The sequence below is a fragment of the Lithobates pipiens genome, unplaced genomic scaffold (assembly GCF_037356315.1).
Source record: "Lithobates pipiens isolate NorthernLeopardFrog02 unplaced genomic scaffold, aLitPip1_a1.2 Scaffold_16, whole genome shotgun sequence".
NCBI classification, from domain to species: domain Eukaryota; kingdom Metazoa; phylum Chordata; class Amphibia; order Anura; family Ranidae; genus Lithobates; species Lithobates pipiens.
In genome coordinates, this window is record NW_027507748.1 from 44,558,116 (window position 1) to 44,702,294 (window position 144,179).

At 45.8% G+C, this 144,179-nt stretch overlaps 1 protein-coding gene and 1 pseudogene across 7 annotated transcripts; one reads left to right on the plus strand and one right to left on the minus strand.

The window, feature by feature from the left end:
• The first annotated feature begins 214 nt into the window (after positions 1-214).
• LOC143981749 (uncharacterized) lies at positions 215-70,856 on the plus strand. Of its 7 annotated transcripts, none has more exons than XM_077479817.1 (22): positions 215-341; positions 7,487-7,630; positions 11,005-11,148; positions 13,728-13,871; positions 17,787-17,930; positions 20,211-20,354; positions 21,981-22,130; positions 24,206-24,358; positions 26,127-26,276; positions 29,409-29,552; positions 30,679-30,822; positions 32,330-32,473; positions 35,558-35,701; positions 37,197-37,340; positions 46,337-46,480; positions 52,302-52,448; positions 53,686-53,829; positions 53,992-54,138; positions 55,652-55,795; positions 57,521-57,667; positions 64,634-64,777; positions 70,696-70,856. In XM_077479817.1, the coding sequence occupies exons 1-22, from the start codon at positions 248-250 to the stop codon at positions 70,716-70,718; spliced, it is 3,027 nt and encodes a 1,008-aa protein (XP_077335943.1). In that variant the 5' UTR covers positions 215-247; the 3' UTR covers positions 70,719-70,856. The 7 variants fall into 7 exon arrangements, with proteins under 7 accessions (XP_077335943.1, XP_077335944.1, XP_077335945.1 ...); XM_077479818.1 differs by having other exon boundaries at positions 24,206-24,343; XM_077479819.1 differs by lacking the exon at positions 35,558-35,701.
• Positions 13,929-16,196, minus strand: LOC143981472 (small ribosomal subunit protein eS8 pseudogene; annotated as a pseudogene).
• Positions 70,857-144,179: the final 73,323 nt, after the last annotated feature.

Consider the following 144,179-nt stretch of genomic DNA (forward strand, 5'->3'; position numbering starts at 1 on the left):
ATAATAGGAATTATTTGCTGAAATATACCTCCACGCATTTCTGTTATAGCTTGCAAATACACTTTACAATACAAACTATAGAAACCCTATCTGTCTTGTGTCAGGATTGTACATTGTGTTGGAAAAATCGGCAGTTTGTTTATGAAATATTTTCTGCTTAGGTAATGACCCCACACGTTGTCTGTAAACACTATATATATAGCCAGTTGTAGTCTGTCCTCTCACTAGACCAGCTAGATCCACCATCATGGCACCCAAGCTATGGCTCCTTCTGGTGACTGGCACACTTCTAGGACTTCAGAGCTTGGCCACTGAAATTGGCAGCGGTGAAGAAGACCCCTGTAAGTAATTTCAAATCACAACTTATAAAACTGTACAGAAATGAGGTTGACTAGAGTCTCACATGGAGGCAGAATGACCAACAATACTGAATGGTCTTTGCTCCTTCCTTGGCTCCATTGTTGCAGAACCTCACTTTCTTGCACTGTCTCTATTGATGGAGTTAAATGTCGCTTGGTTTGGTAAAGCTAAAGGCCGGTTCACACACAATGTACAGCTGCCAGATAGGTAAACTGCTGTGGCTGCGGTAGGTGGCAGTGGAGTGTGTGATTCACGCGGCTCCCTTTTTTCTCCCTTTTTACTTAACTTAATTTAAAGTGTACAAAAGTACACTTGAGTCATGTCATTGTACAATAGTGCAATGCATTGCGCTGCTATAGAGTGACATGAGATTCTGTAGAGTGCACTGCAATAAAATGCAGCATGTTCACACTTTATCGCAGCTTGCTGCAGCGCAACTCCAGGCTGTGTTGCAGTGTGAAAGGGACAAAGAAAACAATGGTTTTCCAGGGTGTCCTTGCGGTGAGCAACGTTTTACGCGCCGGCCACTGCAAAATGAGTGAATACAGTCTTAGCCCTTGTACACACGGTCGGACATTCTGACAACAAAATCCGTCGGATTTTGTCCGAAACTGGTGTTGCATACACACAGTCGGACAAAGTTGTCGGAAAATCCGATCGTTCAGAACGTGATTAAGTTATTTCATTACGACGGGCCTACGCTCAGTCTAGTAGCCAATAGCTTTGGTCTAGAAATTTGATCTGAGCATGCGTGGCACTTTGTCCGATCGGAACTCTCTACAAGCGATAGGACGAAGTCCTATCGGATCATGTTGTCGGAAAATTTTATAGCCCAGCTCTAGAACTTTGTCGGTCGGATACTCTGACGGAAACAGTCCGATGGAGCCCACACACGTTCTGATTGTCCGACAACATGGTCCGATCGGATATTTTCTGTCGGAATATCCGACCGTGTGTGTACAAGGGCTTAGACTTTATAGTTTTGTTTTTAGTTGCAAAGTTCTCAACTGTCAACATTTGAGACAAAATTCCTCTGTCTCTTGTGCAGCCTCATTTGTCCTTTTTGTTCCGAATTGCATATCTCTATACAAAATGTACTATTTTACTACCAAAAGTGTTATGTTGTTCTAAACTTTTTATCCAAACCCTAATATTACTGCATTTGTTATCTTGATAAGCCAATTAAAAGCAAAAATAGAGGTCAAAACGTAATTGTGTGGTTTAGCCCAGTGGTCTCCAAACTGCAGCCCTTTACTTCCCTTTATATGACTCTTGGGGTACTATAACTCCTACTGATACAAGGCACTATTCCTTCCATTAACACCAACAGTGATATGTGTGGGGCATAATTTCTCTGATTAACAGCAATGATGGAACCCTAATCGTCCTACGAATGCCAAAGATGGGCCACTATTCTTCTCACAAATACAAATGATGGGACACTATTATTCCCACTAATACCAAAGATGGGCCACTATTCCTCCCACTAATACCAAAGATGGGCCACTATTCTCACAAATACAAATGATGGGACACTATTATTCCCACTAATGCCAATGATGGGACACTATTCCTCCCACTAACACCAATGATGGGAGACGATTACTCCCACTAATGCTAATAATGGAACCCTATTCTTCCCACTATTACCAAAGATGGGCCACTATTCCTATCACTAATACCAATGATGGGACAGTGACACTATTACTCCAACTAATACCAATGATGGGGCTATTTCTCCCACAAATATCAATGAGGCATAATTCCGCCAACTAATAATAATTATGGGGCACTATTCCTCCCCACTGACACCAATGGGGCACTATTCCTCCAACCAATACCAACGATGGGGCACTATTACTCCTCCCACTGACCACAGACACTGTGCCACCAGGCCTGAAACATCATTTACTCCAACTGATGCCAGGACATTTTCTACACCCACTAGCCACAGTCTGATTCCCCTATGGTTTGAAGGATCGTAAACTGGCCTTTTGTTTGGAAAGTGTGGATACTGCTGGTTTAGCCAATCATTTTCTGCATATTAGATTTGTGTGGTCAGTGTAACTGGGGCCATGGCAGAGATGTGTGCTTTATCTACATAATGGGGTTTATTTATTTACGAAAGGCAAATCCACTTTGCACTACAAGTGCAATTGGAAGTGCAATCGCTCAGTCGCTATAAATTTGAGGGGTAGATCTGAAATGAGGGGAAGCTCTGCTGATTTTATCATCCAATCATGTGCAAGCTAAAATGCTGTTTTTTATTTTTCTTGCATGTCCCCCTCGGATTTACAGAGACTGCACTTCCAAGTGCACTTGTAGTGCAAAGTGGATTTACCTTTCCTAAATAACCCCCACTGTGTGCTAGTAAGTGTTGCTCTTAGTAAAGTTGAGAGGTACAGTATCTCACAAAAGTGAGTACACCCCAAACATTTTTGTAAATATTTTATTATATCTTCTCATGTGACAACACTGAAGAAATTACCCTTTGCTACAATGTAAAGTAGTGAGTGTACAGCTTGTATAACAGTGTAAATTTGCTGTCCCCTAAAAATAACTCAACACACAGCCATTAATGTTTAAACCGTTGGCAACAAAAGTGAGTACACCCCTAAGTGAAAATGTCCAAATTGGGCCCAAAGTGTCAATACTTTGTGTGACCACCATTATTTTCCAGCACTGCATTAACCCTCTTGGGCATGGAGTTCACCAGAGCTTCACAGGTTGCCACTGGAGTCCTCTTCCACTCCTCCATGATGACATCACAGAGCTGGTGGATGTTAGAGACCTTGCGCTCCTCCACCTTCCATTTGAGGATGCCCCACAGATGCTCAATAGGGTTTAGGTCTGGAGACATGCTTGGCCAGTCCATCACCTTTATTCTCAGCTTCTTTAGCAAGGCAGTGGTCGTTTTGGAGGTGCGTTTGGGGTCGTTATCATGTTGGAATACTGCCCTGTGGCCCAGTCTCTGAAGGGAGGGGGATCATGCTCTGCTTCAGTATGTCACAGTACATGTTGGCATTCATGGTCCCCTCAATGACCTGTAGCTCCCCAGAGCCGACAGCACTCATGCAGCCCCAGACCATGACACTCCCACCACCATGCTTGACTGTTGGCAAGACACACTTGTCTTTGTACTCCTCACCTGGTTGCCACCACACACTTGACACCATCTGAATCAAATATGTTTATCTTGGTCTCATCAGTCCACAGGACATGGTTCCAGTAATCCATGTACTTAGTCTGCTTGTCTTCAGCAAACTGTTTGCGGGCTTTGTTGTGCATCATCTTTAGAAGAGGCTTTCCTCTGTGACAACAGCCATGCAGACCCTTTTTAATGCAGTTTGCGGTTTATGGGCACTGACAGGCTGACCCCCCCACCCCTTCAACCTCTGCAGCAACACTAGCAGCACTCATACGTCTATTTCCTAAAGACAATCTCTGGATATGACGCTGAGCATGTGCTCTGAACTTCTTTGGTCGACCATGGTGAGGCCTGTTCTGAGTGGAACCTGTCCTGTTAAACCACTGTATGGTTTTGGCCACCTTGCTGCAGCTAATTTTTAAGGTCTTGGCAATCTTCTTATAGCCTTGACCATCTTTACGTAGAGCAACAATTCTTTTTTTTCAGATCCTCAGAGAGTTCTTTGCCATGAGGTGAACTTCCAGTGACCAGTATGAGAGAGTGAGAGCGATAACACCAAATTTAACACACCTGCTCCCCATTCACACCTGAGACCTTATAACACTAACAAATCACATGACACCGGAGAGGGAAAATGGCTAATTGAGCCCAATTTGGACATTTTCCCTTAGCGGTGTACTGACTTTTTTTTGCCAGGGGTTTAGACATTAATGGCTGTGTGTTGAGTTATTTTGAGGGGGCAGCAAATATACACTGTTATAGAAGCTGTACACTCACTACTTTACATTGTAGCAAAGTGTCATTTCTTCAGTGTTGTCACATGAAAAGATATAACAAAATATTTACAAAAATAAGAGGGATGTACTCACTTTTGTGAGATACTGTATGTAATTGGGGCATTGAATAGTTAAGACTAGTGTTTTTTTTTTTAACATACCTCTTGCCTAGTGTCACTGGCACCAATACATTATTAGTCACCGATCTGAAATAGGTATTCAGATGTCCAGAAAAATTCAGTAGTCTTTAGGCTAGTAAAAAGCCTTTACCGGCATAACTGTTCCAGATTAGGGACTAAGGGCGTGTTCACACTTGCTTTGGTCTTTGAAGAATAATTTGCGTTTGGATTACTCTTCAAAGAACATTGAACAGGCAGTGAGGAGACCTCCCCACCACCTGCTTTAACCCCATGAATCCCACACTAGCATCCTGCAACTATGTGAAAGTTCATACATTATTGGCACTATTGAGTTTCTTATGTTTAAGTAACGCCGTATATGCTTTCATTGGCATTGGGCATTGGGCATATTGAAGAGGACTGGGAACTCTGCCAACCATTTAATTTCTGTAGGGCTGGTAATTCTATTGGCAATCCATGTTTATGTAGAGGAAGATCAATATTTCCATCAAACAGGAATATCTCCAGCTGTGGTGGGTATAAGGAGTCCAATATAAATCACAGACTGACCTCTACTTTCCTTTGAAAACATATGCCCTGTACTAGGCTTGTGCAATTCGTTTTGTAACGAATCGAAATTCAGCCGAATTTTGCATCTTTCGGACATTCCGATGCATCCGAATGTCAGAATAAAAAAATAACGAATTACAACAAATACGAAAGAAATTATGGCGGATATAATGAATGAATTCGACATGATTCGGTAATTCTTTAAAGATCTAAAGAAACAAAAGGTCAGCTCAAAGTAAATCTTATAGTCCAATCAGCTGATTAATTTTGTGCCGGAGGATGGATTACTGGCAAAGTGCATTCCTGAGAACTGAGTTAGAAGGGTGTTGTATTGTATTTGAGCCGAGGAGAAGAGACGTTGTCATTGTGTGTGTTAAAAGATTCAATAAACAAACGACTTTCCAAACTACGAATCATTATCACGAATGTATATACATACATAAATATCGTATTTCAACGAATACGAATGAAATTATAGCGCATATAACAAATGACATCGACATGATTCGAGATTCAGTATAACGAATATCGACACTCTACTAATAATAACGAATTATCCGAAAACGTATTAACGTAACATAACGAATATAACAGAACGAAATTATGTATTTTACGAATGACAACGAATCCGAAACTAAACACAATTTTCCGTTGTGCACAAGTCTACCCTGTACACACGGTCGGACTTTCTGACAGAAAATTGGGATCGAATCTTGTTGTGGGAAAATCCGATCGTGTGTGGGCTCCATTGGACACACAAAGTTTGAGATCTGGATTTAACATTTTCTGACAACAAAATCCAATCGTTTAAATTCCGATCGTGTGTAGACAATTGCGATGGACAAAGTGCCACGCATGCTCAGAATAAATTACGAGACAAAAGCTATTGGCTACTGCCCTTTTTATAGTCCCGTTGTACGTGTTCTATGTCACCGCGTTCTGAACGATCAGATTTTCCGACAACTTTGTGCGACCGTGTGTATGCAAGACAAGTTTGGGCCAAAATCCGTCTGAAAAAATTAGACGGATTTTGTTGTCGGGATGTCCGACCGTGTGTATGGGGCAATAGACTTTGGTGAGCCATATCTACAGTGGAAGTCAAGGAGTTATAGCTTTCAAATGAACTTCATAGGGGATTTTTCAGTATAGTGCTTCATAGTTTAGAATAAGATTCAAATATTTAAGGTTGAATAAAGACATCAGTCCTTACAGTTCAACCTGCATATACAGGAATACCCCACTTTAAGGTACACAGTGGGGTTTATTTACTAAAGCTGGAAAGTGCAAAATCAGGCTCACTTCTGCATAGAAACCAATGAGCTTCTAACCCTAGCTTGTTCAATTAAGCTTTGGTAATAAAACCTGGAAGCTCATTGATTTCTATGCAGAAGTGAGCCTGATTTTGCACTTTCCAGCTTTAGTAAATAAACCCCATTGTGTACTCTGTAGCCAATCAGCTTCTAGCGTCAGCTTGCTTTGACAAAAAAAAAAAAAACTGGAAGCTGATTGTTTCAATGCAGAGCTGCACCAGCTTTGGCACCTTCCGTTTTTAGTAAATCAACCCTATTGAGTTTACTTTTAAAAGTTTTTTTGAATTTATCTACACTCCCCCCTAACATCACCAACTGTGTAAGCGTTCCACATCCTTACTGCTCTAATGGTAAAGACCTCTTTACACAATTTAAAGCGGGGTTCCACCCTAAAGTGGAACTTCCGCTGATCGGAACCCTTCCCCCCTCCGGTGTCACAATTGACACCTTTCAGGGGGGAGGGGGGTGGAGATACCTGTCAAAGACAGGTATTTACACCCACTTCCGGGCATAGACTCCCGTGGGAGTCTACGCCATTTCCTGCCCTGCCGCGCTGTCTGCTGGGACACACACGGGTCCCAGTGACAGCGCGGACAATTCCTATTGCGCTGCGCGACTCGCGCATGCGCAGTAGGGAACCAGGAAGTGAAGCCGATTCGCTTCACTTCCTGATTCCCTCACCTAGAATGGTGGCGGCAGCAGCCGAGCGATCGATCGGCCTCGGCTGCCGGCATCGCTGGAACCCGGGACAGGTGAGTGTCCATTTATTAAAAGTCAGCAGCTGCAGTATTTATAGCTGCTGGCTTTTAATATATTTTTTTTAGGTGGAATCCCTCTTTAAGATTGAACCACTTCTCATCCAACATCATTGGGTGGTTCTTTTAGAGACCTTAGGTTAAATAGTTCCTCCTGGTGATACAGTTCCCATTTTAAAAGATTTGTATTTTGTGATCAGATCCCCTCTTAACCTTCTCCTCTTCAGGGAGAATACGTTTCATTTGTATAGTCACTTCTCATAACTGAGGTCCTCCAGCCCTTATTAGCTTTGTTGCCTTTGATACGTATTTTGCAGAATATTGTAGACTAATTTATCTTAATGAGTTGCACATAGGAAGTGTGGATCTTTACTTGTTTGACACGTTTAGTATTAAAAAAAAAAAATTACATAATTTTTCCAATTGTTGTTTTATCTATACGAACCAGCACTGAATGATTGTGGCGGTTCTCCATATGAGAGAAGAAACTGCGGATACCCCGGAATAAGCTCTTCAGACTGTGCCAAGAGAGGATGCTGCTTCGATTCCAGTGTACGGGGTGTGAACTGGTGCTTCTATAGTAACTCTGAAAGTAAGTAGTATCACAGAGAGTTGTAGAGAAAACATAACCTGAATCTTTCACAAAGAATAATATTATGAGCTATATTTGCCATTATTGCTAAAACACTCTTTAATTTTCCTTCAATAGAAAGTAGAGCTGGTTTCTTAAAGAAAACTGAGAGAAACTTAGAGCAAGGGCCTCCAAACTTTCTAAGCCAAGGGGTGGTTGCAGGGCCGTCTTTAACATTAACTGGACCCGGGGCAAAAAATTTCTTGGGGCCCCCCTCCCCCATACAATTTCGCTCTCCACCTTCTCTGAGACATACAATAAATAGCAGCTAGACTTAAAATCAGTTTACTGTATCAGATCGGGGCAGTGATTGCGATTGGTTGCCAGAAGTTACAGCATATCATTACCGCTCACTGACTGGTTGCTAGAGGTTACAGCACACATTACAGCTCACTGATTAGTTGCTAGAGGTTACAGCACATGAGTTCTGCTTGTTGATTGGTTGCTAGAGATTACTGTACAGTAATAATGCTCACTGGTTCCTATAGGTTACAGCACATCTTCTCCTCACTTCAGTGGGGCATGATATATATCAGTGATGGCGAACCTTGGCACCCCAGATGTTTTGGAACTACATTTCCCATGATGCTCAACTACACTGCAGAGTGCATGAGCATCATGGGAAATGTAGTTCCAAAACACCTTGAGTGCCAAGGTACGCCATCACTGATATATATGAATGTCACCTTTATTTACATATCAATGCCACCGTCCTCAGCTATTTACATATGAATACCACTGCTATTTACATATGAATAAAGGTTATTTACATGTAAACACAGGGTCTGCAGGTGAGTCACCTGTACACAACAATAGGGCAGAGCTGGGCAGCATTAGTAGCAGCACTTCACACTGAGATATCGGGACACAGCACAGGACTAAAACTTCAAAGGACAAAGGAATTTAAACTGGAATGATTGGCAAGTATGAGGCAGCTGCTTTGGGCCCCACAACAATGACAGGGCCCAGGGCAGCTGCCCCATTTGCCCTTCCTTAAAAACGGCCCTGGCTGGTTGAAGTTTTTTTAGACTATGGGGGGCTGGTCTGTTGCCAGTGGGAATAGAAAATTCCTTAGGCTTGGTGGTCAGTGGGAGTAAAAATAATTACTGTGATCAGTAGATTGAGGAATAGTGCCCAATTGTTGGCATTAGTGGGAGGAATAGTGCCCAATTGTTGGTATTAGTGGGAGGAATAGTGCCCCATCATTGGTATTAGTGGAGGAATAGTGCCCCATTTTTGGTGTAAGTGGGAGGAATAGTGCCCAATCATTGATATCAGTGGGAGGAATAGTGCCCCATTGTTGGTATTAGTGGGAGGAATAGTGACCCATTGTTGGAGTCAGTAGGATGAATAGTGCCCATCATTGGTATTAGTGGGAGGAATAGTGCCCCATGGTTTGTGTCAGTGGGAGGAATAGTGCCCATCACTGGTATTATTGGGAGTCAGAGTGTCCTTTTGTTGATATAAGTGGATTCGGTGACCCCTGGAAAATCATCATTCGACACCCGAGGATGTCCCGACCCCCAGGCTGAGAACCACTGCTCTAGACTAATATCGTGTACACACGACTGGACTTTTCGACAACAAAGGTCTGATGGAACGAATCCGCTTTACAATTCGATCGTGTGTGGGCTTCATCGGACCTTTGCTGTCTAAAAATTAGACAGAATTTAGATTTAGAACATGTTTCAAATCTTTCCAACAAACTCGAGTCCGGTCAATAAATCAGTTCGTCTGTATGCTAGTCCGACGGATGAAAACCGACGCTAGGACAGCTATTGGCTACTGGCTATGAACTTCCTTATTCTAGTCCGCTTGTATGTCATCACGTTCAAATCCGTCGGAATTTGGTCGGATTGTGTGTGGCCAAGTCCATTCGTTCAGAAAGTCCACCAGAAGTCCGCCGAAAGTCCGTCGGACCTAGTCTGCCGGAAAGGCCGGTCATGTGTACATGGCATAAGGGCCTATTTACTTCTCTGAGGTGCGGTTTGTTGCAGGTTTATATGTTGTGTCAAGGCAGCCTATTCTAAAAGGAGGTACAGATTTACCTATGTTATAGTAGTCAGGCTAAACCTTCCAATCCACATACACTATATTGCCAAAACTATTGGGACAGCTGCACATGAAATTTGATGGCATCCCATTCTTAGTACGTAGGGTTCAATATTGAGTTGGCCCACCCTTTGCTGCTATAACAGCTTTAACTCTTCTTGGAAGGCTGTCCACAAGGTTTAGGAGTGTGTCTGTGGGAATGTTTGACCATTCATCCAAGTTGGGAACATGAAAATGTCCAAAATATCTTGGTATGCTGACGGCTTAAGAGTTTCCTTCAGTGCAACTAAGGGACCAAGCCCAACCCCTGAAAAACTACCCCACACCATAATCCCTCCTCCACCAAATGATTTGGACCAGTGCGCAAAGCAAGGTCCATAAAGACACAGATGAGCAAATTTGGGGTGGAGGAACTTGAATGGCCTGCACAGAGTCCTGACCTCAACCCGATAGAACACCTTAGGGATGAGTTAGTTAGTTCCAACGGTTGAATAAAGATACCAGTCCGCCCAGGTTAACCTGAGTGAGTATCTACAATTGTCCCTATCTCTTGCACACTCACATCGGCCCCTACCCTCAAGTAGCCTTACAATCCAAGGTCCCCATTCATATACTAGGGCCAATTTTGAATAGAAGCCAATTAAACTTCCAGCATGTCTTTGGAATGTGGGAGGAAACCCATGCAGGCACAGGGAGAACATGCAAACTCCAGGCAGGTGGTGTCGTGGTTGGAATTCAAACCAGCAACCCTTTTTACTGCTAGGTGAGAGTGCTAACCACTACACCACTGTGCTGCCCTTTGAATTAGAGCAAAGACTACGAGCCAGGTCTTCTCATACAAAATCAGTGCCTGACCTCACAAATGCGCTTCTGGAAGAATGGTCAAACATTCCCATAGACACACTCCTAAACCTTGTGGACAGCCTTCCCAGAACAGTTGAAGCTGTTATAGCTGCAAAGGGTGGGCCAACTCAAGATTGAACCCTACGGACTAAGACTGGGATGCCATTAAAGTTCATGTGTAAGTAAAGGCAGGTGCCCCAATACTTTTGGCAATATAGTGTATGTATAATTACAATGACTTCCTCTCCTGGTCAATTTTGCACATTAAAGCCCCAAAGATTTCTATAGGGCTTATCTCCCTCCAGCTCCCAGCCATGGGACGGTCCCATTGAAGCCTATGAAATTGTAATGTTGTCATGTGCAGACATTATTAATTAACATGATTAGTTAACATTAATAATTGCTTTTTTAAATATAATATTTTCATTTATTCTTCATAGATAAAGCTCAGTGCTCGGTGAGTCCGGCTGACAGAACAGACTGTGGATATCCAGGAATTAGTTCTGAAGAATGCCATTCTAGAGGATGTTGCTTCAACTCATCCATTGCCGGGGTCAAATGGTGCTTCTACCCTAATGAATACAGTAAGGGTTTTTCCTATGCTATCATTTCCATTGATATTATTATTATACAGGATTTTATATAGTGACAATAGTTTCTACAGCACTTTACAAAAACAAACAGTGTAAGGGTCTCAATTCAGCTTGGTATTAGCCTCTTACAATCTCCAATGCAGCAGAGCTCAGACTGAGAGAGAAAGAAGCCATCCAAAGAGCCATTCATATATGCTGCATTGATCATGTGCTAACAAAGAACGTGCTGATAGTGTGTGGTGTGACAGAGAGATAATCTCATCAGTCTGCTACTCATCTACAGCAGAGAAATACCAGGTCCTCTTTCCCGGTAGGTAGGTACAGCTTTACATGTGGCAGAGCTGTGTAAATCTTGGAACTGAAAGGACAGAAACACAAACCTTCTGTCAGGTACAACAGTTCACATGTAAGTATTTAATCTATATGTTTAAAGCAATTATAAAGGTTGTAATTTTTTTTTATTTTTTTTGGTAATACATGATCTGTGCAATGGTTTTGCACAGAGCAGCCCTGACCCTCCTATTTTTTGGGTCCCCTGCCGGTGGACCTAGCTCCTCCCCCCTGCAGAGTGCCCCCCAATCGCAAGCCTCTTGCTATGGGGGTACTCGAGCAGACTTGCTTACTCCCGAGCCGAGCTCCTGTGTCCATTCACACACAGAGCATGGCTTGGCCCCACCTTCTCAATGGCTCACTGTCTGTGATTGACAGCAGCAGAAACCAATGGCTTCCACTGCTGTGTGAGCCAATGAGGAGAGAAAGACCTGGGAGAGCAGCTGCCCTTATGCACATCACTGGATAGAAATGGGACTCAAGTAAGTATAAGGGGCTGCTGGGGGGGGGGGGGGGCTGCACCCAGAAGGGTTTTATTTGCCTTACGGTGATTGTAAATGATCGCGTTGTAAAATAACCCATTCGATTTAAAATAGAAATGAAAGGCAAAACATTTTTGCATATAAATATAAGAAAAAATAAGAAAAATGTAATAAATACCTTTTTTTCCCTTTATTATAAATGATCATATTCCCTCTGTTCTCAGCTACATAAGAGCTTGGGGGGAGGAGAAGCAGCAGCACACTGAGCTTTCCAGTGAATGCCTGTGCAGCGGTGTGGGGGGTGTCAGGACAAGTCTGATCATTGGAGGAGAGTACACTGAGTTCCCAGTATAGCTATAGAACTGACCACAGTGTGCTCTTTTGTGTGGTCAGTTTTTAAAAGGAAAGCAGAGGGACTGGCAAGAACACCAGGGATTTCCCATAAAGAAAGCAATACAAAGAGAACAGGAGACTTTCTCATACAAGTACATGGTACAGAAGACACATATCAGGAATATGAAGTGTTGGGGTAACAAATGCTTTAATGCATAGAATGCATTAAAGCGGTTGTAAACTCTCCCCCACAAGTTTGTCCCATTTAAATCAGCATAAAAAACCCTAATGAACACTACTTGTAGATATCTCCTTACTTGCATAGTATTGTTGTAATCCTTTTTGTTCTTTAGAATGACATCACTGAGCATGCCCATACCTCCCATGATTTACGTCACACTCTGTGTGCATGTCTATCTACTATCAGGACTTCCTACGGCACAACACTGACATACCACGAGACTTCATAATCACTCAGAGCTTCCTCCTACTCCCCATGTGGCCATGTGACATCACATGGAGTGGAAAAAAAGGCATCGGACAGCATTACTGCAGTCTTATCAGCTGAAGCTGATAAGACTGACATAGGCAAACACTAGATAATCGGCACAAGTAAATACTATGAAATAAAACAATCCAACTATGAGCAGGGAAGCAGGGTTGCCATAGAAACGTTGGATTGAGAAGGAGGCTTGGTTAACAGTACAGGGAGTGCTCAATGTAAGGGCGGAAATACACTCCACTGTGGACTCAGAAAACAATACTTAAGATGGTGCTGCCTAACCCCTGGAAACAAGTTTTTTAAAGTTTCTTTAAACAGTAAGTAATATGCGATTTGGGCTGGATTACAGCGACTATAGTTTGGTAATTATAATGGACTAAATGAAAAGGGAGTTTACTTTCTCTTTAAGGTAAAAATCATCTGCCTTTAGAACCACTTCAACAGTTTGCCAATCTCAAAGAATCAGTGTACTTGTTCTATTGGCACTCCCCTGACCTAAGCAATCCTACCCTATTTACCAAGATCCAATAGCTGTGACCTTCACTTATTGTTTACATTCGGCGGTGAAAGGCTCCCTTTCTTGGTCACGCATGCATATTACTGCCCCACTCCTATGGGACTCGTCTATCTCCGACTCCCAGGCAGTAAAGGGTCCCATATATGTGCAAGGGACCATAATGTGCGAGGTGCGGCCCAGTGAGGGAACCTTTCACCCCTGAGTGTAAACAAACTCTGGTGTCCTCGCTCATTGGACCTCATCTGAGTGATTTCTTAGGTCTGGTCAAAGGGGTAAAAATTGCATTCTGTCTGAAAGCGCACTTACTCTTTAGGTCATGTTCCTCGTAAGCGGCAAAAACCTTTATATGCAGCTTGTTAACAATGATTGCTATTTCGAAAACAATATTTTCATTTTTTCCTCATAGATAAGGCTCAGTGCTTGGTAAATCCGGCTGACAGAACAGACTGTGGATATCCAGGAATTAGTTCCGAAGAATGCCATTCTAGAGGATGCTGCTTCAACTCTTCCATTGCCGGGGTCAAATGGTGCTTCTTCCCCAATGGCTACAGTAAGGGTTTTCCCTATTCTATCATTTCCATTTTTTTTTGTTTAAATAAAGTTCTGTTTATTGGATGCCGGGGGGGGGGGGGTTGCCCTTCTTGGCTTTGATCATCCTCAGGTAGAACGTCAACTCTTTGCCTTCCAGGAGGTATCCATCTGCCCGGGCACACTGACCCGGCCTAGAGGTGATGCATGCAAGCAGTTTGCCCTGTTGAAACTGTTCTTTGCCGTCTTCTTGCTCTCGTATTTTTTCTGGGTTTTCTTGAATCTTTTCCTGTCGAGGATTTCTTCTTCTTCAGGAGCCAGTTTGGCCCCCTTCTTGCACCTGAGCGATGCACCTTGTACCACTGCCTGTAGGGGTTGCTGTCAATCTGGACGATGCAATTCTTCACCAGAGTTTTGGTTCTGATCAGCTTGTTGTTCGATGCGTTGTACGCAACATTCATGATTCTCGTCTTCCGGGTGTAGCACTCAGATCCCCAAGAGAAGTTTCCAGCATGCAACCTCAGAGCGCAGTACTTCTTATTCCCTCCCTGGACTCTCGCGGTGTAGATACGGCGTGGGCCAGTCTCGGTGTTGGCGGCCCAGCTCTTACTTCCTCTTCATGTGGTACGGCTTCCTTTTGCCTCTGGTCTTGCGGCGCTTGTGCCAGTTAACCCTTCACATAACCAGGTCTCAGGCGCTGGCTGGAAAGAGGTATTTTCCATTTTTATTATTATGATATACTATTTTTACAGTGCCAATAGTTTCTGCAGTGCTGCACAATAACAACCAGTGTTAGTACCTGAATTTGACTTGGTATTGGCCTCTTACAATCACTTATGTAGCAGAGCTTAGACTGGGAGAGAAAGAAGCATCCTAAACAGCCATTCATATATACTACAGTGGTCATGGGCTAACAAAGAACATGCTGATAGGAGGAGTGTTTAGAGTGATAGAGAGACAATCTTATCAGTCTGCTGCTTCTTGTTTTACTGTCCAGCCGCTAGAGGGGGGGCACAGCTGGCCCACCTGCTCAAACTCACATGAAAGTATTTCATCTATATGTTTAACTGTTTGCCTAACAGTGCCACAGATACGTGCGTTAATACGAAATGGTCTAATGGATGGCTGCTGCTCCAATTATTGATAATATCAATAAAACCAAGTAAAGGATAGTGTGAGTAGTGCGAGTCCACACACCAACCAACTCTCCTCTGTGCAAATATATAGGTACATACAGTTGTGCTCATAAGTTTACATACCCTGACAGAATTTATGATTTCTTGGCCATTTTTCAGAGAATATAAATGATAACACAAAAACTTTTCTTTCGCTCATGGTTAGTGTTTGGATGACGCCATTTATTATCAATCAACTGTGTTTACTCTTTTTAAATCATAATGGCAACAGAAACTACTCAAATGACCCTGATCAAAAGTTTACATACCCTGGTGATTTTGGCCTGATAACATGCACACAAGTTGGCACAAAGAGGTTTACCATTCTCACTTGTGATATTTTTTCTTGTAATTAGTGTGTGTGTATAAAAGGCCAATGAGTTTCTGGACTCCTGACAGACCCTTGCATCTTTCATCCAGTGCTGCACTGACATTTCTGGATTCTGAGTCATGGGAAAAGCAAAAGAATTATCAAAAGATCTATGGGAAAAGGTAGTTGAACTTTACAAAACAGGAAAGGGATATAAAAAGATAACCAAAGAATTGAGAATGCCAATCAGCAATGTTTAAACTCTAATCTAGAAGTGGTAAATGAGCGGGTTCTGTTGAAATCAAACCACGGTCAGGTAGACCAATTACAATTTCAGCCACAACTGCCAGGAAAATTGTTCGGGATGCAAAGAAAAACCCACAAATAACTTCAGGTGACATACAGGACTCTCTGAAAACACGTGGTGTGGCTGTTTCAAGATGCACAATAAGGAGGCACTTGAAGAAAGATGGGCTGCATGGGCGAGTCACCAGAAGAAAGCCATTACTACGCAAATGCCACAAAGTATCCCACTTACAATACGCCAAACAGCACAGAGACAAGCCACAAACCTTCCGGCACAAAGTCGTTTGGAGTGATGAGACCAAAATTGAGCTTTTGGCCACAACCATAAACGCTACATTTGGAGAGGAGTCAACAAGGCCTATGATGAAAGGTACACCATTCCTACTGTGAAACACGGAGGTGGATCGCTGATGTTTTGGGGATGTGTGAGTTACAAAGGCACAGGAAATTTGGTCAAAATTTATGGCAAGATGAATGCAGTATGTTATCAAAAAATACTGAAGGGATATTTGCATTCATCATCCAGGAAGCTGGACATGGGATGTACATAGGACATGCCAACATGACAATGATTCAAAACACAAGGCCAAGTTGACCTGTCATTGGCTACAGCAGAATAAAGTGAAAGTTCTAGAGTAACCATCTCAGTCTCCTGACCTCATTATCATTGAGCCACTCTGGGGAGATCTCAAACGTGCAGTTCATGCAAGACAGCCCAAGAATGTACAGGAACTGGAGGCTTTTTGCCAAGAGGAATGGGCAGCTTTAGCATCTGAGAAGATAATGAGCCTCATCCACAAATATCACAAAAGACTTCAAGCTGCCATTGATGATAAAGGGGGCAATACACAGTATTAACCCCCCTGACGGTATTCCCGAGTCTGGCTCGGGGTGGAATTTTTATACCAAAAGCGGTAACCCTGAGCCAGACTCGGGACCGCATCGCTGGATCCAGGAGGAAGCTTACTTACCTTCTCCCTCGGATCCAGCGATGTCCCCGCGCTGTACAAGCGAGCCGTGTCTCGCTCGATCTATCACAGAGCTGATCTCTGTTCCCTGTGAGCGTTGGGACGCACGGGGACGGAGATCGGCGCCAAATTCAAAAAGTGAAACACACAGTAAACATACAGTATAATGTAATCTTACAGATTACATTGCTGTATGTAATAATTTCACATCCCCTTTGTCCCTAGTGTTCTGTCCAGTGTCCTGCATGCAGTTTTATATAATAAAAACTGTTCTTTATGCCTGGAAACTGGAGATTGTCCATAGCAACCAAAACTGTCACTTTACATCAAAAATGATTTTAGACCAGCTAGAAAACAGTGATAATAAATTGTAATCACTCGCAGAATTGAGCGATAGCGATTTGTGCGGAGATCCGTCTTTAAATATTGAAAAGTAATAACAGTGACAATTCTGCAACTGAGCAAATTTCAGTGTTTTTGATTTGATTACATTATTGAATAATTGTTATTATTGTTATATTATTATTTGGTACAATTATTTATAATTATTTATTATATTATAATTTATGATTTCATTTTTCAAACTTTATCATACCCGGGATGTCTGCTAGACTCTGGTTTGGACAGATTTAAGTGAGTTATTGCTAAGAATTACAGGACTACAATATAAAACGCCAAATTTTCATGCAAAATAATTGTACCGCTTTTAGCACCTAAAATCCGAAATAATCGTACCGCCAGGGAGGTTAAGAACTGGGGTATGTAAACTTTTAATCAGGGTAATTTGGGTAGTTTCTGTTGTGATTGGGATTTAAAAAGAGTAAACACAGTAGATTGATAATAAATGGCTTCAGCCAAATACTAACCATGAGTGAAAGAAAGGTTTTTGTGTTATCATTCATATTCTCAGAAAAATGGCTGAGAAATCATAAATTCTGCCAGGGTATGTAAACTTATGAGCACAACTGTATATACAGTATGTGATTTAGCAATGCAAAATGGTGTAAACATGAATCCAAAAAAATATTAATGCATTAAGTTACACTTTCTATAAACAATGCCTAATTAGATGAATTTATATATGTGCAAAATACAAAAAAAGTGCAAATGCAACAAAATGTGCGAAGCAAGCATGAAATGTGTATTTCAAACATAATATTTCCAATTACTCTTCATAGATAAAGTTCAGTGCTTGGTAAATCCGGCTGACAGAACAGACTGTGGATATCCAGGAATTAGTTCTGAAGAATGCCATTCCAGAGGATGCTGCTTCAACTCATCCATTGCCGGGGTCAAATGGTGCTTCTACGCCAATGGCTACAGTAAGGGTTATTTCCTATGCTATTGTAGCTTTATTCTTTTCACTCTCTGCGGCCACTGATGGCCCAACCTGAATAGAATTTAAGAGCAGAGTCTTTATAATCTGTGTGATCAGGACAGGATCTCTAACAAGCGCAGTGCCTCCACTCAATTGGGCCGTGTGGATAGCAAGTGAAATCCCAATTGAGAAATGTATCATCCACATAGACAGTAGTCCACACAGCTTTGTATTTGAAATTCCATGTATTGAAGAAATAACATTCAGTGAACCACCCAACACAGGGTTGCCAACCGCCAGTAAATTTACTGACAGTTTGTAATAATCTGCGATTTTTTTACAACTGCCAGTAAATATCAGGGGCTGATAATTTCATGCTGTGTTGACTTTTTAAGTGTAACTCAAGCAAATAACTTTGTTAAAGGTATTGTCAGTGTTTCCATATCATGTATATACTGTTCAAATATTCACTTTGTTAGTTTTCAATAGAAGTTTTGCAATTTCTCAGGTTACCAGTAAAAAATGTGCTCCGGCAGTACATTTTCCATGTTTTGTCAGTAAAAAATGCTGTGGGAGGTTTGCAACCCTGATCCAACATATGGTATTTTCCAAACAGGAACATGAAATCTTTACCAGTCTGTATGAATGTCTCAGTGAGGGGAAGCTGCAGCAACCCACTCTGTGCTCTCTCAGCAGGAATCCACTGTTCTCTCTCTTGCCCCACACTTATCCAAGAACCCTTGCCATACCTCTGCTCTTATTGATTACCTCATCCTTGGCGAGAGAGAGAGAGAGCATAGCAGCCATATTGGAAAAGGGCGAAACAAACACTGCATGACAGGAGTTCATTTCCATTTTTATTATAATACACAATTTTTATAGTGCCAATAGTTTCTGTAGTGCTGCACAATAACAACCAGTGTAAGTACCTGAATTTGACTTGGTATTCGCCTCTTACAATCACTTATGTAGCAGAACTCACACTGGAAGAGAAAGAAGAATCCAAAACAGCCAGTCATATATGCCACAGTGCTCATGTGCTAACAAGAAATCTACTGATAGGAGGATTGTGTAGAGTGACAGAGAGATAATCACATCAGTCTGTTGCTTCTCCTTTTATTGTCCAGTCACTAGAAAGGGGGGGGGGGGCAACACTGTAAGGGTGCTGGCCATGAGAAATGAAATACAATCTATTTCTGGAGATTGGGTACATGTAAGGGCCAGTCTGCACACAGAAACAAATCTACCACCTGGCAAACTTGAAGGCTGGTAGAACATAACGTAAAAGCCAACCCCTCAGCACTCTCCTAAAATGTAAAATGCTGTTAAAGTCCAGCTGAACTCGAAAATTATCCCTTGCAGTGATGATGTGCCAGCATTGTAACTTCTGCTCAATCTTCTGTTTCTCCAATGCCGATCTGGCAAAGTGGTGTGCCTCCTCCCCCCTCCTCCTCCTCTCTGTACTAGACATGTGCGATTCGTTTCGTCCGAATCTCAAATTCGGGAGGATCCGAAATACGAATTGCCATGGGTCCGAATTCTGTACGAAAATACGAACTTTTGTTTACGAATCCGAAGGAGGAAGTCAGCACAGCACAGGGATGGTGGGAGCCCCTCATTTAACGAAAATTCCTATTTCGGATAGGAAATTCTTCAACGAAATTTCGTATTTCGGATAAAAACCAAACTTCCATCAGCATCGACTGTCATATTGAGGTATATTTTTGCCTTTAAATTCATCGTAACGAACGTTCGTACAAGTTAACGATCCTAACGGCAATTCGTATTTCGTACGAATTAAAACTGAATTTCAGACACGAAATACGAAGTACGAATTAATTTTAATACGAACTGTAACGGAACAGAACGAAACAAATTTATTGACGGCGACCATGTCTACTGTGTACAGGAAAACATCACATCAGGAGGAGGAGGGGCGGGTTCTGTGCAGTCTGCACTGGGTTTGTCCCCTGACCTAAACAATCCTATCCTATTTACCATGATCCAAAAGCTGTGGCCTCCGTTGTTTGTTTGCATTCAGTGGCGAAAGGCTCTCTTTCTTGGTTACACCTGCACATTACAGCTCCACCTCTACGGGTTATGTGTGGTTAGAAAAATTAGTTCTTCAAAAGAACCTGATGTGCAGAAAATAATGTTTTCAATAATTCTTTTCAGATAAGGCTGAGAGTGAGTTCTTCATAAGCACCTGAAAACTTTTCTGTGCAGCCTGAGAACATTTTGTAACTGCTATTTCGAAAATAAAATTTTCAATTATTCTTCATAGATACGGCTCAGTGCTCGGTGAGTCCGGCTGACAGAACAGACTGCGGATATCCAGGAATTAGTTCTGAAGAATGCCATTCCAGAGGATGCTGCTTCAACTCATCCATTCCCGGGGTCAAATGGTGCTTCTACGCCAATGGCTACAGTAAGGGTTTTTCCTATGCTATCATTTCCATTTTAATTATAATGTACTATTTTTATAGTGCCAATCGTTTCTGTAGTGCTGCTCAATAACCAGTGTAAGTATCTAAATTTGACTTGGTATTAGCCTCTTACAATCCTTTATGTAATAGAACTCATGCTGATAGGAGGAGTGTGTAGAGTGAAAGATATAATCACGTCAGTCTGTTGCTTTCCTTTTTATTGCCCAGTCACTAGAAAAGGGGGGAGGAGGGTGTTTTGCTTGCATCTATCTTTTAAGATTACTTTTCGATATAAGCAAGGAAACTTAGACCTCTGTGGTATAATAATGTGCTTTTACTAAACAAAAATTCTGTACATACAAACAATTACAATTATAGGAATACAGCACAAGACTGACAGATATACCTATAACAATAAAAATACTACCTACGTCCTAGCAAAACTATGGTCTGTATACAATAATAATACACAAAAAGGTTACCTAGCTTCGCTTACAGAAATGTCATGATCTCCTTGGCAATGAGGACCCCAGGTGATTGCAGGAGATCCGGCAAAAAGCATCTTCTGGTTCTGGCAGAGACCTTCCTTGGTGTTACATCATTACAGAGTCCTGCTCTCAATCTCTGTTCTTTGCTTTTATTTGGAAAGTTTTGAGAAGACAATCCCACCTGGGCGTATGCTTTTCTGCTCCATTAGGCCCCTTTCACACTGGGACGGTTTTCAGGCACTACAGCGCTAAAAATAGTGCCTGAAAAAAACGGCCCCTTTCACTCCAGTGTGAAACCCGAGGGATTTCACACTGGAGCAGTGTGCTAGCAGGATGGTGAAAAAAGTCCTGCTAGCTGCATTTTTGGAGCGGTGAAAGGAGCAGTTTATTCACCGCTCTTAAACCGCTCCTACCCTTTGAAATCAATGGGACAGCGCACCTATATACCGCTGGCAAAGAGCTACTGCAGCGGCGCTTTGTGGGTGGTTTTAACCCTTTTTCGGCCGTTAGCGAGGGTTAAAACCACCCCGCTAGAGGCCGCAGACCGCCGCTAAAATGATGGTAAATCGCCGCTAAAAATAGCGGCGCTTTACTGCTGACGGCCGCACCGCCACAGTGTGAAAGGGGCCTTACACTGATGTCAAATATAGCAAAAGTTCAAGCTAGGTATTTATAGGTAACTAGAACACCTATATAAACAATGGTATATATACACATATCATATACATATACACACATCTCAATGCATATTGTATACATAAAACACTTTAGATGCAACATATTCCGCCCTTGACTCTCCCAGACCTGGCCAGACCTTCTCACACTTACATCTTTATGTTTAACTGTTTGCCCGGTCTTTAACTTTAAGAATTGGAGCCCTTATTCTTTTGGCTCTCCCCTAACCTAAACAATCCTATCCTATTTACCACAATCCAATAGCTGTGGACTCTATCGTTTGTTTACATTCAATGGTGAAAGGCTCCCTTTCTTGGTTGCGTCTACACATTACAGCACCATCTCTAGGGGTTATGTGTGGTTAGAAGAATTCATTCTTAATAAGCACCTGAAAACATTTATGTGCATCCTGTGAACAATATTAATTGCTATTTCGAATATAATATTTTTAATTATTCTTCATAGATACGGCTCAGTGCTCTGTGAGTCCAGCTGACAGAACAGACTGCGGATATCCAGGAATTAGTTCTGAAGAATGCCATTCCAGAGGATGCTGCTTTGACCCATCCATTCCCGGGGTCAAATGGTGCTTCTTCCCCAACAACTACATTAAAGGTTATCTTTCTGCTTACAATCTAAAAGGGAAGGGCAAGTAATACAAAAAAATAATAACTGTGGGCGGGGGGGGGGGGGGGGGGGTCAGTTGATGGAGAAAAATATAATTCAGCTCTGAGGCAAGATAGGCTTGCCTGAAGATATGGGTTTCCAGAGATTGCCTAGTGAAGTAGTAGATAACTGGAGAGATTGCGGTAGGGGATTCCAGAGGAAAAGAGAGGCCTTGAACAACTACATTAAAGGTTATTTTTCTGCTTACAATCTAAAAGAGAAGTGCAAGTAATACAAATAGATAACTGATCAGGGATCAGTTGATGGAGAAAATAAAATTCAGCTCTGAGGCAAGATAGGCTTCCCTGAAGGTATGAGTTTAAACCCTTACCCAATCTCTCCAAATAACTGGAGAGATTGGGGAAGGGGATTCCAGAGGAAAAGAGAGGCCTTGAATTTGTCCTAAGCATGGGAGTAGGTGATAAAGGGTTTAGAGAGCAGCAGTGAAAGGCTCCCTGGTCACGCCTGCACATTCCAACCCCACCTCTATGGGGCTCATCTACTTTTGTCTCCCAGCCAAGAGATGTTCCCAAAGACATCCAAGGGCCTGTAATGTGCAGGCACGGCCAGGAGGGAGATCTTTTCACAACTGAATGTAAACAAACTCTGGAGTCCACGTGTGAGCATCTCAAGCCATCTGTTTCTCCCTGAACCTCAGCCCTTAGGGGCCACTCGGCAGTATTACGATAGCTAGATAGATATTACCTAAGGCCAGAATGTACTTACAGCATCAAATACTTCCCGGCGCAGCATGTCTTCCTGTTCACTTTTTCAGCAGGTGATATAGTCAGTTCCTACCTGTCCTGACACATGACTTTATAGTATATACTTAACTCCACCAGCTTGACTCACACATTGACAATTTACCACTATGATTTTATATGATTAGTTGCACAGGAAGCAACTGTATTTCACTCAGAAAGGCCTTGCACTTTGGGACTCCAGGCTCAGTCCCTAGGCAGGCATTGCACTCCAGTGGGCTCAATTATGGAGACCCAGCCACTAAGTGGGGAGCCTCTCTCATCTGCCACCATCACTGCTCCCACTGTTAGCTGGATGATACTTCTTCTGTCCTTTCAGCACAATAAGTTATTAATAACCTCAAGGTTTATACAGGTTACACTTGTTACCAGGCATCTCAATCTTTACAGAGTTAAATGTGAATTCACTTTTCTTCTTAACCCGGAAGGTTAAATATAACTTCAGTCCCAGCTCTCAGTTCTTTGTGATACACCATAACTACACATCACTATATTTCATGATTCTCTCTTTCTATTAAAGAAGAAGTAGTCAATATAGTAGTAAATTATACAGACTACTTATTCTTTAACAAACCCATTTACTAACCATGAATAAAGTATACTTGAGGTAGCATATCAGTACATCTACTTTACATGCTTGGCTTCATAGAACATAATACACCCTAAGGGCTGTGCAGATATTTTGCTGTGCATTTGTTTGTGTTGTTCCATAGTGGTGCTGCTGATTTGTGGTGATTTTCATACCTGGGAAGTTAGGAAGGATAAAGTCCGTTGCTGAGCCTGCCCTAGGTAATGGCCCATGTTGGAGGGGCATGGGGACAATGAAATAGATTACATAGTACACCGTCCTCTCAACACAGCTCCCACACCAACACTAGGTTGGTTCCCCTGTATTTATGCCCTATTAAGGGGGAATTGACACACATATAGGGAAAACCATGGCACAAAACATATTAACCCCCTACATGAACCAGCCAAGACTTAAATGTACACTTACAAAGATGTTGTAAGTAGCAAAAATATTCTACCAAGTAGACACCCTCCTACATAGATCTCATCCGAGTGAGGGTGGGGTTATTTAGGTCAGGGCAAAGGGGCAAGAATGATAGGTGCACTTTGTTTAAAAGCACACTTATTCTTTAAATCACACATTTGGTGTAACAATTCCTAATATTTTCTCATAAGCACCTAAACCTTTTATGTGCGGTCTGTAGACATTGAGTATTGCTATTTCAAAAATAATATTTTTATTATTACTCATAGATACGGCTCAGTGCTTGGTAAATCCAGCTGACAGAACAGACTGTGGATATCCAGGAATTAGTTCCGAAGAATGCCATTCCAGAGGATGCTGCTTCAACTCATCTATTCCCGGGGTCAAATGGTGCTTCTACGCCAAGGGTAGGAAGGAATCAAGTAAGGGTTTTTCCTATGCTATCATTTCCATTTTTAATATTATCATACACTATTTTTATAATGCCAATAGATTCTACAGTGCTGCACAATAACAACCAGTACCTGAATTCGACTTGGTGTGGTAGGCGCAGCACTATGAAGTGCCTTATGCGCTATGGCATTAGAAGAATTTTAAGTTCTGACCTTTTAGTCCAAACAGGACTATCTCTTATTCTATAATTCCTCTAGCACTGTTCTATGGAAGCAGTAGGTTTAAAGAGCACACAAACCTCTAAGATATCTTCTTTATTAGCTTCAGCTTTTCTTCATATAAACACTGACAATTTAGCAGCAGGCAGTGCATGTACAAACATGTGTTGAATAAAGTATAACAAAATGGCGGTTCAACTGTTCAATCTTGTCATTCTACATAAAAATAGTAGATATATTTCTCTCTTCAGTATCTGTACTTTCACTTTAAATACTTTAGAAACTTTATGATCTCTCTGAGAGGTATATATGAGGCTTAAGAAATAGTTTTGCTTGTTTGATATTGCAGTTTGGACACTTGTTTGCTTGTTTGAATGTTTGTTATGATGTTTGGTGATGTCTGTTTGATCATGTTTGATGATGTTTGTTTGGTGGAACTACAAGTGAACACATAACTAGTTCAGTACACCATTCTAATCACATTATTTAACGATAGTAACATATATAACTGTATTAAATACTTATTTTGGCCACTTGCTTCCATAAAACTGAACTCTGGCTGGATCTGTAATTTGTTCAGGTCCACTCTCTCTGATGTAATGAGATCTAGCAATGTGCTGGGTAATTTCCAGATAAAATAATAGGTGTAAGGCTGGCTGTGATTGGCCAAGACTCTTGCTCACTGGGAGATTGGCTGTGATTGGCCAAAACTCCCGAGAGTCACAAAGGCTTAACTTTATGTTTTCTGGTTTCAATTCTGCTGTCTTGAGCTTACCTTTTACTGTCATATAATGAATCTTAAAAGGCACATTTTTCTAATTTTGCTCCTGTGAACACAATATACAACTATTATAACAATAACAACAATATACAAATGTGTATAAAGTCACAGTAAATAACTCTGCTTTTATCTCTCACATGTGAGCATATAAACTATATTAAAGTTATTAGCAGGTCTAGCTGTACATGCATGTAAGTCACATTAGCAACCTAGGACAGGTCTTAGCTGGCCAGCTACACTTGGTATTGGCCTCTTACAATCCCTTGTGTAGCAAAACTCGGACTGGGAGAGAAAGACGCATCCTCAACAGCCATTCATATGCTGTATGCTACAGTGCTCATGTGCTAACAAGGAACATGCTGATAGAAGCGCGTAGAGTGACAGAGGGATAATCTCATTAGTCTGTTGCTTCTCCTTTTATTGTTCAGTCACTAGAAGGGGGGCACAGATGGCCAGACCTTCTCACACTTACATGAAAGTATTACATCAATATGTTTAACTTTTTACCATGGCTTCGGCTTGCAAGAATTGGAGCCCTTATTCTTTTGGCTCTCCCATGACCTAAACAATGATATCCTATTTACCATGATCCAATAGCTGTGGCCTCCATTGTTTGTTTACATTCAATGGTGAAAGGCTCCCTTTCCTGGTTGCGTCTACACATTACAGCGCCATCTCTAGGAGTTATGTGTGGTTAGAAGAATAAGTTCTTAAATAGCACCTGAAAATGTTTATTTGCAGCCTGTGAACAATATTAATTTCTATTTCGAAAATAATATTTTTAATTATTCTTCATAGATACGGCTCAGTGCTCGGTGAGTCCGGCTGACAGAACAGACTGCGGATATCCAGGAATTAGTTCTGAAGAATGCCAATCCAGAGGATGCTGCTTCAACCCATCTATTCCCGGGGTCAAATGGTGCTTCTACCCCAACAACTACATTAAAGGTTATTTTTCTGCTTACAATCTAAAAGGGAAGGGCAAGTAATACAAATAAATAATAACTGTGGGCGGGGGGGGGGGGGGGCAGTTGATGGAGAAAATATAATTCAGCTCTGAGGCAAGATAGGCTTGCCTGAAGATTTGGGTTTCCAGAGATTGCCTAAGTAGTGAAGTAGTAGATAACTGGAGAGATTGCTATAGGGGATTCCAGAGGAAAAGAGAGGCCTTGAATTCATCCTGAGCATTGGAGTAGGTGATGAAGCAGCTGGTGAGCAGCAGTGAAAGACTCCCTGGTCATGTCTGCACATTACAACCCCACCTCTATGGGGCTCTCTACTTTCATCTCCCAGCAAATAGATGTTCCCAAAGAAGTCCAAGGGCCTGTAATATGCAGGCGCAGCCAAGAGCGGGAGCCTTTCACAACTGAATGTAAACAAACGCTGGCGCCTATGTGTGAGCAGCTCAGGCCAGCTGTAGCTCCCTGAACCTTGTCCCTTAGGGGTCACTTAGGAGAATTATGATAGCTGTTTCATACATTTCGGTAAATTTGAAGTGTCCCGTAAACTTTCAGCCTTAATGCCACAATACGCTAACAGTATCCCACCCTTCCCGAAAGACCAGGTCTTCCTCTTCACTTCTTCAGCCGGTGACATGGTCTGTTCCTACTTGACACACCACTTCATATCATTTTGAAAAAGTAACAGTATATGCTTAACTCCACCAGCTTGACTCACACATTGACAATTTATCACTATCATGTTCCACCATTAGCTACACAAGTAACAATTGTATTTCACAGTTCTTTGTGAGACACCATAACTACACATTACTATATTTCATAATTCTCTCTTCCCAGTAAATTACACACACAACTTCTTCTTTAACAAACTCTGCTTACTAAACATAAATAAAGTATAGTTGTGGTAGCACATCTGTACATGTACTTTACATGCATGTCTGCATATAATATAATACACCCTACTGGTTGTGTGTATTTTTGGCTGTGTATTTGCTTCTGCTATTGCATAGTGGTGCTGCTGATTTGTGGTGCTGCTACCTGAAAAGTTAGTTAGGATTGTTCATACCTTAGATAACATGTCCCATTGGAGGAGCATGCGGACAGTGAAACATATTACATAGTACACCGTCCTCTCAGCACAGCTCTCACACCAGACAGCCCCAGACTAGGTTGGTTCCCCTGTATTTATGCCCTATTACACGGGAAGTGACACACATTCAGGATAAACCATGTCACAAAAAATATCAATCCCCTACATGCACCAGCCAAGACTTAAAGGTGCACTTATAAAGATGCTGTCAGTAGCAAAAATATTCTAACTTTCCAACAGACTAGGTATGACAGGATCAGTTCGTCAGACAATCCGATCGGGCTAGTCTGATCGGTTTCAAAAAAAATCAGACGGACCTAGAAATAGAACATGTTTCAAATCTATCCGACAGACTCAATTCCAACGGACTAAAATCGGGAAAACCGTTCGTCTGTGTGCTAGTCCGATGGCCAAATACGACGCAAGGGCAAGTATTGGCTACTGGGTATTGAACTTCCTTGTTTTGTCCCATTAACGTCATCACGTTCAAAACGAACGTCTGTTTGTGTGTGGCCAAGTTCGTTTATTTGGAAAGTCTGTCAGGAAGACCGTCGGACCTAGCCTGCTGGAAAGTCCAGTCGTGTGTACGCGGCATAACAAGTAGACACCCTCCTACGTGTGCTCTCATGGTTCTCATCTGAGTTAGGGTGGGATTTTTTAGATCAGGGCAAGAATAATAGGTGTACTGTGTTTAAAAGCACACTTATTCTTTTAGTCGCACATTTGGAGGAAAATTTCTTAATAGCTCCTGATAACCACTTAAGGACTGAGCCTCTTTCTGAGATTTGTTGTTTACAAGTTAAAAACATTTTTTTTTTTGCTAGAAAATTACTTAGAACCCCTAAACATTTTATATATTTTTTCTAACACCCTGGAGAATAAAATGGCGGTCGTTGCAATACTTTCTGTCACACCGTATTTGTGCAGCGGTCTTACAACCGCACTTTTTTTGGAAAAAATACACTTTTTTTTATTAAAAAATAAGACAACAGTAAAAATATTTTTTTTTTTTTTTTTTTTTATTGTGAAAGATAATGTTACGCCCAGTAAATTGATACCTAACATGTCACGCTTCAAAACTGCACCCGCTTGTGGAATGGTGACAAACTTTTACCCTTGAAAATCTCCACAGGCGACATTTAAAAAATTCTCCAGGTTGTATGTTTTGAGTTACAGTGGAGGTCTAGGGCTAGCATGATTGCTCTCGCTCTACTGATCATGGTGATACCTCACATGTGGGGTGTGAACACTGTTTTCATATGTGGGCACTGTTCACGTATGCATTCGCTTCTGCACACGAGCTCGGCGGGCAGGGTGCGTTTAAAAAAAAAATTATTTTAATTTTTTTTGCTTATTTACTTTACCTTTTATTTTTTACTTTTACACTGTTCTTTTAAAAAAAATGGTGTAATTCTTATTCCTATTACAAGGAATGTAAACATCCCTTGTAATTGAAAAAAAGCATGACAGGACCTCCTAAATATGAGATCTGGGGGTCAAAAAGACCTTACATCTCATATTTACACTAAAATGCAATAACATTTTTTTTTAATGTAATAAAAAAAAAAAAAAACGTGGATTTAAGAGCTATGGGTGGAAATGACGTCTTGATGTTGCTTCTGCCCTGCAATGGTATGGAGATGGGTGGCCATCTTCCCCGCACTTTCTCGTCTCCATACCAAGCCAGGAAGAGGACCCATTAGTCTCTGACCGTCGGCTTCGGTAAGCGTCGGAGGGCACTAGAGAGTGGTGGGGGGGGGGCCTCTCCTGCCACCGATAAAAGTGATCTCACGGCGAATCCGCCACAGAGACCACTTTTATCGGAAACGAGACCGCTCACTGAAGAAGAGGATACTGGGGTTATGGTAGCTAGCTGCTACAATAACAACGATATCCCTCTTCAAAGTGCCGATGTATATGGGTGTGAGCTGGGCGGAAGTGGTTAAGCACCCAAAACTTTTATGTGCTGTCCGTAAGCATTATTAATTGCTATTTCAAAAATAATATTTTTGTAATTTTTCCTCATAGATAAGGCTCAGTGCTTGGTAAATCCGGCTGACAGAACAGACTGTGGATATCCAGGAATTAGTTCTGAAGAATGTCATTCCAGAGGATGTTGCTTCAACTCATCTATTCCCGGGGTCAAATGGTGCTTCTTCCCCAACAACTACAGTAAGGGTTGCTTTTTCTGCTTTTCTGCTTATAATCTAAAAGAGAAGGGCAAGTATTACAAATAGATAATAACTGGGGGGATCACTTGATATATAGAAAATATAATTCAGCTCTGAGGCAGGATAGGCTTTCCTGAAGAGATGAGTTTCCAGAGTTTCCAGAGATTGCCTAAGTACTGGAGTAGTAGATAACTGGAGAGATTGGGGTAGGGGATTCTAGAAGAAAAGAGAGGCCTTGAATTCATCCTGAGCATGGTAGTAGGTGATGAAAGAGCTAGAGAGCAATAGTGAAAGACTCCCTCATCACGACTGTATGTTAAAAATCCCACCTCTATGGGTCTCATCTACTTTCGTCTCCCAGCAAGGAGATGTTCCCAAAGAAGTCCAAGGGTCTCTAATATGGAGGCATGGCCAGGAGAGGGAGCCTTTCACAACTCAATGTAAACAAACACTGGAGTCTATGTGCGGGCAGCTCAGGCCAGCTGTAGCCCCCTGAACCTACATGGGTGCATAAAACATAATATACCCTACTGGCTGTGCATATTTTTGGCTGTGCGTTTGCTTGTGTTGTTGGTTGTTGTATAGTGGTGCTACTGGTTTGTGGTGATGTTCATACCTGAAAAGGAGGTCAGGAAGGATAAAGTCCATTGTTGAAGCTGCCCTAGGTAATAGGTGGCATTGAAGGGGCATGCAGTGAAACAAATTACATAGTACATCGTCCTCTCAGCACAGCTCCCACACCGGACGGCCACAGACTAGGTTGGTTCCCCTGTATTTACAGGATGTCCTATTAAACGGGAACTGACACACATACAAGGGAAACCATGTCACAAAATCCCCTACATGCACCAGCCAAGAATTAAGGTACACTTACAATGATGCTGTCAAGTAGACACCCTCCTACATGTGCTCTCATGGATCTCATCTGAGTGAGGGTGGGATTGTTTAGGTTAGGGTAAAGGGACAAGAAGAATAAGCGCACTTTGAACAAAAGCACACTTATTTATTAAACCACACATTTGGTGGAAAATTTCTTAATTGTTTTAAGCACACAAACTTTTTATGTGCTGTCTGTAAACATTATTAATTGCTATTTCATAAATAATATTTTCAATTTTAACTCATAGATAAGGCTCAGTGCTTGGTAAATCCGGCAGACAGAACAGACTGTGGATATCCAGGAATTAGTTCCGAAGAATGCCATTCCAGAGGATGCTGCTTCAACTCATCTATTCCCGGGGTCAAATGGTGCTTCTACGCCAAGGGCTACGGTAAGGGTTTTTCCTATGCTATCATTTCCATTTTTATTATTATAATACACTATTTTTATAGTGCCAATAGTTTCTGTAGTTCTACACAATAACAACCAGCTAGTGATATACTGTATGCTACAGTGCTCATATGCTAACAAGGAACATGCTGATAGAAATGCGTAGAGTGACAGAGAGATAATCTCATTAGTCTGTTGCTTCTCCTTTTATTGTTCAGTCATTAGAAGGGGGGCACAGATGGCCAGACCTTCTCACACTTGCATGAAACTATTACATCTATATGTTTAACTTTTTACCATGGCTTCAGCTTGCAAGAATTGGAGCCCTTATTCTTTTGGCACTCCCGTGACATAAACAATCCTATCCTATTTACCATGATCCAATAGCGGTGGCCTCCATTGTTTGTTTACATTCAATGGTGAAAGGCTCCCTTTCTTCTGCACATTACAGCACCATCTCTAGGGGTTATGTGTGGTTAGAAGAATGAGTTCTAAACTGCTTAAGGACCGCCTCCTGCACATACTGTGAAAGATAATGTTACGCAGAGTAAATTGATACCCAACATGTTACGCTTCAAAATTGTGCCCGCTTGTGGAATGGCGACAAACTTTTACCCTTACAAATCTCCATAGGCGACATTTAAAAAATTATACAGGTTGTATTTTTTGAGTTACAGTAGAGGTCTAGGGCTAGAATTATTGCTCTTGCTCTACCGATTGCGGTGATACCTCACATGTGTGGTTTGAACACTGTTTTCATATGTGGGCACTGTTCACGTATGCGCTCGCTTCTGCACACAAGCTCGGCGGGACAGGGTGCGTTTAAAAAAAAAAAATTTTTTTTCTTATTTATTTTACCTTTTATTTCTTATTTTTACACTTTCCTTTTAAAAAAAATTTGTCACTTTTATTCCTATTACAAGGAAACATCCCTTGTAATAGAAAAAAAGCATGACAGGACCTCTTAAATATGAGATCTGTGGTCAAAAAGTCTTCAGATCTCATATTTACACTAAAATGCAACAAAAAAATAAAAATAAATGTAATTTAAAAAAACAAACAAAAAATGTAGCTCTAAGAGCTATGGGTGAAAATTACGTTTTGATGTCAATTCCGCCCTGCAATGGTATGGAAGTGGGTGGCCATCTTCCACGCACTCGTCTCCATACCAAGCCAGGAAGAGGACCCGATCGCCTCCAACTGACGGCTTCGGTAAGCAGCGGAGGACACCAGAGAGTGGCAGGAGGGGGGGGCTCTCTCCTGCCACCAACAAAAGTGATCTCATGGCGAATCCCCTGCAGAGACCACTTTTATCGGAAACTGGACCGCTCACTGAAGAAGAGGATACTGGGGTTATGGTATATGATATAATGATATGATATAAGTGCCGACGTATATCGGCGTGAGCTGGTCCGGAAGTGGTTAAGCACCCAAAACATGTATGTGCTGTCCGTAACCATTATTAATTGCTATTTTAAAAATAATATTTTTGTAATTTTTCCTCATAGATAAGGCTCAGTGCTTGGTAAATCCGGCTGACAGAACAGACTGCGGATATCCAGGAATTAGTTCTGAAGAATGCCAATCTAGAGGATGCTGCTTCAACCCATCTATTCCCGGGGTCAAGTGGTGCTTCTTCCCCAACAACTACAGTAAGGGTTGCTTTTCTGCTTATACTCTAAAACAGAAGGGCAAGTATTAAAAATAGATAATAACTGGGGGATCAGTTGATGGAGAAAATATAATTCAGCTCTGAGGTAGGGTTGCAACCTGTCCAGGATTCACCCGGACAGTCCGGGTTTGGAACCATGTGTCAGGGTTTCAGTCCACCTGAAACCCAGACACATTATTCAGACAGGAATGTGGCTCGGAATAGGGCCTGACAGGAGGGAGAGGGGGCACCATGTGTGCCGCATTACTATTCTCTTTCGACTCGAACGCATGGTCAACTCAAACACAGGCCGTTCGCCTGTTCAGCGAATTCAGTACTTTGTGGACCGTTCACACCAAATTCGTGTGGCACGAACGGCCCACAATGCACTACGCCATCGCAGTGCACTGCTGGCTCATGATTGGCCAAGCATACACTGTGACCACGCATGCTTGCCCAATCACATCGCCGGCAGCGAGGAGAGACATAATTGGCCACTTACAGCTCAGGGGGTTTAGTACACGCCCCACACTATATAAGGCCGCCAGCGCGGCGGCCTTGTATAGTGTGTTCCGGCATGCAGGGAAAGAGCAAGATAGGCAAGGACAGTGTATTATTTTCTCAGGCATCTGCAGGAGTTAAAGTGGGTGTTGTGTGCCTCCAGCACAGTATACACCTGTATCTACCCTTTATTGCTGGTGTTCTCTAATACAGGCATCTGCAGGAGTTTGTGGGTGTTGTGTGCCTCCAGCACAGTATACACCTGTAGCTACCCTTTTTTGCTGGTGTTCTCTAATACAGGCATCTGCAGGAGTTAGTGGGTGTTGTGTGCCTCCAGCACAGTATACACCTGTATCTACCCTTTATTGCTGGTGTTCTCTAATACAGGCATCTGCAGGAGTCAAAGTGGGTGTTGTGTGCCTCCAGCACAGTATACACCTGAAGATACCCCTTATTGCTGGTGTTGTCTGTTGCATATCTTGCATATTAGCCTTTAAAATTAGCACTTTTGATTTCGAACGTTCGAGTCCCATAGACTTTAATAGGGTTCTAAAGTTCGTACAAATTTTTGGTCCGTTCGAAGGTTCTGGTGCGAACCGAACCGGGGGGTGTTCGGCTCATCCCTAGTTGTCACATAAACTTTTAGCTCTAATGCCACAATGCACTTACAGCATCCCACTCCTCCCAAAAGACTATGTCTTCAGCTTCACTTCTTCAGCCAGTGACATTGTCTGTTCCTACCTGTCTTGACACATGACTTTATAGCATTTTGAAAAGTAACACTTACCGCGTTTCCCCGCAAATAAGACCTACCCTGAAAATAAGCCCTGCTGTGATTTTCGGACAGGGCTGCAATTTAAGCCCTACCCCGAAAATAAGCCCTATTTGGAAGGGTTGTGAAGTCCTAAAATGCACTGTATTACAGTGTTGTGTGGTCTGTGTATGTTGCTGTGGTCTGTTTGCGGCGAATACCTTTGATGCGGCGCTGCTCGGCACTCAGCTGATCTTTTCTCCTCTTCTCCTGGCTGTCGACGGGGGGATCCCGGCCCCCCTCCCTGCAGTGTTCAGAGCGGGGAAGACAGCTTGGGGCTGGCCATGGAAAAGCCGAGTGTCAGCGGGGGATCTCGTCCCCCCCTCCCTCTGCAGGCGCTCAGCTGATCTCTCCTCATCTCGCGGCTGTCGGCAGGGGATCTTGGCCCCCCTCCCTGCAGTGTTCAGTGCGGGAAAGACAACTTGAGGCTGGCCATGGAAGCGTCGGGATCTCAGCCCCCCTCCCTCTGCAGGCACTCAGATGATCTTCACTGCTTTGCTCTCCAACAACTCGGGGCAGGCCATGGAAGCACCAATATAAGAAGGTATTTGCACAAACTATACCACAGTAACCCACAACTTTTACACCACACAATCCTGTAATAGAGAGGTTTCCAGGATTTCAAAACCCTTTTACAATGTTCATACTTGGGATTCCTGCATGGCAAGCCCTACCCCAAAAATAAGCCCTAGCGTGTTTTTGGTTGCCAAAATGAATATAAGACCGGGGCTTATTTTCGGGGAAACGCGGTAGTACAGTATGTACATAACTCCACCAACTTGACTCACGCCTTGACAATTTACCATTCTATCATGTTCCACCATTAGCTGCACAGGGAAGTCAAAGTGGTTCACTCAGCAAGGCCTTACACCTTGTGACTCCAGGCTCAGTCCCTAGGCAGGCCTTGTACTGCTCAAATATGGAGACCCAGCCACAAAGTGGGGAACATGAAGTATCACCTGTTCTGTCACTACCAAGACCTCTGTCATCTGCCACCATCACCGCACCCACTGTTAGATGACAGTGGCTGATACGTCTTCTGTCCCTTCAGCACAATAACTTACTAATAACGTCAAGGTTAATACAGGTTACATTTGTTACCAGCCAGACATCTGTCTTTACAGAGTTAAATGTGAATGAACTTTTCTTCTTAACCCGGAGGGTGAAATATAGCTTCACTCCCCGCTTACAGTTCTTTGTGCTACTTAATAACAGCACATTATTATATTTCATGATTCTCTCTTCTCTTTGGCGGCAACATCCCCCCACCGACACACCTACCCCATCCTACGAGTGGCGGGCAGCAGTTGGGTTGTGGGCGGGCAGCGGGCTCCTACAGGTGGGTTGCCGGCTCCTTTGTCCTCTCCTCTTCTGCATCATGGCGCGGCTCCTCCCTCCTCCTTCTAGGGCGTCCAATAGGATCGTCTGTCCTTTCAATCAATCGGATAACAGGTCTCAAGACCTGCTTCCTGATTGGCTGGGAGGAGGATCAGTGTGGCAATAGCAAATATTAATTCGCTATTGTCACACAATCCTTTTTTCGAAGTCTATCGGAGCCTCTGGCTCTAATTATGCGCTTCAAAAAAAACACACCCCCACCATTGGAATCCGGTGCCCTGTAAGTGTGTTTAAAAACACACTTATTTATTAAGTCACACATTTGGTGGAAATATTTTTTAATTGTTCCTCTTAAGCACACAAACCTTTTATGTGCTATCTGTAAACATTATTAATTTCTATTTCAAAAATAATATTTTAAATTTTAACTCATAGATAAGGCTCAGTGCTTGGTAAATCCGGAGGACAGAACAGACTGCGGATATCCAGGAATTAGTTCAGAAGAATGTCATTCTAGAGGATGCTGCTTCAACTCATCTATTCCCGGGGTCAAATGGTGCTTCTACGCCCAGGGCTACAGTAAGGGTTTTTCCTATGCTATCATTTCCATTTTTATTATTATTTTTTTTTTTTTTATCAAAAATGTTTTTATTACAACATAAACAAGAAAAACATTACACTTTTTCCAAGATAATCCAGCAATAAGACACCAATCCTCATAGAAGCCGTTCACATACGGTTGAGGATTACAACCAGTATTCACAGTTTTAAGAAAACACTCAAAGTAAATTCAATCTGCCGTTGCCCCCAGGTAACTCCCGCTCGCACCGCCACCCACCAAGTCTACCACTGGACCGTGAGTCAACTCGCCCCTAACTGTATTTGTTTAAACTTTCGGGACATCTAGATGGTTTAAAGCAGCAGTCTATCCATCACCAAGTCTATAAGTGAAATACCAGGGGTATCTAGCCAGGGCAACCATAGTTAATCAAATTTTTGTGGGCGCCCCCTTTGTTGGTATATATATTTTTCTAGTGTGTCTCCCATCTGCGCTAGCCACTCCTTCTTCGCCTTCCAGTGATTGGCGAAGAAAGGGGCCAGACCTGTTCACACCCACTTGGAAGTGTTTCATCTATACGTTTAACTGTTTGCCTGGACTTCAGCTTTCAACAATTACTGTGGTGCACTTATTTTTTTTGGCTCTCCCCTGACCTTAACAATCCTACAATACTTGCCAAAGTTCAATAGCTATGGACTCCATTGCTTACATTTAACGGTGAAAGGCTCCCATTCTTGGTTGAGTCTACACATTACAGCCTCACCTCTAGGGGATTTTCTACCTCCATCTCCAAGCTAGGAGACTGTCCCATAAAAGTCTAATGCCCTGGACATTCCGACGACAAAATCTGTGGGATTTTTTCCAACGGCTTTTGGCCCAAACTTGTCTTGCATACACACAGTCCCACAAAGTTGTTGGAAAATCTGATTGCTCAGAATGAGGTGACGTACAACACGTACGACGGGACTATAAAGAGGGCAGTAGCCAATAGCTTTCGTCTCGTAATTTATTCTGAGCATGCGTGACACTTTGTTCGTCAGACTTGTATACACACGATCGGAATTTAAAGTATCGGATTTTGTTGTTGGAAAATTTTAGATACAGATCTCAAACTTTGTGTGCCGGAAATTCTGACGGAAAAAGTCAGATGGAGCCCACACATGATCGGATTTTCTGACAACATAGACCGATCGTACATTTTCCGTCGGAAAGTCTGACCGTGTGTATGGGCATAAGGGTCCATAATGCGCTGGCAGGGCCAGAAGAGGGAGCCTTTCATTGCTGAATGTAAACAAACACCGGGGTCTACGCTCATTAGATATTATCTCAGTGAGGGTTAGATTGTTTAGGTCAGGAAAGAAGTGCACTATGTATGAAGGTGCACTTACTTTTTGAGTTATGTGTGGTTAGAAACATTAGTTCTTCATAAGCACCTGACAACTTTTACAGTACGTGCAGCCTGTAAACATTATTAATTGCTATTTCAAAAATAATATTTTTAATCATTCCTAATAGATAAGGCCCAGTGCTCGGTGAGTCCGGCTGAAAGAACAGACTGCGGATATCCAGGAATTAGTTCTGAAAAATGCCATTCCAAAGGATGCTGCTTTGACCCTTCTATTCCCGGGGTCAAATGGTGCTTCTACCCCAATGACTACAGTAAGGGTTATTTTTGTACTTACAATCTAAAAACAAAGGACACGTGATACAAAGGTATAATAACTGGGGGGGGGGGGGGGGTAAATTTGTCAATTCAGCTCTGAGACAGGATAGGCTTCAGTTAAAGGAGAAGTCCAGCCAGGGCTTGTTTAGCTGGACTTCTCCTATGGGGTCACAGGAGTGCAATCCGTTTTGCACTCCTGTGACCCGTTTTCAGCAGAGAGACGTCACACAGATCAGTCTAGGCACCGTGTCATCCCAACTCTGGGAGTCTGGATCCACCAGGTGCCTGGACTGATGGCTGTCTAACTGAGCCACTAAGATGGCCAATCCTCGCCCTTCCACAGCTCAGCACTCCAGTAAGGGTGGAGGAGCAGAGCTGGAGAGCTGCTGATTGACAGTCACCAGCTCTCTGCTCAGGGAGCCGAGAGAACCGAGCCATTGGCTGTGTTCGATGGCTCGGTTCTCAGTGCAGAGACGCCGGGGGACAGACGCAGCATCGAACCAATGCTGCATCCACCTAGGTAAGTATAATGGGGAAAAAAACCCAAACCCATACTTCTCCTTTAAGAAGTGAGTTTTCAGAGATCGCCTTGTTGTGGATTAATTAAAACTTCTCCTATAAGCAAATAATTTGATGCGCTAATAATCACAATCATAGCACTCTTGTATAATGCTGGGAAAGCGCGCTTGTTTATCTCCAAGTAACACAGACAGATGCTGGTATCACGTTGAGCTTAGCAAAATCCTCCCTAGAAAGATCAGTTGCTTTTATTTATACTGTAAACATGAATAACAAGGGACACTTGTATTCTTTCAAAAGAACCAATCACACACATATATATATTCAAATAGAATTCCAATAGTGACGTGTGATGATGGTCATGTGCAGAGCCATGCGGCCAGCTTCCTTTGAGACACTGTGTATCACAATTTGAACACTACTTACATGGCTCTGAACATGATTGGGTGCACACTCCCACTGCTACCAATGACGCAAGCCATACTCGATCATGACTCAGAGGGCCATGATTTTTGTATGGTTATGCTATTGTTCCCATGTGCGCAGATCCGTTTGCTAGGTGCGTTAATGCAATCACCATGAGGTGGCCAGTCTCTTGGTGAGAAATAAACGATCATCACTAAAAGAGAAAACAGATATGCCATGTCCATGGGAAGGTTTCTGCAGCCAATGGTCTTCCACCAACGTCTGTATGTGCGAATACACTCGCATAAGCGTATCACAGAAAAACTGACACTGGGGGACGTCTGACAACATACATTAATAAAAATTTCCACAACAGCCTAACTAGTGGAGTAGTATATAGCCAGAGAGATTGGGTAGGGACTTCCAGAGGAAGGGAGAGGCCTTGCATTTGTCATGAGCATAGGAGTAGGTGATAAAGGAGCTAGGGAGCAGCAGGAAAAGGCTCCCTAGTCATGCCTGCACATTACAATCCCACCTCCATGGGGCTAATTCTACTTTTGTGTCCCAGCAAGGAGATTTTCCCAAAGTCCAAGGGTCTGTAATGTGCAGGTGCAGCCAGGAGAGGGAGCATTTCACAACGGAATGTAAACAAACTCTGAAGTCAACGTATGAGCAGCTCAGGCCAGCTGTAGCCCCCTGAACCTCACCCCCTAGGAGCCACTCTGCAGTATTAAGATAGCTGGAGGGACATGCGCCCTGTTGGAGGAACATGCAGATAGTGAAACAGATTACATAGTACACCATCCACCAGTTCCCTATTATGTTATGCCCTATTTATTAGGAAGTGACACACATACAGGGGGAACCATGTCACAACACATATTGTCCCTCTACATGCACCAACCAAGACTTAAAGGTGCACTTACAAAGATGCCACTTAGCAGGAAAAACATTATACCAATTAGGCACCTGCCTCCATGCACTCTCATGAATCTCATCTGAGTGAGGGTGGGATCATTTAGGTCAGAGCAAAAAGAAAAAGCGCACATTGCCTAAAAGAGAACTTATTCTTTAAGTTACACATTTGGAAGATTTCCCCATAGTTCCTCATAAGTGGCAAAAAACGCCAGGGCAGGTCAAAGGAGCAAAAAGTGCACTCTGTCTGTGTGGTAAGAAAAATTAGTTCTTTATAAGCACCTAAAAACTTTGTGCAGCCTGTAAACATTATTAATTTCTATTTCAAAAATAATATCTTACGTGGGGGGCGTGACCGGATGGTGATGGCGGCGGTGTGTGAGGAGTGAGTGTGAGAGAGATGTGTGCTCTCACTGCACGCTGACGGGAGCTGGTATCAGCTGCGCCTGTGACATCCCCGTTTGATCTCCCTAATGGAGAAGGCTCTGGCTCGGTGTGCTGGGGAGACCTGTGGTGCCCAGCAGTGGTTGCTGACGGTCGGGAGAGGCAGAGTGTGGCGGAGCGGTGGGATCTTTTGAGCACCGGCGGTGTGTGGAGGAGGGTGAACGGAGGGGAGATCTCTCAGCTCAGCCCCTGGAGGTGAAATCCCGTGAGATCCGCTCGAGAGAGGAGCCACATCACTGAGACTGGGGAGGAGGCACAGCCACTTCCAGGTAAAAGCCAGCTAAACCCAGCGAAGAAATTTAAAGGCATAGATATATTATATATTGTTATGCAGTGACTGTGGAGAGACGTTTTATTTCAAGCCAGATCCCCCCCATCATTGCCCCGGTTGAGTTGATTTAAAGGAGAAATAAGAGGGGAGTTGTTGTGAACGCTGTATTATCCTTGGGGAAAGTGTTGCAGTAAGAAAGAAATATACAAATACATATACTGGAAAAAATAGCTCCTGCTGCTGCTTTCCCTTTAAGAAATTAGTTCAAATCAAATCCACTCATGTTTAAAGTTCTGGACCGACTGCGGAGTAGCTGAAGCCGACCTCTCCTCCCCTTTTTTTTTTTTTTTTTTTTTTTTTTTTTTTTTTTTTTTTTTGCCTTGGCCTAGGGAAATTACCCCCCTTCAAAAAACGTTATTGTTTTTTTTTTTTTTTTTTTCTTCCCGGGGACACTTACGGATCTGAACGATGTCTGCAAGGAGGAGGGGGGAGGAGCATGCCAGGCAGGAAAATGTGGGGGCGCAATCTTTGAGATCCGCCAAAGAAAAAGATAAAGAAAAAGACCCCCAGTTCACTGCAACAACAGCTGGGATAGCTGCTGCGGCCAAGTTGGAAAAATATGCCCATGCTCATACTCCCGATAATACGCCAACCAAGGGGGGACAGGGGAGTCTAGTAAAACCTCCAACGGACAGAAAGAGTCAAGGGCAACTGTCACAAACAGGCGTAAAACAAATAAATAACAAAAACGCGGGTGCAATTGGAAGATCAGAGTCAGATCCCATGCTGGTACACCCAATAAATGGTGAAGAAGAGCCGACGCTGAAGGAGGTCCTTGGGGCTGTTAACGTTTGCAAACAATCATTATTGGAGCTATGCGATCAAACAAGAAGTATTAAAGAAGAGCTGGCCTTTATACGGCAGGAACTTCAGTTAACGGTTGACAGATTAACAGCAGCAGAAGGTAGAATTTCTCAGATTGAAGATGAGGTGTATCCATTAAATCAAGAGGTCAAAGATTTAAAAATACAGATGGGCAAATATGAAGGGAAACTGGATGAATTGGAAAACAGACTCCGCAGGGACAATATAAGACTGGTAGGCCTCCCCGAGAAGTGTGAAGGCTCTGACACAGCTGAGTTTCTGGAAAAATGGCTTGTTGAAGTGTTTGGCAGAGAGTCTTTCTCCCAACAATTTGCTATTGAAAGGGCACATAGAGTTCCGCCTAGAATTATGCATCGGGGGGGTCAGCCTAGATCTGTACTAATCAAATTTTTGAACTTCCGGGATAAGGTTGTTTTGCTTCGGAGGGCCAGGGAGATGGGGAGTGTCAGCTACAAGGGCGCTAAAATCTCGTTTTACTCTGACTTTTCCCCTGATTTGCAGAAGCGCAGAGCGGAGTTTATAGAAGTCAAGCGTAGACTCCAGAAATTGGACATTACATATGCTCTGCTCTATCCGTCAAGGTTACGGGTAGTAGCATTGGGAGAGACTTTATTTTTTGATACGCCTGCAAGGGTAGAAGCATGGATGCAGGAGAAGGGAGATCAGTTATTGAAGAAATGATGTGTTTTTCTTTTTTATATATGCATGTGTATGACCCCCTTTTCACTTCATTTATCCTTTCTTTTTCTTTTGTTTTTTTTTGTTTTTTTTCTCCTTTCCCCTCCCTCTTTTATCGGGAGAGGGGAAGATTAGCGAAGGGGGGATGTAATGGGTGCACTGTAAATGAAGTAAGGGTAGATGACACACTAAAGTCAGGGTGCAGAGAATGGCACACAATATAGTAAGAATTTATGCTTGAGGAAGGGGAGGGTCAAAAGGGGGGGTTGTTGAGTATTGGGGGGGAGTGGGAGGTGGGTGGGGATGGAAGCATGAGAGAAGGAGTGGGGAGGGGGGAGCATGAGGGTATGTGTGGGAGTGTAGTGGTCACGGTAAAAACCCCTAGGGGTAACCTAGATAGGTATGGAGAGGGTAGGGGGGAGGGAACAGGGAAGATGGAAGCATACAAAATCCAGGAAAAGGAAATAGGTAATATTAGCACAGTCATAGATGTTAATTTAAAAGTAATGAGTAAATACGGGGTAATGGTGTGTGTAGATAGAAGGTTTGGATCTCACGCTCACAAGAGGAGACTGAGAAGGGTTGACACTAGGGAGTATAAAAGATGGTATAGCTTTATTAAAGTACTCACTAAGTGGGATTGCACTTTTCTTTTTACATCCCCCCATTGCATTCGCCTCTTCGGCATGAACTATAGAGGGAGAAGCAGGGATTATTTCTGCTCAACGTCAGGGAATTCAAGCAATTTAAATGTTAATTTTGAGCCTTCAGGTGTTACTCTTTTCTCGCTCTTCTTTTTTCTTTTTCCACACTTCCTAGAGTTATGCAGTCCAGAGTTTTGAATATTGGCTCTTGGAATGTCCGAGGGCTGGGAGCCTCTGTAAAAAGAGCAGTAGTGTTCGACACCTTGGAAAAGTGTGGAGTAGGATTGATCTGCCTACAGGAGACACACCTAAGTAAAGAAACTATATTAAAAACTCAGAGTAGGAAATTTCAAGTCCAGTACCATTCAGTCCACACCTCTTACTCGAGGGGAGTGGCCGTGTTGGTAAGGAGAGAGGTGGCGTTCTCCTGTCGGCAGATCAATATAGATAAAGAAGGGCGGTTTATCTTTTTACACTGTGTAATTGAAAATCAGGAGTATGTTTTTGCAAATGTTTACATTCCTCCCCCATTTAAAATGGAAGTTTTATATTATTTGATGGAATTTATAGCGGACAAATCGGGGATTCCTGTTATAGTAATGGGAGACTTTAATGAGGTTATAAATAAAAGCCAGGATAGGTTTCCACCAGGAATATATATGCAAACGGAGGCTGAGACTCGGCTGTCTCGATTTTTGCTGGAGGGGGGCCTGTCTGATATATGGAGAAAGCGTAACCCGGACCAGTTACAATATTCATGTTTCTCAAGCTCATACTCCTCACTCTCAAGGATAGATTTAGTCCTTGGGAATGAGGAGGCAAGCCGTGTAGTAAAGGAAATAGTTTATCAACCTAGAGGGGTGTCAGATCACTCGCTAGTGACAGTTTCGGTAAATCTAGGAGGGATAAAGCCCCCAAGAGTATGGAATATGAATCCAGTGTGGTTTGAGTTAATTGGGGACCCCGAGAGGGTGCTGTTTAGTGTGGCAGAGTTTGTGGAGTTTAACAGCGGGTCTGCAGAGATTGGAGTAATATGGGATGCATTGAAGGCCTATCTTAGGGGTATTCTTATCCAACAGGTAGCGAATGTTAAGAAAACATCTAATGAATGGGAGGATAGGGTTGAAAGGGATCTAGTAATAGCAGAGAGAGCCTATATAGAAAACCCCACCCCAGAGAAAAAAAAAACATGGTTAGAGAAACAACGGGAACACAAGGCAGTGGTTATTAGGAAAATAGAGAATAAAAAACTGTTCCAGAAACAAGTGGAATATGGGGAAGGGGAAAAAGTAGGAAAGATGTTGGCACAGATTGTAAGAAGTAACTCCTCGCCATCCACTGTCCCAGTAATAAGGACTGAGAAAGGAGAAATATCAGCACAGAGCTCAGTGATTACTGATACCTTTAGGGTATTCTATGCCAAACTGTATTCTTCACGGGGGACAGAGGTTGGCGAGGATATGGATAGGTTCTTTTCGAATATCAAAATGCCTTCCCTAACAAAGGAGGAGAATGAGATAATGGAAGCCCCATTAACAATTGAGGAAATCCAGTGCGCAGTAGCAGCAATGGCCAATAAGAAATCCTCAGGGCCAGATGGTCTTCCTTTGGAAACCTATAAATATTACAGTAAAATATTGCTTCCAGAGCTCCTGAAAGTATTTAACTGGGCAAAAAAAGAGGGGAGATTGCCAACTTCAATGACTGAGGCAACAATAATAGTCTTACACAAGGAGGGGAAGGACCCATTGGAAACACAGTCCTATCGACCCATTTCCCTTCTCTGTGCGGATGCTAAAATATTAGCCAAAGTATTAGCCATTAGATTGAATAAAATTATTTCCAGGCTGATACATCCCGACCAAACAGGTTTCATCCCGGGCAGAACTACAAGCACAAATATAAGAAGACTATATCTTAATATGCAGGTACCTATAGAGAATGATGGCAATAAGGCAATAATGGCTTTAGATGTAATCAAAGCCTTCGATAGTTTAGAATGGCCCTATATCTGGCGGGTACTGAGGGAATTTGGGTTTGGCCCTAATCTTATTGCATGGGTAAAAACTCTGTATAACGGCCCTAGTGCTAGAATTAGGGTCAATAATGAATATTCAGATAGGATTTTTCTAGAGAGGGGGACAAGACAGGGGTGCCCTTTGTCACCCCTGATCTTCGCCCTAGCAATAGAACCATTAGCTATTGCAATTAGATCCAGTAGGAATATGGTCGGTTTTCAAAGGAGGACGAGGGAAGAGAGGATAGCGCTATATGCGGACGATATTCTCCTCTTTCTGGGGGACACAGAGCAGTCCCTCAGACAAGGGATGAAACTTATTTCAGATTTCGGGAGGTTCTCTGGCCTGGAGATAAACTGGGAAAAATCAGTTCTTATGCCATTGGATAAAAGTAGGGCCCAAAGCCCAGGGACAGGCGCGCAGCTGGAAGTTGTGGAGCGCATGAAATACCTGGGGATACACATACAAAAAGATCCTAATAAATATATAAATGATAATTTGGTTCCAATAATAGCTAAATTCAAGAAGAAAATCGAAATCTGGAAAAGACTCCCATTATCGAATGCAGGGAGATGTAACTTGATTAAAATGGTATGGATGCCTCAGTTGTTGTATGTGTTACATAACTCACCGATTTGGGTAGACATAATGTGGTTTAGGAAAATAGAGGTACTATTCCGAGAACTTATATGGAAAGGGGGAGTATCCAGGATAGCTCTACAAACCTTGCAATTACCTACAAGAAAAGGTGGAATGGCAGTTCCACATCCAAGGAGCTATTTTTTAGCTGCGCAATTACAACACCTGGACATGAGCGAGGAGATGGGTGGAGGAATTAATAAGGCCTTAATATTAACGGAGACACCCCATAAGAATATGGTAGAAGCTCTGGAGGCAAATTCATTTCCCAAAAAAAAAATACCCACAATAAAACTAGTAGTAAAGGTGTGGAAGGCAGTTAAGGCGATTAAAGGCCTGGGAGGCTTAACTCAGTACACCCCATTGTGGGACAACCGAAACCTGCAGGAAATGGAAGAAATAGGGGTATATAAAGATTGGGAAGTTAAAGGGATAGATAGGTTGGCCCAGTTATATACAGGGAAAATATTAAAAACATTTAGTGCTTTAAGATCAGAGTTTGATATACCCAAACAATCATTTTATAAATACCTTCAAATCAGACACGCCCTAGGGAAACAATTTAATAGGCAAGGTCCTGTGTGGAATAGCTCCCCTATTTTTACCAGATTAAAGGCCCCAGTGAGGACAAAAGGATTTATAGCGGATGTATATCCAGTCATATGTGAAGGAAGTATAGGAAGCCCAGAAGGGTTTAAATGCAGAAGGAAATGGGAGGAGGAGTTGGGAACATTCACGGATGAACAGTGGAGGAAAATATTGGAGGATGGTTACTCAATCTCAGTTTCGCCCGCCCAGAAGATGTCACACTTAATGCTGCTGCATAGGGCCTATTATACACCAAAAAGACTGTTCAGTTTTGGACGTAGAGCAGATGATAGGTGCCCTAGATGTCAAGAGTCTGGAGACCTAGCTCACATGTTCTGGCGATGCCCAAAATTGTTTCGTTACTGGTCAGAGATTGTTATCACCTTGAATGAAACATTTGGAGTAACGATCAGAGGGGATCCAAGGATATGTGTGCTGGGCCTGGGTGAAGCAATAGGGAGATCGCGACATACCAATAAAGCAATACTGAGATGTTTGTTTCAGGCGAGAAGATTGTTAGCTCAAAGGTGGCAAGCAAAAAATGCTCCTTCAGTAGTGGACTGGCAGACAGCAACTATGGAGACAATATGGAAAGAGAGGGTGATATATTTGAGAAGAGGAAATTTTAAAGAATTTAAAAAGATGTGGAAACCCTGGCTGGATAGAATGAGATACCCAGAATGAGGTATGGGAGAGGTGAAAGCTGGGTAGAGAGAGAGGAAGTAGGAGGGGAAGGAGGATTATATGAGCAAGGAGCGAAAAGAGGGGTTAGATAGAAGAAATATTGACACATCATGGATAGGAATGTTTTCTAAAGGTTTTTCTATTACTCACTAAAGTATTACTGTATTTGTAAAGGTGAAATAAGTGCTACACATGCTATAGAGAATGCTTTTTTTGCTTTTATTATGTAAAAGTATGTTGAAAATGAATAAAGATTATGAAATTAAAAAAAAAAAAATAATATCTTAAATTATTCTTCATAGGTAAGGCTCAGTGCTCAGTGAGTCCGGCTGACAGAACAGACTGCGGATATCCAGGAATTAGTTCCAAAGAATGCCATTCCAGAAGATGCTGCTTCAACTCTTCCATTTCCGGGGTCAAATGGTGCTTCTACCCCAATGGCTACAGTAAGGGTCTTTTCTATGCTATCATTTACATTAATATTATTTATTTGCAGGGTTTATTTAGCACCAACTGTTTCCGCAGCACTTTACAAAATAACACAGTTACATTACAATACAGGACAGGAGGATTAGGTGGGATCTGGTTGTGAGATCTTACAACTTAAAAGGGAGAACAAGTGATACAAAAGGGTAATAACTGTGGGGGAATGAGTGATGGAGAAAGTATAATTACATTTTGAGGCAGGATGGGCTTCCCTGAAAAGGCAAATTTTCGCCTAAAGATGGACATAATAGGAGAACCAGAGACCGAATTAGGAAGTTCAATCAGTATAGGAGAGGCTCTGAAGAAGTCCTGGAGACTAGCATGGGGAGGGGGCAATAAGGAATCTAGAGAGCAGGAGGCCTTGGGAGGGGTGAAGAGGACCATTAAGCTGACCATATACAGTTAGATTTTGTATTTGATCTCTTGTATGGATGGACAACATTCCTACTGCAGCAATTGTACTCTGACAATCAGCACCAGCCATAATACCCAAAACTGCTGACAATTTTCTATTGGTTATTTAAGTTCGTCTGTTGAAGAGTGGCAAGCAGGAGGGTGGTGAATGGGCCAACCCCAACAGGGTCAACCGGGAGAGTGAGTTGCTGGTCATTAACTTCACTCCAACATGATGGGATCGAGGCTGTTGCTTGCCACTTTCCAACATTTTTCTAACTTTTCCCATGATCCACACACTTGTCTCTCATAAACAAGATGTAAAACATCTGCCAAAAGCCCTAATCTCTTTCTTTGCCTTGGAAGTCAGGCTTAACTGTTCAGTATCCTGAAACCCACATACACTTTATTAATAACAAAAAAAAGTAATTTTATAATTATTATATTTGCTATAAGGAAAGTCTGGGGCCCTTTCTAGCATTGAGGCCCTTTTGCCCCCCTTATAAATCTGACACTGACAATACCCCCTAATAGTGATGGTCAGTGGAAAGACTCCCTTTTCTGTCACTGCTCAAGGAACCCTTAGCACCCTCTGAGGAACCCTAAAGTTCCAAGAAAACCTAGCTGAGAATGGTTGGTTTAGATCAAAATTATTCAAACTGGTCTTCAGGTCTTAACAAGAAGACATGTTTTGAGGTTGTCTTTTCATAAAAGCAGCTTCAGCAATGTATGACTGAACTTATAATCTAGATGGCCTTTTGAGGACATTGAAAATATATGTATTATAGGTAAACCTGTGCACTAGAATTTTGGAACTAAGCTTGTCTACCTATAGAACCATATAGTGTCACTTCTTAACTGCTCCAATGATCTAATGTATGTAGATTGATTCTTTAAATTAAAATGTTTAGGCCACATTCCCAGCTTGTAGGTGGGGTGCAGTGTGGTGCAGAGACAATAATTCACACAGCCAGGTGCAATGGAACTTGTATTGAAAGAATTCAACAACAGTTCTCAAGTAAATTTGATACTAAAGGCCAGAGAATTCTTTACAAGCACCACCTCCCCTAAATATATTCAAAAAGTACCAAGAAACAAAAATTAGATTTTTTTGCACCTCAAAGCTCCCAATCAAATTAATATTACATAATTTTAATTATAATTTCATAATTTTATTTAAACAAGCATGGTTATAAAAGACAATAATATTTAAAACTAAAGCACGAAAGAATCATGCGGTCACAACGCCAAAGTTGGTTGCCAAAACATGTTTCACCACAACCATGCCTTCTTCTGGAGCTTTTGTAGGACCTTAATACAATGTCACTGAAATAAATAAATTACAAATTTTAATAAATCCAAATAAAATAAGAGAAAAGGAGAGTAGGAAAGAAAGAAGACATTGGTAAACACAAAGACCCCAAAGGATCTATCACATTTACAAATGACAAAATATAATGATATACAGATTGTTTGATGGGCGTGCTCTCACCCCAAAAGTGATCAAGGTTCTAAATGGTCCTCAGAGCCCACCAAGAGGTCCAATGAGGTGTCAGTGGGCCATATAAAAGGGGACAATAGCCTTACATTCACACCTGAAAGGCATATGGTAGAGTAAACTTGGTACACCACTCTTATTATCCATTAAGCCAATCATTCTGACCATACTATAGTTCAACTTTAACCTACCCTGTTGTGATAGAAAGTCAAGGAATTCACAGGTTGGTAATTATATCACTCCCAAAACCTATACTTCATATACTTATGGTAAACTTCAGAGGGACTGTGCTATCTAAAAAACATGATTCAACACAGACTTTTCTTATAAAACTAAGATTTTTCTAGATAGGTATAACATTGATTTTGGCACGTTCCTCTTATACAAACACTTCCTTCATTGTAGATAACCATATTCCTTTCCTTACTATCAATATGATACCATTAATCCAGGGAAGATCAAAGATTGATTAATCTATCCCAAGGGAGTATCCCCTATAAAGGAATGATATTATTATTATTCAGGATTTATATAGCGCCAACAGTTTGCGCAGCGCTTTACAATATGAGGGCAGACAGTACACACTTACAATACAAATCAATACAGGAGGGATAAGAGGGCCCTGCTCGTTAGAGCTTACAATCTAGAAGGGAGGGTCAAGTTGAAACAAAAGGTAATAACTGTGGGGAATGAGCTGATGGAGAAAATGAAAACACAGTTAGGTGTGGGTGGGGTAATAGATTAATGTCAAAGAGCATAGCACGGTTCAAGAATAAGCTGGAATCAGGTTGCCATACCCCTACACAGAAACAACTTACTTTTCTCCTTGGATAAAAAATCCTGCAGGTACCATACAGGGCGATCGGCCACTACAGAATCAACTACACCCTGAGGGTCTTCAGTATTAACTTAATTTGCGTCTGACGTCACTGCTATGATACAAGCACTCATTGGCTGATCCCAAATCAACACCACTGTCTCCCATCAAGACAGAGACAAGGAAACACTCGCGGCGGCGTTCCACGCATGTGTGAATCTGCTGCGGCCATTTTAGAAACTCAGTTTTCCCTGACTCTATTAGTTACTCCCCTTCGTTCGTGGCTACGTTGTGTGCATGTGCGAACACTCCATGGCCATCTTGATACTCCTTTTGCTCTTACTTTGGTTCTAGCACATGATCCATCTCCCGGGACCACATTGCAACATAGCCTAGGGAATGAACCCACACAGCGGCGTTGTAAAGACTAGGGAAAGGAGGGGAAGGGCAGCCATAGTGAGAATACCCACCAAGACTTACTCTCTCCCCTAAACATCCCACAGAGGTCAAAACAGCCCTTTGATGGTAGCAGCATGGGAATTAATTTGTAAATACACTAGACAACCTGCACTCGAACCAGACTCCATTTTTAATGGGGCAAGACCGTTGTAAGGAAAAAATAAATAAAAAATTATATACCAAAATCAGTAGTCAGAGTAACACCATCAGAAGAACTGCACAAAAATAATATAGTAGATTTGAACATTAGAAATGCAGATTAACCATTGCCTAAAACCCCTTAATTCATAAGTGTAAAAGTAATGGGTGAAAAAGGAGATTGAAAACCAAAGCTCCTTAGGATGACAAAATCATACTACTGTCATGGTTAGATCTATAGAAAGAGCTTAAAACTTAACCCATCATTTAACCCTGGATGTTTAATAGAAATTTAATTGAAAATCCATTTTGTTTCTCACCAAGGCTGTATAAGCAATTTGTCTACATCACCCCCTCTCTCATAGGGGGATATATTCCAAGGCAAAAAAAAAATTCATCTTTGTAGCATCAAATTGGTGGTAAAGCCCCATGTGAAAACTGATAGGACTCTCAAACTTCTTTGCATTTACCAATCCAACGTGATCCCTAATTCTATGGAAAAATGGCCTCTTTGTCTTTCCAACGTAGAACATACCACATTGGCATTACATATAGTACATGATACCTAGCGATTGGTAATTAGCCAAGAAGTGAGGTCTATACATTCTGTCATTGGGCAACTACATTTCCTGTGCCTCCTAAATATTGGCAGAAGTTACATTTGCCACATTTGGCAGTACCACCAACTTTGGAAAATCCTTTCTTCCTAGAATGTACATGATAACTATGGACTAATTTATCTCTTAATGTTTCCAATCTCCTAAATATAATTTCTGGGTATTCCTTAATATGTTTGGCAACTTTTTCATCTGCCCTCAAACGGTGCTTATTATTTTTCGAACCTGACTTTGCTGCCCAGAATAGCGTGTAATCAATCTTACATTACTATCCTCTGTCTTCAATCTTGATCCGTGTATTAGGGAGTTGCTATCTTGTCTGTTGGCCCACTGATAGGCTCTCTTTAGTAGAGTCTTACTGTACCCTCTCTTTTTAAGATGTTGTTATAATGCTTTAGACTCCCTCACAAAATCTTCCTGTTTAGATCAATTACGTTTTAGGTGCAGATATTGACTATATGGTATACTTGATACCAAAGGTATCGGGTGGGAACTATTTGCATTAAGAATAGGGTTACCTGATGATGGTTTTCTTTAGAGGGTGGAACCCTAGCTCCCATTGTCGTTCTTTCAAATCTCGATATCCAAGAAATGTACAGTCTTTTGATGGAAGGTAGAAGTAAACTTAAGATTATAATCGTTAATTTTTAAGGCTTCCAAGAAGCACATCAAACCCTCCAAAGACCCCAACCAAATAAAGAAAACATAATCAATATTGAGGAATATACCTTCCACACAGGTATATTGCTCAAATGTTCCTGCAAATCCTCTCTTCAGAATAGGTCACAGCCCCCACCCCCCCAGGTACAGGCTGGCATATACCTGTCTGGAAGAGATTTATTGATGATGTTTTCTTTATTTGGTTGGGGTCTTTGGTGGGTTTGATGTGCTTCTTGGAAGTCTTAAAAATTAACGATTATAATGACCACATGATTCTTTCGTGCTCTAGTTTTAAATATTATTGTCTTTTTTAACAATGCTTGTTTAAATAAAATTATGAAATTTGTAATATTAATTGGATCTGATTGTTTTGCACCTCAAAACACCTAATTTTTGTTTCTTGGTACCTTTTGAGTTCACAACAAGCCTGGCAGGACAACCACTCAGTTGGGCTTACTCACAGTTCCGTAGCGTGACAGGAGTAGAGTTCAACTGGAATGACAGCGTCTATTTAGAGGGGACTGAATGCGGCCTGGCTGTCTGGTCCCAATCAAGAATCTGCCCAAAGAGATTAGGCCCTATGCTTACCATGCTCATCAAGAACCTTTTCCTAGCACTGCTACTGTCCCTTGCAGATGGAGTACCTGTCCCTATTCTGTCCACTCTCTAAAACCTGGGAGCCAGGACCCTAAATAGGTTTTGCCTTACCCAAGATGGCTGCTCTGGTCACATGGGGTCAGCAGCATCCAATGGGATAGCTTCCCCAGTGACCAAGCAAACCATAGAGGAACCTTGTTCCTCCTGGCTTCCTCCCCAACAACAGGGCCACTGTGATTGAGCGCCATCTGCTCTGGGGAAAATAGACTGCATCTGCCTACAAGCTGACCAGTGGGTTATGGTGTATTACCGTCTGGCCTGCCAACACACCACAACATACAAAATAGGACATGCACAAAAAAAAAAAAAAAAATTGATGTTTGCATTGCAAGTAATGTACCTGCATTGGGGTGTGATTGTATGGTGTGTTGAAGTGCCATTTAAAGTGAATGGCAACTGAAAGCAGTACACCATGTTTTAACATACAACAGCTAGAAAGCCACCCACTAAAAGCCATATCAAATAACCAATATTTACAACATAGTAATGTAGCCATATATGCACTGTACTTTTTATTTTATTTTTATTTTTTATTTTCACAGGGACAAAACAGGAGTGTGGTGGTTCTCCATACCAAAGAAGGAATTGTGGCTACCCAGGAATCAGTGCTTCCGAATGCGCCAGGAGAGACTGCTGTTTTGATTCCAGCATCCCTGGCGTGAATTGGTGCTTCTACTCTCAGGCATTGGGTACAGTATAGTGCTTATATAAAGGAGTGCAGGTTGTGAATGTGATGTACTTAGAGGGATCCCTGTTGTAGTTCCTCTAGACACCCCAAAATGAGTGGTGGGAAGTGTAATTTAGGCAGTGACTGGGATAGAAGTCCTTTAAGGTAGTAGTATCCTGCTTTAGTTTGCTTGGCAACCTTGCCCTGGCTATCATTAGTGTTCCTAGATGGTTATTTAAAAAGGATTGATGGGAAGCATGGGGCATGCTAGAGTTAGTGTGTGCAACCTTCAGCCTGTTTAGGGAGCGACCATTTTTTGTTATTTAAGGCCCATCCATGTGGAACAATGCCGTCAAGAGCCATTTTAACATGAGCTCCCCCCTCGAGGGGAAGCATATGGACTAGACAGATTGTATTTCTCCCAAGGACCATATTCTACCCACTGCTAGGACGTGAGTCTCATCACTCTCCTCATCTCTGTGCTTTAAGACCTGCTGTACTCTTGTTCACGTTGGGTGCCACCATAGTCTTGTATGGTTGATTATAACATTATTATTCTAAAGTTAAGTAAACTTCCTTCCTAAGGCGCCTAGTGTGGTATTCTGTATCAACGGGGGACTACTCTTGGGTATGGCCTAGTTGGGACTTGACTTCACAGCAAGAACAGGCTAAGTGTGGAAGTCCTGGATTCTGGTCAGGCCAAGCTGGTTTTCTCCCATGGTGTCTCAGAGAGTCAATGTGTGGAGGATTCCTCTTGGCAACCTTGGGAATACTGGTGGGCCCCTTGCAAGCAAATCACAGTGAGCTTTGTGTGTTGCTCAAGTGACAACAAAAAGTGGTAATGGACCCATCATCTGGTTCTGTTACACTAAACTGCTTGATGTGCAAAGCAAGGGTGTCCTAGCAGGCCACTAACACTTTACAAAGAAATAGTTAGCAGAGCAGGTTTGCCCACCATGTATGTTTGCTGCAGCTTGATTAGCTAATAATTGTGCTGCTGCTGTTGGCAGCTAATGCTGTAAACGAATGTTTTCCTATTGATTTGGTATTGCGTTTAGTTGTTTGCTGTTTCTCTGCCTATCTGTTGGAGGGCTTTCTCTAACACCATTCCTGACTGTTGCTGGCTGTTGACTTTGGCAACACAGAGAGTCTATGATAGCTTGATAACCCATACCTACTGTATCTCTGCACTTCTACCCTTCTGTCCCTCCTTTCCTATTAGTAAAAATATGTTCTTACTTCCACTTTGTTTGCTACAGATAAAGCTCAGTGCTCGGTGAGTCCAGCGGACAGAACAGACTGTGGATATCCAGGAATTACAGACAAGGAATGCTATTCTAGGGGATGTTGCTTCAACTCAAGTCTTCCCGGGGTTAAATGGTGCTTCTATCCAAATGGCCTAAGTAAGATGCAATATTAAACATAAACTTGCAATAATTTCTCTGAAATGAGAAACCATAATTTACTGTACATGTCTAGGACGTGAGAACACTTATACATTATAACAGATCTTTGCAGTTGGCTTCCCAGCTATTACCAACTATGTTTATTTTGTTCACCCTTAGAAAAAGCCGAGGAGTGTGGCGGCTCACCCTATCAGAGGAGGAACTGTGGGTATCCTGGGATTAGCGCCGCTCAATGCGCCAGCAGGAACTGCTGCTTTGATTCCAGCATCCCTGGTGTGAACTGGTGCTTCTACTCTCAAGCAGAAGGTACAGCGCAATGCCACTTGCTGTACATGATCATGGCAAAGTTGTCTTAACAGCTCACTAACTGTAAGCAGAGCAGATATGACCACCATGTAGTGTACATCTGTTATGAATAGAATCAGACTCTGCCTGACCCAAGATGGCCACTAGGGTCACATCGGACAGATATCTCCCGGTGATCGCAGGAAGTCAAAGAAGAACCAAGCCACTTCGGTCTAGCCCCATCTACAGTGGGGACTATAGACTGCACCTGCCTACATGCTGACAGCCTGCCTGTTTGAGGATTTTTCCTAACCCCATTTTTAAGATTCCAACACACTCTTCCCAATGTACACATTCCTGTGAAAGTGGCTGTATGTTTAAGTGGGTGCTGAAGCAACCACCGGCTGGAACCATGGGCAATCAGAATGAGGAATGTTACCAGAACACCGTGGGGTTGATTTACTAAAGGCTAACTAAATAGACTGTGCACTTTGCAAGTGCAGTTGCTCTAGAGCTTAGTAAACAAAGTCACTTTGAAAGAGTAGGTGGCACAGGGGTGTAGTGGTTAGCACTCTCACATAGAAGTAAAAAGGGTCACTGGTTCAAATCCCAACCATGACTCTACCTGCCTGGAATTTGCATGTTCTCCCTGTGCCAGCGTGGGTTTCCTCTGGGTACTCCAGTTTCCTCCCACACTCCAAAGACATGCTGGTAGGTTAATTGGCTTCTGTCTAAAATTTGCCCTAGTATAAGAATTGGGAACTTGGATTGTGGGCTCCTTGAGGGTAGGGACTGGTGTGAGTGTAAAATGTACAGGGATAGGGACAATTGTAGACACTCATTTGGGTCTTTATTCAACCTTACTAACTATGTAACACATGTAAGGAAAATAAACTGCATTTTTGCTTGCACATGAGTGGATGATAGAAGTCAGCAGAGCTTCTGCTCATTTACTAAACTCTGGAGCAACTGTGCTTGCACAAAGTGCACAGTCTATTTGCCTTTAGTAAATCAACCCCCATGGGTCTCCAAAAAATGGGTTCAAAGCTTTATTCTGTTATCACCTCATTACAGCAAACCACAACGTTTCAGAGCCTCACTGGACCCCTTCATTGGGCATGTGATGAAGGGGTCCTGCGAGGCTCCGAAACTTTGCTTTTTGCTGTAACTATGTGATTAGAGCTTTGGACCCATTTTATGGAGACCCATGGTATGCTGGTGACATTCCTCGTTCTAACCCCATTCCTGACTGCTGTCGACTGCTGACTTTGTCAGCACAGAGGGTCTACCAAAGTCCATGACAGCTTGATAGCCTATACCTATTTCTGAATTTCTTCTCTTTTGTCAAATTCCCCTCTTCCCAATAGTCTAAAAACCTGTTCCCACTTCTACTGTATCAGCTACAGATAAGATTCAATGCTACCTGAGCTAAAAGGATAGCCCATACCTATCTCTGCACTTCTACCATTCTGTCCCATTTCTCCCTTCTCAATAGTCTAATAATCTGTTCTTACTTCTGTTTTGTCTGCTACAGATAAGGCTCAGTGCTCAGTGAGTCCAACCAACAGAACAGACTGTGGATATCCAGGAATTACTGAAAAGCAGTGCTATTCTAATGGATGCTGCTTTAACTCATCTCTTCGTGGGGTTAAATGGTGCTTCAATCCAAAAGGCCAAGGTAAGATGCAATAATAAACATCATCTTATAATATTTTTTCTAACCTGATAAATCATAATATACAGTAATGTCTAGGCTGGAAACATAAGAACACGTATGCCCTGTACACACGATCTGCTTTTCTGACGGGAAATGTTGGATGTGAGGTTGTTGATGGTAAATCCGACCATGCGTATGCTCCATCGGTTAATTGTCTGACTTTCCACCAACAAATGCTGGCTAGCATGTTCTCGAATTTTCCGCCGACAAATGTCTGTTGTTGGATTTTCCAATCGTGTGTGCACAAGTCCGTCGGACAAAAGTCCAAAGTACAAACAAGCATGCTCGGAAGCAGAAGCGGTTAGTCTTGTAAAATAGTGATCATAATGGAGAATTAACATTTGTGACGCGGCAAATTATGAAATCTCCAAATGCAGCGCACATTTTCTTCTTCTTTAATGGGATAATAATGAAGCTTTTGCTGGTGATATTGATGGAGTTTTTGCAAACAAATTTTCAAAGGTTTTTTTTTTCTAGTGATATCAAGAATAATATTATTATGTTACCACAACACCATTATCCCATAGTTTTTAAGAACAAAGATACAATTTTACATTGTATTTTTTTTTAAATGTAACTGCCTACTCCCAAACTGTCATTTGAAGTAAAACACATAGCAAGTATTATTCTCCACAATTTTTTTTATTGTGCATTAAAAAAAAAATTTGACATGCTATCTGCCAATAGAAAATAACCAAAAAGTGCATTCTATGCATTCAAAAATATAGACAATTTATCAAATCAAATCATTATTCAACCCAAAAAATAATGTCAAAGCAATAACTCCAAGACCAATAATAAATAACACGTTATCTCCTCCGATTCCGCAACATGTCTGGTTGACGAATGACCGTTCAGAAACTAACTGAAAAGTACAAAATGAAAAGCGATAAATGAAAAATGCGAAAAGAAAAGCGCAAATTACCGTATTTATCGGCATATAACACGCACTTTTTTCCCCTTAAAATCAGGGGAAAATTGTGGGTGGGTGTTATACGCCGATACCCCGCCGTTTCTAAGCTTCTCTGCCGTTCTCGGCGGCTTTTGGCTATTTTCAGCCGCACTCGGCCGTTCTCGGCTATTTTTGGCCACACTCGACCATTCTCCGTGGCTTGCAAAAGGCGCAAGGCTGCAAATGATTGACAAGGCTGCAATGCAAGGCTGCAAATGATTGACAAGGCTACAATGGAAGGCAGCAAATGACTGACAAAGCTGCAATGCAAGGCTGCAAATGACACTGACAAGGCTGCATTGATGGGCATTTAAATGTAAGTTTTTTTCCTTAAACTTCCCTCCTAAAAGTTTTTTTATTTTAAATTCCCTCCTAAACTTGGGGTGCGTGTTATACGCCAGTGCGTGTTATACGCCGATAAATACCCCAACACTCACTAAACTTCTACTAACAGGAAATTAGCAGAAGGAGCCCAAAGGGTGGCGCTAAAGTGCTGAAAAAACACGTAGTACATCTAGTACGTCACTACATTCGTAATTGTTGGCAAACATTTGTGTGACCGTGTGTATGCAAGACAAGTTTGAGCCAACACCCTTTGGACAAAATACCACGGTTTTGTTGTCGGAAAGTTTGATCGTGTGTACAAGGCTTTAGACCTTATAACAAATCTTTTCATTGTTAAAGCTTTCTCTGGCCCAGCTATTACCATGTTTGTGTATTTGTTTTGCCTTTAGATCCAGCCCATATATGTGGCGGCTCTCCTTATCTGAGGAGGAACTGTGGATATCCTGGGATCAGTGCCTCACAATGTGCCAGTAGGAACTGCTGCTTTGATTCCAGCATCCCTGGGGTGAATTGGTGCTTTTACTCTCTGACACAAGGTACAGTGCAGTGCCATTCCATTTATGTAATCATGGCAAAATCATCTTAACAATTTGTGAAAGAGCAGTAAGCAGAACAGATTTAACCGTCATGGATGTTTGCTGTGGCTAGACCAGCAAGGCTTACTACTTATTGCACTACTGCTGCTGGCAGCTTAAAGGAGAATTCCATGTTTGCCAATATTAATATATGCTCCAGTATTGCCAAAATGGGTATTTATTGTTTTATTGCGGGCATCACTAAATGGCAGACCGCAGTCCAGATGTGGACCAAGCCACTGTCCCATCCAGACCCGGGTCGCTTTTTTAATAGCAGCTTTTGTTCCCCAGCCTTGGCCACTGTCATTCTCTGCATGTCGGGAGGCAGGATGGCAAAATGCCGGGTGCGGGAGGCACAGCTCTGCATTGGGGGGCAGGTAATAAGCTGAGTGCTGGTAATAAGCTGGCTTCGGGAGGCACAGCTGGGCAATGGACGGGAGCGAGGAGACCTGCTGGCTGTTAACTTTTCATATTAACCAGCGAGTGATTGGTGGCTAGGATGTAGGGTGGTACTAGCAACCAATCACTTGCTGGTTAATATGAATCCCCAATGCAGAGCTGTGCCTCCCGCACCTGGCATATTACTATTACTAAGGTAGGAAAATTAAGGGCAGAGGACACTACAGGAGGGGGGGGGGTGATGTGAGAGGAGACAGTGCTGGAGGGGGGGAGGCCAGCTGAATATAAAGAGGGCAAAGCACACTACTGTGGGGGGGGGGGGGAGTAAAGGGGGGTTAGTGCTGCGGGGGGCTGTGAAGGTAGGCAGTGCTGTGGGGGGGGGGGGGGATATGGCAGGCTGTGATTTGAGATAGGGCAGTGCTGTAGGGCAGTGGTCATCAACCCTGTCCTCAGGGCCCACTAACAGGCCAGGTTTTATGTATTACCTTGGGGGGATGCAGACTAGAATAATGCAATCACTTAGCAGCAAATGATATCACCTGTGATGTATTTCAGTTATCTTGCAAACCTGAGGACAGGGTTGATGACCACTGCATTATAAGGCTTACCTTTAGGCATAATGAATATCTCCTAAACCTGCACAGTGTAGGACAGTGGTCGTCAACTCCTGTCCCCAGGGCCCACTAACAGGCCAGGTTTGCAAGATAACTGAAATACATGACAGGTGATATCAATTGCTGCTCAGAGATTGCAGTATTCTAGTCTGCATCTCCCCAAGGTAATACATAAAATCTGGCCTGTTAGTGGGCCCTGAGGACGGGGTTGATGACCACTGCTGTAGGGGACTGAAGAGTGCCGAGCACACTAGTGGGGGATTTGTGATGTAAGGGTGATGCAAAAGGGGATGCAGGTGATGTGAAGAGGGCAGATCACACTACTGTGGGGGGGATTTGTGATGTGAGGGGCAGTTCTGTGTGTGTGGGGAGGGTTGATATGAAGGGGGCCAGTGATGTGGTGGGGGGGTGATGTGAGGGGGGCCAGTGATGTGAAGAGGGGCAGTACTGTGGGGGGGGGTGATGTAGAGGGGGGTGGGGGCAGGTGATCTGAAGGGGGGCAGATGATGTGAAGGTAGCAGAGCCCACTACTGCTTGGGGGGAGGATTTGTGATGTGAGGGTGGGTGGGTGATGTGAAGGGGGCAGTGCTGAGGTGTGTGTGTGTGTGGAGGTGGGGGGGAGGGATTGATGTTAAGGGGGCAGCGGACACTACTGTGGGGGAGTGATGATTTGAAAGGGTAGTGAGGACACTTCTGTGAACGAAGGGGGGTGTGCTATGTAAAGGGGATTCAGTACACTACTGTGAAGAGGGTGGGGTGATGTGAAGGGGGCCTGAGAACACTACTTTGAAGGGAAAACTGTGAAGTGGGGGACTTTGATGTGTGGAGGACTGAGTAAACTGATGTGTCTGGTCTGATGTCTGGTTAGTTCCAAGGCCAATGCCATTTGAAAGACAGCAATGATCTTTTTAGCTGTCTTTAAGGGTTACATTTTTACCCTGACTACCAATGTAAGGGGCATTTTCCCCATTGACCCACTAGTTTAAAAAGGCTGCTCTAGAGGTTCCTTGAGCTGTGTTCTTCACCTATAGCAGCCCCCTTTCCCATAAGGCAAGCGGGCCTACATTAGACATGTGCAATTCGTTTCAGTCTGAATACAATTTTGGACAAATTTTTGGTTATTCTGAGATCTGAATGTATCCGAATCTCACATGAAATAGTAATGAACAGTAACAAATTTTGTTTTGTGTGTTAGTTTTCTAAAAAAATTCCAACTTTTCAGAAATATTCGAATTTGGATTGGTCGAAAAGCGATCAATCAATCGACTCAAATTCTGTGTCAAGAAATAGCTGGTTGTTAAAGTGATTGAAAAGTTTTGATTATTTAAAAAAAAAAAAAAGTCATACTTACCTCCACTGTGCAGATTGTTTTGCACAGTGTGGCCCCAAACACCATCTTCTGGGATTCCTCTGCGGCAAAGGTTACCTTGCAGGATACCTAGCTGCCGATTGTATGACTCGGCCCTGCCCCCCTGGCGCCCACGTCATTGGATTTGATTGACAGCAGCGGGGGCCAATGGCTGAGCTGCTATCAATCTATCCAATCAAGAGCCGAGAACCCCGGGCAGAGGGACAGCATGTCACCCTGGGTGAAGTTCCAGGGCTCAGGTAAGTAAAACAGGGGGGGGCGGTCACTTCCAGGTGTTTTTTCACCTTAATCTTAATGCATAGGATGCATTAAGGTGAAAAAACACAAAGGTTTACAACAACTTTAAGCAGTCCTTAACAACCATGAGCTGGCTTCCCCAATGACAGATGAATGATAAGATAAAGAATGCTGGCAATTGCCCTGCAATAGAAAAATGTTTTAAAAAACGGCATAGGGCGCCCCTTCCCCAGTCCATACCAGGTCCTGAAGGAAATCCCCATGCCAATTTTTTTTTAAACGGCGTGGGGTCCCAAAAATCCATACCAGACCCACCTGCACTCAACATGGGGTGGGTGCTTTGGGGCAGAGGGTCCCCAGCTCTCGTCCCCCCCATGTGAATGGGTATCAGGTACATCATACCCCTACCCATTCACCAAAAAAGTGTCAAAAAGTAAAAACCACAAGAAACTGTTTTTGACAAGTCCTTTATTAAAACAAAACAAAAAAAAGCCTGGGAGGCTACCCGCCGCCTGCCCACTCTTCACTTTGACAGTTCTTATATAGGCAAGGGGTGGGGCCAGACGGCTACGTCACCCGGTGGCACCGCCCCTTCTGACGTGACATCACATAGATCTGAATTATAATATAATAATAATATAATCATTCTGAAGAGTTGGAATTTGTTAGAAAACTAATAAATTAACCACTTCAGTTCCGGACCAATAAACACCTTAAGGACCAGAGGTCTTTTTGCAATTTCGCACTGCGCTGCTTTAACTGTTAATTGCGCGGTCATGCAATATTGCACCCAAACGAAATTTGCGTCCTTTTCTTCCCACAAATAGAGCTTTCTTTTGATGGTATTTGATTGCCTCTGCGATTTTTTTTTTTTGCGATATAAATGAAAAAAGAGCGAAAATTTTGAAAAAAAAAGATATTTTCTTCTTTTTGTTATAAGAAAAATCGAATAAACTAAATTTTAGTCATACATTGAGGGCAAAATTTATTCAGCCACATGTCTTTAGTAAAAAAAATGTCAATAAGCGTATATTTTTTGGTTTGCGCAAAAGTTATAGCGTCTACAAACTAGAGTACATTTTCTGAAATTTACACAGCTTTTAATTTATGACTGCCGATCTCATTTCTTGAGGTGCTAAAATGGCAGGGCAGTACAAATCCCCCCCAAATGACCCCATTTTGGAAAGTAGACACCCCAAGGAAATTGCTGATGGGTATGTTGAGCCCATTGAATATTTATTTTTTTTGTCCTAAGGGATTGAATAATGACAAAAAAAAAAAAAAAAAATTTTTTTTACAAAAAGTTGTCACTAAATGATATATTGCTCACACATGCCATGGTTATATGTGAAATGACACCCCAAAATACATTCTGCTGCTTCTCCCGAGTACGGGGATACCACATGTGTGGGACTTTTTGGGAGTCTAGTCGCGCACGGCACCCCGAAAACCAATCACCACCTTCAGGATTTCTAAGGGTGCAAATTTTTGATTTAACTCCTCACTACCTATCACAGTTTCGAAGGCCATAAAATGCCAAAATAGCACAAAACCCCCCCAAATGACCCCATTTTGGAAAGTAGACACCCCAAGCTATTTACTGAGAGGCATGTTGAGTCCATGGAATATTTTATATTTTGCCAAAAGTTGCGGGAATATTACAAACTTTTTTTTTTTTGCACAAAGTTGTCACTAAATGATATATTGCTCACACATGCTATGGGCAGAAGTCAAATTACACCCCAAAATAAATTCTGCTGCTTCTCCCGAGTACGGGGATACCACATGTGGGGGACTTTTTGGGAGCCTAGTTAACTAGCTACCTAGCGACACTAGCGACACTGATGCAGCGTTCAGAAAAATTATCGCTTAGTGACACTGGCAAAAGGGGGTGAAAGGGTTAACTAGCGGAAATCAGGGGGTTAAAACCATTATTGGGTAGTATATCGGGGTACCTAGCGCTATAAAAACCTGGCGGTGAACCTAAAAAAATAACTAGCTACCTAGCGACTGTAGCGACACTAATGCAGCGATCAGAAAAACGATCGCTTAGTGACACTGGCAAAAGGGGGTGAAAGGGTTAACTAGCGGCAATCAGGGGGTTAAAAACATTATTGGGTAGTATATCGGGGTACCTAGCGATATAAAAACCTGGCGGTGAACCTAAAAAAATAACTAGCTACCTAGCGACACATGCAGCGATCAGAAAAATGATCGCTTAGTGACACTGGCAAAAGGGGGTGAAAGGGTTAACTAGCGGCAATCAGGGGGTTAAAAACATTATTGGGTAGTATATCGGGGTACCTAGCGCTATAAAAACCTGGCGGTGAACCTAAAAAAATAACTAGCTACCTAGCGACTGTAGCGACACTAATGCAGCGATCAGAAAAACGATCGCTTAGTGACACTGGCAAAAGGGGGTGAAAGGGTTAACTAGCGGCAATCAGGGGGTTAAAAACATTATTGGGTAGTATATCGGGGTACCTAGCGATATAAAAACCTGGCGGTGAACCTAAAAAAATAACTAGCTACCTAGCGACACTAGCGACACATGCAGCGATCAGAAAAATGATCGCTTAGTGACACTGGCAAAAGGGGGTGAAAGGGTTAACTCTAGGGGCAATCAGGGGGTTAAATCTTTATTGGGGGGTGATAGGGGGCTACCCTGGACCTAACACTAACTGTCCTGACAGTTTTTACTGTCACAACTGACACTGAATGCATTGATCAGTAAAGAAATGATCAATGCAATCAGTGACACTGTGACTGGGGGGGGAGGGGGGGCGGGGGGGGGATCGGGGGGCGATCGGGGGGGGTTTGTGTGCCTGTGTGTACCTACATGTCAGTGTAGTGTTCGTGCAGACTTACTTTTACTCTTCTCCTTGTAGTCCGGTCAAAAAGACCGCCCCGAGGAGAATGACATCACTTCCTCCTTCCTGTGTAAACAATACACAGGGGAGGAAGCTTCTCATTGGCCAGGAGCGATCCAGAGGGGGTGGCCGAAAACGAACGGCCATCCCCTCATCACGGAGCGCTCCTGGACCGAATCGGACCGCCGTATCCAGCGGGAGGGGGTCCGATGGGACCCCCCACCCGCTGGAAGGCAATCGCGTAGATGTACGTGATTCTGCCTGCCTGTGCCATTGTGCTGACGTACAATGGCAATACGGCGGTCCTGAAGTGGTTAAACAATTTTTAATGAAAACTAAATGAAATTTAATGAAAATTTAAAGAAACTAAACAAATTCTTAAACCAAACTAAATGAATTCCATAATAAAATGAAATTGGTAACATAACAAATCTATCCAAAACTAAACAAATTTTCCAGTTCAGCACATGTCTAGCCTGCCTACATGTACTCAGTTGCCTCCAGGACTTATACACAATGCTATGGTGCCTGCCCACCACCCCGAGGGCAGCGAAAGCAAACAGGTACTTGAGGTTGGCGCACAGGCAGAGTGGTTCAATGCAGCCCAGATACAAGGCAGGCAAGGTTCAGAATAGTCAGGGTCAATCCATAGTCAAAAGGCAAACAGAGTTCAGAGAATAGTCAGATATCCAATCCAAGGTCGTCAACAAGGGAATCCAAACAGCAGAACAGGACAGACAAACAGGCAGCTTGAGCACATGTAACCAGCACTATCACAAGCATGAGACTGCAGGCTTGGCTGGCTTAAATCAGGTTTGATCTCCACCCAGAGACTGGCCACATCAATCACATTGCAGGTGGACAGACACAGTGGAAACCAGGATGCTGGTATCAGGCCAGCTGCTGTCAAAGAACAGGAGCATTTTCAGTATGCGCTCCTGACGTTCCTATTGACTGCCAACACTCCCAATTTATGAGTTTAAGTAAGGGTTCCCCTGTGACTTTAAAATTATTTTAGGGGTTTCTCTGGGGTAAACAGGTTGGGAAAGGCAGGTTTGTATTATAGAAGCTTGGTATAAGACTCTATTAAAGGTTATGGGAGCTTGGTCATTGGTAAAGAGACTTTTGTTGGATGGATTGTAAACAATAGAAAAGCCATAGTCTAGAACCAGGGTAAGTATGCAGCTGTGAATGGGAAGGAGGTTAGTGTAGTTTAGATTACTGTAGATGTGGATGGTTTAGCAATAGTCTATATAATATAGTTAGTCATGAGCTTTAAAAATGCATATAAATGTGTTGAGAATGAGCCTAACAACTTATATTGTATTTGATTGTCCATGCATTTTGTCCATGTTGTGAAGTGCATAGTTTAAGGATATATAAGCATTAAAAATGAGCTCTGTCTGATCTATTGTCTATATTGTAATTTATCTACCAGATAACGCTGAATGCTCAGTGGCTCCCAGTCAGAGGCAAGACTGCGGCTACCCAGGGATCAGTGTGACCACATGCCATTCCAAAGGCTGCTGCTTCGACTCCAGCACTCCTAATGTCCCATGGTGCTTCTCCCCACAGAGTAAAGGTAACCGCCACACCCCTTGAGATATTAATACTTGTAATATATATATATATATATATATATATATATATATATATATATATATATATATATATATATATATATATATATATATATATATATATTTTTTTTTTTTTTTTTTTTTTTTTTTTTTCTTTTATGAAATATTGCCAGTTTGAATGTATTTCCCTTGTTCACATAGCAGTAACAGGCAAAACTGCTGTACTAGACTTCATTATAGCAATGCTAACATGTTTCGGCCGGAGCCTTTCTCATGAGGAGGGCTCCGGCCAAAACATGTTAGCACTTTAGATGTCACACTGCTGTTAGTGCTCAATAAATATTTAAGAAGAAGCAATCGAGTTGCCGGCATTTCTTGCTATTTTGATGTTTATGGGATACAACAAGCCTGAGCACCGTTATTCAGCTCATAATTCTACAATCATGCGGTAGAGCTTGGGTGAGTTTTTGTCTACATTACTATACTTCATGTAAATCAGTTATTTCTTTGTTGATTGTGGAGTCAATTGTAACAGAACCAGAGTTGCAGGGGATTAAAGTGGTAGTAAACCACAGTTGGCTTTAAAAAAACAAAACACCTGTAAGACAATGGCACATACTAGCACATTATGAAATACCTACCTTACAATGAAACCCTCCAGTGCCGCACTGCCAAGAGGGCTAGGCTAGGCCTAGTCTTTCTTCCGGGTTCACACTCTCCGGCTGTGTGATTGGCCGGACCCACGATGATGTCGCCTTTTATTCTGGCACGAAGCCCTGAAGTTCCGGCAAGCTATGCCAGACCTTCACAGCCCATGCATCGGTGATGCCACTGGCTGAACCCAGGAGATATTCATTGTACTTACAGGTAAGCCTTATTATAGGTAGGTAGGTAAAAATCACAGAGCAGGCTTTACTACCTCTTTAAAACTGAACTCGAGAAATTTGATAAAATACAGGATATAATTTATCCTTGCAATGCACCCATCCCTGCACTGCAAGGGTTAACTTATTTAGTCTAGGGGCACAGAGATAAGTTTTTTACTTACCTTACCCCTCGGTCTTGTGGCTCTCTTCTTCCTGAATAGATTAGTGAGGGACTGCTTGGTCCAGCTTGTAAAGTCTGTGGAATGTACAGTCCTACCTTTTCCCAACTGATTTTGTGTTCAAATGCAGATACTTTAAATATCTACAAAAAGGATTCCTCTAGTGGAACTTTTTACTTTAACCACTTGCTGACTGGCTCCTGTACAAATATGTCAGCGCTTTGAAGATGGATATCTCAGTAACGGCAGCAGCTGCTGCCACAACCGAGGTATCCATCTTTGGAGTCGGTGGTTCTGTGTACAATAATGGTGGTCTCTGTGGCAGATTGTGACCTCTGTGGCCGTGAGATCACTGTTATCGGCGACGGGAGAGTGGCCACCCTCCTTCCCACCTATTTCCCTCACCCTCCGCTTAGCGGAGCTGTCGGCAGAAGCAGAGGCGATCGGGACCTGTCTGTGGCCATACCATAGCAGGGTGGAAGCAACGTCAAAACGTCACTTCAGCCCATACGTCTTAAAGGCACATTTTTTGTTGTCATTTTTTTTAATGATAAAATTGTTTTTGTTTTTTCTTTTATTGCATTTATGTCCAATTATGAGATCTGAGGACTTTTTGACCCCAGATCTCATATTTAAGAGGACTTGTCATGTTTTTTTCTTTTACAAGGAATGTTTACAATAGGAATAAAAGTGACCCATTTTTTTTTTTTTTTTTTTAAACAGTGTAAAAATAAATAAAATAAAATAAAACAAATAATAAAAAAAAAAATGTTTTAAGTGCCCTGTCCCGAAGACCTCGCACGCAGAAGCGGACGCATATGTGAGTAGCGCCCACATATGAAAACGGTGGTTAAACCACACATGTGAGGTATCGCCGTGATCGTTATAGCAAGAGCAATCATTCTAGCCCTAGACCTCCTCTGTAACTTAAAACATGCAACCTGTAGAATTTTTTAAACGTCTCCTATGGAGATTTTTAAGGGTAAAAGTTTGACGCCATTCCACAAGCGGTCGCAATTTTGAAGCATGACATGTTGGGTATCAATTTGCTCAGCATAACATTATATTTCACGATATAAAAAAAAATGGGCTAACTTTACTGATGTTTTCTTTTTTTTATTCAAAAAATTTAATTTTTCCCCAAAAAGTGCGCTTGTAAGACCGCTGCACAAATACGGTGTGACAAAAAGTATTGCAATGACAGCCATTTTATTTTCTAGGGTGTTAGAAAAAATATATATATAATGTTTGGGGGTTCTAAATAATTTTCTAGCAAAAAAACTTTTTTTAACTTGTAAACACCGAGTCTGAAAAGGAGGCCTGGTCTTTAAGTGGTATATCAGTTTGCTATGCTGTTCCAAAGTGCTGTAGTGACCTCTTATGGAGAGTTTAGATAATACAGCAATTCAATTGTAACCATATTCTCCTATAGCACTGAAATAGACATTGAGGCTGCAATTAATGAGCTCTCCTTCTGAAAATGCTACTTGTCTGACTGTTGATTAAGGCTGAAGATTGGGTCAGCAAAAGTAAACAGAAAAAACAGATAGGCCCCATAACAGATTAAGTTGGTCACGTATGACATGGAAAAGGCAGCTGAATTGAATCATTTATTTTCAGTATTTACAGGTAAAAAAAAATGTCTCTGATAGTTGTAACAGTAGTACTAAGTTAGAGCTACCCCCGAAGAGGCTGCTGAGATTAGACAGGTTATTTCTCCAAAACAGTGCAAAGCAGCCAGGCACCCAACATCAGTCCATCCATTCTGGCTCAAAAATCAGTCTAGGGTTTTTTGTCTTTTTTGGAAGTTTATTTTTTTAGTATAACTTGGGAGGGGAGATCTGGGGTGATGTAGGATACTCCAAAACAAGAAGTAGCAATGGCAGACAACACCGTTCACTAAGCAGTAGTAGCACTAACATAGGCACACCTAAATATTCCATGGCTCAAGGCTGGTGACCATGAAGCACAATAACATTAGGATGGGTTTGGGTAGGATATGGTTCATGACTGGGGACCATGAACTAGCTTTAGTGCAGATAAAGAGGCTCTATTAACGAGTTTAAGGCAAAAAGACAGTCCAGAGATGCATGTGCCTCCAACAAAGTATTCCAGTCTCCAGCCCAGAAGGGAGGGTCGAGGGATAACCAGTCTTCCTTCCTCTCAGCCTGCAGGACCATCCCCACAGGGGGGAAAAAAAATCTCCTCAGGGCTGCAGACTATTTAACAGCATCTTCAACCACCATCTGGGTACAGCAACCCAGTGATTGGACAGGTTCTGCTAAATATTCTGGCTGCTTATTTGAATTCTCCTTTCCTAAGCTCTAGAAGCTTCTAGAGGCAGGGAGAAGCAAACTCCTAGCCTGTAAAGCCTTGAACAGACCAAACTACATAATCCCTGCTTCTGTGATTACAACAGAAGGCCAAAAATGAAATTTACTTAATCTAACTGGGGTGGCGTTTTACTAATGGCATTTCAATAAAGGCACATCTGCTGAAGACAGAAGCCCAGGTAGAAAAGAGACTAGACAAACTTAAAGCGTAGGTTCACAAAAAAATTGAACCTACGCTTTTTCGGAACCCTTCGGTGTCACATTTGGCCCCTTTCAGGGGGGAGGGGGGTGCAGATACTTGTCTAAGACAGATATTTGCACCCACTTCCAGGCATAGACTCCCACGGGGGTCTATGCCTCTTCCTATCCCACCACACTGTCTGCTGGAACACACACGGGTCCCAGAGACAGCAGGGACCATTCAAATTGCGCTGGGTGACTCGCGCATGCGCAGTAGGGAACCAGGAAGTGAAGTCACAAGGCTTAATTTACTGATTACCTTATTGAAGATGGCAGTGGCAGCATCTGAGAACCAAGGGACGGTTCGATCTCGGGTGCCAACGTCGCTGGACTCTGGGACAGGTGATTGTGCTTATTTTAAAAGTCAGCAGCTGCAGCATTTGCAGCTGCTGACTTAAAAAAAAAAAAGTTGCGGGACTCCCGATTTAATGAGAAAAAATTACCAGGACAAGATGCCTTCCACCCTTGAGTCCTTAGGGAACTTAGTTCAGTTATAGCCAAGCTGCTTTTTTCTTACAGATTGGAAGGGCACCAACTGATTGGCATAGAGCAAATTTGATATCAAATTACAAAAAAGGATCAAGATGTATACCAGGAAACTATAATAGAGACTGAACAAGAGAAATGGGGAATATAGAGCCCCAGGGGAGATCCTTCCGAGTGTAGTATTTGTGTTTTGTATTGAGTTGTATACATTTAAAAAGTAATATGGAACCATTACTCAAATTGGTAGAGTTGCAAGACACCCATTTTGGAGAAGGCCAAGCAACTAGATAATCAGGCCTGCAGAGAATATATCTGTTTCCATGCTGATATAGGTCTCCCTTGATGCTTGTCTGGTTTACTTTTTGGATGATCCTGAGCTGGGAAGGTGGTTGGATTCCAAGAAGGATAAGTGTGAGAAAACAAGCCCCAAAAATTATCATTGATCACATAAGGTGCTTTCATGGAAGAGAATGCTTGAGGGAATCCTTTACATCATGGATTGGTCTTTATTGGACATGGAATGCATATATACACCGACCAATAAGGACCAGTACTTAATGTAAAAGATTCTCTTAAGTATTCTCTTCCATACGGGTGACTCTGTGATCAATATCCATTTTTGGGACTTGTTTCTTTACAGCTATCAAGAAATTTGACTGTAATAGAGATATCATAAGTGACAACCAGCATGGATTTATGAAGGATCATTCTTGTCAAAGCAACCTGTTGAGGAAGTACATTAGAAGCAGGAAGTCCAATGAACATGTTTTATCCAGATTTTCATTTGATACTATACCTTATAAATTTTTATCAATGTAAAACATAAGGTCTATTGAAGTTGATGAAATTGTATGTACAGGAATAGGAAACTGATTACATAAATGGGCCCAGAGATCAGTGATAAATGACACATTCTCTGAATGGACTAAAGTTGTGAGGGGTGTGCCCCAGGGTTCTGCCTTGGGGCCAATGCTGTTCAATTTGTTTATCCATCATATAGAGTTTGAAATTAAGAGCTCGCCTTTTTTGTTTGATACACAATTAGGATATAAAGAATATAGCACGATTACAGGAAGACTTCATAAAATAAAGGGTTGGCCAGCTATATGACAAATAAGGTTCAGTACTATTCTTCAGTTTTGGATAGAGTATAGAGTTTACAACCAACTTCAATATATTTTACACTGTCTGCTCCCCTTTGGAAAGATTTTCTTTTACTTCCTGTCTCTGAGATGTAACAGGAAGTGAGAGAAAAAAAACTTTATAAAGTTCTCCTCTTGGACAGCTGACAGCAAAACAGATATCCTCATTGGAAGATGTACCCTCAACTTTGGTGACAGATATAAAATGTTGTAATACACAGCAATAAAAACCTTCATTCTCTATTCTATCCAAAACGAAAAAAAAAAACATTTTTGTAAAATTATTCTCCTGGTGCCTACATGGCAGCATACCTATCCTTTATATGCTGCCTTGGATAGGCACCAGGAAGGAAAAATTATGGTAAATATTTGATAAAATATTCCATTTTCCTGTTGCCTACTACTTGGCAGAATACAGAAGATAGCTATGATGCTATGGGTAGGGAGCAGGAGAGGAAATTGATGGTAAGTATTTGATACACTTTTCATGGAGAGACACAGCTGATGACAGAAGATCAGTCAGAAATAGGCGGAGTAACCAACTGGCTCTGATTGATCTTCAATCGACCGCTGCGTCTCTCAATGAGGGTAAGAAAACTTTACTAATCCTGTAATAGTAAATTGTAAAATGAAGAATCAAAGCTACTCACCTCTACTTCTTTGACATTTTGCAGGAGGCAAGAGTGGCACAGCTTGAAAACCCATGAAGTTTGTGTCTGAAGTTAATGAGCTTCCCAATTAATTTGGCAATACTTATGAAGAATGGATTTTATTTATTTTACATGATCTATTCACTTATTCAAAAAATACTTTAATAAATACATTTTGGGCATCATATTCAGTGTTTTCTTATGTTGACATAGTAAGACTTTGGTCGGTAAGAAGGACTCTTCATTTTCTAGATTATAAGTATCCGATGTAAGATCATATTTCAATATGGCGATTCAAGTACACAGATACCAGGCTTGCGACATAGTCATCAAGTATTTTACCTAAAGTTCTGCAAACAGACAGAGCAAAGAATAATGGCTTAGGCAAATATGTTTTTAGTATTAAACTCTCAAACTTGGCACACGCAAACAGCAAGATGATGCATACAGAATTTCAGTAAAATTAAAAGTAGCAACTGGTAGAACCTATGACAACAGGTAAGGAAAAGGGAAGGAGCATGAACTTCTTTATGTCAGACTACTCCCTTTAACTCCTGAAGCTAAAAGCCCAAACAAACTCTGAAATACAAGCGTATCCCAACAGATTACTCAAAATATAACATTTAGTATCTGAGAAGAGTTCTCCTTTAATATGGGCAGGTAAACAACGTCCTTTAACCACTACAATACCGGGCACTTTCGCCCCCTTCCTTCCCAGCCCAATTTTCAGCTTTCATCGCTCTAGCGCTTTCAGTGACAATTGCGCGGTCATGCTACACTGTACCCAAATGAAATTTTTATCATTTTGTTCGCACAAATAGAGCTTTATTTTGGTGTTATTTATTCACGACTCCGTTTTTTTATTTTTTGCGATATAAGCGCAAAAAAAGCAGAAATTTGGAAAAAAAACAATATTTTCTTTTTTCTATTTTAAAAGAAATCCAATAAAATCAAATTTTGTCATAAATTTAAGCCAAAATGTATTCTGCTACATGTTTTTGGTAAAAAAAAATTCTGTTAAGTGTATAATAATTGGTTTGTGTGATCACGGACATATGTACGCAAATGATCATGTACATATGTGTGCAGGTGATCACGTACATATGTGTGCAGATAATCATTAGGACATGTGATTTTAGTGGGACATATGTGGAGGACATGTTTTTATTATTAGGGGCATGTGTTTTTATTATTTGGGGACATGTATGTTTTGGGGACATGTGTGTTTTGGGGACATGTGTGGGGACATTGTGTTTATACTGTGTGGTGTGTTGTGTGTTTACACTAGACTGATGATCAGTGAGTAAAAAGCTGTAAAAAACAGTTCATACTCACTGATCATCAGCCGGCTGCAGCGATCTGCTCTCCTCTCCTCAGCGATGACTTCTGTGTGAGGAGAGGAGGAGCCGATTGCCTAGCAACCGGCTGTTTGTTTACATCACATGACGGCCGTGATTGCACACAGCCGTCATGTGATCAGGAGGGCCAATCACAGAGCCCTCCTGCCGATCTGAGATGCGCCGTGTCCGGGTGACACGAGCACATCGGGACACGATCGGGACACGATCCCGCGCGCGATCCCGCTCCTTCTGAAGGACGTTCCTGAACGTCCTATCAGAAGTAGACGCTCCCACCCGGCCGTATATGTGCATTGGCCGGGTGGGAAGTGGTTAAGTGTGTGTGTGTAAGGGGAGGGGGTGTAGAAGTCCTGATTATGTTACATAGTTACATATTAGGTGAGGTTGAAAAAAGACACAAGTCCATCAAGTCCAACCTATGATATAGATGTCCAATGTCTTCAGCTAGCTTTACAAGGGCATAGAGGAGATTTCTGTGTAATGGCATCAAATACTGCAAATAGCATGTGCAAAGTGTCTCCTTGTTAAAAATGTAGTGCAAAGAATTGGAATAAAGGTGCCTGCATGCACAGTGGTGTAGTGGTTAGCACTCTCCCCTAGCAGTAAGAAGGGTCGCTGGATCAAATCCCAACCATGACACTACCTGCCTGGAGTTTGCATGTTCTCCCTGTGCCTGAGTGGGTTTCCTCCGGTTTCCTCCCACACTTCAAAGACATGCAGGTAGGTTAATTGGCTTCTGTCCAAAATTGGCCGTAGTATATGAATGGGGACCTTGGATTGTGGGCTCCTTGAGGGTAAGGACCGATGTGAGTGTGCAATGTACAAGGATAGGGACAATTGTAGACACTCACTCAGGTTGAACTGGATGGACTGGTGTCTTTATTCAACCTAACTATGAAACTATGCAGTGTAGCTATAGGGTGTGTTTTTACCCTCTCACCTCTCAATCCTGAAGATACCAGGCTGGAGGGAATAGGAAATCCTAGGCTAGGCCCCTGCTGTGGAATCTGTTGCCAGAGAAAGGCGCCTGTCTGCACACCTTTCAACGCTGGGGTTCAGCAGGATCTGCACACAGGATACTGAGGGGGACCCCCTATGGTTACTTGGCCGACAGGAAGCTGGTGGAAGGGAGATCCTCTCACATATCCACCAAAAAGCTCTCCTTACTGACTAGGCCGGGGCACTCCTCAAGACCCTCTGAGCATCCGGGTCCCTGTTCCTAGCTGAAGGCGGTGGTCCCAAGAGACTCATCCCCAGCACAGGCTATATGTCACTTCTCCCAGCATTCTGTTCTCTCCCTCCAGCTGGCTGGAACTTGTAGTGCACAACAGTCCATCCCCAATGCAAACTTAGCTCTTTGGACTACATGTGCCAAGATCCTCTTCTCTTCTATTGGATCTCACTCTCTCTGCAGTCAGGATGTGACAATACAGTGTCTAAGCTCAGGGACCAGCCTCACTGTGGCTGATGTTGCAGAGTGGCGCCCGTTGATACAATTACCTGACTACATCCTCCCCCTACTTGAAATCTTTGGTCCTTCAAAGAGGTAAACTTCACGCAGTATTGTCTCAGCTAATAATTTGCAACAAAGTCAACACACAAAATATAACAACATTAACCATAACTCAATATCAACAACAGTTTGCATACATCAGGATTCTGATTAAACCATTCATATATGTCTTTTGTTAATTCTTAAAGGGGTTGTAAACCCTCGTGTTTTTTCACCTTATTGCATCCTATGCATTAAGGTGAAAAAACTTCTGGCAGTCACCACCCCCCAGCCCCCCATTTTACTTACCTGAGCCTCTTCATTCACTCGGCAGAGACGCACTGTACCTCTCTGCACGGGGTCCCGGATCTTGATTGGACAGATTGATAGCAGCACAGCCATTGGCTCCCACTACTGTCAATCAAATCCAATGATGCAGGGGCAGGGTCGAGTCCAGCATTCGTGTCTATAAATGCAAATTCTGGACTCAGGAGCGTGCCCGCAAGGTAACTACCCTGGGAGAGCGCTTCTCCTAGAGGGTTATCATATACGTCTTTTGTTAATTCTTAAAGGGGTTGTAAACCCTCGTGTTTTTTCACCTTATTGCATCCAATGCATTAAGGTGAAAAAACTTCTGGCAGTCACCACCTCCCAGCCCCCCATTTTACTTACTTGAGCCCCTTCGCTTCCCAAGCACACCTAAGTTCCTCAGCAACACACAGTCCACTGGCTCAAGATCTTGCACTTTCATTTTCAAGTTGAAATTCCTTTTGATCCTTTGCTTTTGAATAGTAGTATTTTCTACTGCCTTCTCATAAGCCAGTTTTAAGTTCTTATGTAGTCTATCTACATATCCTTTATAGGAGGCAAGGGAGGTGTCATCAATGGATGTTCCAAAGGCTCAAGATCAACTGGAAGTCAGGCCTCTCTCCCAAACAATAATCTGTAGAGGGAGTATCCATTGGCATCATTAGTTGTTGTATTGTATGCATAAACAATGGTGGCAATGTGATTGCCCCAGTGCTGATTCTTTATGGAAGGTAAAGCTCCTAGTATGTTCAATAGAATACAGTGGGACCTCTCAGGTTGAGAGTCTCTCTGTGGGTAATATGGAGAGGTCCTGGATTTCTTTATGCCTAGCAGCTGACATAGCTGGTGTACAAATTTTCTTTCAAAGTCTCTACTTTGATCTGAGTGTATTCACATAAGCAGGCCATAGTGCAAGATAAACTTCTCCACTAATACTTTTATGCTGATCCTTAGATGGATAAGCTTGGGTGTATCAGCAGAAATGGTCAGTCACCAAAAAATCATTGCTTCTCCCACCAACATCAGGTTCCAAGCACAGAAAATGAATGCAATCTAGTTCCATGGGTCCTTGACTTTGTAGATGTCTCATGGGTGCAACTTTGACTTGCAAGGTCTTTCTTTGGATGCATTGCAGATAGGAGTGACAGTAGCTCTCTACTTTGGCTCTCATGTTAGGCCAATAGAACTGATCTCTGACTAACCTAAAAGCCCTATCTGGGCCTAAGTGCCCATGTTCATCATGAAGTGCCACCAGCACAGCCTGTCAGTGTTTCTCTGGAAGAAATAACTGCCACTTTTCTTCTGAGTCCTCAGAGGGGCCCCTCCTGTACAACAGTCCATTCTTCATTTGTAACTGGTTCCATTCCTGTTGCGCTATTTTGGAATCCATGACAATACTCTTAAACAGTAGACCAGGGTTTTGTTGGTCAGTGCTTCCATAGCCAAATAACACATTAATTCCTTACTCTGATCCATCTTCAGAACTTTCTTGGACAGCTGAGGAAGCTCTTCACTTCTCACTTGGGTCAAGTCATAATAACACTTTGGTATTCCGGAAGGGTTGGCTCCTATAAATTAGACTCCGACAGTCCCTTTGAGCCTCTGGGCAGTGCCCTGACACAGAGCTCGAACTCCATCAGCCACCACACAAGTCCAGTCTTCTGAATCTTTAACTAATCTGTGACTAATCCGGACCCAGCTCGATACTTCAGGCTGAACTGAAATCCAGACAAGGCCACCAGCCATTAGTGCCCGGTGGTGACCAGCGTAGCTGAGGACAACAAGTACATCAGAGGCTTGTTATCCATCTTCACCAAGTACAGATAATCTCTCAGCTTATCTACTACAGCCCACTTCAGAGCCAGAAACGCAAGCTTGTGCACAGAATAGTTCTTCTCAGATGGGGTCAAACTTCAGGTCACATGGCTATGGGCTTAAGCCCACCATCCTGTTCCTTGTACAAAACTCTGCACAATCCCTCTTGGCTGGCATACACACAAAGTTCATATGGATTTGCCGGATATGCATAGGCCAGTACTGGTGCTTCTGCAAGGCTTCTCTTGAGATGCTGAAAATCTTCTTCACATTGAGAAGTCCATTGTTCTTGTATTGACTGCCTTGACTTGGGCCCCATGTTTTACTTGGCTCAACTTACAGCCTTCACCCTCCTCCTCAGTCTGGAGCAACGTGTTAAGTGGATGGGCGATCTTTGCAAAGTTCACCACAAACCTCCGATAATAGGAGCAAAACCCAAGGAAAGAGCTCAGCTCCATCACAGTCCTCGGTTGGGGCCAAGTAATGACTGTCTCTAGCTTCTTTGGGTCTGTTGAGATGCCTTTTGCAGAAACGAAGTAGGTTACAGAAGTCAGATATTTCTTCCCAAGGCAATGGTGCCATCCAGGTACACCAGGACCTTGATAAGGTTCATGACTCCAACAGTACGCTCCATCAGCTGCTGAAACGTTGTTGGGGCTCCTGACAAACTCTGAGGCATCCTGTTGAACTTGCAGAACTCCAGAATAAACACTGTCTTTTCTTTATCTTCAGTATGCATAGGGATTTGTTAGTACACGCTCTTCAATTCCAACACACTAAACCACCATGCTCCAGACAGACACTGAAAGGCACCATCAATACAAGGGGTAGTATATTGATCAGGAATAGTCCTCCTTTTCCTGATGATTCCCAACTTCTTCAGCTCAGACAGCTGCTCCCTGAGATCCCTACAGATCACTGAGTGGTACTCCATTGTTCTCTCTCAAAACAGTTTATCTTCCTACAACCGAATCCGGTGCTGGGCACTCCCTGCGCATCCCACATCAAAGTTGTTCCTGGAGAACATCTTCTCCCACCTGAACAACTGATCTCAGACTCTTTCCTGCAACTCAGGAGGTAACATTTCAGAGGAAGAAAGAAGCTCTTTGCTGTTATCTTCCCTCCCAGCCATCTCTGTTGAGGTCACTGGAGTAGCTGAACTCACATGCCCAATCAGCATGCAAGCCGCTGGTTTAACTGGGTGATCTGTGACATTCCAGGAAATGTTTGGCACCTTCGCTCCATTCCAGGGCAAGGCTTTATTGGAGACTATGTCTGGGACCAATTCCACCCCAGTTTCACTTGGTTGATCCCAAGTCAACGTGACAGTAGCCTTCATACAGACTATCTCACCAAGCTGCAATACCTTCTCTTTGACCCCCAGTGTCATAAATCAGATGTGACCAGAACTGCGTGACTGCAACAGAATGAACCAAACGTAAGTAGGTGAAAAATGTAAGTCATTTTATTAAGATAAATGCATACAAATGTAAACACACCACCAATACCAAACAGTGTAAATAAACCAAACAACCAAACAGTGACAACAAACTAACCAGCATATACAGCAAAAGGGGATACCAAAATCATAGTCTTAGCCAGGCCAGGGTCATAAACAGGAGATCAGCAGATGGAGGATAAGGAGTAAGACAGGGACAAGGTGGAAGGGATCTAGCTGCAAGGCAAGGATCTAGGGATACAGGAACAGGTACAAATAGGTTCAGGATACAGGGATCTGGTTCATGATCAGATTCAGGCTTGCAGGTTAACAGGATACAGGTCAGGGCTCAAGGACAATACCAAGGCAAGGATGTGTGAGCCTTGCCGGGTATTTATACCATTTCCTGCAATCAGGCTCAGGTGATGCCTGACTGCAGGAGGTGATATCGTCTCCATACTGCCAGGATCCACCCGCTGGTGGATGCCAGTACTGCTGCCCAGAGATCACATAACACCAGCAGGGGAAATATCTCCTGACAGTTCCAAACTGCCAGGAGACACCTGCTGGTGGACCTCAGTACTGCACACCAAATGTCAGATAGCATTACTAGGGGATGGAACCTTTCCTGACAGTAACCCCCCCCCCCCCCCAAAGGAGCAACCTCTGGACACACAAACTAGTCGCTGCTGGGAAAAGTCCATGGCATCAAGCTGGGGAGCGAGCAGAGTCATATCAGGCTGGGCATGAGGAAAGTCCATGGCTTTAAACTGGGAGATGGGCAAAGAAGCGACACATCAAACTGGGCAATAGGTACATTAAACTGGGTAGCAGGCACAGGAACCCCAAGCTGAAAAGCAGGCACATCAAGCTGGACAGCAGGCACATTGAGCTGGGGGCAGGCATATCAAGCTGGGTGGCAGGCACATCAAGCTGGGCAACAGGCACGGGCACATCAAGCCGGGCAGCAGGCACGGCACATCAACTTGGGAAGCAGGCACATCAAGCTGGGCAGCAGGCATGGGCACATCAGGCTGGGTAGCAGACAGGGGCAAATCAGGCTGGTTAGCAGACAGGGGCAAATCAGGCTGGGTAGCAGACAGGGGCAAATCAGGCTGGGTAGCAGACAGGGGCACATGAGGCTGGGCAGCAGACAGGGGCACATCAGGCTGGGCAGCAGACAGAGGCACATCAGGCTGGACAGCAGACAGGGGCACATGAGGCTGGGTAGCAGACAGGGGCACATGAGGCTGGGTAGCAGACAGGGGCACATGAGGCTGGGTAGCAGACAGGGGCACATGAGGCTGGGTAGCAGACAGGGGCACATGAGGCTGGGCAGCAGACAGGGGCACATCAGGCTTGGCAGCAGACAGAGGCACATCAGGTTGGGCAGCAGACAGAGGCACATCAGGCTGGGCAGCAGACAGGGGCACATCAGGCTGGACAGCAGACAGGGGCACATCAGGCTGGACAGCAGACAAGGGCACACCAGGCTGGACAGCAGACAGTTGCACATCAGGCTGGGCAGCAGACAAGGGTGCTTCAGGCTGGGCAGTAGACAGGGATGCTTCAGGCTGGGCAGCAGACAGGGATGCTTAAAGCTGGGCAGCAGACAGGGATGCTTCAAGCTGGGCAGCAGACAGAAACACATCAGACTTGGTAGCAGGCTCCAGGTTGTCTGGCAGGGCAGCAGGCTCTGGGTCGTCTGGCAGGGCAGCAGGCTCCACAGGCCGGGAAATGGGAGTCGCAACTTCAGACCGGGAAACGGCCACCGGAACCTCAGACCGTGACACCGGCTCTGGCACTTCGGGCCGGAACACCGGCTCCAGCACTTCGGGCCGGAACACCGGCTCCGGCACTTCGGGCCGGAACACTGGCTCCGGCATTTCGGGCCGGAACAACGGCTCCGGCACTTCGGGCCGGAACACTGGCCCTGGCACTTCGGGCCGGAACACTGGCCCTGGCACATCGGACTGGAACACTGGCCCTGGCACTTCGGGCTGGAACACTGGCCCTGGCACTTCGGGCTGGAACACTGGCCCTGGCACTTCGGGCTGGAACACTGGCTCTGGCACTTCGGGCTGGAACACTGGCTCTGGTACTTCGGGCTGGAACACTGGCACTTCAGGCTGGAACACTGGCACTTCGGGCTGGAACACTGGCACAGAGACTTCAGGCTAGGACACTGGCACCGAGGTATTTCAGGCTGGGACACTGGCACCAATGTATTTCAGGCTGGGACACTGGCATAGGAACTTCAGGCTGGGAAACAGGCACAGGAACTTTAAGCTGGAACAGATTGGCAGGTGTGGAGGCAGGTTGTTTAATGCCAGGATCTTTTTGGTCAGAAAAAAAACTTCTGTTTTTTCTTTGGCTTAGCCACTGAAGCTCTGTAGGTGACTGCAGGACTGTAGACAAGGAGTGCAGCAGACTGGAAAGGAGGATTGAGGTATAACAGAGAAGAGGTAACAGTAGCTGGGAGAAGTTTTTGTGTGTTTGTAGGCAGCCGAGAAGAGGCAGGTGTGTAGAAGGCAGGATAGGTGCAGGGAGCAGAAACTGGATATTGGTATTTGGTTGGGAGCATCGTATACTGGGCTGCTACAGAGGTTGCCATGGGTGATGGGGAAACACACATTTGGGTAGGCAGGTGTCTGATGGCAGAGGTGGTTTTGTTTGGCTGGGGATGATTGCATCATATCAGACCATGCTGAGAGTATTCGTTGTACAAACTGCAGTTTTAAATATCCCTGTCTAACAAAGGACTGAACAGACACAACGCAATCTGTTATCACCTGTTAGGAACAAGCTGAGTAGTGCTCACAAAAGTACGTGGGATCCTCTTCCAGAAGCCACACCAGGGATACAATCTGATTAATACTAAAAGGGGGAGAGAAATCATCATGGCCCTTTGGAATACAGGGCAGGGGCAGCTCTGTACAAATTTTGATCAAAGGCTGAACCTCCCCAAACAGTATATAACCCTGATCGACCAGGAAGTGAGCCAAATGGATAATTTCAAGCAGCTGGTCACTAGACCATCCTTTCAAAGCCTGGAGGCAATATTCACTACTCTCTGATGCAAAACACACTGAACCAAAAATGGTTCCCCTGTACACCCACTTCTGGTCAGAGATTGCCTTGGTATTCTGTCATCAATCAAATGCGACTAGAACTGTGTGACTGCGACAGAGTGAACCAAACGTAAGTAGGTGAAAAAAGTAAGTAATTTTATTAAGATAAATGCATACAAATGTAAACACACCACCACTACCGACCAGTGTGAATGTAAACCAAACAACCAAACAGTGACAATAAACTAACCAGCATATACAGCAAAAGGGGATATCAGAATCGTAGTCTTAGCCAGGCCAGGGTCATAAACAGAAGATCCGCAGATGGGGGACAAGGAGTAAGACAGACAGGGACAAGGTGGAAGGGATCAGGCTGCAAGGCAAGGATCTAGGGATACAGGAAAAGACAGAAACAGGTACATAAAGCTTCAGGATACAAGGATCAGGATCAGGTTCAGGATCGGGTTCAGGTTCAGGTTCAGGGTTGCCGGTTAACAGGATACAGGTCAGGGCTCAAGGACAATACCAAGACAAGGATGTGTGAGCCTTGCCGGATATTTATACCATTTCCTGCAATCAGGCTCAGGTGATGCCTGACTGCAGGAGGTGATATCGTCTCCATACTCCAAGGATCCACTTGCTGGTGGGTGCCAGTACTGCGGCCCAGAGATCACATAACACCAGCAGGGGACAGCTCTCTTGACAGTTCCAAACTGCCAGGAGACACCTGCTGGTGGATCTCAGTAATGCACGCCAAATGTCAGATAGTATTACCAGCAGATGGAACCTTTCCTGACACCCAGTCTCCATAGTCTTTCCACCCCTTCAACTGGGGCGCTCTTCTCTTGAACCACTCGCTTGAAAGCTTTATGTAGCTAGGGATGTATTCTTCTAAGCACAGCGTCTTCTTCCCCAGCCAATGGGACCGGTAGCCTTCTCACCAGGTTAATGTTGGTCCCAATAAGCATAGAGTTCTGTTTGGACCCCGGGGGCCTAGGACACATAACAGCCAAGGTGTTGAATGTTTCAGTCTTCCTGGCCACTAATGGCCCAAAAGAGATCTTGACTGGGATTTATCCATCATAAGGGAATTTCTCAGCCCCAATTCCCCAAATCTCCAACTCTTCCAGTTTACACAGGGGAATGTGCTTCAAGTATTTGTCATAGCAGTCCCTGTGTAACAATGTCACTTGTGTTCCAGTGTCCAGTAGTGCTTTGGTATAGATGCCTTCCACTTCCACTGACACAATGGGGGAAGGGCCTATTAGTCATTCTGGCAGATCAGCTTGCTTTTTACGGTGAACTAGATTCCCTTCTTCCCTTACTAACAACTGAAAAGACCAAACAGTGGCCTTGGGGGGTGGTGACGCATTGACTCTCTGTGTCTGTTTTCCCAATTTAGATGAATTGCTGTCTGGCTCGAGTGAGGGTGCAGCTACATGCCCCTTATGCCCTTTTCCTGCACCTTGATCTGGTCTTCCCATTCTTTCCACTTTTGGAGCTTTTTGACTTTGTCAGGGTTCTCAGCTGGCTCCCTCACTGGGAGCCCTTGAAGCTTCCCACCTTCTTGGCAAAGAAGATTTTCTGTAACGTTCTCAGCACTTTGTGGTAAGATCCAGTTCAACTTTCTTCTGAGGAAACTGTGCTTTGAAATGCCCCGGTTCTCCACAGTGGTCTCACCATTTTCATATTGGCCTGAGCTTCCATTGCTCGTAGCAAGGTCTGTTGCATCTTATCATGAGTCTGAAAAACTTGAGCTAGTAACTCAACTGGGGAAGCCTCACTTATAGATTTGACAATGGTACGGCTGAAGTATCCTCCACCTCTGTCTTTTTGTCGATGTCTTCCGCAAGAGCACTTTTTTCCACCTGAGTTACCCGAGCTGACACCTTCTATGCCTTGGGGTCAGATCTTGACAGTTCCTTAGATCCTTGATTCTTTTCATCTGACAAGGCCACTTCTTTCCTCACTTCGATCACCAGCTCAGGGTAGGTAGGGACCTCTTGCGTTCCCTTAAGTAGCAGTCTCAGTACACTTGCGTGGTTGGGCCAAGCACCTTTTAGAATTCATTCTAGATGAACTTTGTCAGCATCACGGGGATCAATCCCCTTCTTTAAAATGATTTGATGTAGGATCCAATCCACTTAGCCTCTCACCCTTGCACTGGTAGGTGTGCTCAACATTAGGACAGGAAGTTTTCCACTCTGCCATACACAACACACAGGGCTTCAATGTAATCCATCACTACACAGTCTGGTTTCCCCCTTCTCAGACTATGAATCACATCTGCCACTGGGCTTCTTAGACATTCACTTATCCTCAGTTTTTTCACTGCCTCTGAAACACTCCACTCCTCCACTGCATGCAGAAGGCAGGTGGAAACCCAGTTGCAGGTACATCAGCTTCCTCCGACACAGGGCTTATTGACCCGAACGGCGAGCAATCCTCTTCCAGGTCCCCAGTCGGCAGGAACGGTATTACTTGTGCCTCTATCTTTTCTGTCAAACTCACAACATCCTTCTGAAAGCAATATGTATAGCCACTCTCCATTCCAACAAGACACTGGTGCAATCTAGGCTGAACTTGGTCCCCATATCAATGAGGTGGGCCCTTTGTTCTAGCACTGTTTTCCTCACCAGCTCCCATACCTCCCTCTCGGTCCACTCGACCCCTGGTATCTCCACCACCGTACACAACTGGCTGCCTTGCTTTTGACCCCAAGTCCATCCTTTCTTCAGGTCTTGACTCACCACATGACTTGCTAGGGCAACCCATGAGGGGTATCCCATACAAGCCCCTAAATGCAGCATCGCCCCCGTCAGGGGCTGCTTGAAGATGACTGACCCCAAGGTTGTCCTGACCCTGCAAGCCTCTCGACATCTCTGACACCCTGGGTTCGGACATATTTCAATATGGCGTTACAATTACACAGACACCAGATCAGTCAGAAATAGGCAGCTTAACCAACTGGCTCTGATTGATCTTCAATCAACAGTTGCGTCTCTCAATGAGGTTAAGAAAACTTTACTAATCCCATAATAGTAAATTGTAAAATGAAGAATCAAAGCTAATCACCTCTACTTATTTGACATTTTAAAGGAGGCAAGAGTGGCACAGCTTGAAAACCCATGAAGTTTGTGTCTGGAGTTAATGATCTTCCCAATTAATTTGCTAATACTTATGAAGAATCGATTTTATTTATTTTACGTGATCTATTCACTTATTCAAATAATACTTCAATAAATACATTTTGGACATCGTATTCAGTGTTTTCTTAACGTTGACATAGTCAGACTTTGGTCGGTAAGAAGGACTCTTCATTTTCTTGATTATAATTATCCGATGTAAGATCATATTTCAGTATGGCGATACCAGTACACAGACATCAGACATGGGGCACAGTAATCAAGTATTTTACATAAAGTTCTGCAAACTGACACTGCAAAGGATAATGGCTTAGGCAAATATGCTTTTAGTATTAAACTCTCAAACTTGGCAAACACAAACAGGAAGACGATGCATACAGAATTTCAGTAAAATTAATAGTAGCAACTGGTAACTTGGGTAGAACCTATGACCACAGGTAAGTAAAATGGAAGTAGAATGAACTTCTTTATGTTTGACTACTCCCTTTAACTCTTGAAGCCACAAGCCCAAACAGACTCTGAAATACAACAGTATCCCAACAGATTACCCAAAATATAATATATATATATATATATATACATAGTTACATAGTAGGTGAGGTTGATAAAAAACACAAAAGTCCATCAAGTCCAACCTATGATGTAGTTGTCCAATGTCTTCAGCTAGCTCAGGCATGTCCAAAGTCTGGCCCACAGGCCAATCGCGGCCAGTTTTCTGGTTTTGAGTGGCCCGCCTGTTTTTATATATATATATAGAAAGGCCAGTATGGTGGCCTGAAATTATGGGAGGAGCCCGGTCGTGTATATAACCCGCCGTTCGCCCATCCTTCCTCGTCGGTTCCGGTGCGCGATACCTGATACGTCAGATATCAAGGGCCGACTATCCTAGACCAGACGCAGTGAGCCCGTTCGTGAGTTCCCGCGTTGTTCGTCTCCGTCTTGACCATCTTCCCGTTCATCAGCGTCCGTGGCTTTCGCCGTCGGAGTGTCGTCTTGCCATCGAATTTGTCGTTACACGTCGGGCCGGCTGTCGCAGGTAGGGCTTCGGCACCCCCTTTTATGTATTACAATGCAAACATTCCCTGAACTCACGAACCGCTCGAATGTTTTACTGTGGCTCTCGTACGCATGTCACTGTTTCTACTTTCGATGTAGTCGTTATCACCTTCGGTCCATCACGCCACGTCAGGCGATTCGTTCACAGGTACATTCGGAACCGTTCTGCTCCTTTCTATTTGTATCGGTCGAATCGTTCGACTCACAACCGACTGCTTGTTACGACAAAGCAAGCAGTCCGCACGTATTTGTTGGTCTGCCCCAGTTCGACATGTCTCATCATTCATACAGTTGTGTTATGTATCTCATGTTGTCTCGTTCAAATCATTTCAGTCCTACTCATTTCTACCGTTTCAAGTCATTTCTGTCACTAGCCGCGCTCCGGCGCGAATCTTGTCGCACCTCTGGTGCACCGATTCGCTTTGAAGTGCCCCAGGGTTCGGCCTCATTTCTGTACATGCTCCAGAGACTGAGTCACTCGCAGGATCACGCACGGTCCCTGATTCTTGTCTTTGTCATGGCATACCATTTCTGTCACTTATTACGCTCCAAGTCGAATCCTGTCGCATTCTTCTATGCACCGATTCGTCCTGGTGTGCCCAGCTGCTACGCCTCATTTCAGTACATGCTCCAGAGACGGATTCTTTGTAACCTACAGTCCAGTCGTTGAATCCTGTTTCTGTCATGGGAGATCATTTCTGTCACTTATTACACTCCAGTTCAAAACCTGTCGCATTTTCATGCACCGATTCGTTCTGGTGTGCCCAGCTGCTACGCCTCATTTCAGTACATGCTCCAGAGTCGGATTCTTTGTTGTTACCGTCAGTCCAGTCGTGGAATCTTGTCTCTGTCATGGGATATCATTTCTGTCACTTATTACGCTCCGATTTGAATCCTGTTGCATTTATTTATGCACCGATTCGTCCCGGTGTGCCCAGCTGCTACGCCTCATTTCAGTACATGCTCCAAAGACGGGATTCATCTGTTAGGTTCATGGGCTTGTCTTCTGATTCCAGTCTTTGTCATGGGTTTCATTTCATTTCACCTATCACGTTCCGGTACGAATAGTCACATTCGTGGACCTAATTCGTCCCGGCGTGCCCCAGGATTGGCCTCATTTCAGTACATGCTCCAGAATCCGTTTCGTGCTCGGTCGCAAGTTCGTGGCATGGCGATTCGGATCTCTGTCATGGCAGATTCACTCATTTCACGGTCACTCATCGCTTCCCGCTTCTAGTCCAGTTGATTCTTCAACGTTGGATTTTTATCGGGGGGCCCTTGCTCGTCAGCCTCATTCGCTATGGAGTTGACAAAAAAAAATAAAAATATATATAATTAGAGGGGAGAGAAAGGAAAAAAAAAAAAAAGAAAGGGAAGAGGAGATTTCATTTGTTTCTTTCATTTTGTCGTTTCATCTCATGTCTAAATCTCACCTCCACTGTTAGCTAGCCATTCGTCAGGTGGGAGTCTCAAACAAAACTTCACCTTCATCTCCTCAGGTCAGTCGAGTTCAGTAGGTCCAGCCTGCACCTGGTCGGACGGTGCCTCCTTAGGTAAGCATATCTTCTGGAAGGAGATGCTCTTCAGTACAATCATCCTTCTTTAAAAAAAAAAAAAAAAAAAGAGAAGGAAAATGTATTTTCTTTAGGAGTCTCCAACCAGTTGTAATCCATGTCACCCCTATAGGTCCATATTAGGAGAAAACCCGGATCAGAGGACTTGTAGCCTCGCCAGACCCGCATTCTGCCACCATGTCCCAGGCTGGCAGCGAGGACCTCACGGCTCCATTGTCTCCATCTGTTGTCTCAGAGAATGGCAGCCAAAGGGCCTTCAGAGCGTGGACCATTCCCAGGCTCACAGCCGAGCTAAGACGCAGGGGCGTGCCCTTTCCAGCAACAGCCAGAAAGGCCGAGCTTTTCAGGCTCCTGTTTCCTCCCCCTGCGGCGGTTGAGGCTTCTGCCCAGCAGGCCTCCCTGGGCTCCATCGCCTCCTCAATCTCACAGCTTCACACCCTGGTGTCGTCCCTCACAACCTCAATGTCAGAACTGCAGAGTCGAGTGGCCCTCCTCGAGACCCACCCCGCTGTTCCTCTGCCAGTACCAGCATCCGAGCCAGTTGTTAATCCTCCCGCAGGTATCTCCGGGTGTGCACCAATAGTGTACCCATCCCATCTGGTGTCAGCTAACATCAGGAAGGACATCTTAGAGGGCAAAGACGTCAATTTGGCGTCTCTCCTGATCTCTATTCATGAGCTGGCAGAGAACAAGGCGTATACTTGGGGGGACGTTTCAGTGGTCCTCAAAGCCAAGGATTCCAGACTGGACAGGAAACTCTCTATCACCGAGTTTACCTTGGCTTTCGGCATGGTGAGGGACATCATTTGCTCAGCTTCCCCTGGCAGGAGGGAGGAGCTGGATCGGTACCTCCATGTGGTAGTTGACCTGGGTTACAAGTACGGCGGGTTTTCATTCTATGATTACCACCGCTCCTTCTCTACTAAAGCAGCCGCCAGGCTCTCCCAGTTCCAGACACCGACGGACTGGAGCACCATGGATACCGAGCTGTTCTGCCGCCACTTTGCGGGGCTACGGTCCCCTCTGTGTGCGATCTGCCAGTCAGCAACTCATACTGCGGCTTGGTGCGCTAGCCCAGTGGCAGCCCCGCCCTTAGACGGTCCATCTACTTCGAGTGCCGCTCAGGGCCTACAGGCACCGGCACGCCTGCCACAGACCGATAAGCTTGGGCGCCCAGTCAAAACCATGGGCGGTGCACCAATCTGTAACAATTACAACAGTGGGTCGTGCAATTTTAGCCAGTGTAGGCTGCTCCATGTGTGCACCCAGTGTCATAGAGCTCACCCCCGGCTGATGTGTGAGCTCAAGCCGCTCAAGAGGTCCTGACTATGCCGGCTCAACATTTCATGGCTTAGTGCCTACCTCACCAGTCATCCTAGCCCCTCACTATCCGCCTTCCTCGTCCAGGGCTTCACGCATGGTTTTCATACTGGACTTGTCTCTCTCCCTCACATCACGCACGAATGCCAGAACCTACGGTCGGCAGCCACGGATGAACAAGCCATTGACCTACTGCTGCAATCTGAGCTAGACCAGGACTTTGTCATCGGCCCTTTCGTACAGCCCCCATTTAACACCTGGCGAGTCAGCCCTATTGGGCTTGTCAAGGGCAAGTTCTCTAATAAACTCCGATTGGTTTATGATTTGTCAGCGCCTCATTCCTCTACGGTCCCCAGCCTCAATTCCCTTATCCCCTCTGAGGAGTTCTCCCTTAAATATGCATCTGTAGACATGGCCATCCAGGTCATTCTTAAAACAGGCACAGGTACCTGGCTTTCCAAGGCCGACATCTCAAACGCCTTCAAGCTTCTTCCCATCCATCCATCCCTCTGGTGCTGGCATGGCATTAAGTGGAGGCAGCGGTACTACTTCGCCACTAAACTCACGTTCGGATCCAAGAGTAGTCCCTGGCTCTTCGACACTTTTGCGCAGGCTCTCGCATGGATCTTGCTGCACGTAGCCCAGTGTCAGGAAGTCATTCATTATCTGGATGACTTCCTGCTAATAGAGTCACCCGGCTCTCCTCCACAAGATCTGGGTAAGTTGAGGGCAGTCTTCAATAATCTTAACGTCCCCATTGCCGAGCATAAGGTGGAGGGGCCATCGCAGGCCATCACCTTTCTCGGGGTCAGCCTAGACACTAACACTATGCAGGCCAGCCTTCCCCCGGATAAACTGACCCGCATCAGGACGGTCCTGAGGGACTTCACCCGTGCCAGGACTTGTACCAAGAGACAGCTTCAATCCCTTCTGGGCATGCTTAACTTCGTCATGCGCATCATCCCTCAGGGGCGCTCGTTCGTGTCACGCCTGTTAGCCTTACTGTCCCACTCTCAGGACCCGGAGCAAGTACTCAGCCTGGATTCCACAGCTATAGCAGACCTTGCCATGTGGGAGGAATTCCTATCTTCCTGGAATGGAGTGTCCCTGTTCGTCCCCTCCGTGTCCTCCCTTTCACCTCGGGTGGTGACCGACGCGGCGGCCTCCACGGGCTTTGCGGCGATCTTTGGCAACCTCTGGCTCGCAGCCCCCTGGCCTCCCCAGATACTGGCTATTCCTGGCTTCACTGAGACGTCCTCCCTGTTCGAGTTATATCCCATTGTAGCCGCTGCACACACGTGGGGCCGCAGCTGGTCGGGCCAGACGGTGGTTTTTTCTACAGATAACCTGGCCACTGCGGAGATCATTAATAAAGGCAGGTCCAGGTCTCTACAGATTATGTCCTTCCTGCGGCGACTGACCCAGCTCTCATTGTTGTTTCAGTTCAACCTTCATTGTTCCTTTGTCCCCGGTAAATTTAATCAGGCAGCGGATGCCCTCTCCCGCTTTAACTTTGTTTCATTTTTTGACCAGGTGCCCGGAGCCGGACCAACATCAGCGGCTATCCCGGACTGGTCTCAACTGACCTTGGATTAGCCCCACACCTCTCAGCAGCAACTCAACTCATTGATCTCTCCCTCTCAAACAATACCCGCAAGGCCTATCAATCGGCCTGGAGGGCCTTTAGCCGTTTCGCATCGTCTCACAGCACAGAGTCCTCCCGGGTCAAACAAGTCCTTGCCTTCATTTCTTACTGCCATTCGGAGTTGGCATTGTCTTTTAATACGATCCGGTTGTACTTGGCCGGGGTACAACATTTCACGTCCCTTCAGGACCCTACTAAGCCCTCCTTGTTCACTTACCACGCCGTCCGGGCTCTCATGCGCGGCATTCAGAAGCGTCGGCCGGTGTCCAGCACCAAACGGCTGCCTATCACAGGTGAAGTGTTCAGGGACATGTCAGATATTTTGGCCTCTTCAACTTTCGGTCTCCACGTTAGTGTCGTCCTGCAAGCAGCCATACATCTGGCCTTCTACGGCTTCTTGCGACCAGGCGAGTTTACCTGCAGTAGCCCCTCGGCACGCATGCTGTGCAAGCACCATCTAATCAGGTTCGAGGACCACTTCATCCTACATTTAGCGGTTTCCAAGACACAGCAGCTTGGATCAGGCACAGACATACACTTCTATAAGACCTACAACCGCTGGTGCCCGGTCACTGTTCTCACCCGCTTGTTGACCCTTTTGGCCGATCAACCAGGGACTGGCCCGCTTCTGCCCTTCCACACGAAACCTCTCAACGCAGCCCAGTTCATGGAACATGTCAGGATACTCCTGGGCATCCTTCACCTCAATCCTGCCCACTACTCTGGACATTCATTTCGTATCGGGGCAGCTTCGACGGCCTCCCGCCAAGGGGTCCCGGTCCATGTTATCAAAAAGTTGGGTAGATGGAAGTCCTCCTGTTTTGCCCGTTACATACCCAATCCGCAAGTGGAGATGGCCCAGGCCTTCGTCAAACTCACCCAGTAACAATCTTGGTTCAATAAAATGTATTCCCTACCTGAGTGTTTTGCCCCCTTATTTTGGTATACCGTACGTTAGACCAGGGCACACTTTCAGGTCCATTTCAAGTAAGCGAGTTTATGTTATCCTTGTTTGTCATCCTTATCCGTATCGGTCAGAGGGCTCTACACCATAAATAGAAAGGCCAGTATGGTGGCCTGAAATTATGGGAGGAGCCCGGTCGTGTATATAACCCGCCGTTCGCCCATCCTTCCTCGTCGGTTCCGGTGCGCGATACCCGCCCACCCGCCCCTTTATCAGGGCTTTTTCTCCAGCATACTCCTCATATGAGTACTCATTTCATCATTTCATATTCATTTCATTTTGAGGTATGCCCCCTTATTTTGGTATACCGTACGTTAGACCAGGGCACACTTTCAGGTCCATTTCAAGTAAGCGAGTTTATGTTATCCTTGTTTGTCATCCTTATCCGTATCGGTCAGAGGGCTCTACACCATAAATATATATATATATATATATATATATATATATACATACATACATACATATATATATATATATATATATATATATATATATATATATATATATATATATATATCTCTTTTGTGGCTCCAAACGATATGGGGCCACAAAAGATATGTATGTTCAGATGCCTTGGAGGGGACAGGGAGGAGGCGGGACGAGTGCCGTGCATATAGGAGTATTTTCTGTTTACACGGTGGCCTCTGTGAAAGGAAGTCCCATCTCCGGCACTGCCATTGGACGACTGTTCTGTCCATCAAAGCAGGCAGGATTTAATATTAAAGAGGTAACCGACAAAACAGGAGTTTCTCCTGTGTCTAATCTTTTGGCACTCGTCCCGCCCCCCTCCCTGTCCCCTCCGAGGCTGCAGATGGATGGGCATCAGTCAGGCTATACTGATTGCAATGGTAAGTCGGCATTCCTGGCAATAATGGGGGGCTGCATTCCTGGCAATGATGGGGGGCTGCATTCTGGGCAATGATGGGGGGCTGCATTTCTGGCAATGATGGGGGGCTGCATTCCTGGGAATGATGGGGGGCTGAATTCCTCACAATGATGGGGGGCTGCATTCCTTGGAAAGTTGGGGGGCTGCATTCCTGGCAATGATGGCAGCTGCATTCCTGACAAGAATGGGGGCTGCATTCCTGACAATAATGGGGGCTGCATTCCTGGCAATGATGGGGGCTGCATTCCTGACAATGATGGGGGGGCTGCATTCCTGACAATGATGGAGGGCTGCATTCCTGACAATGATGGGGGCTGCATTCCTGGCCATACTGGGTGCTGCATTCCTGGCAATGGTGGGTGATGAACTGATGGCAATGAGGGTGCTACATTCATGGCAATGGTGGGGCTGCAGATGGGCACTGCCGCTAGCAGCGGAAAAGTACGAGTCAGCCGAGGAGGAGAGGGAGGAGGAGAAGAAGAGGCAGGTCTGCATGCAATCCGTGGCAGTAAAACCAAATCTACACGGGTGCCATGGGTTACATGCTTGGTACCTGTCAGAAGGTTACCCAGTGGGCAGTAAAATTTATATACCTTTCCTGCCCGTGTTTGCTAGACCACGTGTCTGTGGTCAGATGTATCTTGGCACCGACACTGTGTGCCAGAGATACATTCACTTGCCGCTGAACATGGCCATATAGCTCTGGGATTCCCTTCTGGGAGAAATACTTCCTTCCTTGGCCCTACCATTGTGGTGTTCCAATGGCCACAAATTTTCGAAAGGCCTCCGAGTCCACCAGTTTATATGGCAGTTCTGACAAGCCTGCCGTCAACCGTTGGGCAAGAGGGTTATCCGGTGTTTATCATTCTTTTATGCTCGAACATTTGGCCCACGGAAGCCTGCCTTTTTCCAGAAAAACGTGAGGATGGCATGATGGAAGGTGGAGTGGAGGATAATTGTGAGGCGAAAGGAGAAGGAGAAGTAGAAGACGAGGCTGGACGGTGAGAGCCTGGAGTGTGGCTTTGTGGGTTCCGTTGCTCCCACTGGGCTCGGTGATGGCAGCTCATTTGCCTTCTTAGGGCGGTCGTCCCTAGGTGAGTGTTGGGCTTACCGTGACTTATGCGTTGACTGTAAAGGCTGCAGATGGCAACACTATTGACAGCAGCGGACACGTTAAAAAAACCCACACTGTGGAGCCATGTGCTGGCGTCCTGGGAGCGCCAGATGTGACCGTACATGGTTGATGCCTCGCTCCTGATTTATTAGCAGTCTGTTTTGTCCGTCCTGTGCAATCTAAGTTCCGCCTGCTTCTGCTGGTCCATATCTCCCTCTGAACTCCCTCTGAACTCCCCTCTTTTTCCTCTCTTGTGGCCACTCATGTGACATCACTAGACACATCATCATCGACGTCACCTTCCCCACCACTATAATTAGAGATCTCGGAGTAGGCACTAGGCAGCAACACTGGGGACTAACCTCCTCCTTGGGCTGATCTGGGTACTGTCGTCAGACTGCTGAGTGGCGGTTGTTGCTACCTCCTCTGCCTGATCCAATGCCAGGAGTGGCTGTGCATCGGCAATGACTTGTGATGAATCGGAAAATAATTCCTGTGACTCAAGCGGAGGGTATATGGTGGTGGTGGTGGTGTTGGTGGTAGTGTCTTTGGGGATGCACACAGCAGAGAGTGAAGAAGAGGGTGCAGATGGAGAGGATGAGGAGGGTGCAGAAGAGTAAGGCTGAGTGAGCCACTCAACCAAGTCTGGTGCGTCCTTTGACGTAATCGCACGCACCTTCTTCAATTTGCCACTTTGGCTCAAGCCTGTTGCTCCTGCCCTACCCCTACCACCCCTGCGGAAGGGCCTGCCTCTTCCTCTGCCTGTCATTTTTTAAATGACCCTGTGACAAAAGTCTCTAGAGAAGTGCAGTATGTATGTGGAAGAAGGTATATAACACCCCGCTTCAATCTGTTGTTTTTGGGGGTCACTGGTCTATCACACCAGTTATAATACTTTTTTTTATTGCGTTTGTCACTCTTTGTAGTATCGCTGCAGAACCGCTCAGCAGTCACAATGCTGCACAGTGGAAATGCACTATACTATGCTTTCTATATGTGCAAGTATTTTATACGTGTATTACACCCCTATATACTGCACACCAAATAGTACACCTATACCAGTCCTTAAAAGGACCTTTGTGGACCTAATAGTAGCTAGCTAGTAGCTAGTGAATAGCAGACTGTCCCTGATCCAAAAACCAGACTGTCCCTTCCTACACTGAGAAACGACAGCTGCAGAATCGGTCAGCAGCACAGCAGTGCAGTGCACTATAATATGCTTTCTATATTTGAAAGAAAGTATATTATACGTGTACAACCCTATATACTGTACACCTATACCAGTCCTTAGAAGGACCTTTGTGGACCTAGTAGCTAGTGATTTTCAGACTGTCCCTGCTCCAAACACCAAACTGTCCCTCAGTCCCTACACTGATAAAAGACAGCTGCAGAATCGGTCAGCACTCAGCTCAGCAGCACAGCAGTGAAGTATAATAGGCTTTCTATATTTGAAAGAAAGTATATTATACGTGTACAACCTAGTAGCTACAGTAGGTGCCACCGATCACGCTGGTTCCCGGCGACAGGCTTCTCTAACTAGCGCGTTCCCGTCGCGCTGGTTCTCGCGCTGGCTGCAATAGGAAAATGTAATTTTCCTATAGTAGCGAGCGAGAGAGCGGCGATAATGTTGCCTCACTAATGAAACCTGCATGCCTTCGGGGGAATACCAGGCCCTTAGGTCCGGTAGGGATTTTAAGGGGAATCCCCTATGCCGAAAAAAACGGCGTGGCCCCCCCCCCAAAATCCATACCAGACCCCTATCTGAGCACGCAGCCCGGCCAGTCAGGAAAGGGGGTGGGGACGAGCGAGCGCCCCCCCCCCCCCACTCCTGAGCCGTACCAGGCCACGTGCCTTCAACATGGGGGGGGTGGGTGCTTTGGGGGAAGGGGGGCACCCTGCGGCCCCCCCACCCCAAAGTACCATGTACCCCTACCCATTCACCTGGTGAAAAAAAAAAGTAAATAAAACACAACACACAAGGGTTAAAAATAGTTTATTGCACAGCTCCTTTCTTCTTCGTCGCCGCCCTCTTCTTCCGACTTCGGGGGTCTTGTCCCCCTCTTTGGGGGTCTTGTCCCCCTCTTTGGTTCTTCTTGCCGGGCCACCGCTTCTTCTTCCAGCTCTTTTACTAGCGGTGGCCCGGTCTTCTGCCGCCACCGCCGCCGCTGCCGCCTTCCGTTTTTCTGTTCTTCTTCCTTCTCGAAATGTTGACTTGACGCTCTCTCTGGCCGCAATGCCAGGGGCGCGGTGTGCGGTGACTTATATAGGGACAAGGGGCGGGGTCACCGGTTGATGTCACATGGTGACCCCGCCCCCTTATGATGTCACAGTCCCAGCATCCTCCTCATAAACATGGGGACAAGGTGCTTTGGGGTGGGGGGGCCGCAGGGCGCCCCCCTCCCCCCAAAGCACCCACCCCCCCCCCATGTTGGGGGCACTCGCTCATCCCCACCCCCTTTCCTGACTGGCCAGGCTGCGTGCTCAGAGAGGGGTCTGGTATGGATTTGGGGGGGACCCCCACTGCGTCTTTTTCGGTGTAGGGGATTCCCCTTAAAATCCCTACTGGACCTAAGGGCCTGGTATGCCCCCGAAGGCATGCCGGTTTCATTAGTGAGACATTATCGTCGCTCTCCCGCTCGCTACTATAGGAAAATTACATTTTCCTATTGCAGCCAGCGCGAGAACCAGCGCGATGGGATTGTGCTGGTTAGAGAAGCCTGTCGCCGGGAACCAGCGCGACAGGATCACGCTAGAAACACAATATCGGCGGCACCTACTGTATATATATATATTTTTTTACATCACTGCTATTGCTTTATATCAGCTTTTGAAACCTACAAATGCAGCAACTTAGAAACGAGATGAAAGGTTTAGCACTGGGAAACACTTTCTTAAAGATAAATAGTGCATTTTATATACAACTACATAGATCAGACCGAAATGAGGGACAAATGAGGAGGAAAGAGGGACAGAGGGACTTTGTTCCAAATCAGGGACAGTCCCTAGAAATCAGGGACAGTTGGGAGCTATGCTGCACATTATAGCCCCATCTCTATGGAGCTTGTCTACCTCTGTCTCCAAGGCAAGAGACATTCCCATAGTCCAAGGGCCTGTAATTAGTGATGGCCGAACGGTTCGCCCGGCGGTCGTTTCGCGGCGAATTTCCGACATTCGCGGTCCGCACGTTCGAACGCCTTTTTCCGTCGTTCGCCGCGGCGGACTTACGTGTTTAATGTATACAAGAACTTTAACCTTTGGTGACACGTTTATCATGTGATACAGGACAGCCAATTGAGACATGACAGCACATGGACACTTGTACATTCCCCCTAACCTATAAATACACCCGATCCGGTGGCCATTTTACATTCTTTCTTCTGTTAAGATAGGGACAGGTTCCTGTGTGGAGTAGGGAGAGATAAACCACTAGCTATTTGGTACACAAAAGTTCTTTTCAGGACTGGTATAGGTGTTAGGTGTTGATAGGTTTGCTGTGCTGCTGATTCTTGCAGCAGCCTGAGTGTCTTTTGTTAGTTTAGAGAAAGGGAAAGGACGGTGTATGCTACAGGGACAGCCAGATTAGTCTTTCATCATCATCATCATCATCATCATCATTAGCTGTTACTATCAAGGTCCACAAAAGAGCTGTTCCAGTAACCACTAATCGTTCTCTTTTTTTGCCAATTTGTATAGGGACAGGAAGGAAGCAGTGTTGTCAGGCAGTGAGGGTAATTTTAAAGACTTGCTGTTATTATTAGTTCCACAAAGGTTCTTTTCAGGACTGGTATCAGTGGTACAGTAATAGGCTTGTACATGTATAATATTCTTTCTTCCAAATATAGAAAGGATATTATACTTGACTGCTGCCCTTCTGCTGCAGTCTGCTAAACATTCACAACTCACTTGTTCCACAAAAGTTCTTATAAGGACTGGTAACTTGGTATAGGGTGCTACGGTACATAGGCTTGAGTGCGGTACAGTCTGCTGTTCTGTAAGGACCGCTATCGGTCCACAATAGATAGGGTTGACGTGCACCACTGCTGACCGCTGCCCTATACTGCAGCAGTCCTTCAGCGGTATAGGGACTGACGTACAGTCTGCTAATCACTAACACACAACCTGCTTGTTCCACAAAAGTTCTTATAAGGACTGGTAACTTGGTATAGGGTGCTACGGTACATAGGCTTGAGTGCGGTACAGTCTGCTGTTCTGTAAGGACCGCTATCGGTCCACAATAGATAGGGTTGACGTGCACCACTGCTGACCGCTGCCCTATACTGCAGCAGTCCTTCAGCGGTATAGGGACTGACGTACAGTCTGCTAAACACTAATACACAACCTGCTTGGTCCACAAAAGTTCTTATAAGGACTGGTAACTTGGTATAGGGTGCTACGGTACATAGGCTTGAGTGCGGTACAGTCTGCTGTTCTGTAAGGACCGCTATCGGTCCACAATAGATAGGGTTGACGTGCACCACTGCTGACCGCTGCCCTATACTGCAGCAGTCCTTCAGCGGTATAGGGACTGACGTACAGTCTGCTAAACACTAATACACAACCTGCTTGGTCCACAAAAGTTCTTATAAGGACTGGTAACTTGGTATAGGGTGCTACGGTACATAGGCTTGAGTGCGGTACAGTCTGCTGTTCTGTAAGGACCGCTATCGGTCCACAATAGATAGGGTTGACGTGCACCACTGCTGACCGCTCACCTATACTGCAGCAGTCCTTCAGCGGTATAGGGACTGACGTACAGTCTGCTAATCACTAACACACAACCTGCTTGTTCCACAAAAGTTCTTATAAGGACTGGTAACTTGGTATAGGGTGCTACGGTACATAGGCTTGAGTGCGGTACAGTCTGCTGTTCTGTAAGGACCGCTATCGGTCCACAATAGATAGGGTTGACGTGCACCACTGCTGACCGCTGCCCTATACTGCAGCAGTCCTTCAGCGGTATAGGGACTGACGTACAGTCTGCTAAACACTAACACACAACCTGCTTGGTCCACAAAAGTTCTTATAAGGACTGGTAACTTGGTATAGGGTGCTACGGTACATAGGCTTGAGTGCGGTACAGTCTGCTGTTCTGTAAGGACCGCTATCGGTCCACAATAGATAGGGTTGACGTGCACCACTGCTGACCGCTGCCCTATACTGCAGCAGTCCTTCAGCGGTATAGGGACTGACGTACAGTCTGCTAAACACTAATACACAACCTGCTTGGTCCACAAAAGTTCTTATAAGGACTGGTAACTTGGTATAGGGTGCTACGGTACATAGGCTTGAGTGCGGTACAGTCTGCTGTTCTGTAAGGACCGCTATCGGTCCACAATAGATAGGGTTGACGTGCACCACTGCTGACCGCTCACCTATACTGCAGCAGTCCTTCAGCGGTATAGGGACTGACGTACAGTCTGCTAATCACTAACACACAACCTGCTTGTTCCACAAAAGTTCTTATAAGGACTGGTAACTTGGTATAGGGTGCTACGGTACATAGGCTTGAGTGCGGTACAGTCTGCTGTTCTGTAAGGACCGCTATCGGTCCACAATAGATAGGGTTGACGTGCACCACTGCTGACCGCTGCCCTATACTGCAGCAGTCCTTCAGCGGTATAGGGACTGACGTACAGTCTGCTAAACACTAATACACAACCTGCTTGGTCCACAAAAGTTCTTATAAGGACTGGTAACTTGGTATAGGGTGCTACGGTACATAGGCTTGAGTGCGGTACAGTCTGCTGTTCTGTAAGGACCGCTATCGGTCCACAATAGATAGGGTTGACGTGCACCACTGCTGACCGCTGCCCTATACTGCAGCAGTCCTTCAGCGGTATAGGGACTGACGTACAGTCTGCTAAACACTAATACACAACCTGCTTGGTCCACAAAAGTTCTTATAAGGACTGGTAACTTGGTATAGGGTGCTACGGTACATAGGCTTGAGTGCGGTACAGTCTGCTGTTCTGTAAGGACCGCTATCGGTCCACAATAGATAGGGTTGACGTGCACCACTGCTGACCGCTGCCCTATACTGCAGCAGTCCTTCAGCGGTATAGGGACTGACGTACAGTCTGCTAAACACTAATACACAACCTGCTTGGTCCACAAAAGTTCTTATAAGGACTGGTAACTTGGTATAGGGTGCTACGGTACATAGGCTTGAGTGCGGTACAGTCTGCTGTTCTGTAAGGACCGCTATCGGTCCACAATAGATAGGGTTGACGTGCACCACTGCTGACCGCTCACCTATACTGCAGCAGTCCTTCAGCGGTATAGGGACTGACGTACAGTCTGCTAATCACTAACACACAACCTGCTTGTTCCACAAAAGTTCTTATAAGGACTGGTAACTTGGTATAGGGTGCTACGGTACATAGGCTTGAGTGCGGTACAGTCTGCTGTTCTGTAAGGACCGCTATCGGTCCACAATAGATAGGGTTGACGTGCACCACTGCTGACCGCTGCCCTATACTGCAGCAGTCCTTCAGCGGTATAGGGACTGACGTACAGTCTGCTAATCACTAACACACAACCTGCTTGTTCCACAAAAGTTCTTATAAGGACTGGTAACTTGGTATAGGGTGCTACGGTACATAGGCTTGAGTGCGGTACAGTCTGCTGTTCTGTAAGGACCGCTATCGGTCCACAATAGATAGGGTTGACGTGCACCACTGCTGACCGCTGCCCTATACTGCAGCAGTCCTTCAGCGGTATAGGGACTGACGTACAGTCTGCTAAACACTAATACACAACCTGCTTGGTCCACAAAAGTTCTTATAAGGACTGGTAACTTGGTATAGGGTGCTACGGTACATAGGCTTGAGTGCGGTACAGTCTGCTGTTCTGTAAGGACCGCTATCGGTCCACAATAGATAGGGTTGACGTGCACCACTGCTGACCGCTCACCTATACTGCAGCAGTCCTTCAGCGGTATAGGGACTGACGTACAGTCTGCTAATCACTAACACACAACCTGCTTGTTCCACAAAAGTTCTTATAAGGACTGGTAACTTGGTATAGGGTGCTACGGTACATAGGCTTGAGTGCGGTACAGTCTGCTGTTCTGTAAGGACCGCTATCGGTCCACAATAGATAGGGTTGACGTGCACCACTGCTGACCGCTCACCTATACTGCAGCAGTCCTTCAGCGGTATAGGGACTGACGTACAGTCTGCTAATCACTAACACACAACCTGCTTGTTCCACAAAAGTTCTTATAAGGACTGGTAACTTGGTATAGGGTGCTACGGTACATAGGCTTGAGTGCGGTACAGTCTGCTGTTCTGTAAGGACCGCTATCGGTCCACAATAGATAGGGTTGACGTGCACCACTGCTGACCGCTGCCCTATACTGCAGCAGTCCTTCAGCGGTATAGGGACTGACGTACAGTCTGCTAAACACTAATACACAACCTGCTTGGTCCACAAAAGTTCTTATAAGGACTGGTAACTTGGTATAGGGTGCTACGGTACATAGGCTTGAGTGCGGTACAGTCTGCTGTTCTGTAAGGACCGCTATCGGTCCACAATAGATAGGGTTGACGTGCACCACTGCTGACCGCTGCCCTATACTGCAGCAGTCCTTCAGCGGTATAGGGACTGACGTACAGTCTGCTAAACACTAATACACAACCTGCTTGGTCCACAAAAGTTCTTATAAGGACTGGTAACTTGGTATAGGGTGCTACGGTACATAGGCTTGAGTGCGGTACAGTCTGCTGTTCTGTAAGGACCGCTATAGGTCCACAATAGATAGGGTTGACGTGCACCACTGCTGACCGCTCACCTATACTGCAGCAGTCCTTCAGCGGTATAGGGACTAAGAGTTTTGTCACAGGGTCATTTAAAAAATGACATGCAGAGGAAGAGGCAGGCCCTTCCGCAGGGGTGGTAGGGGTAGGGCAGGAGCAACAGGCTTGAGCCAAAGTGGGAAGTTGCAGAAGGTGCGTTCAATTACTTTAAAGGATGCACCAGACTTGGTTGAGTGGCTCGCTCAGCCTTACTCTTCTGCACCCTCCTCATCCTCTCGATCTGCACCCTCTTCTTCACTCTCTGCTATGTGCACCCCCAAAGACACTACCACCAACAACACGACCACCACCACCACCACCACATACCTTCCGCTTGAGTCACTGGAATTATTTTCCGATCCATATCAAGAGGACATTTCTGATGCGCAGCCACTCTTGGTATTGGATCAGGAAGAGGAGGTAGCAACAAGCGCTACTCAGCAGTCTGACGCCAGTACCCAGATCAGCCCAAGGAGGAGGTTGGTCCCCGGTGTTGCTGCCTACTCTACTTATAGCGGTGGGGAAGGTGACGTTGATGATGACGTGTCTAGTGATGTCACGTGGGTGCCCACAAGAGAGGAAGAGGAGGGGAGTTCAGAGGGAGATATGGACCAGCAGATAGGGAGGAGAAGCAGCAATGACTTACATTGCACAGCAGGGACAAAGCAGACTGCAAATGTATCAGGAGCGAGTCATCGACCATGTACGGTCACATCTGGCGCTCCCAGGACACCGGCACATGGCTCCGCAGTGTGGGCTTTTTTTAACGTGTCCGCTGCTGACAATAGCGTTGCCATCTGCAATCTTTGCAGTCAACGCGTTAGTCGCGGTAAGCCCAATACTCACCTAGGGACGACCGCCTTAAGAAGGCACATGAGCAGCCATCACCGAGCCCAGTGGGAGCAACGGAACACACAAAGCCACACTGCAGGCTCTCACCGTCCAGCCTCGTCTTCTACTTCTCCTTCTCCTCTCTCCTCACAATTGTCCTCCACTCCACCTTCCATCACGCCAAGCTCACATTTTTCTGCAAAAAGGCAGGCTTCCGTGGGCCTAATGTTTGAGCGTAAAAAAATGATGACGCCGGATAACCCTCTTGCCCAACGGTTGGCGGCTGGCTTGTCAGAACTCATAGCCCGCCAACTACTGCCATATAAACTGGTGGACTCGGAGGCCTTTCGCAAATTTGTGGCCATTGGAACACCACAATGGAAGGTCCCAGGAAGGAAGTATTTCTCAGAGAAGGGCATCCCAGAGCTATATGGCCATGTTCAGCGGCAAGTGAATGTATCTCTGGCACACAGTGTCGGTGCCAAGATACATCTGACCACAGACACGTGGTCTAGCAAACACGGGCAGGGAAGGTATATCAGTTTTACTGCCCACTGGGTGAACCTTCTGACGGCCGTCAAGCATGTAACCCGTGGCACCCGTGTAGATTTGGTTTTACCGCCACGGATTGCATGCAGGCCTGACTCTTCTTCTCCTCCTCCTACTCCATCCTCCTCCCTCTCCTCCTCAGCTGCCTCCTCCTTTTCCGCTGCTAGCGTCTCTTCCACTGCACCGCCCAAGCTCCCCAGAACCTATTCCACATGCCAGGTGAGACGTTGCCATGCCGTGCTGCGTCTGTTGTGCCTGGAAGCAAAGAGCCACACTGGCCCGGCACTCCTTTCAGCTTTGCGTTCACAGGCAGATGAGTGGCTAACACCGCTCAATTTGACAGTTGGTAAAGTGGTGTGTGACAACGGTGCCAATCTGCTTAGCGCATTGAAACAGGGCAAAATCACGCACGTGCCGTGCATGGCACACGTCTTAAACTTGGTCGTGCAGCGATTCCTTGTCAAATACCCTGGGGTCCAGGACATCTTGCGGCAGGCAAGGAAAATCTCGGCCCATTTCAGAAGATCTTACACGGCCATGGCTCGCCTTGCTGACATTCAGCGGCGACACCATCTGCCGGTCAGACGTCTTATTTGCGATTGCCCGACGCGATGGAACTCAACCTTCTATATGCTTGATAGGCTGCTCCAGCAGAAACGTGCAGTTAACGTCTACCTGTATGAACTCTGCGAAAGAAACGGTTCTGGGGAGCTGGGTTTTTTTTCACCGCGCCAGTGGCTGCTCATGCGCGACACATGCAGACTTCTGCGGCCATTTGAGGAGATCACCAAACTGGTCAGTCGCAGCCATGGCGCCATCAGTGACATGGTACCTTATGCCTTCTTTCTGGAGCGTGCATTGCGTCGTGTCATTGATCAGGCTGTGGAGGAGCAGGAGCGGGAAGATGAGGAAGTCGCAATGCTGGATGAATTCCCAGGGGGGGCTACTCTATCTGAGACAAGTCAACAACAGGAGTCTGATGAGGAGTCAGAGGAGGATGGTGCCGGGGCGGATGAGCAGGAGCAAGAAGAGCATGCTTTAAACCTTTCTGGGATCCCTGTTGTGCGAGGATGGGGAGAGGAGAATGAAGAGGACGACATTATCCTGGATGATGAGCAGGAGCCAGGCCACCACACCGCTTCCACTTTAGTGCAAATGGGGGCCTTCATGCTCCAGTGTTTTAATAGGGACCCCCGTATAAAAAGCATGAGGGTCAAGGACCAGTACTGGGTGGCAACGTACTTAGACCCCCGGTACAAACACAAAATGGCGGAAATGTTACCGCCGTCGCAGAGGGCTGTCAGAATGCAGCACTTCCAGGCCTTGCTTCGAGAAATGCTGCATTCTGCTTTTGCGTGCGCTGGCAGAGGAGCAATTCCCACTCCCAGAGAAGGATTTGCGGGTACCAATCCAACAGCGCCTGCAAGAAGAGGCCGGTTTGAAGATGTGTTGGTGACTTCGGATATGAGGTCATTCTTTCAGCCGACCCATCGACAGGTGTCATCCGGATCCAGCATCAGGGAACGCCTAGACCGTCAGGTGTCCGACTACATTGGGTTAACGGCCGATGTGGACGCTCTGAGGAGTGATGAACCCCTAGACTACTGGGTGGGCAGGCTTGACCTCTGGCCAGAGCTTGCCCAATTTGCAATCGAACTGTTGGCTTGCCCCTCATCCAGTGTCCTGTCCGAAAGGACGTTCAGCGCAGCAGGGGGGATTGTGACCGATAAGCGTACTCGCCTAGCTCACCACAGTGTTAACTACCTCACATTTCTAAAAATGAATGAGGCATGGATCTCGGAGGAATTCAACACATGTGATCAGTAGACCATGTATATGTCTATAAACAATTTTTGGAATCAAGCACACAGACCTTCTTAATTCATTTGGCTCACTTCCCTGACCCAAAAAAGCACACCGTACTATATGCCCCTACCCTCCTCTTTGAAGAGGTTGAGCGGTGTCATATTTCTACTGGGGCTGCTTATTATGAGGGGTTCCCACCATCCCTGTGCTGTGCTGACTTCCTCCTGGGTGTTCTTATTATGAGGGGCTCCCACCATCCCTGTGCTGTGCTGACTTCCTCCTGGGGGTTCTTATTATGAGGGGATCACACCATCCCTGTGCTGTGCTGACTTCCTCCTGGGGCTGCTTACGGTGCTGCTGTCAGCGCTGTATGTCACGGAGCTGCTGTCAGCGCTGTATGTCACGGAGCTGCTGTCAGCGCTGTATGTCACGGAGCTGCTGTCAGCGCTGTATGTCACGGAGCTGCTGTCAGCGCTGTATGTCACGGAGCTGCTGTCAGCGCTGTATGTCACGGAGCTGCTGTCAGCGCTGTATGTCACGGAGCTGCTGTCAGCGCTGTATGTCACGGAGCTGCTGTCAGCGCTGTATGTCACGGAGCTGCTGTCAGCGCTGTATGTCACGGAGCTGCTGTCAGCGCTGTATGTCACGGTGCTGCTGTCAGCGCTGTATGTCACGGAGCTGCTGTCAGCGCTGTATGTCACGGAGCTGCTGTCAGTGCTGTATGTCACGGAGCTGCTGTCAGCGCTGTATGTCACGGAGCTGCTGTCAGCGCTGTATGTCACGGAGCTGCTGTCAGCGCTGTATGTCACGGTGCTGCTGTCAGCGCTGTATGTCACGGAGCTGCTGTCAGCGCTGTATGTCACGGAGCTGCTGTCAGCGCTGTATGTCACGGAGCTGCTGTCAGCGCTGTATGTCACGGAGCTGCTGTCAGCGCTGTATGTCACGGAGCTGCTGTCAGCGCTGTATGTCACGGTGCTGATGTCAGTGCTCTGTATTACGGTGCTGCTGTCAGTGCTCTGTATCTCCTGCACCCTCTTGTTTGCCTACCCTGGTCCCTGACCTTCCCTCTCCTCCATTGCCTTCATTAGCTCCATAGTCCTGAATTGTCAGAACAATTTCCCAAATAAAAAAAAAATGCTTGTAGTTATCGATCCCAAATTCACCTCATACATGTATTATGCTATTGTCCAGGTGGTGGGACTACGTGCTACCCCCTAATAATTACCCCGTGGCCGCAAATTCGACCTAAAGGTTTGCGAAATTCGCCTCCCATTGAAGTCAATGGAGCCCGCGGCGAACGGTCGTTTTCGCGAACGTTTGTGTCCGTTCGCGTTTCGCGTTCGCGAAACGTCCCGTCGGAAGTTCGTCCATCACTACCTGTAATGTAATGTAATGTAATGTACTGGTGCAGCCAGCAGAGGGAGCCTTTCACTACTGAATGTGAACAAACTCTGGTGTCCACACTGATTAAATCTCATCTGAGTGAAGGTGGGATTGTTTAGGTCAGGTTGAAGGGGAACAAAGTTCACTCGTCTAAAGGCCCGTACACATGAAATGAAAATCAGAAGAAAAATGTCATCTGATGAACAATCTTTTCAGATTGTTAGTACGGTGCTTTCAACAGCCAGTTTTTCGTCAGACAAAAGCTGGATGGGCAGACTATAACATTTTTGTCCTACGTGAACTCAATGTCCGATTTTCGTTTAATTAGTACGGTTTTCGTACGATAAAACTTGTAAGAGCAAGACTACGCATGCTCAGAAACAAAAGAATACATACAAAACTATTCAGCACATTACATCACTTCTGACGCTGTATTCTGTTGTACGAAAATTTTCGTATTGTGAGTAACTTCACGTTCGACATGAGACTAGCATGCCACAAAAAAACAAGCGGTCGTCTGAAAATCTGATCGTGTGTACGAGGTTTAAAGGTGCACTTAGGCTGCTTTCACACTGAGGCGGTTTTCCAGCGTTTTAGCGCTAAAAATAGCCTCTAACTAACGCCTGAAAACCGCGTTCTGAAAAGTCCTGCAAGCAGTATGTTTGGTGCAGTGAAGGAACGGTGTATACAGCGCTCCCAAAACGCCCCTGCCCATTGAAATGAATGGGCAGCGCTGCTGAAGCTCCTGTGAAGCGCTTCGGCAGTGCAGCAACGTGGGCGCTTTTAACCTCTTCTTTGGCTGATAGCGGGGGTTAAAAGCGCCCACTAGCGGCCGAAGCGCCCTGCTAAAACGGCGGTTAAGGGCCGCTAAAACTAGTGTTGCTTTACCGCTAACCCCCAGTGCTCTCAGGGTGAAAATAGCCTTAGGCCGCGTACACACGGGCGGATTGTCTGGCCAACTAAGTTCGTCAGACAATCCGACAGACAGTCCGTCCAAACTTTTGAATGAACGGACTTGCCCACACACGGCACTTTTTGAGCGGACTAATACGGGGACTAAGTCCGCCATACAATCCGCTCTACTTTTGAAATGAACGGACTCGCCCACACACGCGGAGAAAAGTCCGCTCATTTCGAGCGCGTCTCCAGGTAGGCGGGGCCCGCGAAGGAGACATCGCTGGCCCCGCCGCCTGGAATGGACTTAAAGGGGAACCCCAACGCCGAAAAAAATCGGCGTGGGGGTGCCCCCCAAGTCCACAACAGACCCTTGTACGAGCACGCTACCCGGCCGGCCAGGAAAGGGGGGCGAGCAAGCGCCCCCCCCCCCTCCTGAGCCGTACCAGGCCGCGTGCCCTCAACATGGGGGGTGCCTTGGGAAAGGGGGGGCCGCGCGGCCCCCCCACCCCAAAGCACCTTGTCCCCATGTTGATGAGGACAAGGGCCTCTTCCCGACAACCCTGGCCGTTGGTTGTCGGGGTCTGCGGGCGGGGGGCTTATCGGAATCCGGGAGCCCCCTTTAATAAGGGGGCCCCCTGATACCGGCCCCCCACCCTATGTGAATGAGTATGGGGTACAATGTACCCCTACCCATTCACCTGTAAAATAAAAGTACCAAAAAAAAACACAACACACGAGATAAAATATTTTATTTAACAGCTCCGGGGGTCTTCCGTCTTCGGGGGTCTTCTCGCCGGACTCCTCCGCTATCTTCTTGTAGCTCTTTTGCTAGCGGAGGAGTCCGGCTTTCTTCCTCCCCGCCGCCGGCCTCTTCTCCCGACTTCGGGGGTCTTGTCCCCCTCTTCGGTTCTTCTGCTGGGCCACCGCGCCTTCTTATAGCTCTTTTACAGGCGGTGGCCCGGTCTTCTGTCGCCGCTGTCGCCGCCGCCTTCCGTTCTTCTTCTTCTTCTTCTTCTTCTTCTCCAGGAGATGTTGCCTCGACGATCTCTCCGGCCGGAATGCCAGGGCCGCGCTGCGCGGCCACTTATATAGTGACAATGGGGCGGTGTCACATGGTATATGTCACATGGGTTGGTCACATGGGTTGATGTCACATGGGGACTATGACATCGTAAGGGGGCGGGGTCACCATGTGACACCAACCCATGTGACATATACCATGTGACACCGCCCCATTGTCACTATATAAGTGGCCGCGCAGCGCGGCTCTGGCATTCCGGCCGGAGAGATCGTCGAGGCAACATCTCCTGAAGAAGAAGAAGAAGAAGAACGGAAGGCGGCGGCGGCGGCGACAGCGGCGACAGAAGACCGGGCCACCGCCTGTAAAAGAGCTATAAGAAGGCGCGGTGGCCCCGCAGAAGAACCGAAGAGGGGGACAAGACCCCCGAAGTCGGGAGAAGAGGCCGGCGGCGGGGAGGAAGAAAGCCGGACTCCTCCGCTAGCAAAAGAGCTACAAGAAGATAGCGGAGGAGTCCGGCGAGAAGACCCCCGAAGACGGAAGACCCCCGGAGCTGTGCAATAAAATATTTTATCTCGTGTGTTGTGTTTTTTTTTGGTACTTTTATTTTACAGGTGAATGGGTAGGGGTACATTGTACCCCATACTCATTCACATAGGGTGGGGGGGCCGGTATCCGGGGGCCCCCTTATTAAAGGGGGCTCCCGGATTCTGATAAGCCCCCCGCCCGCAGACCTCGACAACCAACGGCCAGGGTTGTCGGGAAGAGGCCCTTGTACTCATCAACATGGGGACAAGGTGCTTTGGGGTGGGGGGGCCGCGCGGCCCCTCCTTCCCCAAGGCACCCCCCATGTTGAGGGCACGCGGCCTGGTACGGCTCAGGAGGGGGGGCGCTCGCTCACCCCCCTTTCCTGGCCGGCCGGGTAGCGTGCTCGGACAAGGGTCTGTTGTGGACTTGGGGGGCACCCCACGCCGATTTTTTTCGGCGTTGGGGTTCCCCTTTAAGTCCATACCAGGCGGCGGGGCCCGCAACGTCTCCGTCGCGTGCTCTGCCTACCTGGATACCCGCTCGAAATGAGCAGACTTTTCTCCGGGCGGGAAAAGTCCGCTCATTTCGAAAGTACAGTGGACTGGCACACACACGGGCGGACTGTCCGCTCAAACCAAGTTTGGACGGACAATCTTACGGAAATTCCGTAAGACTTTGTTCGTCAGACTGTCTGCTGAAAAAGTCCGCTGAAGCCCACACACGAGCGGACTGTCCGCTCAAATGTGTTTCGGCGGACTAAGTTGGTCAGACAGTCCGCCCGTGTGTACGCGGCCTTACTCTTTAAGCCATGTGTAACTAGAAAAATTTGTTCCTCGAAAGCATTGAGAACCTTTATTGTAAACATTATTAAATGCTATTTCAAAAATAATATTTCCAATTATTCTTCATAGATAAAGCTCAGTGCTTGGTGAATCCGGCTGACAGAATAAACTGCGGATATCCAGGAATTAGTTCCCAAAAATGCCGTTCCAAAGGATACTGCCTTGAACGATCTATTCCTGGGGTCAGATGGTGCTTCTTCTCCAAAAACTACAGTAAGGGTTATTCCTATGGTTAAAAAATAAATAATCCGCCCTATGGGGAAAAAACACATTTAAGGAATAAAGCTGCTACTATCCAATTTGTGATACCAAAATGTGAAAAAGATATTATAAAAACCCCATCAAACTAGCGCTAAATTAAACTAAAGTGTCACGATTTGGAGCCAGGCTTGGAGGCCAGTAGCTATAGCAGTGGAGCAGATATTCACACAGGTCACCCTGGCTGAGGTGCGAGGTCTAAGCACTAACCGGTATTCACCAGAGCTCCTGATGGTGGAGATGGGCTTTGCTGCGTGTTAGTACCAGGTCGCAATCCTCAGGAAAGCCCAACCAGAAGGTGAACAAGCCAGGGTACATTAGCAGATAAAGCAGGTAGGGGTCAAGCAGAAGCATTGGCGAGAAACAAACCAAATGTCGGTAATGAATAGTTGCAGGTTGGGATTCAGGCGTAGTTGAGGAACTAGCTAAATGTCAGTAACGAAAGGTAGTGAAGATATGGTCGGCAGCAGGAGAGACAAGAGCGAGATATCGGCTGGTGAAGGCACAATATTCTGGTGAAAGGAAGCGCAGAGACCAGTGGCGGTGCATCCATTAAGGGAGCACGGGTGCCGCCCCCTCTCTCCAGCCACCCCCTCTATGACCAGTGGATAGATTCATGCATTGCATTCATGCATTCTTCATTGCAGAATTTTTCAGTTTGTTAAAAATTGTTATATTCTCTGAGTTGTAAGAGACAGAAGACTCTGGTCTGGAACAACTGATGTTTATTTTAGTACTTACTGTACACTCCAACATGTATCTCAGGACAGGTATATCTTATTATGCTTTCTTACATGTGCTCTAAGATGGCTACTATGCCCCTTGACCCTTGTCATCACTCCTAGGTGGAGCCAGCCTTAAAGTGACAGTATATGTGGAACCCTTCAGGTATAACACCTTCCATCCATCCCTTAAAAAAATAGGGCTGGCCGGAATGGGCACCGGCGGGGCCAAGAAGGGATCCACTAGCTAAGAGGGTGAACAGACCTCCGGACCAAGGCTGGAGGGCTCTGTTGGAGATGAGTGCAAAAGTTCGGCATACCCCCAGTCATCAGTCCCAGTGCATCCTGATCTGCTAGGAGCAGATGCTTGCGACACTGTTGGTTCAATCGGCATCAGGGATTCTGGCAGTTGAGAACTAGGATGCGGTTGATCCGCATGCCATCTGCAAATGGAACCATCTTCCAGGCAGATCCTATACATCTTGGGTCCCAAAGTCTCTGCAATGACAGCAGGAAGCCAACAGGTGTTGGAAGCCCCATAAGATCAGGCCCATATCTTTTGTTGGGCTGTAAATCAGGAGAGCTCATCGTGTTTGACCATCTTGTCTTTGGACCGCAGTACATGTTCCTGGACTGTTTGAGGGCGGAGCATGTCCAAAACAGCCCTGTACGCTCAGGAAACGCGTTGCCAGGAAGTGACGTCATTGTTCCGCGTCCCGTTTGCCACAGCGCTCCAAGCCTCGCTTTCAGACTACACACATTGCGTCCACTGTAGCCGGCAAATTTCAACTAAAACCAGCGGAGATGCTAAAAAGGAGCAGCGGACATTCGTGAACTGGAATTTTGCGCCTTTTAATTGTCTGAAAGTCTGCACAAACCATTCTGCTTGACCATTTGTAGCCAGGTGGTAAGGTGCAGTCAACTTGTGCTTGATGTTGTGGGCAGTCAGGAAATGCTGAAACTCCTAACTGGTGAATTGTGCAATGTTGTCCGTGATGATTTCTCTGGGGTAACCAAACCTAGCAACAAGATGTAACCGTATGGAAACCATTGTCTTAGTCGTTGGTTGAGTAACAGGAATGACCTCAGGCCACTTTGAATGGGCGTCCACTATGATCAAGAAGGTGTGTCCTCTGATGGGGCCTGCAAAGTCCAAGTGTAGGCAAAACCAAGGCACCGTGGGCTAAGTGCAGGGCTGGACGCACCCTCGAGGAGGGTCTCTTGCAGTTTGTGCACATCCAGCACAAGCATTCACATGTGTTGTGATATCTGAGTCTAGGTTTGACCACCGCACATAGCCTCAGGCGTTTCATACATGTGCCCTTGGGATGACCAGTATGTAGCAAGTCCAGAATGTGTCTCCAGAGGGTCTGTGGAAAGAAACGGCCCGTACGCTAGGTACTGGGGAGAGGGCAGACATGCCGAGAGTGGGGGGCAGTGTGGCTCATCTGGGAGGTCAAGCGGGGAGGTAAGGAGGCGGGCCGTTGAGCGGCATGTGTACGCTGCAGGGGGCGGAGTCAGCGCACGGCAGCCAGTTCGCGCTGAGAGAAGAAAGCAGGAGGAGAGTTTTTTCAGCTCTCTCCTTCATTGTATCCCTCGTGCCCCTCGGGAATGGCGGTAGCTGCAGGTATCAAAAGGGGATGTGGAGGCCATTATAATGAGACTGAGGGAGGAAGCGGTGGCCCATGGTGCTGGCTGGTTGGAGGCTTCTGTTTCCGGCTTGCTGCAGGGCCCCAGCCAGGCCTCGTCTGGAGTGCCCGCCAGCACCCCTCCTAGCTGCACTAGGGCCCGTAGATCCCGGCCTCCAGAGCGATACAGCCCTGGGCCGGCTACTGACAGGGATGGGGGAACCAGGATAGGGCCCCCACAACCCCGCCGGCCAAGTGCTGCGGTCGGGAGGACTCCCAATGCGAGGCACACGCGGGGGGAGGCTACACTGGAGGGCCGGTTCTTCAAGGTCAAGCGCTCGAGAGTGGGTAGATGGCGGCGACCTCAGCGGGCTCCTCACCTGCAGTGGGGGTGGCTCGGCAGGGGAGAGATGCCTCGGCAGGTGATGGCCAGTCGCCAGGAACGGCCAGGGCCTGTAATTCAGACGGGAGAGGGAGGAGCAGGTCGGCAAGGTGCTATTGGGGGGACCGGGCTGAAGTGCGGTCCAGATCCGTGGCCAGGCGGGCGTCCCCAGCCCGGCCCAGGGCTCGTCGTGGCAATATCATGGAGTGGGTGCTGGGGGACCACACGGCGCGCAGTGCGGACGGCACTGCTGGGCGCTCTACATCGGCAAGGAATCCTGACCCACAGCCACAGCTGGCGTGCGGCCCCTCACCATTTCATACGATTGGGTTTGGATCACAAAGCTGACCTGAAGGTGTGGAATTCTTTTTTGGCCACTTATAATGGCCGTTCTCTTTGGTTGGGCCGGGTGGTTTCTAATTTTGATATGGAACTGTTCACGGATGCGGCTGGTTCCAGTGGTTTTGGGGCTGTCAGGGTAGGTGGTGCGCAGGGGAGTGGCCGGTGGCTTGGAGGGATGCTGGTTTGCTTCTCAATTTGGTGGTGTTGGAATTGTTCCCCATTGTGTTGGCAGCCGAGCTGTGGGAAGGGGAATTTCAGAATCGTCACATTCGCTTTCATTGTGACAATCTGGGGGGGGTACAGGCCATTAATAACAACACTGCGTCTTCTCCTCCAGCAGTGCGCTTGCTGCACCATCTGGTTCTTAAGTGTTTATGTATTAATTGTTTTGTGACTGCTGTGCATGTTCCTGGGGTAGAAAATTCTGTGGCTGACATGTTGTCTAGTTTCCAGTGGGACAGATTTCGTCAACTGGCACCAGAAGCGGAGGTACACGGGCTTCCTTGACCCGAGAGGTTATGGAACATCGCATTACTACTGTCCAGCTGTTGATTCGACAGTCGGTGTCGGCGGCTACCTGGTCGGCATACAGTAAGGTCTGGCTGGAATGGCATGCCTTGGTGCACGAGGTAGGGGATTGCAGTCATGAGGAGGGTAGGGTCTATTTGTTGCTGTATTTTATCGGTCATAATTTTGAAAGTGGGGTGTCGGCGTCGTATATGTCATGGAAACTTTATGTTCCAGTTGGCGGGACGCTACTAAAGCTTTTTTGGTGCGGCGTGCTATGCGCGGTTATCGCGCTGGTCGCATGGCAGCTGACACCAGACGTCCAGTTTCATTTCAGCTGTTGGGGGAGGTGGTGGAACAGTTGCAACATGTTTGCGTTTCACAGTTTGAGAGGGTCCTATTTCGAGTGGTTTTTGTGCTGGCCTTCTTTGGGGCTTTTCGGGTAGGGGAGATTGTGAGTAGGAACAAAAAAGGTGATTTGGACGCGAGCGAGGTGTTCGTGCAGGGTGGGACATTGAGTGTGTTCTTGCGCCGGTCCAAGACAGATTGGTTGGGCAAGGGGGTTTGGGTAGAATTAAGGTCGATCCCCGGCTCTCCAGTGTGCCCGGTAGCGTCTGTGGGGGAATATTGCCATGTTAGACCATGGAGGGAGGGGGTTTTCTTCCTCCATGAGGATGGCACGGCCTTTAGCCAGATTTAAATTTCAAGCGGTGTTTAAAAAATGTCTGGTCGCTGCGGGGGTGTCGGTAAAAGACTACTCCTCTCATTCATTCTGCATTTGGGCTGCCACTGAGGCGGTCAGGTGGGGGTTGGATGACAAAGCGGTTCAGAGTATTTGGCGTTGGGATTCGGCGCGCTTTAGGTTGTATGTTCGCCCTCATCTGTTGTAAAGTAAGGGGTACGCTAGGGCCAAGCCGGGTTGGGGGTTGGTTTTGTTGGGGTTTGTTTCTCTTCTCTTTCCTGAAATTGTTGTGCATCCTTATTACCCTCCCGCCCCACCCTCCCACTCTATTCCTGTTGTTTTTCTCTTCTTTCAGAACCTGAGGCCTGTTTGGTGTGGATCCTGGGACACTCATATGTGTATTGGGGTGCCAGGAGAGCTGAGGTCCGGAGGGATGGGAGGTTGCTGGGTTTGTCCAGGGAGGAGGGCATGGTTCGCTGGTTGGGTATCCTGGGGATGCTGTGGTCTAGGGTAGTACCAGAAATGCACAAGTATGCTCGCTTGGATCGCCCCCCTAATGTGGTCTTGTTTCATGTGGGGGGGAATGACCTGGGGTTGCGCTGTGCTAAGGAATTGACCAGGGACATAAAATTTGACCTGTTACGGTTGCAAGCCTCTTTTCCTGATACGATTTTTATATGGTCCGATATTGTGGCCAGGACGGCTTGGCGTTTAGCGCGCTCTGTTGCGGATCTAAATAGAGCCAGGGGGAAGGTGAATAAAGTGATTGCAAAGTTTTTTGTCCGGAATGGAGGTTTGGCGGTGCGTCATCGGGACTTGGAGGAGGAAACATGGCGTTTTTTGCGCTCGGACAGCATGCACCTGAATGCCATAGGGATTGACCTTTGGCAGCTGGGTGTACAGGACGGTGTGCAACGGGCAGTTAGGATGTGGAGGGCGATATGCACGTAAGCTATCACGTGTGTGTGCTGTGGCGTTAGGTCTATGGGGTCTTTGAAGGTGGTGCTGGAATAATAATGGAGGTTTAAGGAGGTTGGGCACATATGGAGGTATGGGTGTCCTTTTTCCCTTAAAATGTTAATAATGGAATGGAGGAGGTTGTGTGTCTGGAAGGAAGTTGCTGGTTGTCCCTAAGCTTGCGTAATACACGGCAGGGGGCCTGTTTATGGTTTACTGATACAACTGGTTGGTTAAAAATTCAAATTTACCTTCAAAGACCCCTAGATAAGAAATGGGTTAATGCTGGATGTACATATTTGGTTTATAATGTTTTTTGTTGAAAATGTATTTATATGCATTAAGTCATTGTTTCAGATTATTTTTGTATTTCATATGTTTGTAATAAAAAAGGGCTGCTATGGCCATTCGACTCCAAAAAGAGAATGTGTCGTCTGGTCATTTGTTAGATAAGTCATAGAGGATATAGGTGGTCATTAGAAAGAGCCTCACGAGTAAGCACATCCCCTAGTCATGATCACTCGGTCTCCCCATAAAACACAGTTGACAGCCACAGTTAATTCCATACACCTACGGAAATAAGGTTCATAATCCTGTGTGACGGTTGCCAGCAAACAGGACCATACCCAGGAGAGTATTGTTTTCAGAAAGGTATCCTTGGCTGTATGGGCTGCTATCTCCCCAGAAGACAAGAAGGACAGGCTGGTGTAACGACAACTCTTGACCGGTATAGAAGAGTCCATCGACGTCCATGTCAGTCGGGACATTGCGTTGGAGGCAGCAGTCTGAAAGATGCCTTTGTCAGGGCTAAAGATCTGGAGGAGTGGTTTATGGTCCGTCATTATGGTTAATTCCCTACCATACAGGTAAGGATGAAACTTCTTAATTGCCCATATCAGCGCAAGAACCTCTTTGTCAATGTGTGAGTAATTGCTTTCTGCTTTTGTCAAAGAACTGGAGGCAAATGCCACTGTTTTTTCTGACCCATCTGGTAAGATGTGAGATAGTACAGCCCCCAGACCATAGGGTGAGGCATCAGAAGCCAAACCAAGGCTTTTAGAGGTTATAGTGCACGAGCATGCGTGACGCCAACAGCTTCCACTTAGAAACTTCGAAAGCATGTTGGTATGCAGACGGCCAGTCCCATCTGGAGTGTTTCTCCAAAAGCTTGTTCAATGGAAACAAGGTGTGTGCCAGATCTGGCAGATGTAATGTGGTATTTCAGCAAGCCAAGGTATGATCGCAGCTGCTGGATGTTGGTTGGGGCTGGAGCTTTGACTAAAGCATCAACCTTGACATCCGTGGTGTGTTATACCCTCCGCATCCACAAGATGGCCACAAAACTCCAATTTAGGCACCATGACAAAGCTCCTATGCCGAAGCTCCTATGAAGCGCTTTTGGCAGCGCAGCAATGTGGACAATTTTAACCCCTTCTTTGGCCGATAGCAGGGGATGAAAGCACCCCGCTAGTGGCCGTAATGCGCTGCTAAAACGATGGTAAAGCGCTGCTAATGCCGACGCTTTCAGTGTGAAAGTAGCCTTACTATTTAAGCCATGTGTATGAGTTAATGAGTAAATAAGTTCCTCGAAAGCATTGAGAATCTTTATTGTAAAAATTATTAAATGCTATTTCAAAAATAGTATTTCCAATTATTCTTCATAGATAAGGCTCAGTGCTCGGTGAATCCGGCTGACAGAATAAACTGCGGATATCCAGGAATTAGTTCCCAAAAATGCCGTTCCAAAGGATGCTGCTTTGACCGATCTATTCCCGGGGTCAGATGGTGCTTCCGCTCCAACAACTACAGTAGGGGTTATTCCTATGGTTGAAAAATAATATTAAATAATCCACACTATGGGGAAAAAACACATTTAAGGAATAAAGCTGCTACTATCTAATTTGTGCTACCAAATTCAACTAAAGTGTCACGGTCTGATTTTGAAGCACCTGGGCTCTAATAGGCGTCAAAAGAGGTGACCTGCGAGTGCCACGCTTGGCGCACGCAGTTTACCCAGGTGTGTTAGAACAGTGCCGCCGTCACCCACTGCCCCACCATGACATGGTATGTGACGGGCAGACCTTGAGCGGGCGGGGGTGACAATGGCAGCATTCAATGGCACAGTGGCAGCATTTGATGGGCACAGTGGGAGAGCGTTTGATGGGCACAGTGGTGGCAATTGATGGGCACAGTGGCTGCATTTCATTGGCACAGTTGTTGTGTTTACTTTGAATTGCCTTAGGCACTCTGCAGCATTCCAAATGGCTCAGCAAGTAGAGTAACTGCCAGACACAGCAGAAGGTCCCAGGTTCAAGTCCTGATCCTAACATAAAGTTTGAGATTTAGCTGGAGCAGAAATGTGTGCTCCATCTAAACCTTGAATACTGATCTTGCCCATCTCCCGGTTATAAAAGATAATAACGGAACAATTTATTTGTACTTCACAAATCTCTGCACCCTTTTATCTCTTTGATGGTAACTCTGGTGGTTCAAATTGTGAAGGCGTTTGTACCCTTGGACACCATTAGGAGGTTATTGAATTCAAGCGCTTCTGACCATTTATAATTGAATGGTCCACATCATTTGGTGAAACCTTTTTTAATTGTGGTGCATGGTGCTGGAAGCACTGGCTTATGCCACGTACACACGATCAAAATTCACGTCGGAAAAAGCTCTGATAGTTTTCCTGTCGGAATTCTGACAGAATTTTGCTCAAACTGTCTTGCCTACACAAGGTCACACCAAATTCCGACAGTCAATAACACCACGACATACAACACGTTCGACGGCACTATAAAAGGGAAGTTTAATGCTTCCGAACATGTGTTGAATTGTTCCTGAGCGTGCATCGGAAATTTGCATGTCCGAATTCCATACACACGATCGAAGAATCCGATAGAAAGGTTTTCCGTTGGAAAAATTAAGAACAGGCTCTCAATCCTAAGACCATTGGAAATGCCAACAGAAAAACACGGTCAGAAAATCTGATGAAATCCGATGAAAAGCTCCCATCGGAAATTCCGTCTGTGTGTACGCAGCATTACACCTTGGGAAGCCAGAGTCCAGAGTCAACACATGAATAATACTTATAAGAGGAGCGCTATTAGGAATTGACTTGACATTTGTAGGACTTAAGCCCAGTATCACGATCACTCCCTGATCCTCAAAAACCACCCCTCCAAATCCCTCAAAAATGACTTGACCAGGTTTTGGAGTAAATGGCCTTAACGGCCTTTTCATTAACAAACTATAAAATTATATAAATAACAACTTCATAAATAACCATTAAACTTTTCTGTACTTTATGGGTCATGGAAGAAAATAACATACCACTGGTCACTGCGAAGAAAACTTCTTTAACTTTAGGCCTCCAGTCGGCAAACCCCAGACTTGGAGGCGTTACCCAACCTTCGCGGTGGCCTACCTTTTAACCCTTGCAGGTTATCCCCTTGTAACCTGAAAGTACCCGAAAACCCCCCATCCTGTGGATGGGTACAACATGTTCCATACATGTAACCACACTCTTCTCCTCCAGCGACCCAACACTGCCATATCATCCTGCCCACCCCTATCTCACACAAATAGAGCTTTATTTTTGTGGTATTTGATCACCTCTACTTTTTTTTTTGAGCTATACATAAAAAAAGACTGACAATTTTGGAAAAAAAAAAACAATATTTATTACTTTCTGCTATAAACCATTTCCGAAAAAAAATTAATTTAAAAAAATTGAATTTCTTCATCAATTTAGACCATTGTGTAAACTGTTACATATTTTTGGTAAAAGTTACAGCGTCTTCAAACTATGGGATGTTTTTACTTTTATTTTTTTACTAGTAATGGCGGCTATCAGCAACTTATAGCGGGACTGCGATATTGCCGCGTACATGCTGACTGACACTAACTGACATTTTTGGGGACCCAGTGACACTAACACAGTGATTAGTGCTGAAAATATGCACTGTCACTGTACTATTGACACTGGCTGGGAAGGGATTAACATCAGGGGCGATCAAAGGGTTAACTGTGTGCCTGTGATACACCATAAATGCACGTGAATACGTTTCATGATTGTCGCTTCTCAGTAAATGGCACAGACAACTGCTTTTTTAATCAAACTTTGTTTACTGAATATGAATAAAGTATATTAGAGGTAGCACATCAGTACATCTACTTCAAATGCATGTCTACATAAGGCATTTGTAGCTCTACTTCCCTAGGATCTGTTGAATAAGATGGGTCCTTGGCTCTTTGCCTCAACCTTTTTTGCCTCAACCATGTTGAGTGTACACACATACTATATCACAGGAATTCACTAAAGATAATACTTAGTATAGTCGGGATTAGAAATGTGCACAGCCAAAAATTTTTATTTTTATTTGTTCGGGTCATTAGTTCATTATTTAGAATAAATTCATAAATTCAAAAATTCGGAAATTTGGAAATTTGGAATTCAAAAATCCAAATTTTCAAATTTGGAAATTCGAAAAATGTGATTATTCAAAAATCTGAAAATAAAAAAGAAAATCCAAAAATAAGAACTAAAATCCGAAAATTCGAAAATCCGAAATGACAACTAACTAGCTAGCTAATAATAACTATGAAATTATAGGTATTGGCACGTACGTAGCAAATACGAATTTATCCAAAGTTACAAATTATTTGACATAACGAATGTCGCATCTAAAAGAATGAAACGTAACAAATTAATAATAAAAAGTTTTTATTATTATTTATTATTACTAATTTGTTTACGTTCTAATTGTTTAGATGCGGCATTCGTTATTTTGGATAATTCGTAACTTCAAATAAATTCGTATTCATTAAGTTCACTAACAGCCAAATTTGAAAGGAAATTACAATACTTATAATTTATTAGTTAGTAATAGTTATCATTAGTTAGTTATTATTTCAGATTTTCGTTCTTATTTTCAAATTTTCGTTCTTATTTTCGGATTTCTGAATTTCCAAATTTCTGAATCTTTTAATTTCCGAATTTTCGATTTTTGGATTTCCGAACTTTTGAATTTGTGAATTTTAGATTTTTGGATTCCTACATTTTTGAATCTTCGAATTTCCGATCTTTGGAATTTCGGATTTTGGATTTTTGGAATTTTCGTATTTCCGAATTTATGGAAAAATTTGTTAAATGAGTTTTTATTAATTCTAATATGTCCGAATTGACTAATTTGTCAAATTCCATCTAAAAACAAATTCGGAATGAAACGAATTGCACATGTCTAGTTGTAATAAATCAAGAGAAAATTATTGTATATTGTCACCAGGGCCATAGATACATTTTTGTTCTGGGGGGGGGGGGGGGGGGGGGTTCAAATAAGTAAAAGTCTTTTTAAATAAAACAAATTGTCACAAATTCTTTTTTATGAATATTGCCCAGTGAGGTTAGGTATTGTCCAGTCTAAAGCCTGGTGCAGCCCTGAATGAAAAAAAAAACCTGACAGATCACTGTACTAACGCATGCGGTGTTAGTACAGCGATCTCCCCCACTGTGCTATTGTGTTCTTACCCTGCACACTTCCTTTATTTTTCACATAATACACCGGGGACCCCCATAGTACATACCAAACCCTCATTAAAGCGGTAGTAAACCCGCTAATTTTTTATTTATTTTTTTACCACCTGCAAAGCAAAAGGCATAATGAGCTAGTATGCGGTGCATACTAGCTCATTATGAAATACTTACCTTAGAACGAGGCCCCGACATCTGGCCCGATCCACGCCGAGGGAGCTGACATGCTCCCTCAGTGTTTCTTCCGGGTATCGCGGCTCCGGCGCTGTGAGTGGCAGGAGCCGCGATATCGTCACTCCTGTGCATGCGCGCAGGAGATTTCATCCCGGCCGTGTCCGGCCACTGCCGGACTTTCAGCCGAGAATCCCCTGTGCACATGCCCCGCTGCAGTCAGCGGCGCATACCAAGGGGAATATCTCCTAAACCGTACAGGTTTAGGAGATATTTTTTTTACCTGCAGATAAGCCTTATTATAGGCTTTCCTGTAGCTAAAAGTTAAAAAAATGAGTATACAACCACTTTAAGGCTTTTTCTATATGTCAGTTTTGCTATACATGTTAACCACTTCAGCCCCGGAAGATTTTACCCCCTTCCTGACTAGAGCGATTAGGCACTGCGTCGATTTAGCTGACAATTGTGCGGTCATGCGACGTAACCAAACAAAATTGATGTTCTTTTTTTCCCACAAATATAGCTTTCTTTTGATGGTATTTGATCACCTCTGAGGTTTTTATTTTTTGCGCTATAAACAAAAAAAAGGGTACATTTTGGAAAAAAAAAGCAATATTTTTTACTTTTTGCTATAATAAATATCCCCAAAATATATATATATATAAAAAAAAATTCTACAAAGCATCTACAAAATAGGGGACAGATTTATGGTATTTTTATTATACATTTTTTTATTAGTAATGGCAGAGATCTGTGATTTTTATCGTGACTGCAAGATTATGGCAGACAGATCAGACACTTTTGACGCCATTTTGGGACCATTTTTATTTAAACAGCGATCAGTGCTATAAAAATGCACTGATTACTGTGTAAATGACTGGCAGGGAAGGGGTTAAACACTAGAGGGAGATAAAGGGGTTAAGTGTATCCCAGGGAGTGATTCTAACTGTGGGGGGGATGGGCTTCCACCGACATGACAGTGACCAATGCTCACCCTGACAAGGAGTAGTATCTTTGTCATGTTACAAGGCAGAACGGGGAAATGCCCTGTTTACAAAGGCATATCCCCGATCTGCCTCTCCACACTGCAATCGCGGGCTGCTGGCGAACATCGAGTTCCCGGGACCCACAGGCACGCTCCTGTGGTGGGCGCTCGCGGGATAGGAGGGAAATTCAAAGGGACGTACAGGCACGCCCATTTGCCTGCCTGTGCCATTCTACTGATGTACATCTGTGTGTGGCAAGCAGTTAAGGGGGTTGAACAGCAGGAGGTTTTTTTATCTCAATGCTTTCTATACATTAAGATAAAAAACCTCCTGTGTGTAGTAGCCACCCCAGCACCCCCTAATCACTTACCTGAGCCCCATCTCTGTCCAGCGATGTCCACAAATGTCTAAGCCACCCAGAACACTACTCCTGATTGGCTGAGACACAGCAGCGGCGACGCCATTGGCTCAAAGTCAGTCAGCCAATCAGGGGAGAAAGGGGACCGGTCTGGGTTGGGGGCTCCGTGTCTTAATGGATACACGGAGCTGTGACTCAGCTCGGGTGCCCCCATAGGAAACTGCTGGCTGAGGGGGCACTCGATAGGAGGGAGGAGCCGAGAAGAGAAGGATCCGGGCTGCTCTATGCAAAACCAACTGCACAGAGCGGGTAAGTATAATATGTTTATTCAGTTAAACAAAAAAAAAACAGCCTTTACAATCACTTTAAAAAGAAAAAAAAACACTTCAGATCTGGTATGGAATTTACATGGGCCCCAGGTGAAAAAAAGAAAAATTTACATGGGGTCATAACCCCAAAATCCATACCAGACCCTTCGGATCTGGTACAGATGTTAAGGGAGAATGTTAATGGTGTGGGGTCCCATCCCAAATCCATATCAGACCCTTTATGTGAGCACACAGCCTGGAAGGCTCTAGAATTTTGAAACTATCTACTAACTTATTTGAACTAAACGAACTAACCTTATCTTCATAACGTTTTACCATTTTGGCATCTATGACACAGATAATGTCCAATGCTCTGTTACTCCAAAAGACAGAAAGGACTGTGGCTACCCCGACATCAACTCCAATGACTGTCACTCCCGAGGATGATCCAAGTATTCCTGGGACTAAATGGTGCTTCAATCCAAAAGAAGAAGGTATTGTGTCACAGGGAAGGGAAAGTACGGACAACAATAAAAACATTGTCAGACATTATGTACTAAAACCGAAGTCAATGGGAGCCCAATCTGTCAAATCAAATTAGTTTTTTATTTTTAAGCTAATAGCCAAGTGTAGTGCTACCCCAGAAGCAGGGTCATCTTTAATATTGATTGGACCCTGGGCAAAACATTTCTCTACTAAAATTGAAGTCAATGGGGGCCCAATCTGTCAAATCAATTTTCTTTATTTTTAAGGCTAATAGCCTAGGGCAGTGATGACAAACCTTGGCGCCTCAGATGTTTTGGAAATACATTTCCCATTTTGCTCATGCAATCTGCAGTGTATTTGAGCATCATGGGAAATGTAGTTCCAAAACATCCCCGCATCAACTCCACTGAATATCGCTCCCAAGGATGCTGCTATGATCCAAGTGTTCCTGGAACTAAGACAGTTTTCAACTCAAAACGCTTGTAAAACCCCCAAAAAACGCCCCAACAAGCAAAATCCCATTCATTTTAATGGCACCTGTTCACATCTGAGCGTTTTGTCACCTGAAGCAAAATGCCTGAAAAATTCTCTAAGCTCAAGAAGGAACACAAGCTTCTTTGTGGCAGATTACAGGAATTTTTCTGCACAAAATTGCCGCAAAAACACAGCAAAATCGCTCAGGTGTGAATGCAGCCTAAATAGTGCTTCCATCCGAAAGTTAAAGGTATTGTGTAACAGGGAAAACAGACAACATAAAAAACATTGTCAGATACCTACTAAAATTGCAATCAATGGGAGCCCAATCTGTCAAAACAAATTTATTGGATGTAGCCAAGTGTAGTGCTACCCCAGAAGAAGCCCCTAGGTTTAGCTGATTTTATTCAAAAATAGTGCAGAGCAGTGGCGGCAGGTGCATAATCTTCTGCCAGCTAGCCAACCACCCACCCAGCCAGCCCACCACCCCCCTCTCCCATTGCTTGATCGATCGCCACTCCACTCGCCCATCAGGCCCCCCCGCCAGCCCCATACTTACCCCATCCAGGTCAGGGCTTCGGAAGCTTTCCCCCCTGTATCTCCTCCCAAGCCCCAGCGGTTGCTTCTCATCCCGGCCAAGCAGGACTTAGGACTCCTGGCCAATCAGGTCTCAGGACAGCTTCCAGATTGGCTGGGAGGATTAATTCGCTATTGTCACAGAGCTGGGTGGGCTCTGGGCGCAGTACTCTTCATCCTGAGCCCAACCTTTTTGAAGCCAATTAGAACCTCAGGCTCTAATCATGTGCTTCTAAAAAAAAAAAAAAAGATTAAAATCCATGCATCCAGTGCCCTGCATTTAGATTAGGGGCTGGGCGCATAGATTAGGGGGCGGTGCCCCTGCGGCCCTAATACAGCAGCCGCCACTGGTGCAGAGGCAGCCAGGCACACAGCAGAAATTCTATCACTTCTGCTCAAATGAACAGTCAGGGGGTTTGTGCTTTTGTAATTTATTGCTGAAGAACTTGTAACTGGGGGGGGGGGGTAAAAGGGGTGTGGGATACCCCAAAAGTTAGGCTCAATAGCGGAGGACACTTTGGATGCAGTAACAGAGTCACAAATGAAGAGAAATTGTAGGGTAGGAAATTAGGTTCACAACTGAGGGCCATGAAGTAGCTTTAGTACACATAGAGCTAGACTGAAGCAGTTTAGATTTTCACAGCTGAGGACCATAAAGCAGTGTTAGTGCACATAGAGGTAGACTGGAGCAGTCTATGGGTTCACAACTGAGGGCCATGAAGTAGCTTTAGTACACATAGAGCTAGACTGAAGCAGTCTATAGGTTCACAGCTGAGGACCATGAAGCAGCATTAGTACACATAGAGCTAGATTGGAGCAGTTTATAGGTTCACAGCTGAGGACCATGAAGCAGCTTTAGCACAGATCAAGGCATAACTCACTGGATCCTGGTACAAAGTCAGTCCATAGGTGCAGTATCTTGCAAAGTAATCCAGTATTCAGTCCATAGGGCTCCAGGGTGCAAGCAGCCCCTTTCTTCTCAACTTACAGATCCATCCGGGGGAAAAAGATATTATCCTCAGGGCTCCAGACTATTTAACCCCCTTGGTGACCAGGCCAATTTTTGCGATACGGCTCTGTTATTTTAACTGACAATTGCACGGTCATGCAACGCTGTACCCAAATAAAATGTATATCATTTTTTATCCACACGTAGAGTTTTCTTTTGGTGGTATTTGATTACCACTGCTTTTTTTTATTTTTTGCGCTATACACAAAAAAAGACCAACACTTTTGAAAAAAAAATGAAGAAAAAATACTTTTTACATTCTGCTATAAATCATATCCAATAAAAATTTTAAAAATATCTAATTTCTTCATCAGTTTAGGCCAATATTTATTCTGCAACATGATTTAGGTAAAAAAAAAAAAAGAAAATCCTGATAAGCGCATATTGATTGGTTTACGTGAACGTTATAGTATCTACAAACTATAGGATAGAATTATGGACATTTTTTTTTTTTATACTAGCAATGGCAGTGATCAGTGACTTATAGCAGGACTGCAATATAGCAGCAAACTGACACTTTTTGGGAACCAGTGACTCTAACAGAGTGATCAGTGCTAAAAATATACACTGCCACGGTACTAATGACATTGGCTGGGAAGGGGTTAAACATCTAGGGCGATCTAAGGGTTAAATGTGTTCCTAGCCAGTGTTTTTGTATGCACAGTGTGCTGCTTTAACTAGGGGAAGACATGGATTCTTGACATAGGCAGATCCCTGTTCTGTGCAGTTTACCAGAGATCGTGAGTGTCGGAGAACATTGAGTGCCCGACACCCACCGATCGCTAGTAAACTACAGACGCGTGCCCCTTGCAGGAATCGCGTATATAGAAATGGATCACAGCTACCGCCCTGTAGCAGTAAAACTGATATAGGGTAGTCTCTAAGTGGTTAACAGCAGCCCAGCCATCCTCTGTGCACACCTCCCCAGGGATTGGCTAGGCCCTACTGAAAATTCAGGCTGGACATTTGAATTCTTCATTCTTAAGCTCTAGAAACTTCCTCTAGAGGCAGCCTAGCAGCCTAACTTGATATACAAGGCATTGGCAAAAAAAAAGTACATATGGGCATGTACCAATGCAAAAAAAGTTTTTAAAAATAGTTTCCTGACGCATCATGGCAGCACACACATTGTGTTGTGACTCCGCCTCTACAACCTGATAGGACTGGTTAGCTATAAGATTCAAAGAGGAGTCCACCGTTGCATTCTCCTTTTTTCCCTCACCTGTATGGACGATTGTTTGGTTCAGGATCGGTTAGAAACATGGAATCCCTTTACCGTTTCGCCCCAGCTAGGTTCAGCCTCTCCTAGCTGGAAGCCTTGACTGTCTCTAAATGAGCTAGATGAAGGGAAACCCCACTCTGATGGTCTCAGGGGTAAGTGATTCAAATCTACTTGACAAACCTTAAAGAGGTTTAACGGGTGTGCAGCGGTCATCCTCCCCCTCTATATTTCCTCCTTCCTCTTGGTACCATAAACTACTGACCCCCTTCCTCCTTGCTGGGCGCCATACCTGATTCATCCATTTATTTACTTTTTTTTCTCCCTCAGGGTGCTCTGAGCGCTGTAGTCCCTCGGCCGGGCTGCCTCCTCCATCATGGCGGGAGCATCTGGACTCTCCGGCATTGTTCCTGTGTTCGCCAGCATCCAAGATGGCGCAGAGCGACACGGAACGCTATGGCGCATGCGCGGCGGTCTATTTAAAAATCATTTTTTTCCCATTCAAACCTGCAGAAAAACGCCACTCCTGGTTTCTCCACACAACTGCCGCCTTGCTAAAGCTTTCTCTGTCCTGGTCTCTGGTAAGCTGAACCCCTATCTATTTTACTATCCCAGCACCTGCTGCTCATACTCTGCTTTTGCTTCTAATAAGAACTCTTCTCATAGGTACACAGTCTACTTTCTCCTATGGAGGCCGCTGCTTCAGCAGACCATCCGCGAACTACAAAGTAAGGGGGCATCTGGCTTGATAAGTAAAGAAGAGGAGAAAAGAGAGCACCGCCACTAATGGCATTTTTTTTCCTGGCAGTTCTGGCAGGGCTTCGGGGTCATCGCATTCTAAGCGAAAAGAGCGTTCCCCCTCAAGACATTCCCATTCCCAGAGAAGCCATTCAAGATACTCCCACCACCAGCGACAGGAGGGGCCTGCAGACCAGTGGTCACTCTGGCAGCGGTCGGTAGATCCATCACCTGCTGGACCTCCAACATTGAAAAGAATCATATCCGCTCTGCAGGAACTCAGCCTAGCAGGAGATTTTGTGGCGGAAGCGGCGGTGGATATAATAAGATCCTCGGCAAGAGCAATGTTGGCCTCTGTGACTTCTAGAAGAGCGCTGTGGCTAAAGCCCTGGGTCGCGGATACAACCTCTAAGTCCAGTTGGTGTAGGATCCCCTATAACGGTATCAACCTATTTGGTCCTAAATTAGATTCTGCAATATCAAAGGTCACGGGAGGAAAATCGGGTCTCATCCCGTCGGATGGAAGGCCCAAACTACAAAAGAACCCATCTTTCAGACGCCATCTGCCCGAAAGATATCGAGATGCAAGATCTTATAAACCAGGGAAGGAGTTCAAGCGGAATTGGTGAAACACACAGCCGTCTTTTGTTAGAGCACAGAAGTAAAAGGCAACCACTCCAGGAGACCAACAGAAGTCCTTTTGATGCCACGCACGCCCAGCCCGCAATAGTAGGAGCGAGGCTGAGGCTATTTGGTCACGTATGGACAGACCATATAAAAGAACAGTGGACGATTTCTACCATTCAAGAAGGTCACTGATGGAAGTTCAAACACAGACCCCCCCAAAGATTACTACAGGTTTACCAGACTACCATCCTCGCGCCCAAAGCGGAAACTTCTAGTCAAATATATCGTGGAATTGCTACAGAAGCAGGAGAGGTCCCATGGGAGCAGAGAGGCGTAGGTTTTTACTCCCCTTTTTTTTCTAGTTACAAAGAAGACAGGAAACCGGAGGCCGGTGCTAGATTTAAAAAATCTCAACCAAATAATCCTAGTCGAATCCTTCAAGATGGAGAGCCTTCAATCCATATTACGAGCAGTAGGAGCAAAAGATTGGATACTCTCGGTTGATTTGTCTGACACCTATTTGCACATTCCCGTGCACCAAACCTTTCAGAAGTACCTACGCTTCGCCATAGGCCACCGACATTTTCAGTTCCAAAGCCTTACTTCCGGTCTTACTTCCGGTTATAGCACATAAGAGGGAGAAAGGACTCAGAGTCCTACACTATCTCAACAATATTCTCCTCCTAGTCGACAGTCAGGAAACACTCTTGCAACATCGAACAGTTCTAATCTCCACACTCCAACAGTTTGAGTGGATAATAAACTGGAAAAAGAGCAGCCTGGCCCCAGCGCAGAAAATTATTTTCCTAGGAGCTGAATTGGATACCAGTTCCAACATAGTTGGTCTTCTCCAAGAGAAACTACATCCCCTTATCCACAAAATAAAGAGGCTCCTGTCGGCAGATCATCTGTCCGCAAGAACGTGCCTATGCATCCTGGGGTCAATGTCCTCCACATTCCTAATGATCCAGTGGTCCCAGTGGAATTCAAGGGTCTTCCAGAATTTGTTCCTAAAACAATGGAATGGATACTCTATGAGTCAGTGAATAGTGATCACTCAGTCAGTGAAGAAATCTGCACGGTGGTGGACTCAAATCAGCAATCTGTCCCATTGTACCCCCACCACCAGAAATAATAACGACGGACGCCAGTCTTCATGGTTGGGGAGCACATTATCAACACCAGGGGGTGCAGGGCCGCTGGTCCTTTCACCCACAGGGTGTAGTTTCAAACGTCCTAGAGCTCAGGGCCGCCTGGCAAGCCCTCCTAACCTTCAGCCCACTCCTCACAGGGAAAAGCGTCCTCTTGCGCATGGATAGAAAGTCTCTGTTGTTTGGGTTGCAGTGGGATTTTATGTTGCTAGGCGAAGGCATGGTCGATGAAGCAACTACAGGCGCCGGAATCAATCATAACCTGAGCCCGGAGTGCTCCTTCTGGAAGCTGTAGTGAAACAAGAACAGCAATGTGAGCAGATCTTCTCATGCTCAGGAGACAGGAATCATGAGGAGAAGCATAAAACATGAGGTTTTGTTAAGACAAGTGCTGGCATGGTGGCTGGCTCCTCCACAGTACAGACAGAGGTTATTCTGGCAACAACATAGCTTTTCCTCTGGTGACAACTGTGGCAGAAGAAGGCCCAGTTGCATCGGTTCAGGGACTTCAGTAGTGGCAGGAGATAATGAAGGAGCAGAAGCAGGTGGATTAGCAGATACCTTTGGTAACATCCACGTGGGGCGGAACTGGCTTGTTCTCTCGAATCTTCGCTCTCTCAGACGATGATCATTCTGAATAGATAATTGAATAAGAGCTTCCAAAGAGTTGGGTACCCCCACTCGAGCCAGTTCATCTTTTAGTGCATCTGAAAGGCCCAGGGGGAACTGGTAACAAAGTGCGGCATCGTTCCATTGTGTATCAAAACTCCACCGCTTAAAGTCTGTTACATAATCCTCTAACAGTCTTCGACCCTGCTGGAGAGCATGTAAGCTGGATTCAGCTGTTGCTGTGAATGGTGGATCACCATACAGCTTAGCTATTTCATCAAGAAAGGAGTTCATGGTGTTGTTCCATTAAGCAGTGGGCCCAGGTTTGAGGCACCCTGTGGAGTAGGGAGACGATGAACCCCACTTTAGTGCTTTCCAGTGAGAACGTGCGTGGTTGCAGCAGAAAGTATAACTGTCAGGCATTTCTGAAAGCACAGAACTTTCTCCTGAAAACCTCTCAGGTGTAGGGACTCGGGGCTCCCGACTACTGTGGGTTCTTGCTCTGTGGCTGCCTGAGCAGAGTTCATGGGTGATGTGGCTGTCTGGTGCGTTGAGGTGGACAGAGACTCCACTATTTGCTCCAGTTGATGGTAGCCATCTTGCAGGCCCTGGGCTGCTTGAATAAGGGCGGCAATCTGCTGGCACAGCACCTCCAAGGGTGAAACCCCCTTTTGGGCTCCATATGGCTGGATTGTACTGTCACGTACCTTACTGTGGAGCCTGAGATGATGAGGGTGGCCTCTTGCACAATTCCTGTCCAAGCACCCCTGGTAGTGGAGACAGGGACTGCTAGGGCAGTGGAAGTGTGCAGGTGCCTGGCAGCTGTGGAAGCGAGCTGTAACTTGAAGACACAGGAGTCCTTCTAGTGGTGGCATGGAGTCTGGTTACAAGCCTTGTTCAGTGGGAGCCAGACAAACAGGTGCAGAATCAGGATCAGTTGCAAGGTCGGGAACAGGCAGAAGTTGGTAACGTGCTGGCGGTGGGGTACCAAATCAGGAGGCGGAGTCATAAATCCGAGCCGGAGTCGGTAACATAAGCAATAAGCACATATTTCAGGCAGGGGATCCAAGAGAGTTGTCAGATGTAGCCGGGTTAGGAACAGGGACAGCAGACATGGATAAGAGTCAGGAGTACAGGAACCAAAGCTGAAGACAATCCAGCACTGAAGCCAGGCAGACTCTCAATTTAAATAGGATGCTGGGTGCTAAAATCTATTGAGGCATGCGCACAGTAACGTATACGCGCTCGCATTTATGCGCCAATGTGCATACCCATTCCAGTCCCTGCTCGTCTTGGTCTGTGACTCTGCACATGCGCATTAGCACTTGCTGAATGGGAATTAGCAGCTGCTGAATGGGAATGAGCCCTTATTGCACAGGAATGAGCACCTGACTTCTCTGAAAAGGGCACACAGGGGTGTGTGGGCAGTAGGGGGAAACATATAATGCACAGGAAGGGTGATCGGTGTGACAGGGGTCAGTTACTGGAACCGATCCTATATATGACTCTCTCTGCAGCAGCTGAAAGCCAACGTGAGGGATAGGAGAAGTCTGCTTTCAGCTGCTGCAGAGAGAGCCATACAGGGGGATTGATTCCAGTAACTGCCCCCCTGCTCACATCCAATTCACCCTGCTATGGGCCCTCCTGCTGGCCCGGGCCTCGTACAGGAGGACTGGTGGTACCCCCTTATCTACGGCCCTGGATACACGGGAATACTTACTCTATCACTCAGTCTGGCCACTCCAACACTGCTCTCTTCTACCTGGAGTTCTGGCCTGTGGTCAGTCCCTCGTCGTCATCAGCTACAGCCCAGGGCTAATAAAGTAGTAGTATTAAACCCTCAGCTTTTTTTTAGTTTAAGACACTGAGCCCAATAAAATAAACATTCCCCAGTATACTTTTTATTCAGAACTTTTACCCCCGCGCTTGCAGTTTATAACTTTCAATATTGCTGACTCCTCAGTGCTGGTTCCCTGAACTTCTGAGAGTTAACAGTGGATATTGCAGTCTCCAGCCAATCCGTTAGCTTGGAGAAGGGAAAGGAAGGAGGAGGAAAGAAAAATTCCTTGATGCCTTGCCATCTTAGGTCATGGGGCTGTGTGTTTCTATTGATGCACACAGTGTAGGGAGACATGTAGTCCCTACATGCAAGGGTGGCTCCATAGGACACTGAAAAATAAAGGAGCCATCCTGGGGCGGCAGTTATGACACTAACTTAAATAGGAACATACATTACCTGTCCGTGAGAATGTGTTTCCAGCACGATCCCATCACGCTGGTTCTCGGCGACAGGGTACTGCACATCTCGCGCTGGCTGCAATAGAAAAAACAAATTTTCCTATCAGAGCGAGTGCGAGAGGGAATTCCCCTTCAAGAGCATACCACCCCCTTGGGGTGGCGCCCCCCCACCCCAAAGGACCTTGTCCCCATGTTGATGAGGACAAGGGCCTCTTCACGACAACCCTGATCGTTGGTTTTCAGGGTCTGCGGGCAGAGGGCTTATCGAAATCGAGGAGCCCCCTTTAATGAGGGGGCCCCCCACCCTATGTGAATGAGTATGGGGTACATCGTACCCCTACCCATTCACTTGGGGGTAAAAATGTGTCAATAAAAAAACACACTAGACAGGTTTTTAAAGTAATTTATTAGGCAGCTCCAGGGGTCTTCTTCCAACTTTGGGGGTCTCTTCCATCTTCTCCACCCTCTCCGGCCTCTTCTCCTGCTCTCCGGCCTCTTCTCCAGGTCTCCGGTTCTTCTCCTGCTCTCCGGTTCTTCTGCCAGGCTCCTCCACTATCTTCTTCTCTTTTGGTGCTCTTTTGCTAGCGGTGGCCTGGTCTTCTCCGTCGTCTTGATCCCTCTTCTCTTCTTCCGATGCTGACACGACGCTCTCTCCCTCTGTAATGCCATGTGCGAGGTGTGCAACGACTTATATAGGCATGGGGCGTGGTCACTGGGTGATGTCACTTTGTGACCACGCCCCTTATGACTACATAGTCCCGAGGCATGATGGCGGCGAGATTGACACAATTTCGTGGTCACCTACTGTAGGCAAGGATTAAAAGCTAAAGAAGCTGTATACTTAGTAAGTGATAAAATCCAAGGTGCTGCTGAAAGTGCTTAAAAAAACTGAGGGTCTCCTTTTGGCTAAGATCAACTGTAGTATCTGTTCTTATCAGTTTCCATAGGAGGCGCTGTGTTACTCCCGAGTGTGGGGAGGACACATACAATTCCAGTGGTGTCATAGGACCTGAAAGGGCGGTTCGGCAGTGCCGGTGTCTGGGCATCAATGCTGGTATCAGCGGGGCAGAGTCTGAGCCGTCTGGAAGGGTGCTCCTGATGGGGATGGGTGCTATATGTGGTCTGACCCCAGAGAGTCAGGTCCCTGGCCTTCTGGCCTAGATTGGGATAGCTCTAGCTCTGGGCAGTTTTTCGGGAGAGAACACTGCGCCCTCTTCTGCATGCAGGGGAGGAACGCTTAGTATCGCTGAATGTAATTAGGAAGGAGTGATGGGAGTGACGGTGGGGCCTGATGGTAAAGGGCTCTCACCAAGCTCTCTCAACTTCATGCCTTCCTGATTGGAGTGGGGGCTGCTGTGGTCTGGGCTGTTGGTCAGGGTCGGTCCTGAAAGCCTATGGTGTATGTGCCCCTGGTGTGGCAGTCCAGGGGTGCCGAACAATCACTATGTGTAAAGGTCACTTTGATTTGAGGCACCACGGTCACTGCAACAAATACATGCTTTTTTTTAGCACCTGCCTCCTGGGCTGAGCCTTTTGGCTGGGACCGGAATATTTTTTTTATTCCTGGCCTGAGGGCCCGGCCATTGTATTGCACAATGGCAACGTTTTCACTCTCCTCTACTTCCTTCTCCCCCACTTGCTTTTTATTTATTACCTTTGTTTGTCACATTTTTATATTTTTATGTTTGGCACACTGTTTGCATGTGTGATGAGTAGGGTAGCAGGTCCTCGGGCTAAAGATGCCTATGTACAGTGTTTGAGTAAAAGTGCAGTGAAGTTTTCCCAAAGTAAAGCTGTACACAGTGTTCCAGTATAACAACCAAGGAAAGGCTTGTAAAGATAGGCAGTTGCCCTCTCACCAGCGACCAGGCCGATTCAACACCTTCCAGATAGCGACTCCCGGACAGACGTCCTGGCTGCAGACCCGCTTGTGATGATCACCTGAATGTGGAACACGAAGCGTGGGTTGCTGTATGGTCAAGTTGGTGCCGGTCAGATTTCTGATGAACAGCAGGCAGCGCTGGACCCCTTCTCTGACAGGTTATGTCCAGGTGGTACTCCATTGTACATACAGTATGTGTATATAGTTTGACAGTAGGAGATGCTGTCACTGCACAATTGGTAGTTTGGGGGGACACAGGGTGTGCACATTTGCTTGGTGCAAGACTGCAGAGCATAATGTTCACTGGAAAAAAATGCTTTTGCAGCTTTCTCCAGGTACTTTTAGTGTTCTGGCTTGGGGCTCTGTAGTTTGGAGATTCCATAGTCTCTTGGGAGGGACGGGATCTCCAACCCTGTGCTCAGATTTTGTAGATGACCAGCAGCATAATGAGAATATGGGAATATCTTATGGCTCCCAGGTGGAGACTGTGCTATCCCAAGAGAGACAGGTGGTAAAGATTCAGGGTTTTTTTTTTCTTTTCTTAAAACAAACATGTCATAATTACCACCACTGTGCAAGGGTTTTGCACAGAGTGGCCCTGATCCTCCTCTTCTGGGGTTCCTCCGTGGAGCTCCAGGCTCCTCTTCTTGAGTGTCCTGATGGAGAAGCGCTCTCCTTCGGGACACCCATGCAGGCATGCTCCCGTCATGCTGCTGCGTCCGTAGATGCAGACAGCAGGACACGTCACCACCCCCCGGCGCCCATGTCATTGGATTTTATTGACAGCTTCTGGATCCAATGGCTGCGCTGTCATCAATCTATCCAATCAGGACACAAGACACCGGCCGGAGCTGGTGTGCTCGTTCCCATCTCGGCAAACACAGGGCTCAGGTAAGTATAAGGGGGGCTCTGGGGGGCTGCTGAATGACAGAAGGTTTTTCACCTTAATGCATTAGGGTGGAAAACCTTAAGGGTTTGCAACCCCTTTAACTTTCATTTCTTGAGGAATCATTCTGCTGAGTTTGTGCTGTTATTCAAAGCTCAGTTGAACTCAGTTGAACCATTACCTCCTTTGTACAACAGTATCTTTTGCCAGACATGAGACTGTGTTTGCGGACATGAGATTGCGGACATGGCACAAGAGACTGTGTAAGAGAATGCGGACATGGCACAAGTGACTGTGGACATAGCACAAGAGATGACCACTGCTAACCTCCTGTCTGCAGCAATTGCAAAAATACTTCTGCTCCACTGTGGGCTGGGCTCAAGGCCTTACCTCTTGTAATTCTGTTCACTATTCAGGGCACTGCAGAGATTTCATCTTCTATACCACTCTGCTGGGGCTTTGAAACTGCTGGGAGCCGCAGCACAAGAATTACTCCTCCTCCGTCTGAAAATGATTAAATTGTCCCGACGGTGTCTTCGAGCTGAGGGTGTCACTCTCTGCAGAGGATGAGGAGTGCAGTAGTAGTGCCGGGACTTGAGTCAGGAGAGGCAAGCGGCTACAGTTAATGCACCCGGCCGGAGCTAAGCAGCGCCGCCTGTCAGTATCTGCGAAACTGTGTACAGGTGCGAGCAGGGCCAGCCGCCAGCACTAGGATAAAGACCGATTGGACCGAGTGGGGAACCTCTTCTGGCATCCTCAGGCGGCTGCCTTATGCTGGGGCTGACCCTGTCCCTTGTCTTGACCTCCCGTTATAGATAGATAGATAGATGTTTGACTCCCACTGCTGCTTTGGCAGCCTCACTGTCTATATTGTTATGTCTCTTTGATATTAGTAACCCCCCTCCACCCACAACTACCCACTGAAATAAAATATCCAAATGGGTACAGGGGAGCCTAAATAATCTACCTCGAGCACTAACAGTCCCCCTTGTGCTAGTTTTGAGGGGCTCACTAGCTCGCTGCCCAAACACGAAAATAAAACCTGTAAGCCCTTGTACACACGGTCGGACATTCCGACGGAAAATGTCCGATCGCACCGTGTTGTCGGATAATCCGACTGTGTGTGGGCTCCATCGGAATGTTTCCATCTGAATATCCGACGGACAAAGTTTTAGAGCTGGGCTATAAAACTTTCTGACAACATGATCCGATTGCACTTTGTCTGATTGTGTGTAGAGAATTCCGATCAGACAAAGTGCCACACATGCTCAGATCAAATTCCTAGACCAAAGCTATTGGCTACTAGCCTGACGTAGTCCCGTCGTAACGAAATAACGTCATCACGCTCAGAACGATCGGATTTTCCGACAACTTTGTCCAACCGCGTGTATGCAACACCAGTTTCGGACAAAATCCGTCAGACAAAATCCTACGGATTTTGTTGTCGGAATGTTCGACCGTGTGTACAAGGGATAACATGTCAAACGAAACTGGGCACCACCCATCCCTCTTCTTATGAGCTCTCCTGTACCCTTTTACTGCCTGTTTCACCCAGAAATCTTTCTTATAGTCCCGATGACCTTGTAACTTGAAAAAGGCCAAACCTGCCAACTTACGATCAAAGGTGGCTGTCAAAATACCCTTTTCCATTCCTATGTTAATGAAATAAAGGACTGCGTGGTTCACCTCTTCGACCATTGGGGACAATCTCAAGCCTGTGCAAACATGCTAACCATTCCTGCCATACCTTAGAATAGGCATTCCAAGTAGCCGTACTCACAGAGAATTGAATCCTCCGTGCTGCGTTTCCAAGGCAATGTTCCACATTCAGTCAGGACAGGTGACCCCGTGCTGCTCCACGTCTGGTGTCAACTGCCAGTACCTGTCCCACTGTAAACTAAGACAACCCCTGGAAGGTGTACAGCATAAATGAAGGCATTCAGTTGCAAACAGCACAGGACCAAATGACGCAGCAACCGAACCACCGGCGTTGACGCCGCTCACAAACGATTAACCACATGGACAACATCAAGGTTGTCACAATTGAAACACACTTTCAAGTTGCGGAAGGATTCACCCCATATTTCCATCGCTACTACAATCCGGAAAAGTTCAAGGATGACCAGGTTCTTCTAGAAACCAGCCTCACCCCACGCTGGAGGCCAAAGTGCTGCACTCCATTTTCCCCGAAAGAAAGTCCCATAGCCCGTTGAGCCCACGGCATCTGTGAACAACTCCAAATCGCAATTACTGATGGGTCTAGATGTCCATAGAGCACGCCCATTGAACGACTCCAGGAAGTCATGTCACACCTGCAAATCCCTTTCTGCGCTCCCTGTTTAGACTCACAAAATGAGTCGGCGCCTTGACTCCAGCAGTCGCTGCAGACAGCCGGCGGCAAAAACCCTACCCATAGTAATTATGTGGCAAGCAAAATTTAGCTTCCCCAACAAAGACTGTAAGGCCGCGTACACACGCGCGGACTGTTCGCCCAACTTTGTCCGTCCAACAGTTTCGGCAAACAGTCCGCTCAAAATTAGCATGGACGGACATGGCCACACACGACGAACGAACAGTTTGCTGAAACCGTGCGCGATGACGTGAACGGCACGTACGACGGGACGAAAAATACGACGTCCTATACACTGCATTATAGCTTTCGGCGTGAAAATCCTTTCTGAGCATGCGCGCAACTTTGTTTGACGAACAAGCCTACACACGGGCGGACTGTTCGCTCAAACAAGGTTTCAGCGGACAGTTTTTCGGAATTTCCGAAAAACCTTGTCCGTCCAACTGTCCGCTGAAACTGTCCGCTGAAAGCCCACACACGAGCGGACTGTCCGCCCAAACACTGTTCAGCGGACAAAGTTGGGCGAACAGTCCGCCCGTGTGTACGCGGCCTTACTGTCGCAAGTGGATCCTGCGTTTTCCAATGGTCCATCGCACTTTTGACTTAAGGGTTTCAAGTTTTTCTGTCGGCAATCGGCATTCCATCCAAATAAAATCCACTTCAATTCCCAGAAAAATAATGGTTGATGTGGGGCCCTCCATTTTTTCAGGAGCTAACGGGACCCTGAAACGTTTGGCTATATATTGCAACATCCCCAAAAGGACAGCACAAATGTTCAAAGCCGGTTGGCCAACACATAAGAAGTCATCCAGGTAGTGAATGACCAAATTGATCCCTAAGACATTCCGTACCACCCATTCCAGAAAAGAGCTAACGTTTCAAAGAAGGCACAGGATATTGAGCATCTCATTGGGAGGCAACGATCAACATAGTATGCTCCATTCCATGTATAGTCCAGCAGCCAGAAACTGTCTGGATGGACAGCTGGAAGGCCGATTCGGCCATCAGTGCCCCACGCCCATACCGTCGAACCCATGATACCTCTGCATCAAAAGAAGTGTAAGTCACTGCACACTCCTCAGGAGAAATCGCATCATTGATCAACCCTCCCCTTGGAAAGTAAAGGTGTTGAATCATTCTAAACTTGTTTGGCTCTTTTTTGGGAACTACTCCCAAAGGAGAAACCACCAGGACTGAAAGAGCAACCGTACCAAAGGGGCCAGATATGCGCCTCAGATTGACCTCCTTCAATAGTTTTTCTGAGACCACTGAAGCATGTAGCAGGGCAGAATGCTGACAATGAACATGGGATTTTAAACCACTAGCGAAACCCGATTCTAACAACTTTGCCGCTTGCCGGTTGGGGTACCTACCGAGGAAAGGAAGCATCCTTTCCACCCGCACCGGCGCTGTCCCTCTTACTCATAGACTCTCCTACACACCCCTTCCCTCTTCTGAAGCACTTTGATAGTGCATGGGATCTCCCGCAGCCAGAACAAGTGTGTTTGAAGTGACAGTTTTCCCCAAACGTACACGTGCCCTCATTGAATTGCCAGTGGAAGCCCCATCTTTTGTCGGTCAGTTGTCCTGAGGCCGAGATACCTCCAACCCCTCCCTGAAAAAACGAATTAGGTGCCTGCTCCGCTGTCATAAGCTTTATCCACAGGCTGATGTCCTTGTGGTCCCAGCGCAGAGTCGTACCGTAGCCATGCCAGCCCACTATACGTCCGGTGTGCCTCACTAATGGCCTCCAGATAAATGAACACTGCCAAGCAGTGTTTGGGAGTCTTCTCACCCACTACACTTGCCAGGGCGGTGAAAGCCTGCAACCAGTTAAAAAAAGTACAAGGAATTAACCAATATGTGTGATTTTCTGCATCCTCCTTTTTGCTTTCCTCCGGCTTCATTCTATCCAGATTGAATTTCTTGAATGGCAATAATGTGAAGATATCCACATACTCCCCTTTCCAAATTTTTTCTTTTATGTCCGTTTTAAGATGGGTGCCCAGGGGGCCCTCAAAACAGACAAAAACTTTTTGGGGAACCCGCCACTGATTCCACTTTTTTCTCTCCTGCTTTTCCCTGGCTGTCCAATGCCACAATGCTGGCTGGTACCTCGGGAGCAGAGGTTCCCTCTGTCACTGCTCCAGCCGATGGTGCAGGCGAATCGCCTGCAACCCTGGTCGGGACTGCTGGCAGTTGTGGGGCCATTGTAGCATGATCCTTACCTTGTTGAGGGGCCCACACCTGCGCCGGTGACAAACTGGCCCCAGCACCCGGCTCGAAATGCTGTACCAAGTCCCGCAAGCCCGTCAGTAGTTCCTGAAGGCCTGCCCCTCCTGCCTTGTGTACTGCATCCCTCGTGTGTTCTGTGGGGGTCCTGTCACCTCCCGCCCCTGCTGAACTACCCTCCACTGGGGCCCCCTCTTGCTACCCTGACCCAACAAATCTTTCAGTATAGAACAGACAGATAAGGAAAATAACTCACTCACCAGGCTTCCCAGAACTGGGCCCACCAGTCGCAACTCCAGAATCCCCTGCTGACAGATGTCCCTGGTGCTCATCCACTTCTGACATGGACAGTTCTACTTCTGATCTGTCGATGCTCTCATCTGCCGAACGATCACCGACTGCACTCCAGAGGGTCCCGTTCTGGTTGACGAGGGTCCGCGTTGCTGTGTCACACCAGACCCGTTCGCTGCCCACACCGATGGACTCCTCATCTGTCCCCTGGCCCAGGCATCCATTGAATGAGCTTTGCCATCGCTCACCACTTCCACGGGCTCCTCACGTTCTTCCCTCTGGTCGTCGTGGGACTGCTGGCCGCCCTGGCAGCCTGGCCAGCATCCCGAGGCACGGCTTTCCCTCTCTGGGCCGACTGGCTACTCTGACCCTCTCCAGCAGCCCTAGTCACATGCTCCAGACACCCGCGACAAGCAGGGGGGAGGAGCCATGTGGTGTGCTCGGCTCCCCCACCGCTGGGCTCTGTCCTCTGCGCTGATTCCTTCTGTTCTCCCTTCTCCCTGACATCTGTGTCTGCTGGCTGATGGGGGGAGGAGGGTCCCTTTGGCCCCCTATTCAGGTGTCCGGCCCCTTTGCAGACGCTGGGTGCCTAAATTACAGAGGCAAGGGTGTTTTTTTGAAGCACCTGATTAGAGCCATTGGCCCTATTGGACGCCTAACATAATGGAAGAAGAGAGAAGGGGGAAGCATGGAGGAAGCAGGAAATGTCCCACAGCTCGCCGCCTTCACCCACTGCCTGACCCGCCATCAAGATGGGGTAAGTGCGGGACAGGCAGGGGTCACAGTGGCTGCATTTGATGGGGCACACGTGGCTGCATATGATGGGCACAAGTTGCTGCATATGATGGGCACAAGTGGGTGCATATGATGTGGCATAGTGGCTGCAATTGATGGGGTACAAGTGGCTGCAATTGATGGGGCACAGTAGCTGCCTGCATATGATGGGGCACAGTAGCTGCATATGATGGGGCACAGTGGCTGCATATGATGGGGCACAGTGGCTGCATATGATGGGGCACAGTAGCTGCATTTGATGGGGCACAGTGGCTGCATTTGATGGGGCACAAGTGACTGCATTTGATGAAGGGGTTTCAGTTTGTTTGCGGCCCCCCAAAAATTTTTGAGTGCCAGCCACAACTGGTACTCAGAATACTCACCGTAAATGGTGGGTTAGCTGCGTGTGGGCAGGCATAAAGCACCCTAGTGGGGGACACTAGAACTACACTCGCTAATTGCCTAGGCTGACCCGTCATCAAGATGGGGTAAGTGCGGGACAGGCAGGGATCACATTGCCTGCATTTGATCGGGCACAAGCTGCTGCATATGATGTGGCATAGTGGCTGCAAATGATGGGGCACAAGTGGCTGCAATTGATGGGGCACAAGTGGCTGCAATTGAAGGGGCACAGTAGCTGCATATGATGAGGCACAGTAGCTGTAAATAATGGGGCACAGTAGCTCCATTTGATGGGGCACAGTGGCTGCATTTGATGGGGCACAAGTGGCTGTATTTGATGGGGCACAAGTGGCTGCAATTGATGGGGGGGTTTCAGTTTGTTTGCCCCCCCCAAAAAAATTTGGAGCACCAGCCACAACTGGTACTCAGAATACTCACCAAAAATGGTGGGTTATCTGCGTGTGGGCAGGCTTAATTAAAGCGGAGGTCCACCCTAAAATGGACCTCCGCTCATCGGAATCCCCCCCCCCTCCGGCGCCACAATCGGCACCTTTCAGGGGGGAGGGGGGTGGAGTTACCTGGATAATCCAGGTAACTGCACCCACTTCCGGGCTAGCTCTCTGCGGAAAGGGGCGTACGTTACGCCCCTTTCCGCAAGCGCCCGCCCCCTTCAGCAAGTGCTCCGCTGCCTGCTGGGAAAAACACAGCTCCCAGAGGCAGCGGGGACCGTCCGGATTGCGCCGCGCGGCTCGCGCATGCGCAGTAGGGAACCGGGAAATGAAGCCGAAAGGCTCCATTTCCTGATTCCCATACCCAAGATGGCGGCGGCACGAGCGAGCGATCGGCTTCGGGTGCCGACATCGCGGGCGCGCTGGACAGGTAAGTGTCACTATTTAAAAGTCAGCAGCTGCAGTATTTGTAGCTGCTGGCTTTTAAAAAAAAAAAAAACGCGGAGTCCCGGTGGACTCCCGCTTTAAAGCACCTTAGTGGGGGACACTAGAACTACACTCGCCAATTGCCTGGGTTCTAAGCAGGAGTTTGCTTCCTTGTAAAAGTCAGCATTAAGGGCCTTAACAAGGTGTTACTAATATCCTGGAGTTGGTCTTTAGGTAATGACACAGATTATTTCTGAATAAACAGGCCCATGGCAGAAATGTTGATCCCGCGCTGGTTTACTGCCAATCTTATCAGTCCTCTCAATTATGATGAATGAAGGTGCCATGAGTAAATATTATTTTGTTTAATTCTCATACAAACAGGTTGGCTGACGAGAACTGTGGGAATCTGCCGGCTCAAAATAATATCAAAGAGCCTGGAAGTAATGACGTGAAATTATTATTTTTTTGTGTGTCATGTGATGGCGTTTATTCTTCTGGTGCAGGAGATAAAAAGCACACTTTAAAGGATTTGTTTACCTTTACCAAATACTACCTGTGCAGGTAAGGGGTACCCGTAGATTAAAAACAAACTGTGCAGCTTTGACTAAAGTTAGATAATGCCCTTCATATAGGCATACGCCATCTTTCTACCTGCTGAAGCCTGGTCTAAAATCTTCCAGAGATGGCATAATATCATCCTGCCCTAGTGCTAGGATGTTGCCAAGACACTCCCAGCCGATACTGTACACCCCCACCACCACAGGAGCAAGTTCTCAAACTGCCATACATCTGCGGTCAACTACCTCCTCTATTGCAGCATTGCTAAGCTCATAGCTACTGCAACAGGGAAGAGAGAGCACATCTGAGGAGGGTTTTGAGTCAGCTGGGAGTGCCTTAGCAACTTCCTAGCAACAAGGCAGTACGGGATGATGCCATCTCTGGGAGTTTTAAGGCCAGGCTTCTGGAGGCACGTAAATGGCCTACTCCCATAGCAAGGGCAATATTCAATGCACAGTTTGGTTTTATCTGTAGGCGCCTCTTACCTTGATAGGTCGTTTTTGGTAAAGATGGACTAAACCTTTAGGCCCCTTCCAGATGTTTATTACAATCAGGTTTACCTATCAGTTTTTCAGGAGGACCTGATCGGAAGGTCCATTCATCCATATGGAAGCTAGCAGGACTCTGTACAGGCCATTTGAGTTCCTCCGCCCCAAACTCATCAAACCATGTCTTTATGGAGCTGGCTTTGTACATAGGGGCACAACATTGCTGGTACAGAAAAGGGCCTTACTCAAGCTGTTGCCACATGTTTGAAGTACACAATTGTCTAAAATGTCTTTACAGGAACCTTCGATTACGAGCATAATCTGTTCCAGGAGAATGCTTGTAATTCAAAACGCTCGCATATCAAAGCGAGTTTCCCCATAGAAGTTAATGGAAACAAAGATAATTTGTTCCGCATTGAGTTCTATTGCATGCAATACCGTATGTGGCCAGAGCTGGGGGGGGGGCGCCTCAGAAATACTCAGGGACAGCTCGGCTGAACTCGGAAAGGCTCCAAACAGTTCCGAACCATTCCGAGTGTCACCGGTGCCCCCCCGCACCTCTGGACAAATGCGGTACTGCACACCCCATTAGCTTGAATTCTGCTCATTTTTGCGAGACACTCGCAAACTGAGATTTTGCGAGACACTCGCAAACTGAGACTCGCAAAAAAAGTTGCTTGACGCATTACTCATTTTTTTTTTTTAAAGAAAATTTTATTTAAGTTTATTTCAATACAGGAGAAAAACGATAAGTACAAACAGATCTCTTCCGAGTTTGTCCAGTTAGCGAGCATTGGTAATACAGAGAAGCAAAATGTAAAAGAAAAGAGAATACAAAATATAGTCATCAAAAACCCAAACGACTTTGTCAAAATTATCACAAGCAAGTGTGGATTGTACAGATCGGACCCGGCTTAAATTGCAATGTAGTCCATCATGGAATTTGGGGTCCTATGGAAGATAATGGCTGGTGAGGATTATGAATGTGTATAAAGAGGAATTCATATGTTCAGAAGAGAGGGATCAGGAGAAGGGGGGCGGGGAAGGTAAGAGAGGATAGCTAGGGGACATAGAAAGAGTGGGAGAGAAATAGCACATATAGGAGAAATGAAGGTAAGGTAGGTGAGTTTGCCCCCCGGGATTGCTTCAAGTAGCCAATTGTTTCGTGAGGGGGGGGGGTTGTAGGTCTAACTATCACAGGGAAGGCAGAACGTCTTTTGTGTCTATTGAACTTTCAGGGTTCAAGGACGACCATTCAAGAGATTAGTGTAAGTTGGGGTAGTTTTGAAGTGGATCCAACAGGCCCATTTCGAACTAAATTTTGAAGGTGTGTCACGAGCAGTGGCGGAATTATCAGGGTCGCAACAGTCGCAAGTGCGACTGGGCCCTGTAATTCTCGGCCACTTCAGGGGGCCCACCGGCAGCCCGCCCGCCGCCCTCCGCCCGCCGCCCGAGGGGCCCACCTGACTGTCCGGCCGGGGGTGTGCGTGTGCGGCGTAATGTCGGGTTCATGCCGTCCTTCGCCAGCGTGAGAGAAGTGCTCGGTTGGCTCCGCCTCCCGCCTATCCAGAGCGTCTGTAAGGGAGGCGGGGCGGACACAAAAAAACCTTCAGCCAATGCAGTGAAGGCACTCTCTGAAGCAAGGCTTTCCCGGAGGAGCGGAGGCACGCTTCGTGGAGGAACTTTACTTTGTTCTACAGTGGAAAAAAATATAGTATCAAAATCATGCTTTTCGGGGGGGGGGGGGGGGGGGGCCCTTCCTGATTTCTTGCATCGGGGCCCTGAGGTTTCTAGTTACGCCTCTGGTCACGAGCAATGTGTATCAGCTCTTCCATTGTTGCCGAGTGATTGACGCATTACTCATTAACCAAGATTCCACTGTATATGCTGTTGTGGTGCATGTGGTTAAGGCCACTCCTTCTAGGGACTGGTATATGACTATACCACCAAGTTACTGCTCAGGTTTTTAAGTCAGGTCCTGCTGGAGGACTTTCTTCATTATCAGGCAGTTAAAAAAGGTCAAAAACCAAGATACTTCTCTCAGGGTTAACTTCTACACCGCTTCAGTACTGTTAGGGAAACATTTATGTCAAGGGGCCTCTGTTTACTCCAGTCATCTGCCTCTTGGGCCCTTGTGTCCAACCTGCGGCCCTTTGTGTGTGGACACTAATCTATTTTCCCTATTGCCCTGTTATAGCAGTGATCTTTAGCAGTCTTGTGTAATGTGTCTCCAGTCTATGATTCTCTTAAAGCATGTTCCCAATTTCCAGCAACTCCTATATCAAGTTCACAGTCTATGAGAGTCTCCTGCAACATGACAGTCTCTGACTATGTCTTGTATCAAACTCATAGTCTCTGACCACCTCTTGTATCATGTATCATGTTCATATTCTCAGATCATTCATTGTATCATGTCCATGGTCTCTGCCCATCTCTTGCATCATGCCCACAGACTCTGACCATTGCTTGTATCATGTCCATAGTCTCTGACCATTTCTTGTATCATATCTGAAATACCTATTTCTTGTAAGATGCCCACACTTTCTGATAATCTGTTATATCGTGTCAATAGTCTCTGACCATCTGTTCTATCATAAGACAATTCTACTGTGCTTGGGTGCTAGGTCTACAGGTGTGTGATGCAGTTGGCACTTTAGTATGGAACGGCAATGGTCTTGCTGCCTTCCTCAGAACAATGGGTGTCCTTGGAACTGAAACATAAACAATCCAAAGATCTGTGCAACTCTAATAGATGTCCCTTTGAGGGGATTGGTCTAATGTCTTAGACTATAAATAATGTGTCACCAATAGTGGTTTTGCATGAGTTCATTGGACCCTGTGGCAAATTGAGAGCACACATGGGGACACTGGGGAGAGGGAGAGGGCACAGGGGGACACTGGGGAGGGGGGAAGCACACAGGGGGACCCTGGCAGGGGGAGAGCCCACAGGGGGACACTGGGGGGAGCACACAGGGAGACCCTCGGAGGGGGAGAGCACACAGGGAGAACCTGGAAGGGGGAGAGGGCTCAGGGGGACACTGGGGAGGGGGAAGCACACAGGGGGACACTGTGGGGGGAGCACACAGGGGGACACTGTGGGGGGTGGGGAGCACACAGGGGGAAACTGTGGGGGGGAAGCATGCAGGGGGCATGCAGGGGGGGAGAAAACACAGGGGCACACTGTGGGGGGGTGGGGAAGCACACAGGGGGACTCTGCGGGGGGTGGGGAAGTAGACATGCGGACGATGTGGGGGGGAGAGCACACAGAGGGACACTGTGGGGGGAGCACATAGGGGGACACTGTGGGGGGGAAGAGGACACAGGGGGACACTGTGGGGACAACGACACAGGGGGACACTGTGGGAGGGAGAGGACACAGGGGGACACTGTGGGGGGGGGGAGGACACAGTGGGACACTGTGGGGGGGAGAGGACACAGGGGGACACTGTGGGGGGAGCACACAGGGGGATACTGTGGGGGGGGGGAGAGCACACAGGGGGACACTGTGGGGGGGAGAGCACACAGGCGGACACTGTGGGGGGGAGAGCACACAGGGGGACACTGTGGGGAGGAGAGAACACAGGGGGACACTGGGGGAGCACACAGGGAGACCCTGGGAGGGGGAGAGGACACAGGGGGACACTGGGGAGAGGGGAAGCACACAGGGGGACACTGGGGGGAGCACACAGGGAGACCCTGGGAGGGGGAGAGGGCACAGGGGGACACTGGGGAAGGGAGAGGGCACAGGGGGACACTGGGGAAGCACACGGGGGACACTGTGGGGGTGGAGAGCACACAGGGGGGACACTGGAGGGGGCGCACAGTTGACACTGGGGGGGAGAGCACACAGGGGGACACTGGGGGGAGCACACAGGGAGACATTGTGGGGGGGAGCACACAAGGGGACACTGTGGGGTGGGAGAGCATACAGGGGGACACTGTGGGGGGGAGAGCAAACAGGGGGACACTGT

Excerpts from the sequence above, each read along its gene's own strand:
- LOC143981749 (XM_077479817.1), top strand. The coding sequence starts at position 248 with ATGGCACCCAAGCTATGGCTCCTTCTGGTGACTGGCACACTTCTAGGA. Across the intron at positions 7,631-11,004 it reads CTTCTATAGTAACTCTGAAA|ATAAAGCTCAGTGCTCGGTG; the intron begins GTAAGTAGTATC and ends TATTCTTCATAG. Across the intron at positions 57,668-64,633 it reads CTTTTACTCTCTGACACAAG|ATAACGCTGAATGCTCAGTG; the intron begins GTACAGTGCAGT and ends TTTATCTACCAG.